This window comes from Mizuhopecten yessoensis, unplaced genomic scaffold (assembly GCF_002113885.1).
Source record: "Mizuhopecten yessoensis strain PY_sf001 unplaced genomic scaffold, ASM211388v2 scaffold11133, whole genome shotgun sequence".
Classification (NCBI taxonomy): domain Eukaryota; kingdom Metazoa; phylum Mollusca; class Bivalvia; order Pectinida; family Pectinidae; genus Mizuhopecten; species Mizuhopecten yessoensis.
Window position 1 is genome coordinate 166,160 of NW_018408896.1, and position 125,662 is coordinate 291,821.

Genomic DNA, 125,662 nt, shown 5'->3' on the forward strand with positions numbered 1-125,662 from the left:
GGAAAAAAGTAAGCCCCGACCAAGATCTACCAGAAGTATGAAGCGGTCAAGCAGTACACCGAAAGCTTTCGAAGTTATGGTCGTTCAAAAAACGTTTTAAAAAACTCTATTTATAGACCTGTGACCTTGACCTTTGACATTATGATCATGAATTTGTTCGCATATCATGTGTTCGTTGTTCTCTAATACATACTGCAATATGAACCTTATATCTTTATTCGTTCATGAGATAGAGTGTCCACAAGATATCTGGAAATAAGAATAAGAAACTTAAAGAAACAGAACAATATCAAAAGGTTTTTCCATCCGAAATGGAAATCCCTAATTATGTGTTTACTATTTTGTTTTTGCGGATGAGTTAATAATAATTCACCATTTCATGAGGTTGCTACACACACAGAAACAGCATTATCAAACTCTGAACCAATACACGTCTAATCTTACTCTTAACCAGTGCTGCTATCAAAGTTAATTATGACTGCCTTGCAAAGGGTAGTAACTCTAGAACGAAACATTTCTTTAATGGCTTTATCTTCTGTACATAAGTGATTATACTCCCAGCTGTGAAGTGGTAATATTATATGCGGAAACATCTGCATTGTTACCCGAGCCCTAACGCCAATTAGAAGAAATTATACATGAAAATAACCAAACAATATCCAAGAGATCCAATCTTCAATAGCAATGCCAGTTAGGCTGCATATTTCAGGTAAATGTAAAAGGTACATATTGAGGCTGTCGAATTTGCTCCAAATCACGGACTTACAAATTCGCGCTATAATGATCCTTGAGTTTAAAGTGTGTAGTTAAGTCACATAATGTTTTACGGTAAGACCTGATATTTTAAAAGACTTTAAAGCTTGTAAAATTAAACTAAACTGTCGCACCTGTATCGTCATACTGACAACAACGACAATATCTATAATACTGAAACCAATTTAGTCTTCTCAACGAAGGAGAGTACGCTTTACTTATTGACATTATGCCAATTTTTAATTACAGCTTTTTGACTTTGAACTGACGGATGATGAAATGAAAGCCATACACGGGATGAATCGGGATGTCCGATGTTGTACGAACTCTGAGTATGACCCTTTTTTTAAACTTAAATCATTTGGTAACAGTTAATATTCACATCCTAGTATAGCATAGAATTATTCACTGATAATACTGTCTTTATGTATAAATCAGTTCTTTTCGATTAATGTCCTATTCTATTTCTGGAGGTTGGTGACTCGCATTTCTTTACCGTGATATTTGCAATATGTCACGGTTTTAGTACTGGATAGCACTTTCACGTTCTTACCGATTGCTTTAATTTTCACGTTAGACTTCATCTGACCATTATCTCATGTTGTCCATGTCTTGTTGATTTCTGTTTCAAGCCTTGATTTAACAAACTATCCATTTGTATTGTTAAGTAATACAAAGTTGGTGTGTTGTCGGAATGTTAATATTAGTCAGGTTTCTGATTTTTCAAATATAAATATAATTTTATTTACAACAATGGTGAATTCCAAAGGGTAGTTCTGCTACTATGTTTTATATATTTTATACTTTTCACGAACTGTACTTTACTTTTGGTTTATTTTCAGTGCCACACATAGTCCTTACTATCCTTTCCATGAGGAGTTTTAAGAATGGACACCAATCATGACATTGAATTGAATGGTTGTTATTTTTGTTTACATTTCTCATATACTTCAATTCATGTTTGTTGATGAATGTTATTTAACATATTAACGATTAATTTATTGATCAGCTTTGTCTATTGGTTTGTTGTAGATACAAAGAAAATGTCAGGAATTACAGAAATCGATATATATATAAATATGTTTCTATTGTGTTACTCTATTTATATATATATTAGAAAAGGCATAGAAGTCAAAACGAAAACACAAAAATATGAACTCAGCGCACGTCAAAACGAAAGAAAACACACGATGCTCCCTCCAATCCACATACCCCTGTTATATTAGACCTGCTGTATCTCATGGTATGTTATTTTAAGAGGCGACTGATGTGTGATCCCCTACTTAATCGGGGTTTTCTTTGGAAGTTTTGCTTTGGCGACAACAAGACACCATACAATGATCTGTTGGCCCCATCGTAACACTTGGGCTATACGTTGTTCTCTTATCACTTCCCTCCTCTTCTTTCTGACGGTGTTCCTTAAGGCACCTGTCTTCACAGAACCATAGCAGTTGCGAGGGCGCTAAACCCAGGCAAACAAAGCAAAATCTACAACCTGCAGTTCCTCAATGAAAGAACCACTACAAATAGCAAAACGAAATATAACATATAGCACACGTGTTGTCTCATTCGAAATGTAGGGATGTATACATGTCACAAACAATCCATGATTTAATGAAAGCGCTTTAATCGTTGGAATTTCTAAGTTTGAAGTGAGATAATAACAGCTGAAGTGTCCTTTCTTCAACGTTTACTGAAGTGCCTCTTGTATTCACGCTGTAACTAAGAACTGTATTGTTCAATATCACATCATAATATTCAGAACAGACTCTGTAGTACCAAATCAATTGCCTCATCTAAACTCTATTTGCTTTGAAGACTATATATGGTTATAATAATTAAACGGAAGTTCTTGGTCAGAAATGTATTATACATAAAATAAGTATATTCTTGTATAAATATTTAATTAGATCGAGTACACGTGGGGTGCAGTATTATTACTCCGACTTATAAACTATTTACGATATGGCCATCTGTCAAAACATCCTTACCTCAATAACCACGTAAAGATAGTTTTGCAAAGGTTTCCTTTCACGATAAATAATTCACATCAATAAACTACTATGTTATATGTGTTGACAAAAGCTGCACGTTTTTTACGTGATAAAGGAAATGCATAATCCAAACAAATTGCTCCTTACTCATAAAAATAACATTTAGCAAATATTATGATACTTCAATTATATGTATCTTCACAAGAAAACAATTCTTTAATTTCATCTTGAAAGTTTTACCTATAAAAACAGAAATACTTTACCTGAATATCACTAATCTAATACACGACACGATGGGGCTGATTAAATTTGAAAGGACACTCAAAATCATGTTAGTACCGAAAGTCAAGTGAGACGACGTATTAGAGGGGGCGAGATCTTGTGAATTATTCTACCACAACCATCGTCATGGCTGCTATACCGGAACAGACGTTACTCAGTGGGTATAAGGTACATGTACCATGCGTTGGTCTGGGCACTTGGAATGTAGGTTGTCTACGGAAGGAATTTAAATGCACTTTCTTTGGATTGACAGTGTATCTTATAGAGTTAGATTTATCTATTATGTCTGTTTACATCTGATCGAATGGACTATGCACTGGCTTGACTTCGGGTCTGAACAGGGTTAGTTCATGGAAATAATCAGCCAAAAGTTGTTATTACATCAGGTTAATCTAAGCCCTCTGATTTAAACTTTATATATATTCATTATATGTCCACACATGTTTCTGTCTAAATTGTTTAAGTAATTGGTATGGGGTTTTTTTTCGCTGATATGATGCATATAGGAACAAAATTATATAAAGATATCCGCTAGATATTACGTGAAAATACTACATACCCGACAACACTGATACAAGTGTGTAATATGAAGGCTAGGAGCGTAAGATTTGCACTGTCATTATTATTCAATTCCAACGTCGTAATCTGGTTGTGTTGTATGATTCAGCTTAAATAATATCGACTTTCCTCTATGGTTTTTTTTTAATACATATGTAATTCTATATATATATGATCGTAAGGAAAGGTACATGTAGATAAAAGCGGTTTTGCTTGAATAATAAATCATCCAAAATTTAAATCACACAAATTTCTTCCTGGAACAAATCTTGTGAAATGACCCCGATCAACTTCAGGCGATATCCAATATCATACTTGACTTTCCTCTTCTTTATTATCCTTCATGATTAAACATTTTTTTTACTGAGAAAGAATAGACATTCTATAGGCAAAGAATAGGCAATTTAAGGTAATAGGATGGTGTCAGCATTTCTCAGTAGAATTTCTTTAAATTTTGTAGTTATATTGCTTTGAAGCAAAGACAATTTTCTGCCACAAAAACATATAGGTTGTCAGAATTTTAAGAATTTTAAATAGAAATTTATGTAAAAAGGAGTGAATTTTGAAGAAAAAAATGAAAGACACAATTTTTTGCAAAATAATGTCAATAAAAATGATACTGACATAGATTAGTATTGCATTAATGTATATCAATTTAATAAATGATGAAAATGTGTAAAATTAATTATCCAAACGATTAAAAATTGACATTTTTTGATAAAACCATATACATATAGTAACTGCATGTAAGAGTTATCTTTCTTGAAAAAACTTCACAGTAGTGAAATAGGTAGCCGGTTTCCTGAAGTATAGAAAAATGGACACATGTGACTCAATGATAAAAACAACTGAATTAATACCTGGATTGCTTTGAAATACTTTAATATTAAACATTAGAATATGCGTAAATTGTGATACTGTCTCCCTACATTGGATTTTCAACTAGGGATGTACTTCCTATATCCGTTTATCAATACATTCCTATGACCTTAACTAAAACGATTGTTTAATATATATGCTAACTGTAACTTTCAGATTATGTTTTATATTTCAATAGACATTGTGCTACATAATCTTGATCATTTTATGTATACTTATTATGCTCTCCAACTTTAAGTCAAAGCCTGGAGAAGTAGGGGCAGCTGTGAGGACCGCGATAGGTCTGGGATACCGGCATTTTGATTGTGCGCTAGCATATGAAAATGAAAAGGAGATAGGGCAGGCAATTAAAGAAGTTATTGGTAACGAAACAGTCAAACGTAAGGATTTGTTTATCACTACAAAGGTATGTTTATCCTCTCTAGAACCGCTCGGTAATCTTTTGTTGATGATATAATTTATCAATATCATAATATGTCAACTTCACTACAATTCCATGTTACAAAAACCTAGCCTTAAGTCAGATTGCATCACTTTCGTTATAATTTTTTCGAGGTTATGTAAATATATAATTTCTGACTTGTATTTCGGGAAATATTTATTTTGTTTTTGTACTTATTTCATTTCAATCATTATATTTGATCAACCCATCACAATCGCCTCTGACTTCGGGGATCTGGATAAAATGTTGACATTACTTCTCTATTAACTTTCAAACAGCGATTACTTAATGCATTTGGGTTTCCTAAATCGTTTAATCACTTGAAATATTGAGTTATCACCTTATATTAAGACGGTCATTTTCATTCACATTAAAATTCAAACTATATGAAATGCTGATCAAGATAATGAAGAATTTTCTCTTTCTTTATTTCAAGTAAAATATGTTAACAATGATAATAGTATGTTAAATAAAGGGTGTCCCTCCCCCACATGTTCCAACATAATTCACATTAAAAAATGGCCCGAGTACTGGAGGGGTGTAAGGAGTCCCTGACTACGTAGACCTTAACCTAATACACTGGCCTATTGCTTTGAAGTTAAGATTTCATGGAACGATACATTGGTTGTAGGATATTCTATCTTTGTATAGGACTATGCGTATGTTCATCGATTTAGTCATTAAAGTTGCATGTAAAATACAGCTATGTGTAACATTTGATATACTATTTCGATTGAACACATAGTTAAACATAAGCTCATGGAACGTTTGTGTAGTATAAAACTGCACAATAAATAAACAAGCAGAAAACTCATTGTCAAAAATTGAAATGTCGGTTCACTGGTTAAAAGTCGAAAGAACAGAAGTGCATCTCATCTCAGTCCAAAAGAGGTACATTCCATAATTTCACCATAATATTCAATAACTTTCAGGGAAATGTTGCATTGTTTCCTACACATCGTGATGGCAAGGCTAATGTTGTCGATATAGACTTCATTGAAACATGGACAGTTAGTATATCCCCTTGTTTTATACCTTTATACAAACAAACTTGGTATGTAAAGCCATACCTCATGAGGATTGATAGATAGATATTTTATTGGAAATCTATTTTCTCATTAATGGAAAACAACATGTACATATATCATACTGTGAAATTTTCTAAAAGGTTTTTATTAAAAAGGTACACACTTTTTAATAGCACAGTTATGTTAATGAGATATGTAACAAGAAAATGCAGAAAAGCTGCTGGACACCAAACCATTTTATGAAAATGACCTCCTGATAGTCCATCAACCACGTGGGAACGGATCCTGCATGCTTGAATCTGTTTCATTTATACAGTTTGTCAAAATTGCAGCGATTTTTGCAAATATTTCTTCTGTCAATATACCTTTTTGACTTTTTTGGATAAATATCAATCATCTTCTAGGTTAAAACGTTAATCGTAGCCCCGCCACTTTGAATAATAGTTATTGCTTCTCTAGACTACTGCAAAGACACGTTTTGCCACAACGCTGGATTTTTTGGTTGTTATCACATATTCGTTTTATACAAGTGAAATAAATATATCGAATTGAACGGGAAAACCATGACATTTTCTATTTCTTACTTTTTTTTTCATTTCACGCTGCGCAAATATTGCTTCACCAGAAAAGCGCGCGAATGTATAACGTAGTTTTTGACGCCAAGTTGTAATGACGTCACGCTTGACAACAGTTCAGGGCACCATTTTGAATGGGTTTTCACTGCAAATTTGCCGTTCGCTCATATTATTTGGTAATATTTCCGGATAGAATGATATTAATTGTGTTGTTATGTAAAAACAATTATGTATGCTGCAAAGGTAGAAAACACAACCACTTATTCTGCCGTCACTTTATCTAAACTTGAAACTGGAAATCTACGCAGAGAATATAATGTACCGTTCAGTTTGGACAATACTAAAAGAGAAGTTTTTACTTTTGAAGATATAATATTTCGTTTATCTTCACTGCATTAAATATATGTTTATTATCAAATGGAAAATTCAAGATATTTGACTACTAAACTGTAATAAATACCGACACCGTGGGATTGATCATCATGTTTTTTGTAGACGGTATGCGGCCTCAATTTCCCAGAAGGCTTTCACGCATTGGGAAGCAATGTACAGAGAGTGTTTTAACATTCATTGTAGAAACACATTGTTCATTAATATGTGTATAATCTTTGAATTTTATATAAATAACCATAACATAAATAAGTGTCATGTAGTGATATTATTAATAAATTGTGCAATAATTAATCTAATCTTACATGTGACATTACAGTGTATTTCTTCTGTAAATTTAAAAATTGTCTGTTATAATATTTACTACTATTACAGTATGTTATTGTTATTTTATATACTTGTGTTTGTCGCAATAATAGCTCTCAGGAGCTAATGTTCCATGTTGATATGTATGCGACTATAAATAAAGCTTCTTGTATCTCGAGTACCAAATCAATTATATCATCTTGACTCTATGATCTGTGAAGACTTAATATGGTGATAATGATTTAAGAATAGCAAGCAGTCAACAATGTCTTTATCATCAAATAATTGATGTAAGCCTTTATCTCCTTGTATAAATACTTAATCGGATCGAGTAGACATGGGGTACAGTACCAGTACCCTGACTAATAAACTATTTACGATAAAGTCACCTGCCGACATATCCTAAACTAAATATAAACGTAAAGAATAGTTTTGCAAAAGGTTTATTTTCACGATATATAATACAAATAAATAAAAAAAACTACTATGCTATCTGTTGTTGTCAAAAGCTGCAAACTTTTAACATGATAAATAAAGGACATGCATGATTCATACAAAACGCTCCTCACTCATATATGAATTACATTTAGTAAATATTGTGATATAATTGTATATACATTTATCTTCACAAGGAAACAATATTAACTGCAATTTAACTATACTATAACTATATCTTGAAAGTATTACACTTAAAAGCAGAAATACTTTACCCGAATATCACCAACGATGACATTGCAAAGCTTGCGCACCTTACTTACACATTACACACCGGTATCCACGTCATATCTGGCGTACATATTGACATAATATTGTTCATATATACATCATATCAGCGAAAATTAAAACGTACCAAATGCTTAAGGGAAGTCTAAATTTGGTATGACACTCGTTATCATTCGTACCGAAGGTCAAGTCAGATCACATATTAGAGGGAGCGAGATCTTGTGAAATATTCTACCACAACCATCGTCATGGCTGCTATACCGGAACAGACGTTACTCAGTGGGTATAAGGTACCATGCGTTGGTCTGGGCACTTGGAAGGTAGGTTGTCAACGGAAGGATTTTTAATGTACGTTTTTTTTTATTGACATGTATTTAAGAGAGTGAGATTTATCTATTATTTCTGCTTACATCTGATCGAATGGACTATGTACCGGCTCGACATCGGGTCTTAACAGGGGTAGTTCATGGAAATAATCAATTTTACAAGTTGCTATTACATCAATTAAATCTCAGCCATCTCACTTAAACTTTATATCTGTCTAAATTGTTTAAGTATTTGGTATGTTTTTTGTTTTCGCTGATATGATGTATATAGGAACAATATTATGTCAATATGCACACTAGATATTACGTGTAACCACTAGATACCAGTGTGCAATGTGTAAGTAAGGCGCGCAAGCTTTGCAATATCATTATTATTCAATACCAACCTCTTGCTCTGGTTGTGTTGTATGATTCAGCTTAACTTATAGCCACTTTACTCTATTATTTTTTTAATACAGATGTAATACTATAGAGATTCGCATATGATATACAATAACAGTTGTGTGTTAGGCTTGGTAGATAATAACGCTGTTGCTTGAATATTAAATCATCCGAAATTAAAATCAAACAAATTCCTACCAGGAACAAAACTTTTTAGGCCTTGTACTTAATACTTTATGGGCGGGTTGGTCGAGTGATGAACACTCCGGCCTTCTACGCAGGCGGCCGGATTTCGATCCCCGAAGTCGTCGTGCGCATGTATATTCGGAGAAAGTGTTTTTCTCCTGTCCACATAACTTAAACAATTGCGGTATCTCTGCTGTAGCATTCAAGTGAGGTGGAACTATAAATAATGACGTTGATAGCACGGCCCCCTACAAACAGAACACATTACTCTAGCACACACGCAGGCATACACACAAAGGGATATATTAGCCAGGTGGCATAGGACTAGGCAACTCCTGCGGATTTCTCAACATTTTATAGATTAATGTATTTGCTAATTGTATAAATTGTATATCTATGTACTGTAAAGCGCTTTAGAGTGGCTTATGTTAGCTAGATAGGGCGCTTTATCGAATGTTTTATATTATTATTATTATACAATACCGTACTTGAGTTTCTTCTTCTAAATAATCCTTCAAGATAAAATCATCTTTTTTTCTGTGTATATAGAATATCATAATACATGTTTGTCAATAATCATTGTACCATATAATCTCGAACATCCTAACTAACATCCCAACTTTCAGTCAAAGCCTGGAGAAGTAGGGGCAGCTGTGACGACCGCGATAGGTCTGGGATACCGCCATTTTGATTGTGCGCTTATCTATGGAAATGAAAAGGAGATCGGAGAGGCAATTAAAGAAGCTATTGGTAACGGAACAGTCAAACGTGAGGATTTGTTCATCACTACGAAGGTATGTTAATCCTCTCTAAAACCGCCCGGTTAACCTCTATTGATAATAGGATCAATATCACAGGATGTCGACTTTAAACTCTACTACATTTTCAGATTTCATCACCATTTTCGTTTTAATCATTTCAAAGTTATGTCAAGAAATCTTTTCTGTATTGTACTTCGTGTAACATTTTTCTGCTGGTTTCGTATGAATTTAATTTCAAACATTATATTTGATCAACACTCCACAAAATAGGATGGTGTCCAAGCTCTATAAGTATATTCTGTTTTTCTTTCTTTGTTTTTATAAAATCTGTTAACGGTGATAATGACATTTCCAATAAGGGGTTCCCCTTTCCCCCACAATAAAAAATAAAACACGATTTTCAGCTTTGGAACACCTACCACAGCAAGGCCCGAGTACTGGAGGGGTGTAAGGAGTCCCTGACAAACCTCGGTCTGGATTACATTGATATGTACCTCATACACTGGCCAGTTGCTACGAGGGTAAGACTTAACGAGTTACCCAAATGAAGCGGTACATTTGTTGCACACTGTTCTTTATCTTGGTAATTATCGATTTAAAAGGGCATCATCTTTTAATACAGTTATGTGTAACAGCTGATATACTGTATTGATTAAACCCGTAGTTAAATATAAGCACAGTGTACGTTTCTTGTAGTATTTATTTATCCATAAATTCTTAAATAAACAAGCAGAACGCACATTTTCAAAACTGAACAGTCGAAAACGCGAGCTTACGTCTTATTTCAGCCACAAATAAACCAATTTCATCATAACATTTAAAATCTTTCAGGAAAATGTTGCATTGTTTCCTAAAAGTCCTGATGGCAAGGCTGATGTTGTCGACATAGACTTCATTGAAACATGGACGGTAAGTATATATCCTTGTTTTATTATGCATTTCTACAAACAAACTCGCATGTAAATACCGAATTAGGAATGGTAGTAGATATATTTTGGAAATCTATTTTCACGTTAATTTAAGACAACATGTATACACATGTTACCTAGGCAATTTTTCTTAGGGTTTTTAATTACGTTGATTCCGTGGGTCATTTTCTTTTACGAATCCTTAGGTTCACAGTGGAATAACAAGTCTGATATAAAGCAGCTAACTGTTTGAGTGGGTGCTCGTAATCCACGAATTCATGCACCCACAAAAGTGTGTTTTGTCGGGAAACCACCAAAGTTTGGTCACACGTAAATATCTAATATCATAGTATTTTACTGTCAAGTTATTGAATGTGAGTTTACAACATCTGTGAAAATTGATAATACAACCTCGTAACACAGACTGTTTGCATAGTAGTAACGTTATCAAATAATTGGAAAACGTAGATAAAGAAGATAATATTACGAAAGGGGAACAACGGGGAACAAAGTTGTTAGACAAGTTGGCATAGCAAATAAACGGGGTGGCAAATGTACACATTTCAGTAATTACCTTTCTTTTGCTGGGAAATAAATACAGTTAATAACGAAAAACCTTTGCGTTTGGAAGAACTCTGCATAATCATGGTTATTTCCTTTTGACTTGCTGAAAAGGTAAACACTTTTTAAATGCATAGTTATGCTTATTTTTTCAAACAAACACGAAAAGAATTTTTTTTTAGAATAAAATATAACCTGCAAAGACTATCAAGAGAAAATAACCATTAAACTAAGTTTTCTGCTTTATGTCATAACTCCCTTTCAAACAGGCCATGCAGGATTTGGTAGACGAGGGTATGTGTAGATCCATAGGTGTGTCTAACTTCAATTCTAAACAGATCCAGAGGATTTTAGATCTTGGTTTGAAACATCCACTGTCATGTAACCAGGTACGTATAATAAACTGTGTTAAGGTAAGATATTGAAATGTTCTTTGCAAAACAGTGAATTAAAAATAATGATACAAACACCGTATATAACAACAACCTTCTTTACGAATGAAAGTAAACCAATAATGCATAAGTTTGAATTTACTGTTTACGTTATGACATTTTTTTGATATTAACATTTCCTGAATTTCAGATTGAAATATCTCCCTATAATTCCAACGAAAGGTTGCTACAGTTCTGTAAATCCAAAGGAATTGTCGTAGTGGCTTATTCTCCCCTTGGATCTGCTGATCGACCTTGGTAAGTTGAAGAATTGGCAATTTCATCCTTAGCAGTATTTATTTTGAGGTTCAATACGTAATGAATACAATATGATTTTATTTCAGTTGAAAATTGTTGCTAAAAATTAGTTGCTTAATGCAAAATTGGATTGATGAAACAATGGCAAATTCATAATCATCCATTCGTTCTTTCAAAATGAAGTTTTCGAAATGTTCTTTGTCAAATTATTTTTCAACTGTGACATTGGTTCATTCCTTTTTCTTTGACACTTTTATATATGTTCTTTCGACGATAAGGGCCAAACCCGACGATCCAAAGTTGCTAGAAGAGCCGAAAATAGTAAAGATAGCTGCTCAATACAACAAGTCACCTGGTCAAGTAAGTATGATTTTAAAAATTCCCCTTCTCAAGTTATGACTTTTGTCTTACTAAACTATTTACTGTTCAGTTAGGGTAACGGGTACAAACAATTTAAATCATAATATTACCACTGTCCAATAAGAATGTGTTTAAGTCCTTTTCAAAAGAAGTATTTCATAAAGAGCACAATCCTCGATGCATTTGACAGAATTATTGTTGCTGGACTTTGAATGTTTGAAAATAGACATTTTAATTACCCATAGCCAGAAAAAAAATCGGTAATGTCATTTTCTATAGATAACTAAAAAAGAAGGAAAACGGAATACAACTTTTCTTTGCAATATAAGTGATGCAGTGGTACATTTGCAATTAACAGATCAACAAAGCGTCATGTTACTTTATTACTTTTAGTTAAACACTTTTTTGCTTTAAACTAAGGTTCTACTTCGATGGGGTATACAAAGAGGATACATCATCATACCGAAGAGTGTGTCTGCAACCAGACAGAAACAAAACTTTGAAGTAGGTGTACATTGTATAGCATTGCTAATAGTTTGTTTAATTTACCTGTAACTTTATACATATAAGGGATAATACTAGATATGGTAGAAAAACAGCTCTGAAGTAGGAATTTTCTAGACGATCATAACTGCTTCAGTGGTATCCTGTAACTAAACGCGAATAAAAAAAGGAATGGATTTCAAAAAAATACATATGATCAAACAGACAGAATCACATAAAACATATGAGATCAACAATAATACTGTTAATTAAGTTGTTTTATATTCCATTGATGTCTGTAGCTAAACAAAATATCAGGAGTAGAAGGCACTTTTTCAAATTGTCACCAAACAAGCTATTTACAATTTCATTCTAAGTTTATTGAATGTGAAGAGTAGAATCAAGTCAAGTCACGAGTAGCATCATACTGACGATATGAAAAACACATACAATAATGTGTCGGTTCATCTTATAAATGCCTTTTACAGGCGTTTGATCTTGAATGATAATGAGAAATAAGAAATCTTCGAGCACGATAGAAATTACCGATCAGTCAAAACGAAACAGATTAAGCTATACTTGTCGACATACTTTTGATTTTTAATTACAGGTTTTTGACTTCACCCTGAATGATGACGACATGAAAGTCATACACGAGACCAACCGGAACTTTCGTGTTTGCACCTTCAATAATACTGAGTACGATTCATTTATTAAAAGCTTCATCCCGGGATAACACTCCCTTACGTAGCACAGGCATGTGGCGCCTAACAATGTCTTCTTACATTGTTTATGGTGTCAGTATATGCATTAACTTTCATTTCTCTTGTATATTTACTAACATTTCCTCTTATAGTTGTAATACATTATATGCTAAGGTTTTAATTCTGGACAGCACTATTGCATTTTGAGAAGAACATATATATAGAATATTTAAACCTTATTTTTTATTGAACCATCATCTCATTTTGTCCAGTCACCGTTAACCTTACTACCATTCCGCATGTATTTTTCAGGTAATAGACAGTTCAAGACGTTCTTGAAACGAAAAAAAAAATGCTTTGTTTTCTGATTCATTTATTTATTTATGTTTAGAATAAAATAAATTTACAACAATAATGGATTCCTAAAATTAGCTCTGCTATTATATTTTTATTGTTTTACATATACATATACATTGTATAATAAGATGCCGGGACAAGAAACCATTTTAAAGAACACATAAGATATTCAATATATTTAAATGGTAGATATTAACTCTGAGACAGGGGATAGTAATGTTTCTCTGTACTTGCAATAAAATATTTCAGTTTATCTAAATTGTCAAAATATTGAGAAATAGTGTTCTCCCAAAGTGTGACATACCTAAAATCATACCGTTCGTGAACCACTAAGAGATTTTGTAAACTTTTATATAACAAAGTGTCCGATCTATCGTCAGGCTATACATAAATTTTACTTCAAGATTTTGTTTCATTATTTTCAGAGCCACTCACAGCCCCTACTATCCTTTCCACGAAGAATTTTAGGAATGGACAACAATCAGGAAAACATACGTTTTGTTCGACGAACGATGGTGATTCCCGTACACATTTCATTATGCTTTTATTCATATTCATAAGAATGTGATTTTACATAAAATTCCTATTTAACTCTTTTAAAATAAAGGTATGCTGCATCTTATCTAGCCTTTTGTATTATCGATCAGCTGTGCTGATGTATTGGTCATTTATCTGTTACTCATCAAATCAAAGTGTGTTACTACATGTTTATCATAGCAATATTAATTGGAAAATGCACTGCGTTGTGATTTTATAAGGAATCAAAGACGACAAGAGACGGCAACAGGAGCTCAGAACAATTCAAAACGAAAAGAAAGACATAATGTTCTTTCCAGCACCCAGAACCTCAATCAAACAACAGAAGCAACATATTTAGGAGTCTAAATCTAGGGAAGTATGTATGTCGCCAACAATTCAAAACAAATTGAACGCAGTTTTAATCAGTGCAGGTTCTAATTTGACATGCTAACGTTTAATGTCTTTAGCACATATTGAAGTTACTCTGGTATAGACATCGTTATTCAGTAGTTTATCGTGTATTTGGACTGCATTGATACTTGGAATAGACTTAAGAGTATCGACACAATTGCCAGGTTTTACATTTGTAAGCAGTGGAGACGTTATATGATGATAATGATGGTTAATGGAAAGCTAATGGTCAAAAGATCTATATATTTAACCTCCAAAACAACACTTAGTAGAAATGTGACACTAATATTATTGCCTACGCATTTATTTAAGTCCAACGCCGTTACTAACACATGAACTGTAACACACATTGTTGAACTGCCATATCGATTATCATGAGTGGTAGAATTGTCCTAACATTAATATCAACAACAACATTATTTATGCTGACGTAGGCGATTTGCTTACACCATGAAATATCTTACTGAATGATTGTGATAATAATTGGGTTTTGAGAACTTTGTCTCACCGATACGGTGTTATTCGTTGACCTTATGAGGGCATTGAATTATTTAACCTGTGTCAACATAAAGTCATAATCCACTATGAGACATTACTGTTAGGAAGCACAATAAGTCTGTTTGGTCAGATCACTTGAAACTTAGGATGTCGTTTTAGCTGGCAATGGCAATGCTAAAGTTCACCTAGCTTAGAGAAGGTCTGTGAACATACGATATTTTAACCACAGATAGATTATACCAGGCCATATCACTTATCGATATTTGAATTGTTGTCACGAAGCAGAATTTTATCATTTATTTGTTTAACTGAAGATAATATTTGAAACATCCGATTTCACTATTCGATATCTCAAAGTTTGTGTTATCTCAAAAATGTGTATCGTATATGACTAACAGTCGATTCGGTTCTGTATTTCTCACTACTAAATTGGCTGACAATAGTTGTTATTGTAATCCCAGTTAATTAAAGTGAATATGGATTTTGTTTTCGGAACATATCAGTGTTATTCAAAGATTGTCAACAAAAAACTGGCTAATAATACTTTTTTGTACAATTAAAAACCATTGATGTTTTTTTCATTATTTCGTTGATAGTCAGATCATCATGTTTTTGGAGACGTCACTAAAACAGCAATTAGATTAGGATATCGGCATTTCGACTGTGCCCTCGTTTCACCAAGACGGCCGGGGCTCGATTCACCGATCGTTCCCGAAATGAATCAATAAACGACAGAATACATTTGATAATATTGTTTTTTCAATGTGATATCGAATTTTAGGGTAGTGATTAATTTTGTGGAAGATAACGTATGTTTCGCACCAAAGCGTATTATACTATCTTGCACAGTATACATGTGTACACAGTACATAATGTGATTTATGTTTAAATTACCTCCCTTGTACCTTGTAAATAGTACCTATGTGATGCGTGCAATACCTGAGTGATACCAGTGAAGCATTTACCGTTTACCTTTTAAGTGTGTCCTCAATGGATACAATAAGTCAAAATTACTATTAGAATAAACAACCTTATATAGATATATCGGTTGTGTTCTTTGAAGATGTTGCAGATGTTGTTTTAAAATTTATAAAATATTACTTTATTTATGGAAATATTGCAACAACACTAAAATGATTAAGGAAGGTGTACGTTCATTTGATTCTTTCAGCATTTAATAACAACATAACTGTATTGACAAGCCATGCAGGATTTGATTGACCAGGGGCAGGGTATGTGTAGATCCAAAAATGTATCCAACTTCAACTTAAAACAGACCCAGAAGATTTCAGATCTTGGTTTGAAACATCCTCTGTCATGTAACCAGGTAATTATATAAAAAAAAAATGTCATTTATGAAATATTGCAAACAAAAGGACCATTCTTGTTGTGATTACCGAACCGGAAACCATAAACGTAAGTTCGCCATTTGATAGCGGAAACAATTACCCTATCAGAACAACATTTAAAACTGTGATTAGCACCTCGTGCTCGTTTCTGTTTCCAAATTGAAATCTCTCCTAACAGTTCCCGTGAAAAGTTGTACCATTTCTGTAAATCCAATAGAATTGTCTTAGCGGCTTTATTTCCCTCTGGAGTCTGGTGACAGACCACGGAGAGTAAATTACACGCATAATGTTACATCTGTTTCTGCTTTGACATATGTAATTGATTGAACTATAGGTGTGATAAATTCCAATAAGCCACAGTCCCTTTTCAGCAAATCGATTATATATATAAACTTTCAAATTTTGATAAATGTGGATGACTTTTTTTTTAATTAAACATAATTTGTCTTTGTTTGTTAATAGGAGGCACGGTAGCCTAGTGTTAGGACGCCGGGCTCGTGACCGAAGGGTTGCGGGTTCGAGTCACGGCACGGCACTGTGTTATATCTTTGAGCAAGATACTTTACTCCGCTTGTTTCAGTCTACCTAGCTGTAAATGAGTACGCGGTTGGCAGTTCCGGCTGTGTGCTCCCCAGTAAGTTGAGAAAGATATTGGCTGGTTGCTAAGGCCCTTTAACCACGGATAATAATCTGTGAACCGCTTTGAGACGACCCACGAACTAGGTTGTGATAAAGCGGTATATAAGAAGAACCTCGAATTATTATTATAATTATTATTGATGTTGATTTAAACGTTGACGCTACATCTTAATGCTTATACATGTCAAGATGTTAACCTGTGTGTGGTGATAATAGGATGTGGTAAGTTTACTTATTTAAGGTGATACTCCGCTGCCGTTTGCAACGAGGGTGTATCTATATACTTAAGACTGTGTCTGAAGCAAGGCTGAAACACAACTTAGAGGTAGGTACAAAGTATCAGCATCTGTGTTGTGCTGTAGATGTAATGTGCTGGAGACTAACTGAATAAACCGGCGATATACAGATCTTTCGAAATAAGTCCATCCCGAACTCCTTCTCTACAATTAAACAGTAAATCGTTGTAACTGACTGTGTTGTTTCCATCTCTTTAAAGATCAATTAAATTTCTTAACTGTTGACCATTCTATCATATAACGAAACAAGAGGAAGAAACATGAGGCAATATCATTTTTTATGATGAAAATCAGTCAATCATTGAGCATTGACAGAGGGACCAAAACTCCGCGTCTATAACTTTAGCGGAATCAGTCATTTTTAATTTTATTCTGATTTTGAGAACACTGTTAAACGACAAAATTTACTTAAGTTTAGGTTATATTGAGAGAGAAAAACAATGATAATACCAATGTTTTGTTTTGCTGCGGGCCTCGTTACGACTAATTAAGAACCGGATCAATGTACGCCTTCAATTCAGTACGCCTGGTATTTAACATTGGGAATAGGTAGCCAATAACTATTAGCTGTAATTCGTAGTCGGTCAACATGGCTGCCACCAAACATAAAGTTCCCAAAATGCGGTTTCTAAATGGTCAAGACTTCTGTCACTTTGTTGGACTTGGAACTGTTCAGGTTTGTAATGCATTCATATTCGATAATCAATTAAGGTATATACGACATGTGTAAGTCAATGTTATTATGTACAAATTGATATATAACATGTATTGTAGCTACTTTATTATACAGGTCTCGAACATTATAGGCTTGCAGTTAAAAATAAGGATTACAATATCCTTTTATTTAGTGTTTAAAGAAAAATATTTAGAGCTGAGTTTAAATGTATAATGTTATTATTAAGTTTTAGTGTAACCATGTTGCATATATTGTAAATGTCTTCTTGTATTGTAGAATAACTTGATCATTTAAACATTGACATCTATATGCGGTAAGGCCTGGTACTACGCCTCGTCTAATTAAGCATAACAAGTACTTAGAAGGCATAATACTGTAGTATCAAGGTTTTTAAATAATTGTTGGTTAACTCAAAACAACTCGTATAGAAACGTAACTTTAAGGGACAATCTCGAAGTTTTTAATCGATGCGATTATGTGAAATCAATATGTGTTTGTATTGTGAATTTAATGTAGGCAAACTTATTATCTTTATTCAGTTTCGTCAAAATAACACTATAATGACATGAAAACATCAACTATATATACTAATATTGGAATGGTAGAAGTCGGAATACTACTAGAACTGCACGATTATATTCAACAGTCTGTGAACCCTAACAAGTATTCATAATACATATTTATTTTTGTATCTGATAAATCTTTAAAAAACAGATAATTATATCCGAATCGAACGTGATAATATTAAATTTAGTTTTCCTGTATTTTATTGGGATACGAGTGTCAGATGGCCGTAGACACTGTGGAGTCTGTGTGTTTGTCGGTGCTAACACGGGTAGCTATAACTATGCACTACCTCACTGGAACCTACTCACCCGCAAATAGCTATTTAAATACAAAAGGACGATCGCGCCATTCTTAAAAGATTAGTCATCTTACTTCTACGAAGATTGCATCATGCCTGTTATGTTGTATAAAAATCCCACACACTGTATTTTTATATATTTCAGAACATTTTTGATTGTGAAACATCAATATAAGTGTGAAAGCATTATCATTTAAACACAAATCTTTAAAAGCAACATACGTCTTTACAAATGATGTACAACGGGATTATAATAAGCCGGTATTATCTTTCCTTTATATATTCATTAAAAGGGTAGTTAGAACTTAACAACTTAAGCATTTATATGATATTACATTTTATTGAAGACGAAAACATTTTTTATTTGAATGTACGAGTGTACATCTTATTCGCTACGTTTCGTAAATAATATTTAAGTTTGTAATTCAGTATACATGACGAGAAGTAAACCATGCTTTAACGTGTGTTTCTGTACAATTCGACTATACAGACAGAACTAAGTTATCATGCTTGCTATCAATACCCTTGAGTTGTATTATCCCACCCGTCAAATCATAGATATATATAAACGATACGGAGCATTCTGGAGATTTTTCTCATCGTGATAAACGGTGTATCTTAAACACATGTTATGATCGTCTATCGATACCACGTAATCTCAATATTTGTTACAACTCGAACAGCATACATCCATACACATAAAGCCTCTGATAGACACCGGAGTGTCTACTAAAACATTGGTTCTTTCTCAAATCTGACGACGACGTAGTGACTGCAAAATACAGCTATGTTTTATATACATGTTGTACAATTCCAGATATGCATAGGAATGTAACCAAATCATAGTATCTTGTTATTGCGTTATTGCAGAGATGACCCTAACGCCGTACTAATGATTTGATAGAATAACGTTAGACAAACGTTTCTTGTCCATTCCCATTTACAATGGTGTGATGTTACTCTCTAATAGCTCCGAGGAAATGCAGCTTCAGTCATAGTTTAGGCCATTCACAAAAATATAATAGCGTATTAGTGTTAACAAGATGGAAACAAAAAGATGGTCTAGGTCTGTAATACAATATAAACGACTATCTTGTCAGAGGCTACATTTACCAATAATAGCCAATGACGTTCATTCCATTACGAAGTAAATACTTGTCCTTGTTTTCAAAGTAAATGCCACAATTTGATCAATCGATCTTTTTTTCAAATACTTGTAAGAAAAATGATCGTCACATTAACCCCCTTATCACCCATACACCCACTTCTGTGAACCGTTTGTTCCACGTCGACATCACAGGAAAGGGGATGAAACATGATGGGTATATTTTGATCTTTGGGATATTTCATTAGATCCCAATTTACCAAAGTGTAGGAACACAGTTCAAAGCATAGCTGTGGACGGGGAGAACGTGGTTGCCAGGTCACAGTTATTAATCAGAAGGATGTTAAGTCAGAAAAGGGCTCACATGTACACTGTATGGGTGAAACTCTCTCTTCCATGGGTCAGCTTATTACATGTCTCAGATGTTGTGTCATTTATAAAAAAAAACATGCAATCTACACCGTTGCTTAACTTTTAAAACTAAAACACATCACTTGTATACCAATTTACTCATCATACACCACTCAGAACGACATTGTTCACATCAAATAACTTTCTATCTTGAGGACTTGTCTTCATCGCAATTTCCACACATATTATGCTAAAATATAGCCAGTTGTAAAATGTTGAACATTCACCCTGAATGATCAGACCTGGAAGTTAAAATAGCCGATTATTTTTAAACTTAAAGCTGATGACGCACGCGCTGAAAAACGGGTCGTTAATTTTCCCTTAGATTCGACGTTAATTGTCGATGAGATAAATGAGATATATCTATTCTTGAAACGTGTTTATATGAATCTGGCAGTAATGTACCAATCATCATCATATTTGATTGAAAGTTGGACCTTTGTTTCTTTCAGAACCCGGATGAAGTAGGACCTGCCTTAAGAGAAGCCATAGATCTGGGGTACCGTCACATTGACTGTGCAGCTCTGTTCAAAAATGAAAAAGAAATCGGGGAGATTCTTAAAGAGAAAACAACACTTGGAACAGGAACAATTGATCGAGATGACTTCTTTATTACATCCAAGGTACATCTGTGTGTATCTACACTAAAATTCTAAAGCACTTATTTTGACACATTTGTATCACCAGTCGATGAAATATTTCCCTCTTTATGACAAGTTGCTTGTTTTGAAGAACGCACCTTAGTTTCCGAAACGTTATGGATGACCTCAATTGAGATAACAATATCCAAAAAAAAGTCATTGACATAGATCGACAATGAGATATGTCGTTAAACCAAGATCATCTTTACATATCAAGTAATAGACTGGTATTATACTATAAATACGCGATATGAAAAAGCTATAAAGTAAATAGTGTGACTAGGATTACAGATATACCATTCTTTCTAACATTTTTCCGTAGATTTGGGGAACAGATCTTAGACCAGAGAAAAGTCTCGAATCCCTCAAGAAAACACTGGGAGACCTGGGACTGGAATACTTAGATCTCCTGCTTATTCAGGTTCCTTTCGGGCTTAAGGTAAGTTGGTATTGGTCCTAACTCGTAGGAGCAGTTAGCTTTTTCGCATTCAGACACAAGACCAGTAAATAAGGCGTATTAAACAGTTATGCTTTTCCATTGTTTTTCATTCAATGATCTCGTTAATGGATGTGTGGCTTGTAAAGTGTCACAATGTTTCAACCGAATAATTGCAGGAAACTATGATTGCAATGTCAGGAGGAGAGATATGATTTTAATAAGAAACGACACCGATTGAATGATAGTGAAATCATTATACTGCCATATGCTTATTTTAGGAAGGAGACGAATGTTTTCCAAAAGAAGAGGATGGAACCTTTAGCTTAACGGATGTAGATTACGTAGACACATGGAAGGTTGGTGTATTACTACCTAGAAGTATTAACACTGTAGCTCTTATCAGGATTTTATGAAATATGAAAATTTAAAGAATATTGTATATTTATGTGAGGTTCATGAAACGTCGATTCATTAATACATGACACATTTTACTCATCAGTAATTTGGTATTAACCAGTGATCCTCTAATTTTTTAACCTTCATTTGATGAATAGGTTTTATGCCTCTCCCCCTCTGTTTCAAAAGACCTATATCAAGATTTCTCTGTCTTTTTGGCCCCTAGCATCACTAGATGGACGAAACGGTCGTATGGTGCAGCGTACAGTTTCTATCACCAAATTTTATGCAAAATCACATGTTTGTATCTTACGTTCGATATTGAACCAACATTTTCTCTCCAAGGAATAAATCTAGAACGAAATTTTCCCGTTTTGCATTATATGATAAACGGCTTATTGCATTTCTCACATGTGTTTTGATGGTTCTTAGGTATTAGAGTCACTGGTAGACGAAGGTTCCGTCAGGTATATAGGTGTGTCCAACTTCAACTGTGCTCAACTTCAGAGGTTACTTGAATCTCCGGGGCTACGGTACCGGCCAGTGTGTAACCAGGTCAGTGGATTTTTTTTATTTTTTATGATATGTAGTATATTTTGCATTACAAAGCTATTGCTGTGTACTATTAGCAATAAAGTTCACATCTGCAGATGTTTGCTACCATAATTTGTAACCCAGTGTGATAATTTTATTTTTTACACATAAACAAAATATGATAATGGCCCGAGATTTCCTTTATGTCTTTAAGGTAGAGGTTTCACCTTACTATGTCAACGAGAAACTAGTCCAATTTTGCCAAAGACGAGACACACCAGTAGTAGCATATGCACCTCTCGGAGCACCGGCAAGACCATGGTGAGAAAGCATTGATCTAATGTCGAATATTGCTAATGTTGAGAGACACCTTTCGTATTAATGAGTATTCATTGACCCTAGCTATACAGCGAAACTATATGGACAATACAGTTGCAATTATAAAAGCATTCTATAATATAATCTCTTTCCCTTATGTTATGTCGATCAATATGATAACTGTATATTACATGCGATGACTATAGTGCATGGAAGATCTTAATCCTAATCGTTCAAGTACGCGGTTTTTTTCCGTTATCTTAGGCAGTTAAGTAATATATGGTTGTTTAGTCATTTGATAAACATGTAAACTGCATACTTTATACAATGACCATTAACAGGAAAGAGAAGGTTTTTTTTTAATAGGTGTTAAGTTATTCCTCACACTTTAACAGTTATTTACTATCTAGTTCTCTGCTTGCTATAACGATAATGTGTCCCTAAAAAAGGAGATTCAAGACCATGTTCCATTCAAGTTTATACCATTTTACAGGGTACAAAAAGATGAACCTTCACTTCTCCAGGAACCGGTTATAGCAAAAATTGGCAAATTCCATAGACGAACACCGGGTCAGGTAAATTCACACGTTTAAATATAAAAAAACGAATTCAAAGGAAAATAGTTTTGTTTACAGAGTTGTAGGTGAACAAACGAAAAATATTCTCATCTTCAATTTGTTAAGAATCATGTAAAATCAAAACTAACAAAATTTGTAAGGATTCAAAATAAGGTCGTATGTTTGGAAATTTCACAAAAAAAAACTATTTTAAAACAGTTTGCAGTTATGATTCGTTAAGCTAGTCATATTTGAACAACTGGACCCTGCTATGTAATCACCAATATATGATATAGTGATATCATTCAACCCGTGTCATACTTGCTATGCATTGTTAGCTGTAACGTTGTTGTCACTGTTATTATCTTTGTTCCAAGACCTTAACGATACTGTCAGCATATATAACAACAAATTATTGTTTCATGTCAAAGGCACCAAACAAATCTAAATATGAATTGTCAAGTTTATCAATCGAAAGTTATTACATTTATCGTTATCTATTCCGTCTTTGTGTATTGCATAGTTATCTTCTCTTGTGAGCAGGTATTGATTGTTACGTCATTGGTTTGTGAGAGTAACGTCAAGAATTTTTGAGGAAACGATGTAATTTTCTCACACAACCAATGACGTAACAATCAATACCTGCTCACAAGAGAAGATTACTCTGCAATTGGCAAAGACGGAATTGGGTATGTAACGTTATAACTGTTTATGTGCAGATCGCCCTACGGTGGGGAGTCCAGAGAGGGTACGCTGTCATACCAAAGAGCTCGAATCCGAAAAGATTAAAAGAAAATTTAAACGTAAGATCATAAGTGTCGTATGCTAGTAATATATGCCACGACATATTGGCCTGGAATTCATAACAAGACAATCGTTTGGTATGTGCGTAAAAATATCATCCTTTTTATTAATATTTTTGTGTGTTTTTGCCTCCGGAAAATATCAGCTGCCACATTTAATTTAGCTTCCAGTGTATGAATGTGTTGACTGATTTTCACAATATTTATCCAATTCCTCCTACTCAACAACATATTCAAGTAAACAAAATGAAAATACTCAAATAGTAATAAAACATGTTACATCCTAATTACAACAAAGAAATTATATTAAGGGTAATAATGGTACTTCTACATTCCGTGTCTAGTGTTTTTTGTGGCCGGCGTAAACTGAAAATAGTTAAAATTTGCATCAACGTTACTATTCTCTCTAAAAACAGGAGATACAAAAAAATATCGTGATAGATAAGATCATAAATGGGACTCTACATTCGGTTTCGGGATCATGTCGTAAGTATTAATACCAATGCACTGACGAGTGTACGATTTAGGAAAATTTTGAGAAAGTGGGAATAGAAATGAGTGTATTTTAGTGGATTAAAAAATATTTCTCTTTGATGATTTGCTTAACTTTGATATTAACCTCGCCGTGATTGAGGTCAAAATTGTCTCCCTTTAGACTGTGTAATGACATAAGTCAGTCAGTCGGCATGAAAGTATACAAATTGATATTATTTGATTAATTAACTAATCCTACCTTTTTTATACAGATGTTTTTGAGATATAACATTATTTTAACTTGGAAAAGCAAAAAAGTAACACCGTTATGCAGCATACATACAAAGTAACAACAGAGTCAAGTCTTCGCTACAGTACTTTACATTACAGTACAGTACATTTTGTGTTAGTGAGAAATATAAAAGGATTTTGAATGGAAAAAAATCACAGATGTGTCATACCTTTAGTCCTATTCAAATGATTTGGCGACAATATCGTACTTATACATACATACCATTATTGTAACTACCTTCTTAAAGATATTATGATCTCAAAAGTGTATACCATTTAATTGTTTCTATTGTTTATTAATGAATAAATACAGCCAGAACATTTCTGTTTTGTAGTTATTTGACTTTTCGCTTACTGCCAGAGAAATGGAGCAAATCTCAGCACTGAACAAAAACCAGAAAGCATATGGATTTGAAGGGTAATAATTAAAAGATAAATCTGCAAGAAATATAGTTTAGTTTCCAAACAAACTATACCCGAACCCTCGACCATTGATCGTGATCGGGCTCTAAATAGTACATATATGCACTTCACATTTTATGTTTCTAGACATCAAATAGTCATAATAAATCTGTATCTTGCAGTTCTATTTTAAAACAGATTAAGAACTATATATTCAATTATTATTTTGTGTAAGGGTGCCATCATTACTGGTATCATTATCTGGTATTTGTTATGTTCTTAAATGAAAGCTTGAAGTAGTTTTAGTAACATGAAGGGTACATTTCGATTTCTTTTGGTTCATCAAAGCAAGCGTTAATGAATTGTGAAATCATGTGTTTTGTTCACTTCAAATTACGATCGACAAAAATAAGCTAATGTTAATACATAATTTCTGTAGCTTATTGAGGTTATTTGTTCTATTTCAGTGCCAGAAAAAGTCAAAACTACCCATTCAACGAGCCAACCCATATCGAAGAAGGCGGTGCAGCAATCATGTAGAACAGGGAAACATGATAACATTATGTCTATATTGGCATGCCTATTGTAGGTTGCATGTAACGATATTCCAAGGGCTAGCTTTCTTATTGGTTTCGCTTACAACTGTTGATGGTGAACATTTAGTCAATGTTTCTGGTTACAACGATCTGACAACTAAACCAACCAACCAACTGAACTGTTCAGTAACCTGAGTATGCAACGGTCATGTCTTCTGTTTAAAATAATTGCATTTCCGTATGGTATTTAAATGCAACGCTACGTTTATGTCTTTTTCCACCCACTGACGGTAACAATTCATTTAGATGAAAACTTTCCGACCCGCTAACATATTTTCAAAGCCTTGGAAATCGTAGCATAAATAAGACGTAGTTCATAAGTAACGATGCCCTAGTGGCTACTTAGATTCGGAATAAACAATTTCACTGTTGTGATTCTTCGCCGAGTACCGAGTTCAAGATCAAGTTATTGTCTTGAAATACATTGGTGTTTGCCTTGATATCATCGCCACATTGGAGCACTGTGTACTTTTCAAATGTGTAAAAGTAGGATTGTTAAATGTTTCTTAGTAATTAAATCCTCTGAAAACCACAGAAAGATGCACTTGCTTAGAAAATGAAAACGCTTACCCAACTTCCACATATTTCGGCATCATCAAAAGAATTTTCTTACAACTTGATAAATGGAATAATTCCAATACATTTATTTATAAAACCGTTCTTATGCTAAAACTCAATTCTGTGCTTAAACCAACTTTCTTGTAACATATCAATATCTCACGATGGGTTCAAGTCAACAAATATACACATAACTATAAGTTTAAGCTAATTACCCACAACATATATTTCAAGTTAAATAACTTAACCACTTAAAATTAAGAATCGGGTTCCGGAACAGAATCGGGAGTTTTAGTATGAGAACGGTTTTATGAATACTTTCGAGACCAACGGAAACAAACGGAGCACTGTTTAAACCAAAAACCATTTTTCTTAATGTTTACACATTGCGAAATGTTTTAGACACTATTTAACACAAACTCAAATACAACTTAAAGGAAACACATTTTTCTTGTAGGAAACCATCGCATTAACATTTTATCCTTACGCTTTAGCAAATTATTGAGTCAATGGACAGTGTGTTACCTTGATTTCCGTGGATTCTACTGTCCGGTGATAGATATCCGGTGAGGATTCAATACGGCTTACAAGTTTCATGTGTAAGCAGAATAGCTAACTTCTCATCGTGTTTTATTTATACATGTTTTAAACATTGTGATCATTTCCTATTACGTTCGTATCATTACGACATTCAAATAAAAATATATTTATCAATACCCGCCGTTCGTCCTTTTCCTCATTGCTATTTCAACTCGAATTTGCTATTGAAATGGAGGGAGTATTTGTCCAGTTAAAAATATAAACTTTATTTATTTTACAACAATTAAGAAACAAGTTATGTTAACTTATAGTAATCACTCTTGTTGGCCCGGATATTAGCGCGAGAGGGGTCTTTGTGTGGGAGGAAACTGGAGAACCCGGAGAAAACCCAGGTGGTCGGGCAGGTGGCCCCATACCTTGTCACGTCCGATCGGGGAATCGAACCCCGGCCGCCTTGGTGAAAGGCAAGTACGCTATCCACTGCACCACCCGACCATCCTTGTCCAAGTAAATGGTTTGGAGGTTATACAGATCAGATTTCACCTTATTAGAACAATTCGTTCAAAAGACATCATTACAAGAAAAACGAGAAAACAATGCAAATGTTTGTCCAGAGTTGAGGCTATAACAGCATTTTAGTTATAGACACTTTATTTATCATAACACTTGCCTTCATTGAACAGAGAACATCCAATACACTCAAAATACCGTGGTTTGAAGTTCAACGTGTGTGTTAATTGTAACAATGTAAATCAAGAGCATATTACGAAGTTTTATTTAAGCATTACATCTTAAGGTGAGGGCTTTGTGAAATGCATCTTAAGTAATACTTGATAGTTTACAATAGATATTCTGAAAAGTGGATGATATTAAGTGCTATTCACGTCTACTTTTTTATTTAGTATTCATACAAGGATATTCAAGAAGAGAGATTAATATTTCCACTAAGAATTTGAAATGAAGGCATCACAGACTTTCTTCACATTGATATTGATATTTATAACAGCAAGACAATAACGGTTTCCTAACAACGATGACAAACGTATAAACTTCAATTCTGTGATTGTTGACAACGATTAATAAAGATTTGATAAAAATACATTGTTATGCTGACGAAATGAATTGCAAGAAATCTACTACACTGCAGTAGTCAAAGATCATCGAAGGAAAGGAATGGATTCATAATTGTTGTCGTCAGGCCTCCATTTATAAAACTCCCGGAGAAAAGGAAAGGAGGGACTGTGGTTGCAAAAGAAATCAAAATCAAATTAAGGTAAGTCAGTTACTTCATAGTCTATATTATTGACCGATAGTTAACCCCAATTTTTAACGGTACATGAACATTGGAAGTAAATATTGTCTCCCCGTGAAATTACGACACAAATAGGGGTATTGATCCGATGTTACATTACGAAATAATGCAATCATATCGGTGAAAGTGGACAAGATTCAGATAACTGTTTGCTAACAGGTAAGTGTTGCTTTTTAAATATATCACTAAGCATAAATGGTGGTCCAACTTATTATTATTGATCCTAATCAATTCTAAAAACATTTTCATTATATTTATACTTAAATTTAGAGAGAAAAAAATCCCTTATGGTATTTATGCAAAGCTTGAATTTTAACGCATTATATCAGGATGATCGAGCATCAACGAGAATCCATTTTTAATAGGACCTAGTCCAAACCTACGTGTATGATGTGTGGGGAGTTTTTACCTCATTCATCTATCAATATTTAAGTCATTATAGTTATGTTTTGGGCGAACATGGTTTGTGCTTAGGATAGAGAAATTATAAAAACTTACCAAATAAAGAGAAGTTCATCAACTAGTGACGGTTTTTATCTTACTCGAATCAGATCAGATAGAACTTTTGAAAATAAGAGGAACATGATATGAAAAATACGACTGGCAACCGTAACGAGTCGATTAATACACTCTATGTGAATTATTTTTTCCCAAAAAGCAATGCCTCTTTTCACTTTTTCTCCGCGAGCCGCCATCCATAGCCTTGTCTTTTCATCGTACAGTAATAAAACTCTTCGTTCGACTATTATAACAAAACAGCATTTTCTCCGTCAATTTCTTTTTTTTATTTCCTTTAGTATAAATAAAGATACAAATGAGGGGAGAAAATGATTAATGCTCTAGCTATGAGTACGACAATACCATTAAGAATATACTTAGGTTACACTGAAAAAGTCAACATTTAAAAAATGCACTTCATACATCAAAACCATACATGAAATAAAAAAAAATAAAAAATCTTCAAAAGTGTAGATTTTCGGTTATTTGTGTTTATCACTAGTTTTGGAAAGCGCAGTCTTAAACGAAGAAGATAATACATAGATCGTATAACCGAGTCTAACCAATTCTGGAAAATAAAGTTCGTTGCAAAATGAAAATATTGGAGGGAAAATCCTTTAAGTTGAAATGTTAAGATCTCTTTGTTTCTAAATAGTTTTGATTATTAAATACAACGAGTAGTTACAAACGATAGGTTGCTTATTACGGTTCCTTAAACTATGCCTGCCTCTTCCTGATTAGTAGACTAAAGACGTTATACCATATCTTGAAGGGAAATAATGGGTAATCTATCTTAAAAGCAATCAAATATAATTGAAAAGTTTAAACAATATTACGGAATGTTTATTATTTCAAAACTAAGGAATGGCACACAATCTTCATAACACCAATCAATATGTAATTAAAAACTTCACACCAATATTACAAATTATTTACCACTGAAAAAAAACAGGGAATAGAAAACAAATCATAACACTAATCAATATGTAATTGAAAACTTCGCACCAATAGGACAAATAGTTTATCATTTTGAAAACAAGGAGCAGAAAACAATTTTCTGACACGTTCTTGTTATAAGTAAAACGTTAGTCTCTCTGCCTAATAGGATTATATAAAACAACATAGATAAGAGTTCACGTACATCATATCAAAATCTGCGAATTACATTCTCCTTCATTTTGTTAAAGTAAGCATTTGTAATAACACTTTGTTCAATGAACTTTGTTCAAATGTATTGATATGTCATATTGAATAAACCTTTAGAAAAATAAACAATCACTCTTGTCCCTGTGTTGCTCATGCTCAAGTTTTCAGTAATCATTCTCGCATCTCTCACTCAGTACTCAAAGGAAGCTGTGACGGAATCAACAACGACACAGGCGATTTCACCGTACACGAAGATAACATTTGTGTTGGCGAAGCTGTGTACTGAATCAACTTTCCGGTGTACCCTTTTTACAATGTTGCCAATAATAACATTCATATTGGTGTCTAGTATGATAGTCATCTCATTGTTTATCTTAATCCTGATATGCGTTGCTCTGATAATAATTATGTCAATGGCCACCGGAACTATTGTCTCGGTCCTTCTGTTGGCCGCAAGTGTAATCCTCAGCGACAGCGCACTGAGTAAACTGACTGATTTGGATGTTTCTTCGCTCATTGGAATAATTGGTAAAGCACGTGTTCTATCTGCGGCTCAAATCAAGGCGAACTTTTGGAGCATAGCCAGTTGTAAAAACTTGACAGATTGTGCCAATACAATGTTCAACCTAATACACCATTCATTGACCTTCTCTTACTTTAAATAAATATTAAAGTTTACAAACGAAGAACTTCACCTTAACTTCTACCATGTCAGCGACACACCGTTACAAATAACCATGAGCGTGTGTACTATTTTTCCTAGCATCGTATGCATACGAGGCGCTCTAACATATGCCTCCCATTACCCAAGTACATAGCGAATGAAGTTTACGCAAAAAAAAGTGAGTCGTGTGTGACTTGCCTTGGAAAAATAAGCTTTGGTGTACGGGTACATGCATGTACGTGCATATCTACTTGTTTTGACAAACATCTATGTTAAAAAGGCAGAAAGGAACAATTTGACAGCAGCTTCGAGAAAGTATGACATCAGTTGTGCATGGCATGCTGGTGATATGAAAATGAAGAATAAGGTAGCAAATGTTTGCACGCACTAAAGAATAATTTTGAAACAATTTCACAATCTATGTCATGAGGCCGTATAAGCACTAAAGTGGACAGGAAAACAAGTCAAATTACATTTTATTTGGTAAATTATGGTGTTACCTACACATTAAAGTTCGAGATTCAAAAATGTTGTAATAGTTTACCTTAACACATGCACTATGTAGATTAATTCTGAATTAAATATTGTTTATAATATCTTTATTAACCTGAATTTACATGGTTAAACAAAAAGGACGACTTGCTTTAGCATTGCCTAAATGGAATTCCAAACTGTTGACAACGACGCATGGTCTCTCTGTCTAATACAAAGCTTTATGCATCTGATCCAAAATTGGTCGCCAGGGTGAATTGCACCATGAATGGTGGACATCACTTGAATTGTCTCGTTAAAAGCAAGGCATTATAAGTATTCATGATCAAACGCAATCGAAATCACATAAACAGGCATGTCAATAGTACAAAGTCTGGTACCGCAGACGGTGTAAACAAAGTCCCGTACCACAGACGGTGTAAACAAAGTCCGGTACCACAGACGGTGTAAACAAAGTCCGGTACCACAGACGTTGTAAACAAAGTCTCGTACCACAGACGGTGTAAATTAAGTCCGATACCGCAGACGGTGTTAACAAAGTCCGGTACCACACACGGTGTAAACAAAGTCCGGTACCACAGACGTTGTAAACAAAGTCCAGTACCACAGACGGTGTAAACAAAGTCTCGTACCACAGACGGTGTAAATTAAGTCCGGTACCACAGGCGGTGTAAACAAAGTCCGGTACCACAGACGGTGTAAACAAAGTCCGGTACCACAGGCGTTGTAAACAAAGTCCAGTACCACAGACGGTGTAAACAAAGTCTCGTACCACAGACGGTGTAAATAAAGTCCGGTACCACAGGCGGTGTAAACAAAGTCCGGTACCACAGACAGTGTCAACAAAGTCCGGTACCACAGACGGTGCAAACAAAATCCGGTACTAGACGGTGTAAACAAAGACCGGTACCACAGACGGTGTTAACAAAGTCCGGTACCACAGACGGTGTTAACAAAATCCGGTACCACAGACGGTGTAAACAAAGTCCGGTCCCACAGACAGTGTCAACAAAGTCCGGTACCACAGACGGTGTAAACAAAATCCGGTACTAGACGGTGTAAACAAAGTCCGGTACCACAGACGGTGTTAACAAAGTCTGGTACCACAGACAGTGTAAATTAAGTCCGGTACCACAGACGGTGTAAATTAAGTCCGATACCGCAGACGGTGTTAACAAAGTCTGGTACCACAGACAGTGTAAATTAAGTCCGGTACCACAGACGGTGTTAACAAAGTCCGGTACCAGACGGTGTAAACAAAGTCTAACAAAGTCTACGACAAAGTCTAAGTCCGGTACCAGACGGTGTAAACAAAGTCTGGTACCACAGACGGGGTGAACAAAGTCTGGTACCACAGACGGTGTTAACAAAGTCTGGTACCACAGACGGTGTAAATTAAGTCCCGTACCACAGACGGTGTAAACAAAGTCTGGTACCACAGACGGTGTAAATTAAGTCCGGTACCACAGGCGGTGTAAACAAAGTCTGGTACCACAGACAGTGTAAACAAAGTCCGGTACCACAGACAGTGTAAACAAAGTCTGGTACCACAGACGGTGTAAACAAAGTCTGGGACCACAGACGGTGTTAACAAAGTCCGGTACCACCGACGGTGTAAACAAAGTCTGGTACCACAGACAGTGTAAACAAAGTCCGCTACCACAGACGGTGTTAACAAAGTCCGGTACCAGACGGTGTAAACAAAGTCTGGTACCACAGACAGTGTAAATTAAGTCCGGTACCACAGACGGTGTAAACAAAGCCCGGTACCACAGACAGTGTAAACAAAGTCCGGTACCACAGACAGTGTAAACAAAGTCCGGTACCACAGACGGGGTAAACAAAGTCTGGTACCACAGACGGTGTAAACAAAGTCCGGTCCCACAGACAGTGTAAACAAAGTCCGGTACCACAGACGGTGGAAACAAAGTCCGGTACCACAGACGGTGTAAATAAAGTCCGGTACCACAGGCGGTGTAAACAAAGTCTGGTACCACAGACGGTGTAAACAAAGTCTGACGTCATTGGAATGGGGCCCCAGACAGTATGCGAAATAAATGTTAACAGCGTGTTTTCTACATTCACAACACCTGCTCCACTGTTGAAAAAAATTCTGTTGTAGTGTCAGGTAAAGGATTAACAAATTAACAAAATATATCTTTTACAACAATTGCAAAAACATGCAGTAGGAAACGTTCTAAATAAACCCAGACATCTGCAACAAACAGCTAAAGAATTTACAATCAGACTTTCTTGTTAATTTTAAATTCAATGAATGACTAGCATCTGAATATTTATAAAAGACTTGATAACTCAAAAACTAATTCCCTACTTCTTACAGACACAAAATAATTGGTTTCTGCTAAAATCTGTTTATCTATCCCCCCATCCCATAATGTTAAGAGTCACTTTGCCTTTGCTGGGTTACCTATAATTATGTCCTTCAAACGATAACTGGCTAGTAATTACTACATTTCAAAATTTGGTGTGCAGATGCATTCTAGAACTTCAAATTCTATTTAGACAAGATGGCTGCCATCCCAAAAATCTGGGGGTCCTGCTCTCCAAACATATTACTAATCTGCAGTAAAGATGTGTGTATCAAGAAAGGAATCTTTGGATATCGAGTTTGCCTGGCTACTAACTGTCGAACAGAGCTTACATATTGCCCAAATATGCTGATCAACATGAAAGAGCTTCTTAGTGCTCTTTTTCGCCAATTGACTCCAAAAGAAATCTTTTCGGGGTGGGAGGGTCTTTATGTCTGGTGTTTTTTTCTGAAATAAACCTCCTCTGAAGCGGTCCCAGTCTAATATTATTCCTGAAATAAGCGTTCACTGAACAGACAAAATTTGCTGAAACCCTTCACTTCACCATTATGGTGAGACGCCTGCCCCACCCTAAATTTCTTGACTCCAGACCTAATTTTTATATTTTAACATTCAGGAATCAAATTGATGTGAACTAAAACAGATTTTGTTTAAAATGTCAAACAGACCAAATATAATGACCACTAATATAATTAGTAGTTGACTATAATTAGTAGTTGACCCATGTAAAATCTGATAGCACTGTTAGTACTTCACCTCGGCACGCAATAGGCCAAATAGCATGACACTAGGACTCAAGTCAAGTGAGCCGCCCGCTCACGTGATAACATAATACGTCCCCGTCTTCGACGGGCGTATAAAAACACAGTCATACATACGAATGAGGCGGAAGAGCCATCATCCAGGCACAATTTATTTTTTATCTAAAACAGGATATTTTAGATAAGTATAAGGAAGCTATAAAGGTCAATAGTATTAATAACAATAGCAACAGCTTCTATAATTAGATATACTCAGATAACAGTGACACAGCTATGTCAACATGTATCCCCTCTGTCTATATATAGCTAGTCACTATTAAAGGAAGGATTACAGTAATTTACTGTTCATATTATGTTGTTCACAAAGTTTCGTTGTAATGATAAATTTGCCCTCATTACGGAGGGCAAAAAAGGCGAAAATTAATAGCAGCGAAATTTCCCTGTAAAGTAATCCCTTTATTTTGAGATATAAAAGATGGGTGCTATTACTGGTATTGGACATGGCATACTACTGAAGTGATGGTTGTTGTTACGAAAATAAAAGTATGTTTTTTGGTATATCTTATATGGGAACATTATATTTCTCATGTCAATCTTAATACATAAGAGAGATTGCATGTACAAAAAAGTGAAGAAATCAGGACATCCAGACCTCAAATCAAAATTTAAAGACCTAATTAAGCATCAAATTCAAAAACACATCAGACAATCATATTGGCAATATATCGAGGGCGTTTTTAAACCTAGTAAAGACAGTGAACTTTAATGTTAATCTTAATACGTGTAATCTCTCTGATCAGTCCTTACTTAGAAGATCTGACTCCAATATCACATGGCTTCTCAAATATGATATTCTTAAATTTCCACATTACCTCATAAATAGTCTTGTGTTGGGTTTCCAACAATCAATCCACTGTTTCAAACAGAGATGACTTCTGAACATAAATATTCTTATTAACTTTTGAAGATATCAGAATTGAGAATTTATTTAAGTTGTATTTCTGGGCTCTTGTAGCTGTAATGTAAATTGAGTGCCTAGCAATGTATATTTTAGTAGGATTAGCTGCAGCTCATTATGCTGCAACCGATCTGGTTAAAAACAAATCTAATTACATGTAATACTATGAAATACACCAGAAGTTTTTATGACATACAGTCAAACTTCGATGTTCCAAACTTTGTGGGACTATCTGGAAAAAGACAGAACAGGACAGAATGTGAATCTTAAAATATGTGACGAAACACAGGCTAATACATTTAATTTTAAATCTGAATATTGGAAATCTTATCAAATTCAATATTTCTCTGTCAATTAAATTTCCTTAGCCTATGCTATGTAAACAACCACCAGACACTTCAATGTTCTAGTACAGGTAATTATTTCACTTTGATTTATCAGTTGTAATTGTCAATGTTTTCATAACGAATGGGCCTTGATAATACTTCGAAACAGCGAGAAATTTGAATTATAAAAGTTTGATTCATGAGATGAAAATTAGTATAGTGTTAATTGGGGAAAATTCTGGACTTCGACACACAGAGAAGCTTGAATCATCGGAGTTTGATTTATGGAAGTTTGATTGCATTTGGATTTCACTTATTTTATTAATATCTAAAAAAAAATATCACATAATCTTAACTCTTATCCAGAGAATATACCCATGTCATATTGTTTTTGCATATTAACCCATGTAATATGACCTATCAGCCCTGTGATTGGTTGTAAATTTCAATTGTTTCAATTGTGACGTCACTCTCAGGACAAGTACATGACGTCACAGACTAACGCACTGGAGTCAAAAAGGCGGCATTTTACATTTCTAGGTTGCATGAAAATTGTCGTTTTACACGAATAAATGCCATCAATCATGATCATGTGATAAAAAGGATATTACACTCCTTATCATTTCATATGAAATTTATGAAACTCGTCACAAAATTTTCATTTTAGCTTGCCAGAGGCTCGCTAAATTGAAAAATTCTTCAGAGTTGTTTCATAAATCTCATATGAAATGGAAACTCACGTAAGATCCTGTATATACAAATGTACACAATTATACAAGTTACTCCAGTCCAATCCAACCCGGGTAGAAGTGTTCTGTGGTGCTGTCATGGAACTGCTTGCTAAAGGGTGATCCTTCAATATATGGATGTTTGTAGTATACTGTTGTTCCATTGGTCAGAAAGGCGGACCACCAACCAAAAGTGCCAACAGTCATAATTGTATGGTTTGTGGATGAGAGCAATGCCATGTCTGTATCAGGGGCGTTTCCCTCTGCAAAGTACACATCACTGAATTTCCCAAGCGCTGTTCGTGCCCAGGTAAAATCATTTGAGCAAACTATGAAAGTTGGGTTTTTATAACGTTTTCGAAAAAATTGAGTAGCTTTATGTAAATACTGTTCAGTGGCAGTTGTATATCCGTATTCAGTAAAAACTGCCTTGTTCACATAATCACCTCGACGAATATGTACGCCTACAAGAATATCACCACGGGCCGGACTACTGCCACTTTTCTGTATGATGTTTTGTAAAACTGCTTGAGCAGATATTTTGACATGTTCTTGAAAGTGAAAGTTGCTTCGTATTTCATTTTCATAATGTTTCCAGTATTTCCAGGATTGAAAATAGCCATACAAATAACTGTCTTGTCTTTTCTCAATTTCTTCAAACTGTTTATCATAAGCACAATCCCAATCATCTTCATATTTTTGGAAGCAGAGGCAATCTCCTTTTCCTAATCCAAATCCATAATCATTATTTAGACCGAATTCAATTTCAAATGTTGAAGAGAGTATGTTACTTTCCTTTGCCTCTGACATCATGATAACCAGTTCCTTGTCCCTGGAAAACGCATACATGAATGCGTACTGAAACATCTGGTTGGCCAATCTGCCCTGAAAAGGCATGCATGCAAAATGTGGTCTTTCAATTCCATTCCAGTCGTTCCAATACAGCCTTATGCAAGAACTCCACCTTGCAATGATCACAAAAAGCACAACCACTATGATACCCAGGCATACTGAAAATAGAGAATAAACATTGCTATAGCAAATAAACATTCCAATATTATAGCCTCGAGGGTCTTCAACGTCAACTGAGTATGAAATAAATGAATAAAAATGTTTAATAATAGAATCCATCCCTGATGTGAGTATAGATAGGGATGATGTGAAGTATAGATAAGGTCATTCAAACCCAGGGGATACAATATTGAGCAGGACCCCCAAGGCTTCGCCGAGGGTCTTTTGCTCAATATTTTATCCTGAGGATTTGAATAACCTTATCCCTTCCTCACATCTGGGATGGATTTTATTTCTTGCTTATTACCTAAAACCCATTAAAGTAGCTGCTCTCCTAGTAAAGTTGTAAACTGTCCACACATTTCTCATTTGCATATGATGCCAATGACCCGGACTGACCCCAAAGCAAAGCGATCCAGACCCATGGGTCGGATAGAATTCTCCAGCACCACCGGAAATGCAGATATCTCGGTCTAGTTCTAGTATGCAAGAATATTTACATTATGTTGCAAATGAGAAAAATCACAGGGGGGGTTAACATCCTGAAGTAAGTAAACCCTACCTCAAAAGCCAAAGGGTGAGACCAAGGGGCATAACTTTTATATTTTTTCATGTTAGTTCAATATCCTAAGGCCTCAATATATGTACATCCAACACTTATGTAACAAGTGTTTCCAGCTTTTATTAGTCACTCTTGTTGGGCCATATGGAAACTCACATGGAGTCTAAAAGTGGGAGAAAACAAGAATATTCTGAAAAAATCTACTTGGATGGGCAGTTGACCCAATTATAACTACTTCTCATTATTTGATTGGAGGATCGAAACCCAGCCATCTTGGTGAAAGGCAAGAAAGCTATGACCACTGTGCCACATGACAGACCACCTAACTAATTAGGTTGAAAATTTATTTCCAAGTACATTTCATGAAAAGAGGCCAAAACTGGACTTGTGCTGCTTACCTGTTAATTATCCATACATAGCAGGTCTTTGTTGGGAGATTTTATTACCCTTACTCTACGACTTCAGAATCTTTATTGGAAGATTTTAACTTATTTTGATAATCTGACCTTCAAAGTTGGTCTAGGTCACTCATTCGGATAAAATACCTCATAGCACTAACACCATTAAGCTACAGACCAAATATCATGATCCTATAGGTCTCTTGGTTATACATGTATAGAAAAAGTTGTTTAATTATTACAACATATTTAACCCTATTGACCTTGATACAGTGTTGAGGTAATTTATTGGAATAAACATGATAGCCCTTCATCTTAGCATTCAACTGGCCAAACATCTCCCATGCCTCGGTTTATTCAGATGCTGTTTAAAAGTTTTGACACTTTTAACCCCTCTCACCTTTTAAAAATGGCCAAGGTCAATCCATTGAACAAACTTGATAAACCTCTAATCTAGCAAGCTACAGGCAAAATTTCATCACTTTGGTCTTTTGGTTATTATTCAAAACAAAAATATTTAAATGTCTCACACATTTGACCCCTGCAACCTTGAATATGATCAAAAGGTTATTCATTTCAACAACCTTGATAGCCCTTAATCCCAGCATGCTACTGGCAAATATTATCACACTAGGCCTCTTGGTTAATCAGTAAAAGTCACTTATATGTTTCCACACATTTGACCCCTGTGACCTTGGAAGTGGGTGAAGAACATATATTTGAACAAACTTGATAGCCTTTCATCCAAAACAACTATACTATCCATACAATTAATCACAAATTGTCTTCATGTAGGTATACAAATAGGGAAAGTGATGTATACATGCAGCCACGAGGCCACACAAGGCCTGTTGGATTTGTGCTCACTAGGCATCTGAAAGTACAAACAAATTAGGCAGATGTTTGCTTAATTTTTTGGATCATCATTCTTTTGCCATGTGGCCCTATATTTTTCAAGCCCCTAAGCAGTGCAAAGCGCTGCAGGGATTTGATCTGTACTCTGTCCACTTCCGATGCTTCCCCATGCATAAAAACCTTTTGGGAAATTGAGGCTACATACTACCTACAAAATATCATAGAGAACACCTACAAAATTCAATTTTATATTACATTTTAAATGCGAAATGTCATGAATTCTCCGTTTGATATATGAAATGTAATTTCTTCACATGTGAATGAAGACATCACTATTAGTATTGTCCGATCAGAACAGTACTTTCTATTCACTGCGTAGATTTTCATTTTCAAGTTTAGGTGAAGCAACGGCAGAATAAGGGGTTGTTTTGTTCTACATTGCAACAAACATCATGGTATTTGCATAACTACAAAATTGATATAACTTTTGTTTGAAAATCTTTCCAAATAACAGCAGCAAACAGCAGAATTGCATATAGAAACCCATTCAAAATGGTGCTCTGCATTGTTGTCAAGCTTAAAGGCATTAGAACCTGGCGTCCAATATAGCACGTAACAAATTCCAGCACTTTTCTGATGGAGCAATATTTGCAACACATTACTCAAAAACATGTATTAAATAGAAAATTGAATTGTTTTCCCATTTAGCACCACACATATATACGGGGTATTCCACTTACAAATATGCCAAAACAGCCAGAAAACCAGCATTATGGCGAAGTGTGTCTTCTTAGAAGTCTAATATACTTCTTTGACAAGTATAAGCAACCAGATACCTATTAACTTTTTATATGTTATTCGAGGATTGACACTTTAACCCATATGACAGTTGATATTTTACCCAAAAGTGCATTGTCAAATGAAATATTTGTAAAAACCATGACAGGTATAAACAACATTTTATGTTAATCATGAAATGTTTTTACTGTCTCAGAAGATGACGTTATTACTAAGTTGTCGACATTTAAACACGCAGTTAAAACTGCACATTGTCGTACCTCGTGACAATAAATGAGCGCCTATAGAATTGAGTGAGCATTATGTGATGATATCTAGTGTGAATCTTAATGTTAAAGTGAAAGATGATGCAGGACAAATGGGCAGATGACGAATATCACATCATTGCATCAATTATACAGTCAATCCAGGCTAACAAATAGGTAAAACAAATATCTCCAAGAAATTATTAGCCCAGACCTTACTAGTAATCCAAAAAGATTCTGGAGTTACATTAAATAAAAAAAAAACAGACAGTTCAGGTGTTTCCCCACTACCCAATAATGATGGCCTTCTTTACAGCGATCCACGGACCCTGACTGACATATTGAACCACCAATTTAAGTCAGCATACACACGGGAAAATTTAACATCCAAGGAATCTAGTCCCAGATATGGACCACATACACGTCACAAAGCGGGGAGTTGAAAAACTTCTACAGGGCTTAAATATCCATAAGGCTACGGGTCCTGACACCATTTCTACCGAGGTGCTACACTCACTGTCACACCAATAAGCTCCCTTTATCATGTTCTGATTTCAACTGTCTCTGGACACTGGAACCGTTTCAACTGATTGGGAATCGGACAATATTGTTACCATCTTCGAAAAAGGTGACCGAGACAAAGCCTCTAACTATAGGCCTGTGTCCCTCACCTCCATCTGTAGCAAGCTAATGGAACATATTATCCATAGCAGCATAATGACACATCTGGACATTCACAACATCCTCAAGTCTCTCAACATGGCTTTAGACGCAAACAAAATCGTGAATCTCAACTAATTACCACACTAGATGACATCACCAGTAACATAGGCAATGGCAAGCAGATTGATATTGTGCTTTTAGACTTTTCTAAAGCGTTTCATAAGGTCCCCCTTCAACGCTTACTTCACAATCTTGACTACTATGGAATCCCTAACAACTCTCTTCTTTGGACATAATCATTCTTACATAACAGACAACAAAGAGTACTTCTCAACAACATCTGCTCTCCTCCTCTACCCGTGGACTGGGCGGTTCCACAAGGTACAGTCCTCGGACCTCTACTTTTTCTCCTCTTCATTAATGACCTTCCTGAATTTGTACTTTCCAACGATTGTTTCCTCTATCGAGTCATCAACACAGTCAGAGACTGTGAGCTACAGAAATGGGAATCTGATTGGCAAATGAATTTTAATGCAGATAAATGCTTTGTCATCAGAATATCAAAGAAACCACATCCTATTTGCTTCAATTATTCACTCCACCAGCAATCACTCAAAGTTGTTACAGAGAGCAAATATCTGGGAGTAATCCTGTCACACAACCTGTCCTGGGGCCCACATATAAACAGCATTACAGCTAAGGTGCATAGAACTCTAGGATTCTTATGCCGCAACATGTCTGGATGCACCAGGCGGGTCAAAACTCTCACTTACTCTGCCCTTGTCAGACCTCAACTGGAGTACTCATGCTCTGCCTGGGATCCATACCCTGCAGAGCACATCAACCAGCTTGAGGCTGTCCACAGATCTAGAAGAGCGGCCAGATATGTCCACAATCACTTCCATTCCAGAACACCAGGATGTATGTCGGACATGGTCAACAACCTTCAGTGGGACTCCCTGCAGAACCATAGGAGGAAGGCCAGACTGGTCAACTTCTATAAGATCACTCAAGATCTTATAGCTATTCCAGCCGACTGGTACCTCACCAAGGCCGACTCCAGGACACGAGGGGGCCACCGTTATCGTCCTATACAGGCTTCCAAGGACTTTTTCAAGTCATCATACATGCAAAGGATGATAACGGACTGGAACAACCTTCCTTCCTCACTGGTAGAGGCAGACAGCCTTGAATCATTCAAGGCTGGTCTGAACTCCACACCTTGACTTCACTTTCCCCCAACCACCCACCCCCCTCCCTCGTTCTCATGGCAAGACTATCCACAAACAGTACAGCCTCCAATATATCTCCTCTCCATCTGCCCGACTAACATAACACCTGTTGCCCCTAAGTCGCCCAGGAGACGAAGTTTAACATGTCTTTGTGCAAAAATTGTGTGACTGTGATGCACTGCACTGCTTTACAAATATAATCTCACAGTCATGCCATGGGACACTACATCCCCCCACCCCCACCCCACACACACACCTTTCTACCTTTTAGATAAACATCTTGATTGAAGTCACAGTACCAACACTAAATTTATCTTTACAGCACATGCGCGCACAGTATCCAGAGACAGTAATCACTCCATCCTTGGAGATTCAAAGAAGAAGGAGGAGAGGAAGAAGTCGACGACGAAGAAGAAGATCATCAAGGTTACAGCTTATTTTTAAATCTGGTAGGGGATCTATACAGTACAGCTACCTTAAATACTCACTTTTACATTTAGAATGACTTTTCAAAGTGATCCGCATCCCGGCCAATCTCATTTCAGTCGACATCAGAATCTACAACATGAAGATGAATGGTAAAATGTATCTCATCTGTTTTGAAAATAAACTGGACATGATAAACATTATTGAAGTCTCACGATTATCCAGTACTTCCATTAATTCACAGTCACGATTAAATCACGATTATCCAGTACTTCCATTAATTCAGTCACGATTAAATCACTATTATCCAGTAATTCCATTAATTCACAGTCACGATTAAATCACGTTTATCCAGTAGTTCCATTAATTCACAGTCACGATTAAATCATGATTATCCAGTACTTCCATTAATTCAGTCACGATTAAATCACGATTATCCAGTACTTCCATTAATTCACTGTCACGATTAAATCACGATTATCCAGTTATTCCATTAATTCACAGTCACGATTAAATCACGATTATCCAGTACTTCCATTAATTCAGTCACGATTAAATCACGATTATCCAGTACTTCCATTAATTCACTGTCATGATTAAATCACGATTATCCAGTACTTCCATTAATTCACAGTCACGATTAAATCACGATTATTCAGTACTTCCATTAATTCACAGTCACAATTAAATCACGACTATCCAGTACTTCCATTAATTTACAGTCACAATTAACTTGTTACAGCATCTCATATATTCATGTTCTTGATATTACAGAAACAAGGGGCCTAATTAGAATTCTAATTCAAACATATTTACCAAAGTACACTACATGGAATGTTGAATGCAACTGTATTTCTTACCCAGTGATTCCTTTTGCTAAGCTTTATAGACGAAAACCTAAATAGTGACTTATTTTCCCAAAATGACAAAAAAAATGAGAAATACATTCCCAATTTCAATAAAAATATTGCTTCATTTTCGCAATTATAAAGAAACAGGTTGTTGAAAAGTTTACCGGTAGGTAAAAACAACACCGATACCACCATATATATGTTAGAAATATGTTTCATTTTTTTTAAATAAATACATTTGCTTTGCATTGTCAATATGTAAACACAGTCAGCTATGAATTGATTTATGAGACCAAAACTGTAGAGTGATCATCATATATGAAATTACTACAATAATTTTTATTAATTGTGATGTCATAATGATGATGTTTGAAATTACTGGCCGATACTCATGGCAAATATCTTGATGCGGACAAGGTTAACAAAAGTGGGCACATGTATAAAACACTTGACAGCCAATCGTCAGGTGTCTATTGAACCTGAGGTTTCAATCAATCAAGGCCGCTTGAGCAAACATGTGTATAAACGCACCTGTCAGGGTATTGATACATATTTAACATGCATGTGATGAGACAAAAATACTTGCACGTCACTGATTAGGTGGGTAAGGTAATTAGATATACCGGCGCAAATCCCAAAATACGGTTTCCTAACTGAACTGCTTTCAGTTGGAATTTATAGGTAACATGAATGCCAACTGGACAAAGGAAAATTCAATGAAACATGCTAGCATGTACATGTTGGATTTGCATTTTTGTCCAGTTGGCATTCATATTACCTATGAAAGCCAACTGAAAGCATACAGTTCAGTGCTTAAGTAAATTTAAAGTTATATAAAAATAGGGATAGCATATTATAATTGTGTGTAAACTATGAAAACTGACAGACTGCTTTCTAAGGAAATCTTTTAGTATTGTACTCTAATATGAAATGGAAAGGCAATTTATTTTTTATTTTTTAATATGAAGATTGTTTCTTTACTGATTTAAATACTGTGTAGACTTATTTATTATTTTGACTGTCAAAAAAAAGAATATATTGTATATTTAAAATGTTGAACCAAATTCATTTCCACTGACTGTTTACCTAGTCTAATTCCATTGATGTCAAGATGTGATAAATATTGTTACTTTACAGGAGATGCATGTTCATAATTATGGTCATGTGCCAGGGATGTGTAATGGAGGGATACGCAACTTCCTCTTTGCCTTAGTAAATATGTTCCGAGTGAGGTTGGCTTATCTCCCTTGATCGGTGTTCTATGATACGGACAAGTTATGGCTTCATCAGAGCGTGGTTGAATCGTGAAATTGGTGTGTAAACAAACCAATAATACTGAGTATTACTACATTTTTTTTTTATCTTGTTGCTGTAGGTTGTTTATATTACATCTGGTGGAAGTAGTAGATGGTGTCACAGGACCCGATGTATTTTTATTTATCCTCCGTCAGTATTTTTGTTTTTATTGGTCAGGAACTGCACGCTATGTTACGAACTTTTTTGTAAACATTTGAAAAGTTTGGGTGGAAAAAATCTCATTACCACCCATTTTGTGTATCAAATTTAAGTATTTAATCAAGCTTTTCAAAATTAACGGCAATGTAAAGCTTAATACATTTTATTTTGTAGGGGAGTAGTCTTATGACGGTGAGTTATTATTAATGTGTTATTTTTTTTTCAAAAAGAGCTACTGTAATATGTTTGTATCACTTTGCATTTGTCATTTTCAGTAAAACCATGTTGGCATCTCGATGCTTAGATCAAATTTTCTTACAAAAGGCCTATATTCCACCATTTTTCAAACGTGGGATATCAATAAATTAAAAAGAGGAGTAATTTTTTCAGGTGTTATTTGTGGTATGTCAGTGTTTTTGTTTTTATTGGTCTGGAAACTGACCACTACAGTACTGTGGCGGTACCCAACTGGGACGGTACCCAATCCGAGGCACTTGTGGAAAAGGGTCTAATGAAAATGGCACGTAATACAAACAAGCAATTTTTTATTTGACTGCCGAATCTGCGCGATTACAGGGGTGTACAATTTAATATAATGAGTACTAGTCCACTACACATCCCTGTGCTGACCCTGCAGGTAGGGCGTAAGAATTGTACCTGCTGCCCCCAATTGCATGATCGTAAGAGGCGACTAAATTTGGGAACTTATCTCTTCTCTCCTTTCTAAATAACTTTCTTCTTCCTAATGTCTCCCTTGACAATGCCTCACTTTTGGCCATTTGTTGAGCTTTCGCCCCTGTGAGGAAGGCGTTGGGTTCTGTCCCCTGGCGGAGACATACCAAAGTCTTTAAAAATGGCAGTTTCTACTCCTGCTTAACGCTCTGCAAATAAGGAGTGGGACAACTGGTTCGCCCGTTGTCAGTATAATGTGACCTGGTGGGGCGTCCTGCTGGGTGTCTTCGGCAGTATGTTTCAGTGAGGTAGCACTATAAAGTCAGCATCAGTTCCACGCTATTACAAGAAGACAAAAATGAACATATCGCAGCCTCCCAAAATACACACCCATACACTACACGCATGCATCTTGCACACAGGGAGGCCGTCCTTAAATGACCTTAGCTGTTAATAGGACGTTAAACAAAATCAAACAAACAAACAAACAGATCCCTGTCAAAATCGTCGTCTGAAATGTCCGACTCCCTATATTCTGTAATCTCTCCAAACAAATGTTCTAAATCTATGTCATCATCCCAAGACAGAAAATCAGACGTTGACATGATGTGTGATTCATGATGAGACAATTTCAAAAGCGCTGAAGTATCCGATCGTGAATGCTATGAACCGACTCCATCAGAGTACAAACCAAAATATAACACAAACTCAAGATACAGACGATAATATCTCCCGACACAACTACTGTACAGCTAGACATGGTGGCAACGATAACATTTCTCCTGTAATAAAATGAAGACCTACTAATACACAGTCCAGTAAACGTGGATAACCGCAATGAAAACACTTCGATCAGCGATGTGTTGACATAACACCGGAAGCAAGTGCGAGTTTAACCTGACACTAGCGCGGAAGCGCAGACCGGCCAGAGTAGTTCCCTCGATGACTTCAAGGTTCAGTGAACAAACAATAAAGCGACGATAAGTGTTCGCCACTGGGCTCGGAGTTGTAAATCCCTCCACTACACATCCCTGTCATGTGCACAGGTTCCAGAATAAATGTGATATATTTAGGTTTATCACATCACTGTGATAATAAATAATTGGGTTCTTGAATATGAATATAATTAATTATCTGTTTAATTGCACCCCACTAGACTAGCTATCACCCCCACCCTTATATTTATTAGTATAAGGGGATGTGTTAACAGAGACATGTAGATAACGTTTATATTATATATATTCTAGAACCCAATTATTTATTAGCACAGTGATGTGATTAACCTATAGGCCTATGTATATCACATATTTTCCAGAACCCGAGCACCTGTGATGTGAAATTAAGCTAAGGTTACATTGTCATTCCTTCATTGCATCTGAGAATTTCTTACAGCTATATTTGGACCTAAACAAAGGTGTTCAGAGTAATTTTACATGTTTTCAGGGTTTAGGTCGACTTTCGGTAAAAATGACTCCGCTCTTGGGGGTGGTATTTTTTTACCGAAAGTCAATCTAAACGACTAAAACATGTAAAATTACTCTGAACATGTAGGTCCAAATATAGCTGTAACAATTGTCCAGGTCCCTGTGCACGTGTGCTCCTCAGGGCACGTGGGCACGCAGCTACTATTAATATTGATCTTGTTAATTTAACTAGACTTTCAGTCGATTGTTACGCTAGGCCTCTGACCCAGCGACAAGATCAGTAGTATTAGTAGCTGCGTGCCCCTGTGTTCGGTAACGGATGCGAGTGTACACCAGTGACTTCCTACCGGGCAGCTTGACGAACACACAGAGTCATCTAGGTCTACCGTCACAAATAATACAGGCCTGCATGTCCAAGATCTGTGGCTAAACTGTAACAACAAAAGAGTTTAGTTTGCAAAAAAAAAGCTCACCTTAGTTACCTTTGATTAGGTAATCCTCGGGCACGTGACACAAAAAGGTGTCCTGACTTTGTCCGGAACGTAAGTCTATGCACAGATCTGTTAGAGTTGTCTTTCCTTGAACATGTTACTAGCACTAGTGACCTGATATTTTGTCACGTTCAGCACAGGCACTAGACGACGCTATAGTGTTCAGAGTAATTATACATAAGTTATAACACGGACTTTGATAGCAATCGACTTCCGTGCATATTTAATTATTATATCATCAGCGGGGTGGTATTTTTACCGAAAGTAGATGACCCTTTTCAACTTCAATGTATTTCACCACAAATTCAATATATCGCAGGAATAAATGCTAGCTGCGTTAGGCTCTTGTTAGCTAGGTCTAATATGTGTATTCATACTTGTGCAGCTGTGATTATGGACATGATCGATATTTTTGACAGTACAAATCTATGTTGTCATAACGCATCATACATACAATTTGCATAAATTTATATCAATTCTATAGGTTTTTTTTAAATCCAACTCTTAACATAATATAAGATTGAGAGGGTGCATCATAGCATGAAAAAAGTGCCGTTTAAATATATTTCGGACAATCAGGACATAATTTTATTCTTCTTCTATTCTAATTCAGTTGGGAAAAAATGTTTTCTTTCAATAGACCTATGCGTATGTATTTGCCAGTTTCTCTACTCAAATAGGCGATAACTAGCAGTAATCAGAATCCAAATATATTTATTTATTTACATGGTTATATATTATATTACAGCGTTAGTTAATTAACAATGTTCATATGAGGCTATATCTTTATCTGTATAATACTGGGAGAAACCTCCAAATCTAGTATATTTCCAGGGCTGGAGGAGTGCGCTTTGCAGTTAATTCGTTGATAATAAAATTTCAAACGTTTTTACCAGATCCTCTGGGAGGTTGTTCTGGTCAGTGATGGTACGTGGACAGAATGAGTTCTTATATGTGTCAGTATTACACTGAAACTACCGAAACTTTTCACCGTAGTTTCCTCTGGTCCGATTATTTGATGCAGTCGAGACTTGGTTTACCTTCGAAATCAGCCGTGTGTATCTGACGATGCAATATCTGCCGGGAAAACTGAATATATAAAATCTCATAAATATTGTAAGTATATTATATATGACAGTTTTATCTAAATTCGGTATAGTTACAAACTACAAAACATAAGCTCTAATGAGCTTTTAACCGAATACATACAAGCATAATTATACAACAACATAAAATCAAAATCACGAAGGCAAACTAAAAATAGAGAAAGCACACATAAAAAATAAGCAAGCACTAAAAATGGCAGAGCAATTTATATGCAATATAAATGGACAATAATAACACAAAGGCACATTGAAATTAACTGAAAGCTTATCTACATGCAGAACAGCGGCATTCTGAACCATTCCAGGACTGTATAAGAATCTTGAAATGAGAGAAACTGTTTTCCGTCCTGACATGGTCCGGAAGACTGTTCCACAATGTAGCAGCAGCAAATTAAAAACTTTTCTTACCATAGGTTGTAGTTCTTATATTTGGAATGTCCAATATATTATTATATCTGAAAAAATATTTAGATTGTTTTACCTTTAATAAATCTTGTAAACATACAGGTGACAACTTATTTACAATTCTAAAAGTTTCAATTGCCATTGTTCTCATTCTTCTGACTTGCAGGGAAGGCATCAGATGTCACCAGATCAAAATCCAACGAATGGCGACTATGTGTTCGACAGGGTCCGAGGTATTGTTTACACAACACACGTGTTTTCTTCTTAATTAATAAAGAGATATTCCATTCTCTGTTTCAAAGTTTGAAATCGGTGCCGAATGAAGACGTGCTCAACCAGGAGACGACTACAAGTGGCTACAAATAGTTAGGACTGTATATTAAAAAATACATATTTTGGAGTCTTTTTTCTTTGGATTCCCTTCTTTTATCTGGGAAAATAATGCACTAAAACAGAAACGTGACCAAAGTCAACATTTACGTTACGTGTTTCCCAAGTGATGTGATCCCTTATCCTCACATATCCCACCCTTTTCTTTCGTAGCTTTTCTTTAATTAATCCTTTAAAATCCATTTATAGTAGTTAAAATTTGAACATCTACAATAACGTACACAAATTAACCATTATTATATACATGCATTCATGTCTTTGGATTTCCTAAGACTTGAAGATATTCCCCTCGAAATTTAAGCCAGCTGATGCAATTACAGTTTGTAAAAGGTCTGATGACATTGTTCCCATCAAAATCCCACGAAACAAAAATTGGAATCTAGAGTATCTTTGTTAGAAGCTACAATTATAAAACCATTTACAACGTATCTGTTTGCAACGTATCTGGTCGTCAAAACTGTTTACGTTAGCAAAGTTAAATTCATTCGGTATTCGCTTTAAATTTACACATTGTACAGCAATGTTATACTTCAGTTTTATCGTATTAGCTATAAAAAGTTCCCACGACAATGAGTAGTTTTATTAGACAAATACAGGTCACGGATCTGTTGAAATTTTAACGGACAAACCACGAATACTGAGTTTCATGCAGAACACTAGATATACAATGTATGCTTACGGAATTAATGTCGATGGATTTATATGCGATGCTAGATGACACAAATAACAGATAACAGGACCAATTTGATATGGAATATATCTGGGTTTCATGAATGCCCTCGATAAGGTGCCACATCAGAGGCTATTACAAAATATCAGCTTAATGGCAACCAAGTGTTGATTCTCAGCAGCAGTCGCCAAAAGTGATAGTCTTTGGCCATATTTGGATATATGGTGCATTATCTGGAAAATATTCGGTTTGGAGTGGCTTTCCCCAGGCAAGTGTATTTGGTCCAGCCCTGTTCGCTGTTCCTTTTAATGAACCGACAGAAATTATTGTATCCCTGTCGATACTATATGAAGACGACACCGTGAATATTAGATAGGCAGACAAAGAGAAGGAATAATATTCAAATTATGCAAAAAGATCTGGATGAGCTTCAAAATTGGTCAAATCTAGAAATTAGATTAGGTGGAAGTCCGTGGTCAAATATATGGTTACTAAAGTTCCATCCAAGTAAGTGCGAAATACTATCAGTTAAACAACAGAATTAGATTATCTAAGTCCGTGGTTTAACCCAAAGAAAAGAGGAATTATATCATTTCTTCTTCTTCTTTTTCTTCTTCTTCTTCTTATGGTGTACATCAGTCAAGTACATTTCAAGACTGGGAGAATATTCAGTTCGAAAATATATCATCTGAAATGACGACCTGTATGTGACTATAAGCATTTAAACTTTCGTGCTCGTATACTGTCAATTGCCAACAAAGCGAACAGTACAACAGGATTAATCAGAAGAACATTTGCATATTTAAACGGAACACCTAACATGTATTTAATGTCACGAACGATATATACGATCAAACGTCGTCGCTTAGACGTGATGAAACATTACTTCACTTAACTGATTTGCAGATGTAGGGTAGGCCTATAGTATAGATTTGCTTAAACACGTTATAAAATTGAAATGCTGCTTCAGTTTAACAGTTTGAATTCGATTCTAGTTGAACATTGGGAAAGTAGACAAAAACTCAATAATTTAATACTTTTCATGAAATTATACACCTAAGATTTTATCATGATATTGATAGGGACAAAGGGGCTTTCAAACTGCGTCAGTCGTGTTTCTTATATCAAATACGATGAAATTGTAGAAAATATCTTTTTATCTTTTTCACTCTTGACCTGCAAATATTACTGGTGTGTCACCTTTGAAACACTGACTCAGCGTTACCTCCCTTAGAACCGCTCTCAATATGGCGTCAAGCTCACTTCTTCGTGGTTGCGGAGGTAAATTATGTTGTGATAAGACAATTTTGCGCTTTTAAAAAAGTCGTCACACTAACTGGTTGTGATATATATGAAATGCTTATAATGCCAAACTTTTCTCGTCCATTGTTATACTCGTAGAATCAAAATGCCGGTCATTTATTTCATGTCTAGCAAGAAAGTTCAAGGTCATGTTTTCCAAAATGAATCCCAATGCAGACGTTCAGCTGTCGTTTCGGTTCATAAGCAACTAGTAGTTTATATTATAAATATGCATGTGTGTTTGGATGTGTCTGAGCCCTGAAGTGAGATTTGCAGAATAAATGAAACATCAATGTTCTATACATTGCTTATCAACAATGCTTTAATAGATTTAATTTCATTGATGATCTGATCATCTCAATATCATGAAAAGTCAGTTTCCAATCACTTCTTTTTCTCAACAATGACAACATCAATTGTGTTCAATCTCATCGTTGAACGACACTACTACGTTATCTGTTTCTGTGTCCATCTTTTTTATGACACACTGCAGTCACACTATATTTTATTTATTTACTCTGATATTACTACAATCTATAGTCCAAAATTATTTCAGTATGTGTATCTGCTTCATTTTATTATCACAACAAAATGTTTGACATATAAATTATTTACATTTAGAAAGAGTAAAGAAGGAAATCGAAAGAAAAAAGACTCAAAAAGATGTAGTTTTTAATGTATACAGCCCAAACTATTTGGTGCCGCTTGTAGTCGGACAAACGACCAGACATTATGAAAATTACTTTATGGATTTATATTTGGTCCTTACACAGACAAGCCCCTATGTATAATTAACTTCAATCTTGATAAGATCTGCTGATTTATCACGGGCTAGGTCATGAATATTTCAATTTCATATTTAAATACTGTTTCAGATAGTTAATTAATATGATGCATTATCTTAAATTTCAGGAGCAAGACAATTATTCTTCAGGCCAAATTCAGTACAGAAGGCCTTATCTTGCCATATTCGAAAAGACATATCTGCTAAAATCTTCTCAACCTCATCATCAGCTTCAAGTCTAGAATATTTCCGTGCAAGAAGAGGGCCATTTACACCAGGTAAATATATTACAGGACTTGTCATCAATGTTGAATATATTAAATATTATGTCCATTAAGATAGTAGTGCCAATTTTTTAAGCCATTTGCATGTGGGAGAATCTTTTCTACAGTGGAACTTCAATGAATTGTTTAAATGATTTATTCTGACATGGGCAACTAGACTGTATACTACTTGCAAAAATGCATTTACCGTCATAGTGTATCCATGTGAGCAAATTATCATTTGATTACTTATAATTAAAAGAATTCATCATAGAATATTGATTTTATCTTGGAAAGGGACATAACAATAGAATTTTCATAATTTAATATTTAAGGTGGCTCCACACATCGTCATCAGCGTCCTTTTTCGTGATGTACTTCCGGAAAAAGTACACCTCGGACTCGATTATCTTGATCGAAATGTGCATGTACACCGTGTCGTCATTTCCGGTATCGGGCATTCAATATCGTAGTGCAAAATATAGTTACACCTGGGCTGTTTTCGTTTATTAACGTTCAAACCGATCGGACCCCTGTTGTTCGTTTATCAAATAAGGTCAGACCTAGTAATCTGATGCTGCTTTCAGGCGAGCCTTGAGAATGCCTTGCAAGGCCTGCATACACATTTGCAGGTTTGCCAGGATTTATACCCAAAATTGTTTCAATTTATAAACGGTCAAACCGGTTGTTCCGCATAAACGAACAGGCCCCTGGTAAACAATAGGACATGTGCGTGCCGATGATATGTCAACACCCGATATCAAGATTTTACCGGGAAATGTAAAATCACACGTACTTCAGGAATAAAGCTTTCCAATTCATAGACACAAACAGACTCACGGGAAGACAGTGAAATGAGACCAGATGACCTCAAGAAGGTCATATAGGAAACACATGGAATGCGGACGTACCGACCTCACATGTGCATATCACGTGCTTACACGAGGTCATAAGCTCGAGGTCGTTATAATTTTCGCTGTTGAGATAGTTGCGCTCTGTCGATTAAATCGTGTTTACAAATGTTGTCTGCTTACTCTGTGAAAATAATGTTTTGTAAAATATCAAGATCCCTATGAAATGCGTGTGTGAGTGCGATAGCCTCTGGTCACATATGTACCTGACAGGTATTTATATCTGGTCACATATGTACCTGACAGGTATTTATATCTGGTCACATATGTACCTGAGAGGTATTTATATCTGGTCACATATGTACCTGACAGGTATTTATATCTGGTCACATATGTACCTGACAGGTATTTATATCTGGTCACATATGTACCTGACAGGTATTTATAAATATACCGTTAGTTAGCAGACTGTGGAATGATGTCCAAAGTGTACATGACTGAGGGTAATTTGGTTCTATTAAAGAACAATAAATTGATAATTTTGATATCATATTTTTGATTTATTTCCATCATTTTTGTTATATGTAAACAGAGACAACTGTCATTGTGTAAATTTCATCCCTCTGCAAAGAGTTCCGATTTTTTTCAAGGAAGATAATTCTCACCCGGATCAAAGTGATTGTAAAATGTAAAATAAATTAATTATAAAGCCATTGTGTATATTTTGTTCAATTTCCCACTCTCTATGTATAGATCTTTGTGTCCTGTTTGCATTTAGCTTGTAGATAATCACTTTTATCCGTACAAATTCAATAAAAAACACTTTGTGTAACATGTGTTACATATTTTGCGATAAATAATATATTTGAAGAATTAATTAGTAATGCTTCTTTTCATTTTTTGATTGTTGTTATTTTCCCGAACAATGCCATTCACAAAAAAAACGGAAAATATTAAAATTGACGAAAATTCAATTTTTTGGTATTTTTTCCAAAAAAGTCCCAAAAATATTGGAATGTTTAGATTTTCATAAAATCAACTCTACATAGTTGCATAACCATTATATGAAAGTTTCAACGAATTTTGATGGTTAATTGCGAAAGTGTGGAGCCACCTTAAGATGGGATTACAGTTAAACCTAAACCTGCAAGCACCTGTATAAAGATTCCACTTTCAAAGTTCCTCGTTAGATTGATTTCATTGTCAACTTAACCTGTATTAAATTATAAGAGACGTACCACCTGTGTTAAGAGACCTCTTTTTTTATTGGTCTTTAAATACAGATTTGCCCGTATATATTGCAGTATTTATTTTTAAATCAGACAGCAGTCTTTCCAAATAGTAATACTTCACACCATTATGGCTTAGTACATGTATACAAAATTTACTATCACCCATAATAAAAGGTTATGAATGTTTGAGAAGACATTGGATGATTGATGTAAATGAAACACTGATACCTCTTGATTTAGTGGTACTGTGCACTGCATGCGTATCCATCCATTAAGTTAAGTTTGAGGTTTGGTCATGATATTGATATGATTGTTCCAGTCTAAAACAGGCAAGCTTAAGGTGAAATTGCCCAAAATGGGTGGGAAAATGTATTTTAGACTGCTAATTTTCCTTTCTTTTCTTTTTTTTTACAGAGGAGAAACAGCATGGACACTCCATGTTGGCCTCCACTCACTGGAAGATAGAAAGAGTGGTAGCCATCTCGATGTTACCAATTCTGCCTGCCTGTATCTATCTTGGAGGCCCAGTCTCCGACTTCATCATAACTACCACAGTGTTAGCTCATGGCCATTGGTAGGTTTCCATTAATTTATACATGCAGTTATAAACTTAGGTTAGAAGTAAATCTAGCTTTGATCTTTTACTGCATACAGCTTTGAATGTTTTGTTCTGTGGTAGTTTGTTTCAGTTTGTCTGAATGGGTGCCTTGTTTATTTTAGATTTGGAAATTCTTCATACCGTAATTATTTGTAAACAATTTTTGTTCTCTGATTTTTTTTCCTGAATTTAAATTTATGCAAATATATTCAATAAATTTTTGTGTTATTTCAACTTTCCTGGTCTCTGACACAGATTCAGCTGTTACTTCCTTTTCAGAAGTAGATATTTGGCCAGAAAGTTCATTTAAGCTAAACATTTGCTTGTAATCTCAGTTTTTCAGAGAGTTTTATCTTCTATATTAGACTTAATTTATGCATTTATCAGCACTTTTTATTTATAATATTACTTACTTTTTGAATACGTGAAGTATAGTCTCAAGGTAAGAATTGATCAGGCCTCTTTTTGATTATTAGTTTATTCTTTTCAGTTGTTGACATATGTAAAATGGTTTAATTGATTCTTTTTTCTCAGATGTTTTTATGACCATAGCTGTTAAAAGAACTTAAAACACAAACAAACCAAATCTCAGATGTTTCCATTTTAAACGCTCAATGTTTGTTTTGAGCACAACTTAATTTGTTAGCTTTCCAACACATTTTTTTCCTTTGCAATGAGTGGAAATGCATTTATTATTCATACTTTTTCCAACCTGATGAATCACATTCAAAATATGTTTCCATTTCCTTCCAGGGGTGTTCATGGAGTGCTAACAGATTACGTTGAGAAGTTCTTTCCACCTGTCCAGTACTTATGGTACATTATTTCGATCCTGGGCTTTGCAGGCATGATGCATTTTAACTACAATGATGTTGGAATCACCAAGGCTATTGCCATGTTCTGGTCCCTGTGATAAGACTTACTGACATAATAATAAACATGCTTGTATTCAGTGTAAAAACAAGGCAAATGTGATGAAAGGAACGGCATTTTCTAGAAAGACAGAAGACACTGCATCAAATTAGGGAGAAATCCATAAAAAATGGATGTTACTTTTCAAATTTCACATGACTTTTTTGCAATCTGTGGCAATAGAGGCTATTTTAAGATTGGAAAGGTCACTTGCATTCATCATGATGTATCCACCTGGCCATGATAAAATGTAACAAGGAATTTTGATATGCAAACAATGCATTGTTGTACATGTACTGGCCATGCTTTTCCTTTGCTGTTTATGAGGAAATAATTAGTGGATTTTTTTGTGCAAATCTGATTATTTCTAAGCTTTGCAGACTTTGAATGATTTTGGGATCTGAAATACATATAGATCACACCTAAACTGAATAAAACTAGGATTTTTGGGACTAACACACTTTTAAATATACATAAATTTTAAGAAAGAAGTTATTGTCCTTTTCACAATATCTGATTTGGTTATTTATTATAAATGCCATTTGTAGAATTCCAGTCTGAATTCTAGTTCCGTGATTTTCTGTTGGACAAATAAAATTTGTTCTCTAACTATATGTTGTACATAATAAAGGAAATTTAAGTATCTATGTGTTGTCTCATTTATTGAATTGTGTACACCATTAATACATGAAGCACCTTTTTGTATCGTCCACAATCGATTATAAGATCACGTTGCCAAAGACTAGTTTCTTCCAACTCTTTCTCTTCCTGTTAATCTATTTACCATGGATGCAAAGAATGATTAAAACACGTCACTTTCATTAACAACATACATTGTATGGCACTCGGATCAAGTCAAAAGACTTAATTCAGGATTACTGAAGACATTTGTAATGAATTTGGTATGTGACAACCCCGGACAAGGGGTTTAAATTTGGATGGTGTGCCCCAACCCCCTGTGAGAATGTCCCAATAATGGAAATTGAGGTGCATATATAAGCTTTAAAATTATGGTTCTTCTAATGCGATTGACCATTTATTGGGCAGAATTTGACAAAATTTGATGAGAAGAATCGTTGGACCAATGGGATTAAACTTTGTACAAAGAGTATCCTTTTTTTGGATTTGAAGGGTAGTGATAAGAAGAACATGTGCATTCATACAACTGAATTATTTAGTTTTAAGTATGTTCTTAAATAGTTTATTTGTTCTTTTGAAGTTTTTATCTGACGTAGGTACACAAAACAGAGCAGTTTAAGCTTATATGTATGACCCCAAAAAAAGGTATGTGGTTGAGACTTAAAAACAATTTCTCTGTGGAACTATAGTGATGGTGTGTGCCCTGTAGATGGCTGTAATAATGGCCTTCCGAGTTGGTTCAATATTGATCACTGGACCACTTTCAAAGCCTCTTAACACAATTAACCCCTATGACTCTAAACATTGGCCATGGTTATTTATTGCATTATATGATCGGGTAACAAGTAATCCTTTGACCAAGAAAGTCATTACCAACCAGTATACAGGGCGATTGAAGAATAGGGGAAACTAAGAATAGGTGTCAATCCCAACAATCAGGGATCAGTTGAATTTTCTTTATTAGGATACGTCTAGCGGTTCACGTCACAATCAACAATAAAAATGTGCCCCAAATTTTAGTACTTCAGGGGACAAATTCTGTCATTTAATCGTCCTGAAGAAGTCCACTGTTCGGGTGAAACCGGTAGACTATCCTTATAAAGAAAATTTAACTGATCCCAAGCTTGTTGCGGTTGACACCTATTCTAAGGATATATATTATTACTCTTTGCATCAAAAAACACAGAAGAGCTTAAATACTACCTGCCAAGGGGCACAACCTGTAAAAGGGATCATCTAGCTGTCAAGAGAAATAACATGTCTTAAGATATCATCCTGTTTTAAGAAATCAAGTCGAGAGATACACCTATCTGAAGAGATGAGCTGTTTATAGATATCACTTGTCTGGAGAGATCACCTGTCTATAGATAATACCTGTCTAGAGAACTCACCTGTCTATAGATATTACCTGTCTAGAGAGATCACCTATCTATAGTTATTACCTGTCTAGAGATCTCATTTGTCTAGAGTGATCACCTATATATATATTACTGTATAGAGAACTCACCTGTCTAGGGTGATCACCTATCTATAGATATTACCTGTCTAGAGAACTCACCTGTCTATAGATAATACCTGTCTAGAGAGATCACCTATCTATAGATATTACCTGTCTAGAGATCTCATTTGTCTAGAGTGATCACCTATATATATATTACTGTATAGAGAACTCACCTGTCTAGGGTGATTACCTGTCTAGAGAGATCACCTATCTAGATATTACCTGTCTAGAGTGATCACATTTCTCTAGATATTACCTGTCTTGAGCAATCACATGTCTATATATATATTACCTGTCTAGAGAGACCACCTGTCTATAGATATTTCCTGTCTTGATAAAACACCTTCTATAGAGATCACCTGTCTATATATATATCACTTGTCTAGAGATATCAACTGTCTAGAGCAATCACATGTCTAGAGATATCACCTGTCTAGAGTGATTACCGGTCTATAAACATAACATTGTACCTGCCTATTAGAAATCACCTTTCTGGTCAATATAATACCAATCTGAAGAGATCTCTCGTTACAGATCACCTGTTTAATTAGATCACTCCTCTAAAGAAATCAGCTGTCTACAGGAATCACTCATCTGGAACAATCTAAATCTGTAGAATTTCAACTTTAAGATAATTGCAGCCGTTTCAGTTGACTGTGATAAGCCTCCTTAAGTTGACAAAGGACAGACTCCATGCTAGAGGTGCACTTTAACCCATTGTACTTGTAGTCAATGATCTCTTATCACCTTGTTCTGCTGTTCTGTCGCAAAGAAATAATAAATCAGTCCAACATTGATATCCTTGGTTAATATTTTATTGTTAACAAAACAGATCACATGAAGCAGTCTGGTAAGATTAATGCCTAATTTCTATATCATTGTATTTAATGGTTCATCACATCATCCTCATGCTTGTGGTTGCCTGGAAGAACAGTTAGTACAATTACATTGTACACATAAATTAACAATACTAACATAGAGATTCCACAAGTGACGGTTGTGTGTCACATTTACCTAATTCATTCTTTAATTTTCAAATTCCAAAATGGGGTTTATTGAGTGTCTAATTGAAATTTAAAAATTAAATAACAAGAGTTAGATAAATAAATATGATAACAATTGTTACATGCTAACTATCACTGTGTGAAAAAAGAATACCATCAAATCTCAATTTTATGAAATGTGCCAATTTCATTGGGGTTTTTTACGTTTAAACGTAATACATGTAAACCAATTTGATGATATTCACAAAATCAGTTCTTCCAATAGCATAACGTGTATGCTTTAAGATATTACAAACACTGAAGGCTGCTGTGATAAACCGCCTAATACTATAAATGTTTTAAGAGGCTCAGATCACAGCAACTTTCAATGGTTTTAAATAGACATTTAGATAAACTGGCTTTGTCCTGTGCTTTCTATAAAACAATTAATCAATTTAAGTCACAGGGATTTGACTTTGCATTTGGCAATTAATGATGTAATTGTATTCGCTGTAAAATAACATCAAATGATTGTATGAAAATTAGATAACAATCAAAATAATCTTTGATTATGACACTTAAAAAATATCTGATATTGCTTAGATAATGAACTTGTTATTAAAATTGAAGTGTAATTATATTCACATCCTTGATATATTTCAGGGGTTACATTCACTTAGGCTTTCTGCGAAGAATATGTAGGTAGACCGGAATGCAACCCTTGGCCAGGGAAGATGTATTATATTCATGGAGGATTCATTTTTGCTAAAAACATTCATGGCCTGAAAAAATACACAATGATACAAATTTTTACTCATTGCTTTTCTGTTTGAAAACTGGTATGAACTACTGACATTTAAATCTGGCAAATTTGTGTCAGAAACAAAATGAGAAATTTTGACACTGTTTTACACTTCAAACAACACTGAAGTTAAAAACCTGCATGTTTAACTTTGCTTTCATACCTGTGATTTCCATGGAAACACAGCGTCATCATCAAAGAAAACAGTCTTTGTTTTATAATTAAGGAATATGACCTTGTCTGTTACATTACTTTATGCGAGGGACAAAAATAAATTATATCAGTGTCATTCCTAAGTAAGTTGTAACAGTTCAAGTAAAAACACTACAAAATATAGGGTTGATATATGAGTTTGTTAATATATTAATTTTTATATTAATGTGTATGCTTGGTTAATAATATACTGTGTTCATTTTAAAGATGTTCCACATTGCAATTCTGTTTTGAAAATATATTTGATTTTAAAATGTCAATGAGTTTTATAACCATTATCTATAAAATCATACCACTATTTTTCTAAAGATCATGATTAATCATATATACACTGAATATGTACATTAATGAAATGTATTTACGAATCAGATCTATATCTCTTGAGATTAATGTTACACTGGCTTGTATCGAGTGCAATAATCATTCATGAATGATAAAAAATCCAAAAGAAAAGCACAAGTTCTGGTGACAAGTTTGTCTTCCTTGAAAGATCACTTAATGACGCATTTGTGCTCACTTGGTACATGTAACAGTTTAGCTGAATTACTTGTCAATCTACACTTCTGTTTATTGCAATAAAATTTGTTGATCCACTTAACAAAAAAAGCAGAGGCACTGCAGCACTTCATGCCAACATTAGGCTTCAGACAAACTATTGTAACAGGAAAGAGAATAGTGTCCTTCCACTGGGGATCGAACCCTCGATCTCCAGGTTCCTAGTCGGACGCTCTACCACTGAGCTAAAGGGAGATTCCCTCTAGCTCGAAGCTAGAAGGCGACCTTAATCCTATGTACAATTGAACCCTGCCACACTATCATTACTTTAGGTCTTTTGGTTTTAACTTCTTCAAATGAAATTGTTCAAATGCATTAACAAATTCGACTCTTACAACCTTGATTACATATCAAGGAGTTTTATTTTCCCAACTTGGTAGTACATGTACTCGATGTCAATAAGCGATGGATATACATGTACTAGCGATGTGTATCATGGCTATATAGGCTTCTTGGAGTCTCAAAAAAAGCTTTTTGATTACTTAAAATAAAGCCACAGTATTTTCTTGTTTGAAACTTTGTAGTACTTCATGCCACCATGCTAGCTTCTAGTTCTTCAGGAAAAGCTATCCGAGTGTTTAAGGGATTTTTTTAATTCTATAAACCTCATTGCTAGTAATTCTAGGCCTCTTGGTGTTTTAGAAGGTTCAGTTTGAGTGTTGACATCTTTGACCCTGTGACATTAAATAATGGTCAAGGCCGTTTATTTTCTCAAAATCTGTGGTACTTCATGCCTGCAGCAAGCTATCAGCCTTATACATGTATACCATAACTCTAGGTCCCTTGGTGTTTCAGATAAAGCTGTGAGCCAAGGTCACAGTCACATTTTCCCACAAAATTTGTAGCATATATGCTAGAAAATTAGTCAAACATCATGGCGCTAAGCCTTTTGGTCCTTCAGAAGAAGGCAATCAAGTTGCATTGCAAAGCAGCGTAGGTGAAGACCTCTCTATAGACATATTTTGTTTTGCTTCACAGAAATTGCAGTTTGTTTTCTGGTTGCAATGGCTTGGCTTTACCGTTTGGGTCAGTGAGCTACAAATCTATCAGTCTATGGAATAAACATCATTTATACCACACTCAGCTAACACAAAGGTGAACATTGGATATATCCTTAAAAAACATAAATAATAGAAATAAGCACATTTTGGGCTGCCTTCAGATGTATAAACAAAGTTCGGTCAGAAGATAGTGGTCTTCGTTCTCACTGGTCATTCAAGTACATGTACTTATGTAGGGGATTCAAAAGAACAATTATGAGTCTAGTCAAAATGGCGGATCATTCAAAACGTCAATATCTGATAGCATACTGTGCAGGTATTTGTCAAGAAAATATGCCTTAAGCAGGCCAAAAGATTATACTCCAATCAAATGAAAAATAGCAATACATTGTAATATAAGCATCAGTTCAGTCAAAAAATGGAAAACAGATGATGAACTGTGCACCATGGCATAATCACTATTAGCCCTTAAGGCAAGGTATCGGGTAAATGTTAGATGACTAATATCCATATTTCACCATGATGATACTCTTGCACCACTCATTAAATATGAAATCATTAATTAGCATCATTTGCATTGAGCTGGAAATCCACAGACCTTTTCTAATCCCGGAACTGGATATGACCAAAATTTCATAATATTACAGGTAATTGGTTTCGGAACACGATATGACCAAAATTTCAAAATATTACAGGTAATTGGTTCGAAACCAGATATGACCAAAATTTCAAAATATTACAGGTAATTGGTTCGGAACCAGATATGACCAAAATTTCAAAATATTACAGGTCATTGGTTCGGAACCAGATATGACCAAAATTTCAAAATATTACAGGTTATTGGTTCGGAACAAGATATGACCAAAATTTCAAAATATTACAGGTAATTGGTTCAGAACCAGATATGACCAAAATTTCAAAATATTACAGGTCATTGGTTCGGAACCAGATATGACCAAAATTTCAAAATATTACAGGTCATTGGTTCGGAACCAGATATGACCAAAATTTCAAAATATTACAGGTAACTAGCTAAGATTTCTATTTGTCATTACCAGGTAGATCATTCTCCAGAAGGAGTTGGGCTACAAATCAGTCATATGGCATCATTAGAGACAGATTGAACAACTCAAGTCCTTGATGTGATATGGTAACAACACCAGCAGGGAACATGGTTAAGAATCAGGTTAAAAAACAACAGGGGTTAGGCAAGTTCTGCAAGGCCATCCCAGGGTTTTCTTGATTTAATCAAAATATCTACTGCCTCTGCCAGATTCTTCACAATAGCTGATGGTTTGACTGTGGGATGATTCTCATCTTTGGATCTGAAAAAATATATTAAAAAAAAAAAAACAACATTTTTGATAGAAATTGCTCAGGGTAGTGACTATTTTTTTTAGTATCAGTGGTTTAAAGTAGACCTTTTGTTGTAACACATAACTTACAATCAACCTTAAAACCCTCTCAGCACTATAGTCACCACATAAACATGATTTAGTAAAAACATGTCAGATATAGCTTATAAATTTTGCATAAATGTCAATCAAACTTTTCTATTTTTCTATACGAGAAAGGATCTGCGATGTTTTATTCCTAACTTTTACACATATTTAATTTAAACACTTTACATCCCCACAACTTCACTATGAATGGCATCACTAACAAAGCCTATACAGCATTGTATTGTCTGTGTGTACCTGCACTCCTCTCATTAAAAACAGAGTCCCTCGCCCCTACTACAAGAATATCACTCAAAAAGTCTCTCTAACCTACCTGTATTCGTTTGTGCGGATCAGCACCCTCTCATCCTAGATTCCAGTGCCCCTTTTACATCACTCACAATGTCTCCCTTCCCTGCCTGTATTTACCTGTGTGGACCAGCACCCCTCTCATCCCAGATACCAATGCCCCCACATCACTCACAATATCTCCCTTACCTACCTGTATTTACCTGTGCGGACCAGCACCCCTCTCATCCTAGATTCCAGTGCCCCTTTTACATCACTCACAATGTCTCCCTTACCTGCCTGTATCTACCTGTGTGGACCAGCACCCCTCTCATAGCAGATTCCAGTACCCCTCCTACATCGCTCACAATGTCTCTCTTACATATGTACCTACCTGTATTTACCTGTGTGGACCAGCACCCCTCTCATACCAGATACCATGCCCCTTTTACATCACTCACAATGTCTCCCTTACCTACCTGTATTTACCTGTGTGGACCAGCACCCCTCTCATAGCAGATTCCAGTACCCCTCCTACATCGCTCACAATGTCTCTCTTACATATGTACCTACCTGTATTTACCTGTGTTGACCAGCATCCCTCTCATACCAGATACCATGCCCCTTTTACATCACTCACAATGTCTCCCTTACCTACCTGTATTTACCTGTGTGGACCAGCACCCCTCTCATACCAGATACCATGCCCCTTTTACATCACTCACAATATCTCCCTTACCTACCTGTATTTACCTGTGCGGACCAGCACCCCTCTCATCCCAGATACCAGTGCCCCCACATCACCCACAATGTCTCCCTTACCTATCTGTATTTACCTGTGTGGACCAGCACCCCTCTCATCCTAGATACCAGTGCCCCCACATCACTCACAATGTCTCCCTTACCTACCTGTATTTACCTGTGTGGACCAGCACCCTTCTCATCCCAGATACCAGTGACCCTTAATCACTCACAATGTCTCCCTTACATACCTGTATTTACCTGTGTGGACCAGCACCCTTCTCATCCCAGATACCAGTGACCCTTAATCACTCACAATGTCTCCCTTACCTGCCTGTATTTACCTGTGCGGACCAGCACCCCTCTCATCCCAGATACCAGTGACCCTTAATCACTCACAATGTCTCCCTTACCTACCTGTATTTACCTGTGTGGACCAGCACCCCTCTCATCCCAGATACCAGTGCCCCTCCCACATCACCCACAATGTCTCCCTTACCTGCCTGTATTTGCCTGTGCGGACCAGCACCCCTCTCATTCCAGATACCAGTGCCCCCACCATCACTCACAATGTCTCCCTTACCTACCTGTATTTACCTGTGTGGACCAGCACCCCTCTCATCCCAGATACCAGTGCCCCTCCTACATCACCCACAATGTCTCCCTTACCTACCTGCATTTACCTGTGTGGTACAGTACCCCTCTCATCCCAGATACCAGTGCCCCCACATCACTCACAATGTCTCCCTTATATTACCTTCCTGTATCTACCTGTGTGGACCAGCACCCCTCTCATCCCAGATACCAGTGCCCCCACATCACTCACAATGTCTCCCTTACCTACCTGTATTTACCTGTGTGGTACAGCACCTCTCTCATCCCAGATTCCAGGCCCCTACTACATCACTCCCAATGTCTCCCTTACCTACCTGTATTTGCCTGTACGGACCAGCACCCCTCTCATCCCAGATTCCAGGCCCCTCCTACATCACTCACAATGTCCCCTTACCTACCTGTATTTGCCTGTGTTTACCAGCACCCCTCTCATCCCAGATTCCAGTACCCCTCCTACATCACTCACAATGTCTCCCTTACCTACCTGTATTTACCTGTGCGGACCAGCACCCCTCTCATCCCAGATACCAGTACCCCTCCTACATCACTCACAATGTCTCCCTTATATTACCTACCTGTATTTGCCTGTGCGGACCAGCACCCCTCTCATCCCAGATTCCAGTGCTCCTCCTACGTCGCTCACGATGTCATCTCCTACCATGACGACCTGTAAAGGAACGGGAGCATTTATTACCCTCTACTGAAGTGTAGGGCGTACATCCACACCACATGGGAATGTAACATGGATCTAAGCTTGCATCTCCTGTAGTACACAGACTTAAGCTTGGCATATACTATAGGGGATGCAAGAAGCATGCTACTCTTCCATGTGGTACATGGCATTATTTAACCTTGAAGATTAAAATTAAGATCTATTGCTTGTCTTGATTTATAAAACTGTTACTGAGTTAAAGACAGTCAATTTTATGAAATGCAATAAAGTGAAACTTGTATTATCTGACACTTTGTAAGACACAATATATATCAGTTAGATTAACCTGTCTAATCTGACACCCTTAGAGACACTATATATATGGGTCAGATTTACCTGTCCACTCTTAAAAATTGTGGTACACAATTCCGTATAATGGTAAAAGTAGACAGGAAGTTTGAACATTTTAGTCTTAATTGCAAGTTTTATTACAAATGAAATTAAAGCATTATGTTATAAAGAACAGGATGTTGGAATATTCAGGATTAACTGCTTATGGCAGTTTCATTGTAAATCTATTTACCACTAAGGGTTTTCATGAGTTCAAGCCTGCCACACATTGCCCACAGTTTAAAGTTACATGCATAGCCTGACACAAACAGTACCATGAAACATGTATACATGTTATTTTCAATAGTTAAAAACAAAAATCTATTCATTTAATTTCTTGCCATTTTGATCTCACCTTGTCAGCACTGAGGCCCATGTTCTTCACAGCAGTGTTGAAAAAGATAGCAGATGGTTTTCCTACAATTTCAGCTTCAACATCACAGGCATACTGTAATGTAAACAATTACAAAGTTACCTCCCCTTTGTGTAACCTTTTAGAATATGATAAACAAAAGCAAATTTACTAAACATGTACGTACCTAGTACATTTCCTTATATTGTATTTGATATTACCTCAAAATACAACTTGAATTTGTAATGGGGCTCATATAAGTTATCCACAAACATTGTGTCTAGTGCTTGTGATATATACACAGTAAACATTTTAATCAAAATATCTTCAAATAGGTAACAAGTGAACAAGGGTTCCAAATGCCCTGTATCCCTCACATGTTTTTCAAAACACACACATCAGACATACTCGGTGAGTGACTTTCACAGTGGCACAAGATTAGATTTACAGCAAGCCACAGGCCAAATGTAACTCCTTTAGGACTTTTAGACAATAGGCCCAGAGGGCCTGTATCGCTCACCTGAATATTATACTGTACTACAAATATTTCACTCGCAAACTTTGTCCGCTTCATCTGTTAAAATATTATTATAAGATTCTATGCTTTTTGGTTCTTGTTTGACATATTTTCCCCCCTGTTACCTTGAAAGTAGGTCAAGGTCATTTTAATTTTCAAACTTTGTCAGGCTCTATCCCAGGAGGCCACCAGCCAAATATGAAGATTCTATACCTTTTGGTTCTTCAGAAGAAGTCGTTTGAAGAGTTTGACATATTTGACCGCTGTGATCTTGAAAGTAGGTCACTACGACAGGGTAGATACCGATGGAGGCACGACAACGTCTTGCGGGTCCTAGCGGATATCCTTGAAGTGGAGAGAAGGAAGAAAAGAACTGGTGTAAGAACAAACCAGGCTGGTATCAAGTTTGTGAAACCAGGGGAGAAAGCCACAGTGAAGCCTCGAAGCACCTCATCCATCTTTGAACGGGCGTCAACATGGGAGATGAAGGTTGACCTTGACAGGAAGCTTGTGTTTCCAGGAATAGTGGAAACAACACTGAGGCCTGACATGGTAATCTGGACAGAGCAATCCAGACACCTCATCGCCATAGAGCTCACCGTACCATGGGAGGAAGGCTGCGAGGAAGCTCACGAGAGGAAGAAAGCCAAGTATGATGAGCTGATGGAAAAGTGCAGGAGCAGAGGATGGACAGTATGGCTCTTTCCAGTGGAGGTTGGCTGTAGAGGTTTCCCCGCACAGTCAGTGTGGAGGACACTACGGTCAATAGGACTCACTGGGAGGGCAAGAGCTACCGCCATCAGACGATTGGGAGAAGCTGCAGAGAGAGCATCGTGCTGGCTATGGCACAAACGAGATGAGCCGATGTGGAAGCCGACATAGACGAGTAGTGGTTTGGCCACCACTACTGACCCACCAGCCGGAGGATGTAGTGATTAAGGGTCGAAACATCTGAAGAGGGCTGGCCATCACCTGATGACGTCAAATGAGGCTTCGCGACTAGAATGACAGCAGTGACGGACTACAAGTCAAGGATGTCACAAGATGCAGAATCACCATCATCTGTAAGCAATCATCATTTTTCTGAGAAATCAGTGACTTCCAGGAAAGGCTGGATGGAAACTGGGGAAGACCAGTGACGCTGGAGAGACAGATGACATCCAGAAACAGACTGGAGCAGGGTACTTTGTGTCAGCAACTCGAAGTATAGCTCCCGCAAGGGGGCACCTATATCAAGCTACAGAACAAAGAAAAGAGCAACACCCCCAGAGCCTCCCGAGAGGGGGGGAGGATGAGAGGCTCACTCGGACAGATCAAACGGAAACGACCAGGACACGGACAAACACAACGATGATCCAAACAACGTTAAGTGGAGAGCCAGTCGAAGCACGATGCCATTGTGGAAAGATATGCAAGAACAGCAGAGGGCTGAAAATCCATCAGGCAAGGACCAAATGTGGCCATAGGGAGATACTAACGCAGCGCACAGATATCAGCAATGAATCTGGTGAGACGCAGGAGGAACTCAGTCAGGAGTCAAACCATAGTACAGAGAGCCTCCAAGCTTCGGTGTCGCCAGATGGCAGCATTGGTAACTTGAATGAAGCGAGCGCCCATGGTGTTCAAGCAGTGAGGGACAGGAGATTAGACAAAGTGCAGTGGCCCAAGACAAATGACGAGGCAGCTTGGCGAAATCTTGATCAGGACCTGGAGGCTATTTTGGAGACCACTCTACAGGGGAATGTGGAGAGGAAAGTAGAAGCACTGACGTCAATTGTGTACAGTGTATGCAAAGAGCGATTCGGAGTGGAAACATCCAGAACACAACCCAGAGCAAAGACAACAAAGGAGAACAGGAGGGAACGTAAGATCAAACAACTACGAAAGGAGCTGAGGGAATTAGGAAAGAGGTTTAAAACAGCACCAGAGAGTGAAAAAGTTGGGATACAGCAGATAAGAGACGACCTTAGGGAGACACTTCGCCGCCTAAGGAATGCAGAAAGACTAAGGAAGGGAAGGAAGGAGAGAGCGAAGAGAAGAGCAGATTTTGTTAAAGATCCATTCCAGTTCTCAAAAACTTTGCTAGGAGCAGAGAGATCAGGCCATCTGGAAAGCTCGAAGGAGGAAGTGGAAGCTCATCTCAAAGGTGTCCATTCAGACAACAGGAGAGCAGAACCTTTAGGATATTGTCCAAGAATCTTAGAGGTAGAGGCCCCAAGTGCACCATTGGATACCAAACTTCCTACCTGGAAAGAGATTCAAGATGTGGTGAAAAAGGCAAGATCAGGATCAGCCCCAGGACCAAGTGGGATAACGTACAGGGTTTACAAGAAATGTCCAAGACTGCTAAGAAGACTGTGGCAGCTAATCTGTAAAGTATGGAAGAAAGGGACCATACCGGCGTGCTGGAAGAAAGCAGAGGGAATCTTTGCTCCTAAAGAGAAAGACTCCAAGACAGTTGAACAATTTAGGACCATATCGCTGCTGAGTGTCGAAGGAAAGATCTTCTTCTCGATACTTGCCAAGCGCATGACAGCCTACATGGTGGAAAACAGTTACGTCGACACCTCAAGTCAGAAGGGAGGAATCCCTGGGTTTTCAGGATGCGTAGAACATACAAGCGTCATCAGCCAACTGATCAGAGAAGCCAAGCAGAAAAAAGGTAACCTGACAGTGGTATGGTTAGATCTTGCAAACGCCTATGGATCTGTACCACACAAACTGATTGAGGCAGCCCTGGACCATTATCATATTCCGGAGCACATCCGGAAAATGATAATGAGCTACTTCGGAGGGATACAGTTGCGGTTTACAGTTGGGGAAAGCACTACAGCGTGGCAAGACCTGGAAAAGGGAATAGTTACAGGATGTACCATTTCACCTATACTCTTCATCATGGGAATGAATATCATCATCAAGGCAGCAGAGAGAGAAACCAGAGGACCTAGAATGGAGTCTGGCATCTACCAACCAGCCAATAGAGGCTTCATGGATGACCTAACGATCACTACCACCACACATGTACAGGCCAGATGGGTCTTGTCCGCGCTGGAGGAGGTAGTTACATGGGCACGGATGCAGTTCAAACCTCGGAAATCACGTTGCATGATTATGAGGAATGGCAGACTCAGCCGACAGTTTGTACTGAAGGTCCAAGAGGAGGAGATACCTTCAATCATTGGCAGCCCCATAAAGTGCCTAGGGAAATGGTTTGACGACACACTCAGTGACAGCCAGAACCACAAGAACACCCAAAGCCAAGTGCGCCAGTGGATGAAGAAGATCCACAAGTCGGGACTTCCTGGAAAGTACAAAGCATGGATATACCAGCATGGCATGCTACCAAGGCTCACATGGCTGCTGCTACTGTATGAAATACCAACCTCAACAGTAGAAGGGTTAGAGAAGATGGTGAATGGGTACCTGCGGAAGTGGCTTGGGGTCCCACCAAGTTTCACATCAGTTGGGCTGTACAGTTGTTCGGCAGAACTACAACTACCATTCAAATCGGTCGTTGAAGAGTTCAAGGTAGCAAAATGCAGGCTGGTGATGACTCTGAGGGACTCCAAAGACGTGAAAATCAGCGAGGCAGGGATACAGACAAGAACAGGGAGAAAGTGGTCAGCAAGCACTGCAGTTGGTGAAGCAGAGAGTATGCTCGAGTTGAAGGATATCATCGGGAATACCTGCGTCGGAAGACAAGGAGTTGGCTTCTCTCATTTCCAGCAGTGGGAGAAAGCAAATACCCAAGAAAGACGGCAAATGGTGCAGAAAGAAATCAGAAGGATTGAGGAGGAAAGGAGGAGAGGGAAATCTGTAGAACTCAGCAAACAGGGTGCGTGGACCAGATGGAATCTCCCAGAGAGGAAGATGACGTGGGCTGAAATATGGAGAATGGAGCCCTTCCGGATATCATTTCTGCTACGATCCGTGTATGACACGCTACCATCTCCTGTTAACCTGCATCAGTGGGGATTGACGGAGGATCCTTGCTGCAAGCTATGCGGAGGAAGAGGAACAATGGCTCATATCTTGTCTGGTTGCAAAGAAGCACTACGACAGGGTAGATACCGATGGAGGCACGACAACGTCTTGCGGGTCCTAGCGGATATCCTTGAAGTGGAGAGAAGGAAGAAAAGAACTGGTGTAAGAACAAACCAGGCTGGTATCAAGTTTGTGAAACCAGGGGAGAAAGCCACAGTGAAGCCTCGAAGCACCTCATCCATCTTTGAACGGGCGTCAACATGGGAGATGAAGGTTGACCTTGACAGGAAGCTTGTGTTTCCAGGAATAGTGGAAACAACACTGAGGCCTGACATGGTAATCTGGACAGAGCAATCCAGACACCTCATCGCCATAGAGCTCACCGTACCATGGGAGGAAGGCTGCGAGGAAGCTCACGAGAGGAAGAAAGCCAAGTATGATGAGCTGATGGAAAAGTGCAGGAGCAGAGGATGGACAGTATGGCTCTTTCCAGTGGAGGTTGGCTGTAGAGGTTTCCCCGCACAGTCAGTGTGGAGGACACTACGGTCAATAGGACTCACTGGGAGGGCAAGAGCTACCGCCATCAGACGATTGGGAGAAGCTGCAGAGAGAGCATCGTGCTGGCTATGGCACAAACGAGATGAGCCGATGTGGAAGCCGACATAGACGAGTAGTGGTTTGGCCACCACTACTGACCCACCAGCCGGAGGATGTAGTGATTAAGGGTCGAAACATCTGAAGAGGGCTGGCCATCACCTGATGACGTCAAATGAGGCTTCGCGAATAGAATGACAGCAGTGACGGACTACAAGTCAAGGATGTCACAAGATGCAGAATCACCATCATCTGTAAGCAATCATCAAGGTCATTTTAATTTCAAAACTTTGTCTGGCTCTATCCTAGGAAGCTACCAGCCAAATATGAAGTTTCTTTAGATTTTAGTTCTTCAGAAGAAGTGTTGACCCCTGTGACCTTGAAACTAGGTCAAGGTCATTTTTGTTCTCAAACTTTGTCGGGCTCCTACCAACGAAGCTTTCTGCCAAATATTATGACTTTAGGCTTGTCTCAACTTCAGTTCTTCTTCAGAAGTTGTTTAAAGGAAAAGTTGACGGACGACGGACACCGCACCATGACATAAGCCCACTTGCATTTCGGGCAGGTGAGCTAAAAATGCAAACAGGTTTTCAAGTATTTGGCCTCTCTGAGCAAGAAAGAACTGTAGGCTAAAGTCATCTTTTAGGGCAAACTTGCTTGCTGTCCGTTTGTGCAAGCAATTTGTTACTGACTGAGTAGCATTACCCTCAGAAAACATGATTCAAAGCTTTTGACACATTTGACCCTGTGACACTGAAATCATGTTAAATTATGGTCCATCAGTCCAACAGAGTTGATAGTTCTTCACCCAGTATACAACCAGTAAATGTAGCTAAGCAATCTAGCTGCTTATGCAGCAGAAGATGCTTTATCATCTATTGACATTTGACCCAATGTGGGTCAAGGTCAATCATTTAGATTTATTGGTAGTGCTTCATCCAAACACTACTGGCAATACATCCTGACCCTAGGCATTTGGTTATTCAGACTTATTTGTTTGAAGTTTTTTTACACATTTAATTACAGATGTAATCCCTGCGACCTTGAAAGTGGGTCAAGGTCATTCATCTGAATACATTAATAGCCCTCCACCTTTAGAATACTACAAACCAAATACCATGATCCTAGATCTAGACCTCTTTGTTATTCAAAAGATGTTGTTTAAATGTTTTCACACCATTGAGCCCTGGGACCTTGAAAATAGGTCAATTTCTTTTATTTGAAAAACGTCATAACCCGGCCTCCAACCCATTATAAAATGTACTACTGGTCATCTATTACCAGTATGACCCTTTGCCACTTTTATTACCTCCAGAGCACGACTGAATGACCCCACATCTAATACTAAGTTTCCTCCATCTTTGTAATATCTCCTGTCAAAACAAAACATGTAATTATTACTTTCCTGTCGGAGTGCATTTTCGGAAAATATCTTTTAATTTTCATGAAGAACATTTTTGAAGTCGATCATGTCTGCTGAATTTTAGTATCTGGTTATATTTAAATTATAGATTTGTTTTCGTCCTGATTTAATTGGATCAACAAAAACCTGTCAGTTGACAAAAATCTTTTAACTCATCTTTTGAAATCACTTTTCAATAAAAGACACAATCAAAACAGAACAAAAACAATTTGTTTGCTGATTATATTAAAATCAAACTTAAAAATCAAGCAAAAGTTCTGAGTTGGAGATATGTTCAATTTTAGGCTCAAATACCCAGTCATTATTCAAGGTTTATCAAAATTCACAAATAGTTATTGTCAGCTAGTTTAAATGCAAAACAGTCAATTGCATGCACTTATCTGACCATACCCTTTGCCCAGGGAGAAGAGGATGGGCTTATCCAATGATATCAGAGTCTGAAAGGTCTTGTTTAGGTTTGCATAGGAAAACTCATCAATGGCATCCCCCACTACCACACAATTGGGATTATCCGTCGCCACATCGCCAAAATCTGCTAATGCACCTGACAGACCCGAAGTTCAGTTAAATGTTATCAACATCAATGTTTTTAGTATTCAATAATATATACTTTAGCTGCCATTAAACCCAGTATCCATCCCTAGTGCTAGAAACCCAGTATCTATCCCTAGTGCTAGAAACCCAGTATCTATCCCTAGTGCTGGAAACCCAGTATCTATCCCTAGTGCTGGAAACCCAGTATCTATCCCTAGTGCTAGAAACCCAGTATCTATCCCTAGTGCTGGAAACCCAGTATCTATCCCTAGTGCTAGAAACCCAGTATCTATCCCTAGTGCTGGAAACCCAGTATCTATCCCTAGTGCTAGAAACCCAGTATCTATCCCTAGTGCTGGAAACCCAGTATCTATCCCTAGTGCTAGAAACCCAGTATCTATCCCTAGTGCTGGAAACCCAGTATCTATCCCTAGTGCTAGAAACCCAGTATCTATCCCTAGTGCTAGAAACCCAGTATCTATCCCTAGTGCTGGAAACCCAGTATCTATCCCTAGTGCTAGAAACCCAGTATCTATCCCTAGTGCTAGAAACCCAGTATTTATTCCTAGTGCTGGAAACCCAGTATCTATCCCTTGTGCTAGAAACCCAGTATCCATCCCTAGTGCTGGAAACCCAGTACCCATCCCTAATGCTAGAAACCCAGTATCTATCACTAGTGCTAGAAACCCAGTATCTATCCCTAGTGCTAGAAACCCTATATCCATCCCTAGTGTTAGAAACCCTATATCCATTCCTAGTGTTAGAAACCCAGTATCTATCCCTAGTGTTAGAAACCCAGTATCCATCCCTAGTGCTAGAAACCCAGTATCTATCCCTAGTGCTGGAAACCCAGTATCTATCCCTAGGGCTAGAAACCAAGTATCCATCCCTAGTGCTAGAAACCCAGTATTTATCCCTAGTGCTAGAAACCCAGTATCCATCCCTAGTGCTAGAAACCCAGTATCTATCCCTAGTGTTAGAAACCCAGTATCCATCCCTAATGCATGAAACCCAGTATCCATTCCTAGTGCTAGAAACCCAGTATCCATCCCTCGTGCTAGAAACCCAGTATCTATCCCTAGTGCTAGAAACCCAGTATATATCCCTAGTGCTAGAAACCCAGTATCTATCCCTAGTGCTGGAAACCCAGTATCTATCTCTAAAGTGCTAGAAACCCAGTATCCATCCCTCGTGCTGGAAACCCAGTATCTATCCCTAGTGCTAGAAACCCAGTATCTATCCCTTGTGCTGGAAACCCAGTATCCATCCCTAGTTCTGGAAACCCAGTATCCATCCCTAGTGCTAGAAACCTATTATTCATCCCTAGTGCTAGAAACCCAATATCTATCCCTAGGGCTAGAAGCCTAGTATCTATCCCTAGTGCTAGAAACCCAATATCTATCACTAGTGCTAGAAACCCAGTATCCATCCCTAGTGCTGGAAACCCAGTATCCATCCCTAGTGCTAGAAACCCAGTATCTATCCCTAGTGCTAGAAACCAAGTATCTATCACTAGTGCTGGAAACCCAGTATCCATCCCTAGTGCTAGAAACCCAGTATCTATCACTAGTGCTAGAAACCTAAATTCCATCCCTAGTGCTAGAAACACAGTATCTATCCCTAATGCTAGAAACCCAGTATCTATCCCTAGTGCTAGAAACACAGTATATATCCCTAGTGCTAGAAACCCAGTATCCATCCCTAGTGCTGGAAACCAAGTATCTATCCCTAATGCTAGAAACCCAGTATCCATCCCTAAAGTGCTAGAAACCCAATATCCATCCCTAGTGCTAGAAACCCAGTATCCATCCCTAGTGCTAGAAACCCAGTATATATCCCTAGTGCTAGAAACCTAGTATCTATCCCTAGTGCTAGAAACCCAAAATCCATCACTAATGCTAGAAACCCAGTATCCATCGCTAGTGTAGAAACCCAGTATCTATCCCTAGTGCTAGAAACCCAAATTCCATCCCTAGTGCTAGAAACCCAGTATCCATCCCTAGTGCAAGAAACCCAGTATCTATCCCTAGTGCTAGAAACCAAGTATCTATCACTAGTGCTGGAAACCCAGTATCCATCCCTAGTGCTAGAAACCAAGTAGCTATCCCTAGTGCTGGAAACCCAGTATCTATCCCTAGTGCTAGAAACCCAGTATCTATCCCTAATGCTAGAAAGAAACCCAGTATCTATCCCTAGTGCTAGAAACCTAGTATCTATCCCTAGTGCTAGAAACCCAAAATCCATCACTAATGCTAGAAACCCAGTATCCATCGCTAGTGTAGAAACCCAGTATCTATCCCTAGTGCTGGAAACCCAAATTCCATCCCTAGTGCTAGAAACCCAGTCTCTATCCCTAATGCTAGAAACCCAGTATCCATCCCTAAAGTGCTAGAAACCCAATATCCATCCCTAGTGCTAGAAACCCAGTATCCATCCCTAGTGCTAGAAACCCAAATTCCATCCCTAGTGCTAGAAACCCAGTATCTATCCCTAATGCTAGAAACCCAGTATCCATCCCTAAAGTGCTAGAAACCCAATGTCTCCCTAGTGCTAGAAACCCAGTATCCATCCCTAGTGCTAGAAACCCAGTATCCATCCCTAGTGCTAGAAGCCTAGTATCTATCCCTAGTGCTAGAAACCCAGTATCCATCCCTAGTGCTGGAAACCCAGTATACATCCCTAGTGCTGGAAACCCAGTATCCATCCCTAGTGCTAGAAACCCAGTATCCATCCCTAGTGCTAGAAGCCTAGTATCTATCCCTAGTGCTAGAAACCCAGTATCTATCCCTAGTGTTAGAAACCCAAATTCCATCCCTAGTGCTAGAAGCCTAGTATCTATCCCTAGTGCTAGAAACACAGTATATATCCCTAGTGCTAGAAACCCAGTATCTATCCCTAGTGCTAGAAACCCAGTATCCATCCCTAGTGCTAGAAACCCAAATTCCATCCCTAGTGCTAGAAACCCAGTATCTATCACTAGTGCCGGAAACCCAGTATCCATCCCTAGTGCTAGAAACCCAAATTCCATCCCTAGTGCTAGAAGCCTAGTACCTATCCCTAGTGCTAGAAACACAGTATATATCCCTACTGCTAGAAACCCAGTATCTATCCCTAGTGCTGGAAACCCAGTATACATCCCTAGTGCTAGAAACCCAGTATACATCCCTAGTGCTGGAAACCCAGTATACATCCCTAGTGCTAGAAACCCAGTATCTATCACTAGTGCTAGAAACCCAGTATCCATCCCTAGTTCTAGAAACCCAAATTCCATCCCTAGTGCTAGAAACAAAGTATCCATCCATAGTGCTAGAATCCTAGTACATGTATTCATCCCTGGATAACAACCTTTTTACTTTTCATATAGCTGGAGACTGGGCAGTGTGAGTTAATATATTTTCCACATAAGAAAGTACATTTTGGAATAAGCATTTTCTTTTCAAGCACTTGGATAAACTCCCAAGCTTTTCACAGCTGCTCCTTTGACATACATTGTATATATAAAGTATGAAAACTAGTCATTGCAAAATTAACAACATCTTCGGGCAACTGTGTTTTACTTAACTTGTCTTTGCATGTCTCTATAAAACCCTAAGTGTACTCACTGGGATGTATAAGTAGATGTGGGCGGAGTCCTCTCTCCTTCAGCACCTGGCACATAGCAGGGATTGGTGGAAAAACTTCCTCTGGTTTCATGTCAGTGAATCCAAGACGTTTCAGTTTGTCCACAAGTACCTGTCTGGTGCAAGTCGTTTCATTGGTACAGAACCGTACTGGCAGCCCAGCATCTTTTAGTCTGCAAAAAATATCTATAATTAATCAATTGTCTCATGATCGGATGACAAGATAAACTGTCAAATATGATTGGCCTGTAAGGTCAGGTAACATCTCTTCTGATAGACTGTCTAACATGTCTGGTCTCTAAAGACAGGTTGTTTCTCCTGATAGACTGTCTAACATGTCTGGTCTCTAAAGACAGGTTGTTTCTCCTGATAGACTGTCTAACATGTCTGGTCTCTAAAGACAGGTTGTTTCTCCTGATAGACTGTCTAACATGTCTGGTCTCTAAAGACAGGTTGTTTCTCCTGATAGACTGTCTAACATGTCTGGTCTCTAAAGACAGGTTGTTTCTCCTGATAGACTGTCTAACATGTCTGGTCTCTAAAGACAGGTTGTTTCTCCTGATAGACTGTCTAACATGTCTGGTCTCTAAAGACAGGTTGTTTCTCCTGATAGACTGTCTAACATGTCTGGTCTCTAAAGACAGGTTGTTTCTCCTGATAGACTGTCTAACATGTCTGGTCTCTAAAGACAGGTTGTTTCTCCTGATAGACTGTCTAACATGTCTGGTCTCTAAAGACAGGTTGTTTCTCCTGATAGACTGTCTAACATGTCTGGTCTCTAAAGACAGGTTGTTTCTCATGATAGACTGTCTAACATGTCTGGTCTCTAAAGACAGGTTGTTTCTCCTGATAGCCTGTCTAACATGTCTGGTCTCTAAAGACAGGTTGTTTCTCATGATAGATTGTCTAACATGTCTGGTCTCTAAAGACAGGTTGCCTCCCCTGATAAACTGTCTAACATATAATGTCTCTTAAGACAGGTTGTTTCTCCTGATAGACTGGCTAACATGTCTGGTCTCTAAAGACAGGTTGCCTCCCCTGATAAACTGTCTAACATATAAAGTCTCTTAAGACGGGTTGTTTCTCCTGATAGACTGGCTAACATGTCTGATCTCTAAAGACAGGTTGTTTCTCCTGATAGACTGCCTCATGTCTGATCTCTTAAGACAGGTTGTTTCTCATGATAGACTGTCTAACATGTCTGGTCTCTAAAGACAGGTTGTTTCTCATGATAGACTGTCTAACATGTCTTGTCTCTTAAGACAGGTTGTTTCTCCTGATAGACTGGCTAACATGTCTGGTCTTTAAAGACAGGTTGCCTCCCCTGATAAACTGTCTAACATATAATGTCTCTAATGACAGGTTGTTTCTCCTGATAGCCTGTCTAACATGTCTGGTCTCTAAAGACAGGTTGTTTCTCATGATAGACTGTCTAACATGTCTTGTCTCTTAAGACAGGTTGGTTCTCCTGATAGACTGGCTAACATGTCTGGTCTTTAATGACAGGTTGCCTCCCCTGATAAACTGTCTAACATATAATGTCTCTTAAGACGGGTTGTTTCTCCTGATAGACTGGCTAACATGTCTGGTCTCTAAAGACAGGTTGTTTCTCCTGATAGACTGCCTCATGTCTGGTCTCTTAAGACAGGTTGTTTCTCATGATAGACTGTCTAACATGTCTGGTCTCTAAAGACAGGTTGTTTTTCATGATAGACTGTCTAACATGTCTGGTCTCCTAAGACAGGTTGTTTTTCATGATAGACTGTCTAACATGTCTGGTCTTTAAAGACAGGTTGCCTCCCCTGATAAACTGTCTAACATATAATGTCTCTACAGACAGGTTGTTTCTCCTGATAGACTGCCTAACATATATTGTCTCTAAAGACAGGTTGTCTCCCCTGATAGACTGTCTAACATATATTGTCTCTTAAGATAAATTGTCTCCCCTGATGGACTTTCCAACATATCTGGTCTCTATAGACAGGTTGTCTCTCCTGATAGATTGTCTAACATATATTGTCTCTTAAGATAAGTTGTCTCCCCTGATGGACTTTCCAACATATCTGGTCTCTATAGACAGGTTGTCTCTCCTGATGGACTGTCTTACATATCTGGTCTCTGAAGACAGGTTTTCACTCCTGATATGTGGTCTAACAAACCTAGTCTCTTAAGACAGGTTGTGTCTTCTGATATGTGGTCAAACGTGTCTAGACTCTGAAGACTGGTTGTCACTCCTGATATGAGGTCTAACATGTCTGGTCTCTGAAGACAGGTTGTCTCTCCTGATATGTGGTGTAACGTGTCTGGTCTCTACAAACAGGTTGTCTCTCCTGATATGTGGGGTAACGTGTCTGGTCTCTACAGACAGGTTGTCTCCCCTAATAAGTGGTCTAACATGTCTGGTCTCTATAGACAGGTTGTCTCTACTGATATGTGGTGTAACGTGTCTGGTCTCTACAGGCAGGTTGTCTCCCCTGATAAGTGGTCTAACATGTCTGGTCTCTATAGACAGGTTGTCTCTCCTGATAAGTGGTCTAACATATCTGGTCCCTACAGACAGGTTGTCTCCACTGATAAGTGGTCTAACATGTCTGGTCTCTACAGACAGGTTGTCTCCCCTGATAAGTGGTCTAACATGTCTAGTCTCTACAGGCAGGTTGTCTCCCCTGATATGTGGTGTAATGTGTCTGGTCTCTACAGACAGGTTGTCTCCCCTGATAAGTGGTCTAACATGTCTGGTCTCTACAGACACGTTGTCTCCCCTGATAAGTGGTCTAACATGTCTAGTCTCTACAGACAGGTTGTCTCCACTGATAAGTGGTCAAACATGTCTTGTCTCTACAGACAAGTTGTCTCCCCTGATAAGTGGTCAAACATGTCTTGTCTCTACAGACAAGTTGTCTCCCCTGATATGTGGTCTAACATGTCTGGTCTCTACAGACAGGTTGTCTCTCCTGATATGTGGTCTAACATGTCTAGTCTCTACAGACAGGTTGTCTCCACTGATATGTGGTCTAACATGTCTAGTCTCTACAGACAAGTTGTCTCCCCTAATATGTGGTCTAACATGTCTAGTCTCTACAGACAGGTTGTCTCTCCTGATATTTGGTCTAACATGTTAGGTTTCTGAAGACATATAAGTAGTAATGAGAGATATCATCTACCTTCAAGTTTGAAATTCAGGGCAGGAAACTTAAAGCCTCTGTTCTGGCACTATAACTTTAAAAACATCACATTAAGTAGCCACATAATTTTGTTACCATGCAATTGATAGGATACTGAAAGTTCAACTGTTATCTATAATATACCACAACTTCAGATTCTTACATCGTTAAGGTGACAATCTCAGCTTGTTAGTCTACTAGAGTATCTTATCTAGACACTCACTCTACAAACTAGGCCATATAATATAATCTATAGTCACTGGCAATTGTTCAAGCCCAGGTCCACTTCACAATTTGTGTAGCATAGTGCAGAGGTAGAACATTTATATACATACAGACAGAAATGTTAAGGGTAAAAAATAGAGATACATATGTAATAGATTTTTGTCCTTACGTTTTTTCACAAATTTCTGTTTTAAGAAGATCAGGGTCATCTCCATTTGATGGGAAAATATAAATATATAGATTTCTCATATGATAGTGCAAGTCTGTGTTTAGCTGCTTGGGGACCCTGTGATACCAAGGGGCTTGTGGGAGTATATTTGCAATTTAATGCTTGAAATTTTGCTGGCTTTTGTGGTACAATTTTGAATAAATTAATCCTTATAGGGAAAGCATGTGTGCAACTCAGTTTGAATAAATTTTCCTATATGTGGGCAAATTTCTTATTTGATATTTCGGATGACATTTGTGCTGATCATATATATATGCTGTCGGCATTTTACAGCAAGGTAAGAAAGCACCTTTTTGAATTTGCTGACAAAATCATTCAAATGTTTATTTAACTTTTTTTACTTCTTATGCTAATCCATTTGCTAAAAAAAGATTATACTACATGTATAATATTTTTTACTCTCATACGTCTATTTCAATCATTGGTTACCATCTTGTGTGCTAGCTTTTCCCCATCACTCCAAACCTATATGTATATATGGGAATTCATGCGGAGTGATCACATTTACAAGACAGTCAAGTCAATGTGGCACCTAGCGAAATCAAACTGTCAGAATTGCCAAACCAGAATCAAGTACACCTTATAACTCTTTAAAACTTATATGTGTAGGGGAACTCGACAGGGTCGATCGTCAGCAACCAGCAGGCAGCTCAATTGGTAGAGTGTCTGTCTAGAGTTTGGGATGGGTTCAAATCCTCAGGCTGGCTGTCCATTTTCTCTCTCCTGTAACAGTGAAGCCAGTACCTGTAACCAATCTTTGTCTTAATTACTACGTGGTGAATGCTTGGCAAGGAGATATATCTGCACGTGTACACACTGTCGGTTGTGTAATATGTCTTCAAAGGCATTGAAAGTCACTTAGAAATCGCAAGAGGAATTAGCGGAAGTGAACTGGGTCAATCACCAGTGACCAATTGCAAGTAGACCAATTGGTTTAGTGTCTGTTTATAGTTATGAGGTCCTTGGTACAAATCTTGCCAGGGCATACATGCATTTCTCTCCCCTAGCTGTTACATCTTCTTCTTCTTCTTCTTCCAGGTAAGGAACCGAATTCAATAAATGAATGTATTTGGTTCCGCGAGAACTTTGCGCAGTGTCGGACAACACAGAAAGTATTCTCTTGGCTATTTACATTAAAACGTTCTCTATATGTATACAATTAAAATTATGTACAGGATGTTACTGTCTAGATTTTAGAGCCTTCAGGGCCGCTCTGAATCCTTCAACTGTGTTGGCTGATGTCGCTGATGTTGGTAGTTGGTTCCAGTCCCTGATGGTCCTTGGGAAGAATGATAGGCCGAAGGCATCTGTTGTAGCCCTTTCTTGGTCGAAGCGGTTTTTACCTCTGGTCCAGCTATCATTTGGCGTCAGATATTGTTGCCGATCTATGTCTATTAGATCATGTTGTATTTTAAACAGCATGGATAGCCTATTTTGTTTTCTGCGGTCTTACATATGTTTTGGAATGAAAAGGAAGTGAATTAAAAACAGCAAAATGAACTAAACGACATACCAACTAGAAGTAAAAAATATATCTAAAATATTAACAATGATGACTCCAACAACAAGATCCTTCTGAGGAACCAGTGCTGGAGAATAGCACACTATGCATGATTGAATCTACTTCTTGTTTTGAAAATGAAATATTCCCTTAAAACAAAATGGTGGCCCATTATTTAGAAATACAATGGCTTTGGCAACAGATATCATATACATACAGCTTTTGGGGTGAAATTCAAACAGAGTGGACATTGGGGGTGGGGGGGGGGGGGGGGGAATACAGTATCAGACGCTGAAAGTGAAAGTAGAATACGTTACTCGACACAACCACGCAACTGGACTGCGTATGGAAATTGAATGAAAACTTGCCTCTTGACTGCATCTATAGATCCTTGTATGGCTTCTGACTCTCCACTTTCGTATAAAACGCCTGTTATGTCCAATAAAACACCTTCAACACCGTCTGTCCATTTCCTACCACTTGTCATTTTGACTTTCTACTGACGGATGTTCGAAATGCGTGAACCTTTTTTTATTTGATAAGACTTTCGGGACATTTCAGACTTTTCCGTAGCGTTGCCACTGATCAGTTAACCTTGACATTGTCAACAAAAGATATCGGAACGTTTTGTTCAAATCATGGCGGAGAGGGATGCAGGTAGTAATCAAGAGGACGATCGTATTCCAACCAGCGTTCTCGTTCAAAATCAAATGAAAGATTTGATCGGTTTGCAAGATTTGACCATCAACAAACTTCAACAAGATGTAAGCAACCACTCACAATCACAAAGAGCAAATTTAAACTATACTGTAACTTTGAATTGCAATGCAAGAACCTGTTGTGGCCTGTCACTTGCACAGGCTCCTAGCTAGTTATCGTCAGAGGTCCAGTTTCTTATAGAGATTTTTTATATATTGCGTTACAGTTTCTGTGTTTTTATTTTTGCGCATCAGGCATTTTCAACGACGTTATCAGATTTGGGAAGCAATCAGTTGAAAACAAGTGAAGTCACACTATTTTACTTGGACTTCTGTAGTTTTTTTTCAGTTTTTTTTTGTTGTTTTTTTATAAAATTGGCATAAAAAACAACTGGAAAAGGTCAATTTTAATGTGATTTTTTGTATGCCACAACACCTTTATCGTCTGCTAACCAAAATAATGGTACCGTCATGGTTAGTTTATCTGACCATTATGAACACCATCCAAAAGCATGATTCTTATGTATAATAGGAGAATGAGATATTTAATCTCCAGACTGGGGTTGAACCCGTGACCCTCCAAACTCTAGATGGATCATGCTCTACCAATTGAGCTACCTGGTGTTGTCGAAGATTGACCCAAAGTCAAGTACCACTATGTTTCTCCTCACGTGTATTTTACTAAGTACATACATATGTTCCTTTTTATTGGGTTAGAACTTAGAATACAGAAACACTGAGCAAAATAAATCAATGTCAACTGACAACATCTTCCATCTTTAAATAACTGTTTATATCTAACCTGAATAATCTTATGTTTTGTTTCAGATAACTTTACAGGAATCCACTCTGCGAGAAAGCTTCCTACCAAGAGAGGTTTATGATTCTGAACTCCAACAGTTTGAGGTATCATAGTAGCTCCAAGTCTTTCAAAATATTTCATACCTTGAAATAGATTGAGCTAGCATCTCAAATTAATCTAATCATTTTAGTTCTATACATTTGTAAAGTATTCCTGTTATTTGGGACATGTGTCCAACTCAAGTGGAACATGTGGGATGCAGGGTATAAATAAGCATAGCTATAGGCCTTTGTTTCTATAGCTATACACTTATAATAAGTGTTGAGGGAACAAGATACAGTGAGTATAACACTAGTACTGGAACCCAGGTATCAAACCTTTAATTCAATTTAATACCAAGCTGGTCTAGATTCCAGATAAGTTTACTAATTATTAATGTGAAAATGGAATCAAGGTTAGTGGATCCTTAAAGGGGCATCACGGTGAAGTAACTTTATTTTTTGTCTTTTTTTCAAATACTACATAAACATATCAAGTGAGACTCCTTATGGAAAATAACGGTCGGATTTGGCTGAAATAGATTCATAAAAATGATTAAATCTAAGAAAATCATCGGTATTTCTACCTGTCTGACCAACGTTTTGTTCAGGGATTTCCCTCTACTGGCGCATGCGCATAGCACACCATTTCTTTGTAAACAAAATGACTGGCCGTGTGAAATAAGCGAAAGAAAAGTGTTGTACCGTGTCAGCTACGAAACAAAAAGTTGCCAAATGGTCAAAAGATAGGGCAAGGAGTACGTTACGGAATCATTATTGCAGGTGGGCAGTATTCAAAGGAGAAAATAACTGCCGTAGCAGTTAGTACGGTGCATGTATTCTTCCGGATAGCCGATTAAGCTGAAATGGAATCGACAGAAATGCTAGCGCTGTTTATATTATGAATAAATATCTAAAACTATTAAGCTCGCTAGTATCATTGTCTGAGTTTGAACACAGATGAACTTAGTTAAATATGTTAATGGGCATGTATTGGAGAGAGTTTACTTTGTGTTTCTATAATTATACAGTGGTTTATGCGAAAGGAAGGGATAAGTGACTGGTTAGTTTGATTTTTCCATGAGGCCCTCCAAGGGATAACTGTTGTGATGGCCCACAGCGTATTTTCTGGGTCACCGAGATACGTGTTATCGAAGTCCGTGGATTTACATAATTTATAATATCACCGGGTTCAATAAAATGTTATGATTTAATTATATTGCTGAATTAAACGATTATTTTTGTTTTTACTGGCAAGATTTTAATTAGTGCTAATATGAATACCCGGCCTCCTCTGCCCCGGCAACATATAAAAAAAATCAGAGAGGTTTGTCCCTTGGTGTAGGGAAGGTGTTTAGACACGTACTATCTGTACCGGCCACATTCCGGTACTAAATTCAATATATATTTAAATATATCTACTTTATGTTTATGCCTATTATCATTGTTGACATTTAATTTTAAATGTATGACGGGAGAAGGCTGTAAAAACTTGTGCCCCATCCCTTGTTTAATTTTATTGGCAACACAATGTTTAAAGCTAAATAAATCTAAATTCTGAATATTGGCAAGGGTGCAATTAACTTCTAATGATGAATAATTACTGTTCAATAAGTTTGAATACGGACTTAGAAATCATATAACTTGGTTTCATAGTGCGGTAAGAAGTTCCAGTTGCCTGACGGCCCCTCTCTGGGGGCCTCTTTGGGAACCGTTTCATCTCGCTCGCACCACTTGTGTTTACTGCCTAGTCAGGTGACGTTACCGGCGCTATTTTTAGCAGGGCTTTCCCGAACAATTCAAGTGGTCAAACTGGACATTTGGAACGAACTATGAATATGGGGATAGCGTGGTAACATAAGTGGAAGTGCATACAATACATACATTCATTAAAAAAAAAACACGCCTTTTCACGTGATGTCCCTTTAATTAATGCAGTTTTCCAAATAATACACAATTTAATGGTACTGTTAAAGTGGGTCTAGGTAAACGTCCTTAATGAATGTTTACTGGATTCTATATATAAAAGGATCGTTTTTAGACATGTTATATCATGGGTGTAAGAATAATTACCAGTTATACATACTGTAGTCATTACTTTTCAGAAAACAATACATGAAGATTATGTTCCAAGGGAGAAATATGATAAGCTTCAAGCGGAAGTAGAGGTAACTATAACACTTAATCTGTTAACAGTGTAAATGTGTTATATATTATACATAAAGTACAATAAAAACATATCTCTAGACGTGTTTGTGACATTTCCATAAGTAAATTTTATCTGCCACTGTTAAGATGTACCATAGTAAATTGTGACCTGGGTATGGCCACAGCTCATATCATAATCTATTAATAACAATACATTGTGTGATAATTTTTAGATGTCAAATTGAAGCAGATTACTGATACTTTATCATTAGCCAACCATCGATATCATCAGATGGCAGTCAGTATAATTTTGGTTCAAATAAATGACCTTGACCTATTTTCAAGGTCACAGAGGTCAAATAGGTGCAGGAAAATAAACAACTTCTGAATAACCAAGCCTAGGCAAGGGTATTGATATTTCGTCTGTAGCATGTTGGGGTATTGGCTATCAAGTTTTTTCAAATGAATTACCTTGACCCATATTCAAGGTTATAAGGAGCAAATTTGTTTGAGTCTTTAAACAACTCTTTTATAATGAATAACCTTGAGTTGTAGGGTATTGATATCTGGTTTGTTGGTTACTGGTGTTTGGGCCTATCAAGCATATCAGAGTTAATGGCCTTGACTTATATATATGTAAAGGTCACAGGGTTCAAATCTTTAAAGTGTTTAAAAAAAAATCTGAATAATAAAGAGGCATAGCTAGGTCACAATGGCCCGCTGCATTTGGGATGAATGGACATATCAAGTTTGTTGAAATAGATTACATTTGCCAATATTATTTTGAAGCCCATTAAGGTCTGGAGTAATAATATATTTTACTCAATTATGTAATAAGCAACAGAAGCTGAGCCATATACAGACACAGGGAGAGCTCTATGAAGTCAAAGACAAGTTGGAGTTTGCCTTGGGTGAGGTAGAAGTCCTAACTAAACAGCTTCAGAGAGAGAAGGCAGCATTCGAAAAAGCGTGAGTACAACTAAATGCTGATTCATGGTGGTTTAACTGGCAGAGGTTTATGATTGAGTGCACACCATACCATATAGAAGTGCTTATAACGAGAGGTCCTTTGAAATAATGAAACTTCATCAAAAAGACTTGAAAGGCCACTCTACAATATGGTATCTTATAGATTATAATGGTATGTCTAACCATAAAAAGTCATTACCTGCGATAACAATAAACCCATCCATACACTTGATGAATTTTCCAAGTAAAAATCCTTGTGATGATAATCATTCTAAATCATTGTCATTTATAATGAAATCCAAGATATGAAATATAATTTCTGTAGCCAGAGATTAAACAAAGCTCTCATAGTGATAGCACTAGCCTTATCAAAAGTTGGGACCACAGTAAGTAATTAATAGTCTCCCTAAACGTTTTGCTTATTTTGATACACATCACATAAACATGTAACAATAATACATTTATTTTATGAATGTAGGTTAGTCGCCAGTTTTTGGGAAGATATCAAACAATGGCTGTACACAAAAAACAATAAAATCATAGAATTGAACAATAATGATGTCATATTTGGAAAATCAGCACATAAACAGGATATTAATGCTCTAAACAGTATTTTGCTGATTGCTAAGCACCACATTTATTAACAAATATTAAAAACTAGTAGACCCAATATTGCTTACTTTAAAAGAGACCTGGAAGACTACATTAGGATAGAACAGGTAATTCACAAAAAGAATATGGACTACACCAAGTTTGAAAATAAATGGTTCCAAATAGTCTTATTCAATTGTCATATAGTCATGTTTAGTGGTATTAGACAATGAAAGTATATGGTTATGTGTATAAAATAAAAAAAGGTCTATTTTGCAATAGGTCTGTATTGGTACCCCAGTTGTAATAGACATATCAGCATATATAATCGAACACAAATATATCTTTACTCTTCAATGCAGAATCTGAGTTCAACAAATATATGGTCAAATTGAAGCATTCTTCTCTCGCATTGATGTACTCCATTGTAAAGTTGTGTTGTCTTTGTCATTATATTATGCAAAAGGGAAAATAAAAAAAAGTGTTGAATCAAAAAATAGTCGGTCTCCCTAAACGTTTTGCTTATTTTGATACACATTACATAAACAGGGTTAACATGACGGTTTATTTTCTGAATGAGCAGGAATAAAGGATGTGCTAACTAGATGATGCGGCATCCTTACTGATGTTGTCACACGTAGTAGAATATCACTATATAGCTATAACAAGTCCCGTCTTGATTGCAGATTTGGTTCCCTCCAGAAGAAAGCTGTTGAAGAGACATCAAAGACAACCAGACTGACCGACAAATGTTCAGGTGAGATTTAGACTTGTTACTGCCATATATGTTTGTATAAATATCTGATGATTATTTTTACAACAGATTGATTTCACTGTTTTATATATATATATAGACTTTATTTATTTTACAACAATTATGAAACAAGTTTTTACAACTTATATAAACCACTCTTGTTGGACCGGATGTAAGCGTGCGAGGGGTATTTATGTAGGATGAAACCGGAGTTCCCCGGAGAAAACCCCCATGGTCGGGCAGGTGACCCCATACCTTTTCACATCCAATTGGGGAATTGAACCCTGGTCGCCTTGGTGAAAGACAAATGCGTTATCCACTGCGCCACCCGACCACCCCAATTTCACTGTGTTTAAACCATGAGGTCAACTTTTAATGATTTTGTACCTGGAACAAATACAAAATGTATGCAAGATGTAATTTGTGCGAGAGGATTAATCGTCTTTAAGCCTAGATAGATATCTGTCTGTTGGAAAGGCAGCAAATTAGAAATGCTTTGTGTAAAAGTTGAAATCCTTGTGTGTGAACATTTTCACATTGTGACTCTTTAAACTGATTGCATTGTGGATTTTATTTTGTTTTCAAATCTATATCTATAATTTATATAATCCGTAAAAACATAGTTGCATGTGGATAATGTTTGCAGTTATTCACTCAACATAATTAACAACAGCATTTCCAAAATGTGAATATTTCCACTTTTACAGTACATTTTGTATATTATTCTTGTCATGAAACTATCATAAATAAATCTTTCATGAAAGATAAAGGCTAAATATGTACAGTCAACATTTAAAAAAAAAAATCCAATTGTATCAATGAGTAATAAATAAAACACAAATTTCATACTGTAAATCGGTTTTGCATACATGTTCCTACAAATTTCTGTTTTGTTTTCAGAAATCACTGAAGAAGTGCAAAAGAAGGATGACGAACTTAATTCAAAAGAGCTTGAAATCCAACAATTGGAAAAGAAATTAAAACAACAACAAATGAGTTATAAAAAGAAACTAGGAGATGCTGAAATCCAGCGTAAACAAGACCAATACATAGCCAAACTTTTAGACAAACAGGACAAAAATACTGGGTATGTAGAGTTTCAGAGGCCTAAGTCTAGCAGCACAAAAGCAAAAACAGGAAGTATAAACACATGGAGATGACCTCTGTCATTCATATCTAGGTTATATTTATATCAGTGTATTTGTTGGCACTTTACACATCTGCGGAGTACTTGGTGTTCATCTCACTTTACTTTGATGGGGCATTGACCACATCCACCAAAGATCTGATATCTGCCACTCAGTGATGGGGTCTAACTGCTGTAGATGGTTACATACATGTAGTTTACAAAACAGATAACTATAAATTATGGACATTCAGGTATTTATGATTGAACAGTTTGTATCCTATCAGTAATTAATTCACACACTTGTATTAAATACTCTACAGTGGGCAGTTCCAGGGGCAAATAGATTTGGCAACATTATCCTTAGTACCGATATGAGTAAAAAGAGTTTGGTCATTTAAATTTGGCCAAACTATTGTATGCTTTAGCTCTTAAAACTATTGTGAATTGATCAAACAAAGTATAGAAACTAGCTATATATAGGGGCTTATTGCTTTATGATATGTGCTTTCATTCCTGTGTTTATATGTTCTTTTTCTTATACAAAGTGTGATGATATTTGTGATTATTTTTATAATATTGTTACCATTTATGGTATTGGCATGAATTTCATCTGACACCATTCTGGGTTTCCTACGGAATAAAATTCTGACTTGATGGAACGATATATTGGATTTGAGAAAGAATGATAAAGTAACATTCACATGTCTTAGATTGAGCTTGCAATGTGATCACAATATTTTATGTTTATACCGGTATGTTCATTAAGATTATTCACAACAAAAAATTGTATCTTTAACAAGATTCTACTGTATTAATTATAGCCACAAAAGTAATGAAAAGTTAGAGGTACTAACTGTGTTTCTAACCCTCGCATGAGTTGTTTTATTATCTACACTGTAAGGCTATAGAAGTGTATACCATGGTTCAGCAGCTGTTGTCTGTCACCTGTCACATCTGTCATTCTTGTGGAAAGTAAAGGGTTAATATAAAACATAACTAAAACTTAAATATTGGGATCTGAATTCAGTGCATCCAGGGTCTGCAAAAGGCATGAAATTAACCAGAGTCATTTTGGTCATTTTTAATCATTTTTGCTCTGAATATCTTTTTTAGTATACAGAAAATCTTTGAAAGCTTTCTTTAATCAGAACTATAACATGGTATTTAACATGAAACTTACCCAAAATTGTTTCTTTCATTTTCATAATAAAGTGTGTTTACTTGGTTCTCTCCCCTTGCCGAGACATACCAGAGTCTGTAAAAATGGTAGTTTCTACTCCTGCGTAACGCTCAGCAATTTAGGAGTGGGACGACTGGTTCGCCTGTTGCCAGTATAATGTGACCGGGTGGGATGTCATGCTGGGTGTCTTCGGCAGTATGTTTCGGTGACGTAGCACTATAAAGTCGGCATCAGGTCCGCGCTTTCACAAGGAGACAAAATCGAACATATCGCAGCCTCCCAACACCACAAGCATACACTACACGCATGCATCTTGCATACAGAGGAGGCCGTCCTTAAATGACCATCCTTAAATGACCATAGCTGCTGATAGGACATTAAACAATACTAAACCAAACCTACTTACTGTAGCAACTCCACATTATAGATGCATGGAGACCTTCTTGACCAAATAGTACAATATTCCTCTTGCAAATTTTATAGTTCTATATATTCAAAACCAATTCCTTTATTGGCATTATACATCATTGACTTGATTAATTACAAGCTGGGACAGTTGCCCACTATTACAAAGTACTGCTATTGGTGATAACTACTCCAACACCAGACAAAGTACAATGTATCAGTTTAGTGATGACTGCAAAAATGTCAAACCTGGTGATACTGGCCTAATGGGCTTCCTTTATTGTATATTATCATTAACATTAATTCCATTGTAAATGGAAACAAATATATATGATTTACAGATTCAGAGATGAAATACAGTTTTAAATCTTGAATGTTTAAATTGTTTGATAAATGAATATTCAAAGTCCTGACTTTTTCAATAAGATTAGTGGATCATGATTTTCTTAACTCAAGGGAGATCATCTTAAATGTGTACATGCACTACCAGGTACTTCATAATGTATGTGATATATTGTGTTTATTTTTTTTCACTTTTTATAATTAGTTGATTGATTTTCACGACTGGTTGGTTGCCGCACATGCGAACTTTGAAGTCATTTAAGTGAACATAAATATGCTATGTTTATTTAGTTGCAAGTCACAGTTAGCCAAAATAATTACTACACTTCAAATTATTAATGTGAATTTAAATACTTTATCTCAATGTTTTCCAGTGCTATTGTAATACAAGTATGTGAATTACCAGGTATTTAATTTAATTATTATGTAATTGTTTATTATTATTTATTATTATTTAATTATTTTAAAACCATACATTAATCAAAGTATTGTAAATGATGAAACCATCTTAGAGCGATAATTGATAATATTGATTGCTGAATGAAGTTAATTTTGAAAGCTTTTAACCTTTTATTGATGTATAAAGTAGAAAATCTTTCGAAAACACTTGAAGTTTATTTAAATGTGAAATAAATACTGGTATCAATAACATTTGGTTTCCGCATGATTTGATGAAGGGGGATATTTTTCATCAGGCTTACTGGTATGTGTTTGGTTAAGAAAAGGGCCATTCCTCTGGAGACAGAGTGCCTTATTACAATTTGTGTTGTTGGAAATAATTGTTGATGTGTTCATAAGTGTTACTTAATATAAGCATGTTTGAAAGAGTTAGATTGTGCTTAAAATTTGTTTTATGATGCAACACTTGAAATACCAAAAATGTTAATAAAAAATAACTTCCAGTTTAAATTGTTTTTTGTTCTGTAGATTTCAACATTCCTAACCTAATTTATAATCTCATAGCACAATACATGCAAGTGTCCTTCAAATGAACATGCATTTTCTGGTTGACTTGTTGCAAGTCTGTATTCATTGAGTTTGTAGTTTCTCTAAGATGACAGGATGGTTTTCTTTACAGTTCCTCTTACATAGATATTTTAACACTCTTTCTCCTGCCCTAGTACACTTGATACAATGTATTTCAATGCCAGTTGTCATCAAATTGTTTGCCACTTGACTGTAACTCATCCTTGAAATCCAAGGATTCTGCTCCCTATACACATATTTTCTCTGCTGCACCCTGGAGTATGTCATGAAAAAATCGATTGCTCAAAATTAAGCTAATTTATTATTTTCATGTATGAAAACACAACCAATCACTAGGCTTATACCTGCTCTTTGAGGATGACAGATGAGCTACACCTAAATTCACAACTTGTCCATTTTAACGTTAACCTGTCGCAGACTAGTCTCCTTTGTCATCAGCAAGGTGTCCCGTAAAGAACCTTCAATTTTGTTATAAAATATTATATTGGCGCAAAGAAGAAATAAAAAAATAAAAAATGAAAAATAAAAAAGAATAAACATGCTCTGAATTATTATTTTCTTCATTTTATTAAAAAAAATCTATTTAAATATCGTTGCGGTAATGACATAGTGATGTGGGCTGAGGTAATCTATCCGTGCCTACAGAAAAAATAAAGAGGAAAAGGTCACTGCAAGGAACATTTACTTGCATAAAAATGAGCATATAAACGAACGATACCAATGTTTGGCAAAATTTTAACACAAAATGTATAATTGAATGACGGATCCAAAATGTACCGTGATGGTAGAATGACATGTGTATCGAAAGCAGAACCCTTGGATTCCGAGGATGCTTCATCTGGTCGTCTAGCCCTGAGTGTCAACATGTTCTGCTTCAGAAAACAAAGGTTCACAGTGGTGTGATGCACTCCCCACCTTTTCCCCTTCTCTTGTTCTCGTGTCTCACCTGATTGCCACATGCTATAATATTGGCGTCTATCCATCACTGAGAGCTTCAACCCAAGGCTCGAAACTGGATTGAGGTGGTGACCTGTCAATGCTGCTGCAGTTACTGAAAAGCTTAGATCTACTTCCTTCATCTACATCCAACCAGATACACGTTTAACTGTCTGGGCGACCATTTATTGATATCCAAATCACTCAAGGCGATCTGAACATTTTCCCCTTCAACCTGCTTCCACAAGAAAGCTTTAGGTCTGCCAGCCGTCTTCCTTCCAATTTTCCAACCTTTCCTCATAATAATATTATGTCAGCGTTATAGTCGGAATCAGAACATGCAACAGGAGCTATATGTGTTATAAAGTTTCGAATAAAGTCGTCTAATACAACAGCAATCTATGACGAATAATGATGAAACCTGGTCGGTATTCGTTATTCCGAAATCAGTGACAAGTGTCTCCAAAGCATTAAGTTTTGGGAGGGAATACAGACGTCATACTGTATCCGTGAGTGCAATTGGACACTGTGGAAACAAAGCCCACCAATGGGTGCACAGTATGCAATCTAATGAGCGTAGGTAACTAAACGGCCTTTAGAGGGCTGGGCCCGGATTCATGCCCATGCATAGATTCTATGCTCAAACCAACTTTCTTGTAGCTCGCTTAAATCATTTCAAACGATCAAAAAATCAAATGTAAACATTGAAAATAGTTTTTGGCTGCAAGTTTCTTCAATGTTTTCAAAATCATTGACAAAATAAGATTGTTTTTTATCAATTTATAACAGAAACAAGAAATTCGACTTGAGCGCAAAACCCATGCTTGAGCATGAGAACGGTTTCATGAATACGGGCCCTGATGTTAGTTAGTTTGCACGGTATAGCGATTGAGTAGCAATGATACTAGATGTTTAGGTGAAAAAGTGCCTGTTAGTTCACGACGTTTGGCAGCAGTTTGTATACAGATATAATCTTTCTACCGTTTAATGCTTTGTATATATATGTGTTCCTTCTAAAAACGAAGAAACTGTTTTAAAGGAGAAAATGTTGAGGACACCAGAGGATGTCGATGCTCTATTAATACCAAAAGCACTTCTGTCTGAACCTGAATTCGAGCTGAACTATCATAAGATCATAGCTTTGGAAGGCAGACTCAAAATGTGGGTGGTGTTTGGACCAGGGATGGTATGATTTAGAGTTAAGAACATTATTTGACCTTTGATATCAAAGAACAGGTTTCAACCGTCTGTTGATGACATAAATATCAACCAGAATATGGGGGAAATGTCCAAGATGTTTCAGTAGAAACCTGGAAACACTGGAAACACTAGGCGATAGAAAAGACTGAAATATTGACTTTTGTCAAAATATCATGAACATATGATTAATATACCAAACAAAGTTGGACCGAGCAAAACACGGCACTAGAGGAGACCAGATCATGTAGCAGTTTCAGCAACTAAAGCAACGACCCGAGAATCCAAGAAATAGCAATGTTCCATCAGTGCTAATAAACAATAATGGTTATACCCAGACACGATAGTTAACCGGAGAGAAAAACACGTCGTTTTACAAACAAGAACAGAGTCAACGCGGACAGCAGAGAATACAACCATATATAGGGAGATGGACAAAAATATCAAAATGATAGACTTAGAAAACAACTATTTTTATCGAAGCTTAGGTCAGGGAAATACTCAAACACTGGGAGGATAACATTTAGATTTTGAAGAAAGAAACTATTTTATTTGCAGAGATAACATTGGACCTAATCAAATGCAATAAAATAAATACCAAATATAATTGAAAAAGCGAGTGGTAGTGGAGTTCTGACTATATGGATACAAAAGATGTATAAATGTATTTTCGGTGCCGAGGATGATCCTTTGTAAAATATATCGTCTTTTTTAAACTAATGAAAACTTTGTGAAAAAGAAATTGATAGGAGGAACAAACTGGATTTACTAGAGATGGTATACACAGTAACATTTGATATACATTTACCTATATATGTACCTGTTATGTGCAATGCGTATGTAACACTACAGTTCAGAATGTTTGAAACTTTTTTTATTTAAAATTGCTGAAAGCGTTACTCGTGTAATGTGTGTAAAGGTTAGCTATTTTAGCGAACCAGACACAAGGTTCATTAATTGGCGCCAAATTTTCGTCACGAAACATTCGTTATGGAGTGGGGCCCCGGTTGGTTAAGTGCTTATATTAAGGCGTCTGACATTCTGCTACCACTAGCTGAGTCGCGGGTTCGAGACCCACGTGGAGCAGTCGCCAGGTACTGGCCGTATGTCGGAACTCGGCTTTCCTCTACCACCAAAACCTGGCACGTCCTTGAATGACCATAGTTGTTAACAGGACGTAAAAAACAAACAAACCAAACCAAATCGTTATGGAGTATCAATGCCGTCCAGTACGTATAGTATTGATTTAAAGTACTGAACTCTACTTTTTGGAATATGGTCTTTTACATATACTGTCAATGGTGCATTTCAAGGTAAGGCTGAAAATCAGTTTCATTTCATACATTTGTTCAACATATGGATCCAACAGTTTCAGAACGAATTCAATAATCCAGTGATCTATCTTAAATTACCCATATTTCTTGTCTGGCTCAACAAGGCATTTTAGCTTGAAAACCATCCAATCATTAATATGAACTAGATGTAATGATTACTAAGATAGTAAATGGTGAAAATCGGTAGTATACGTATGTATCGCAGGGACTTTGGGAATTTGTTACAGCTATATCAAATTTTAATTTTGACCTAAACTTATTATTGGGGTGTCATTTTTACCGAAGGTTGATCTAAACCCCTATAGCGTGTTCAATTTATCTGAATACATTAGTTTAGGTCCAAATATAACTAACAAATTGGCAGGTCCCTGTGGTATGTATACGATGGTATGCGTAAAATGAATTTTTATCGTAAATCTTTTCAATACACAATTGTTTCGTTATCAATCAATAAGCCAAACATTTTTAAAGAAATTATTGAGAATCCTAAATGCAATTGTACATTGGGCACAGATATCATAAAATGAACGTGGAGCCTACCCACATGCGAACATGATATGGTGTGTAAAAGATGTGGATTAATTAGGTTGCTTTACAATGCAAGCGTCAGCTGGGAGTTTCCCTTTAGTTCAGCGGTAGAGCATCGGACTGGAGAGCCAAGGGTCGCGGGTTCGAGGCCCAGCGACGGCACTATCTTTATCACTATTCCTCTTCTAATTCTAGTTCTACCATATAGTGACCACCTTCAACTAATTGAAGATTTTGTCACGAAGTTGGGTTTATGCAGCACAAATGACAGACTATGTATATTACATAATAATTAATATTTATCCACTTAGTTAAAGTTAAGAGAAGGAAAATTTAGTTGGGAGAGTCAGAGAGAGTGGTCCGAGGCATCACCTACAAAGCTTGTTCGGAAAAGGGGGAAAAGAAGAGAAGTGGTTAATTACTATGTAAAGTCTGTTGAAGTAACTGATTACTCTGCATCTTCAATTGTATAGGTGTGCCTGGAAAGCGATGTTTTGAAAGAGTTGAAAGTGGGTGCATAACGATGTCAGATGGTAATTTGTTCCAGTCTAGTATGGTACGAGGAAAACATGATTGTGGTCCTAGTTAGTGTTTTCGAGTATTGCTGTTAGTATTGGACCTGGTGGGAATTTCTAGGAATTCTTCTGGCTCGGTGCATCGTGTCAGTCGTGGATCTTTAATTTCCTACGATCTGACTGCAGGATGCGCTCGTCCTTTTACAACTTTAGTGAACTTGGTGCCGTTGACCCTCCCAGTTCAAGGCAGCAGAATCATTTGGCGGGGAGTCAAATAACCTGGGTTGGTGTTTGAAAAAAAGGGAGAATAGTGTAAAAGATGTGGATTAAATAGGTTGCCTTACAAGAGTCAGCTGTAGGGAATTTCCCTTTAGCTCAGCGGTAGAGCATCGGGCTGGAGAGCCTAGGGTCGCGTGTTCGAGCCCCAGCGACGGTACTATCTTTATTACTATTCCTCGTCCTATTACAAATTGGTGCCGTTCACCCTCCCCGTTCAAAGTAGGAGAACCCTTGGCGGGGAGTCAAAGAACCTGTGTTGATGTTTGAAAAAAGGGGGGAATAGTGAAAAACAAGCGTCAGCTGTAGGGAATTTCAGCCAAGGGTCGCGGGTTAGTGCCCCAGCGATGGCACTATCTATTACTCGTCCTGTTACATATAGTCTGCTGAATAACAGAACTACTCGGGAGTGAAGCGAATGTAAAACCACTCAATGGTTATGTTCCAATTTTATTCCGGATTTACAAGCTCCGGTCTATTACTTTAATTTTAGATCATGGTTGTGCAGAGTCACGGAAGTGTTTGTAATCAAAGCGATTACAAGAGTATATTTTCTGGAACAAACTGGAACAATTTGACAGAAATGTTTAAACGAAAGAAAGTGTATTCTCAAAAACGAAGAGTGTGTTTATCGATCTAATGAGCGGTGAGGACATAGAAACCAACAGGTTGAAGAATATGGCACAACCAGTAAGTCATTTCTTGATCGAATATCGAGAGGAAAGAGCACAAGTGTCCGTAAACATTAGTAAAATTAGTAAATAACAATAAAAAACATTCACCATCGTGTACAGCCTACATGACTTTCTATCAGAAAGACATGTTGTAAGACAAATGTATTTTGAATAAATTCTTATTGACAATTTTGTTCACGGGAACCTATGGGATCACCTGTACTTAATTAATTTAGGCATCAGTGTTTTGGTTGTAATTATAATGAAATTAGGCCTAATAAGTCTGCCTTACCTATATCTAAATATACACATATTTATTATGTTCCATTATCGATATTATTCAGCTCCAAAAACTGGAATCGATGTCATTAAAAGTTTAATCCTGTCGATAAACATTAAACTAATACTTTTTTATTTATTAAATTCTTCTATTGGTTGTTTGCAGTATATATATCTTCAACTAGATTTGTTTACAAAACAGTTCTATACAAGAGTGCCCAGAATCAGATCATTGTTACCACGGACTTAGATAATCTAATTCCGTGTTGTTACTAAGTAATGTATGATCAATTTTGATGTATTTTTGGCATGAATTATCAAGTATCTATCTTCTCACTTTTGTTGATGCTATATTTTTCATGCAAGACCAATCATCGAAATTTATTTCTGAACAGTTATATTTATGAAACAAGTTTTATCAAATTAGTTGCTCTTGTTGGCTCTGATTAGAACTCAGGGTCTCTTCATGGGAGGAAACCAGCCATGGTCAGGCATGTATAATCCGTCATGTCGGATTATAGGTGTATCGTCAGTATTATATTATATTATTATAAATTAGGGAGTCCAACCCCTGTCATCTATGACAAAAATTCTTTCTACTGTACCACTCAATCTTTTTTATCCAATAGTATTGCATGAGTATTTGTGTTCATTTGAATCTTTTTTTCATTGTAGACATCACACCATGTGGTTCAGAAAGAGAAGGATTCCAATAAGGAAGTGAAATCTATGGCCATTTTGAAAAATGCAACCGTCCATTTTTCTCCAAATTTCTCCCTGCTACAGAGAAACACTAACCTGAATGTACCACCATCAAACTGGTTAAGGCAAACCTCTGTTGTGGAGCAGAACATTCATGACTTTACTCAGCATCAGAATAGCAAATCCTACCTCAGCAGTATAGAGATGGCTGGCAACTCTCTAGATCTGACAGGGGATGTGGATGTGATTACAAATGCACAGGTACATTATGTTGTCAGGATCACTACATGCAGTATAGATCTAAACTGAGTTTATCACTGGTGATGAAGTATAGTTCAGGTTGGAGGCTGTAGGTAAAAATCTTAGTCTGGCGTGTTACAGTACATGTATATACACTGTATATTACATTATACATGTAAGTGATAGGGAACCAATGCTATGAATCTTAGACCGGGATTGATTCAACAGTGATTAGGCATTTAGAATTAAGTTATAAGAAATATTGTGTATGATGTGCTTTTGAGCTATATTTTTCACTGTTACAGAAGTTTGTATGACTGTTGTCCTTTTCTTTCTGTTTCCCCAATTTCACTAATGAATTCAAGTCACAAGGCAAAATATGTGTGCACATGTACTTGAAATCTGAATAACTCATACATGTTACCTGTATTTTTGTGATAGAAAAGCTCCTAGGAAGTTGAAGGTACAGGTCTAGTCTGGCCAGTTACATTCAGTCTGTTCTGTTAGAAATGATTACATACCATTATTATATTACAGTAATTTACATCATAAGCAACTGTGACCTACACAATGATTGTAATACACTTGAATGGGAGTGCACATGTACAATTGGTTATACTTAGGGGATCACAAGAATGGAAACTAAGAATGCTATGAATCTGAATAGGGGTTATTGACCTGTGACTAGGCATTTAGAATTAAGATATATGAGAAATATTATGCATTATGTATGATGTGGTTTTGAGCTGTATATCACTGGTACAGAAGTATAATAACAACTCATTTGCTGTCCCTTCCTTCTGTTTCCCCAATTTCACTAGTGAAATCACAAGATAAAATATGTGTGTACTTGTGAAATCTAAATGACAAATTCCTGTTTTTTTTTAAATTTTCAACTGTTGAGTAATTAACATTACAGAATATAAAGAAATTGCTGAAGATACCCTTCAGTCGGTCCCACATAAGTATGATGGTGCATAGAATCGGGAAATCTCTGCTGCTGGACGAGTTTGACATACACAAGCATCTGCTACGTCAACAACAGGTAAATATATTCAGTATTAAAAACTAAAAAATGAAAAATAAAATTGTTTATACAACTGTCAGCTTATAGTATTGTATTCACTAGGAAAAACTTTCCTGCTGAAAGCTGCTAGTGAATGAGTTATTTTCGATTAAATACGTTTGAGTTTGATATACAAAAAGGTAACAAAGTTTGACATTTACATTGTTTATGCAAACAGGATGACTGGAAATGGCTGAGGGAGTTCTATTATGATTGTGTTGCTAGAGATATGCAGGTGAGTGAAATTTTCTTTTGTCATAGTGAAACTTACCTTTGCCAATATATAGCACTTACGTGTGCATTCCTGGCTGTGATGGACTTTCCAATGTGGTTTAACAGTTGCATTCAAGTATTTTCTTTTTCATAATTTATAAGATCTAAAAAGGGAATGTTTGATGACTTTGATTAAATGATATTTGGATTGTAACAAAAACAAATCTTGAATGTCAGCACTGTACATGTTGTCACTCTGTGCAGTGAGAGGGTTACTACATGTTCTGTAGCATATCACACGTGAAAAATAGGAAATATATTCAAAACATGACTGAAATATGACTATCATTAGTCCAGAAAACAAGAACATTCTGTTGATTATATTTTACTTTATAAAGACATTGACTTCTGTGAAAAGATAGTACATCTCCCACCAAAACTGATAAGACAAGGGAATTGTATGTGTTGTTTTGTGATGTCGCTATAAGAAAACACCTTGGATATTATCATGTCGCAATGGACAATGCTCATTGTTTGTTATTTTTCACTCTTAATCCTGCTCACTTATTTGTCAGTTTACCGTAAAAGAAAATAATTATTTATAATAGCTAGCCAGACAATTATATAATAATTAAATGGATCAATTGCAAGTTGACATCATGATCTGTATCATATTCAGAAATGGCTATCTGTTTTCCTTTAAAAGACAACTTCAGTTTATTCTATTGTTTACCCATAAAACTGATTGTCATAAAACTGTTGAGTCTTACAGAAAAAAAAAGATTAAAAAGCAAGTCACTAGCCCAAGGCTAGTACACATTAACTTTAAAAAAACTGATTGCCTTAAAACTGTTAGTTCTGGAAAAAATTATAAAAGAGCAAAAAATTATAAAAGAGGAAGTCTCTAGCCTAGGGCTTATACATGTATGTCTTTAAATTTCACTAGCATAAGCTAAAAATCTGGTATCCCCAGGCATCAGTATAGGTGATGTTTATATCCTTGCATGTATAACAAAATGATTTAGTGTAGCTTTGATTAAATTAAAGAAAGGTGAGTTTATGAAATTTCTCTTTTAAAATTCTAAATCTATTTTGTACTTTAATTTACAGATGATAAATCTATTTTGTACTTTTCAGATGAAATGTGTGCCAAGAAAGGACAAAAGTCGTCACAAACAACAGACAAGGAACATGTACTCCAAGTTCCTTTATCACAGGTAAAAATGTGTTGCTTATTTAGCATTTATATCTTGTGTACAAGTTTGTAGCTAAAAATGCAGCTTTAGACCAAGTTACTCCAGAAAGGATAATACAACTCAGATATGAAGGATATGAAGTTATGAACATTTGTTATAGGGATCAGATAAACAAGAACTTAAAACATGAAATGTATCCTCTATGAAGTATGGTATATAAGAATCAACATGATTCTTAAAACGAAATTAAAAACATTGATCAAGAATACCAACTAACTATTGTACATTCAACAGGTGTAACAAAATAATCATGACATAATAACACAAATGTTACAAAATAATTTTGGCCCTTGGGAATTATTTCTCAGCTGCTTCTATATGGACTTGTAGAGTAGAGTAGGTCTGTCCATGTTAGTAAAACAGACTTATAAAATTATGAAACAGACCTTCCATGATCAACCGACTAGAACAGGGATGTTCTACATTAGAGTGTCGTGTTATTGATAAACAGACTTACATCACTTCTTTTTTTGTTTATTAGATATGCCTGTTATCCTCACAGATAGTACAGGTCTTCATGGTGTCCTTCTATAGTTACTAACAAGTCATCACAAGTTAACAGTGTATGACATGTCATATGAGGAAAATCTATTAAACATTGTAAATGTATCAAATATTAACCAATGCTGGATAATATATTACACCATTGGGCTCTGATAAAGGTCCAATTACCATATTAAAGTTTGGTGCTAATCAAGATTGAAATTATTATTTAAAAAAATATTATGAACCACAAAGTTTTAAAAAATGAATTGATCAGAAAATTTGATTCTGTCGAAAGACGAATATTATACTACACAACATATACTGGCATTTGAATCAGTGGTGTATAGCTCCATGTTTAAAGTACAATGTACCTGGCCGCAGGCAGGTTTTACAAATTCTACTAGCCTTAGCTGTCTTTTTGTAATAAATATTGCGTTTTCACTGGCCCTAAGATAAAAAAAAATACATATGCATTAGTCTAGTGGAATTACACACCCCTATTTGGTTTTATTAGTCTAGTGGAATTACACACCCCTGTTTGGTTTTATTAGTCCAGTAGAATTACACACCCCTGTTTGGTATTATTAGTCCAATAGAATTACACACCTATTTGGTTTTATTAGTCCAGTAGAATTACACACCCCTGTTTGGTTTTATTAGTCCAGTAGAATTACACACCCCTGTTTTGATTTTCTCTGTTTCAGTATTGCTGATGCCAATCCATGTGAGAACATTGAGAAAGAATTTCCTGTCACTCGTGTCTTGGAGAAAATGGAGGAAAAGGAACTTAATCTGTTACATGACAATCCATCTGAAGTGTGTTTTTCACCACTTTGTATTCTGTTTCGCAAAAAAGCATTTGTTTAGGAATCGAAAACCTCAGATCAGATTTACATTGCTAGTAGATCATGATAAACATGAAACATTGAAAAGTGCTTTTTCAAGTGAATCTTCGTATTCATTTCTCTGAACATAATACTACAGAATTGCTTTATCAGAGTAACTTTAAATATTTTGTTGTTGATGACATTAACTTTTGACAAGATGTGTTTTCTTTTTTAATCAATTTGTCAGAGGGGGGTATGATATAGCTATATTTACCTTCATTATACATAAAGGTTGTCAATAGAAACATACATACCAAAGTTACCCATATTGGTATGTGAAGCAGTTTTGATAAGTCTAAGTTTTGAAAACGTATCCTGAAACTTGCAATGTTGTAATGTGTGTTGTAGACTCCCAGTGGTGACTTCCACAAAGAGATCCTGTGGATGTTTGAGGATATTCGTATGCTCATCGGAACAGACCTTCCCATATTTTGTGGGAACAACTACCCCTGCATAAGTCTGAAGCTCAGGTACGTCAACATAATTAAAATTACTACATGCATCATTAAATATATTAAAAAGATGGTGTAATTGCTATTCCATCATCTGCTTTGCCACTGCTAATGTTTGGAGTTTCAAACTGTTAATAGTGTGAAACAAGCTGATCACTGATGAATACAGAAGACACAGTTTGACTGTCCCCTTTTTTTTATCTTAGAATAATTTACAATTTGATGAAAACAATTCTTTTTCACAAAATACTGCAGTAGGGAGGTTATAGTTTGTAGCATAAACTGTTGGACAGTGTTACTGTGATAAATAACTGTAAAAACGTTTCCAATCCAATGGTGTTTTTTAAATATTGTCAACAAATATTTGTTGATATTCAGTCAGTGTTCAGTAGCTGATTTCCTAATCCTTGCCTTTTTTCTAATCCCTCAAATCTTTGATTACTGGACTACATATGAAATGAGTGGTTCTGTCAGTTTTTGTCAGCATTACATAATCATAGACTAAATTGTGTCACTGATGCCTGATGCAGTCACTATTTCTGGTTTTATGTATATATGCAATCTACAGGTCAGTCGTTTCCTGATTGTTTCTTGGGAATCCTGAAATTGATGTCAAACTTTATAGTGTTTTTGAGATCATAAAATGGAGGACAAACTCAATAAGTTGTGATAAATTTCGATAATTAATTAAGAAGGATCTTACAGGAGTTACACCTGTATTATGGAATGAGAAACTTCTGCTACATATGCTGCCAAAGTTCTAGGCCTATAGGTGGTTATTTCCCCAAGTAAAGTGTGTTCTGCTGTTGGCCCTATTTCCAAAGTTAATATGAAATTATTTGTAGATTAATTTTATTGTCTAATTACTATTCACCATGTTATTTTGTCACCAAAGGGACATGAGGACCCCTATCAATGTGCTGACTGGTCTGGACTACTGGCTAGACAACCTGATGTGTAACGTTCCTGAGGTAGCAATGTGTTTCCATCTCAATGGAATCGTTCAGGTAAAAAGAAAATGCTTCATCTTAACTCATTCACCCCTGAAGACACATTTGAACTCTTCCAAATCAAAGGTTGGAATAGCTCATTATGAAATTTCAGGGGTGAATGAGTTAAAACATGTTTGAAGTGGTGACTCATCAAATTAGTAATAAGAATTTGTTCAGTATATTTAGTGGCTAACACCCTGGATGTGATTTCATTGGTCAATCTATGATTTATGACGACCTGTAACAATGCTTTTCGACGTAATTTTCCAAGGGAAAGAATTGGGGTGTTTTTTCAGATTGAGATAGTTTTATGGGAGAAACAGGTGACCAAACTGGTGATGACTAGTTATCACGTTTTACTAACTCTGGTTAGTTAATTTTCAAATAATAAAAGACACTCGGTTAACCTTGTGTCTTTATACAATTTGAAGATTACACGTACCTAACTCTAGTTAGATAAATATGACAACCGTCCATCACTCAATTGGGACCATCTATATTCTACTGTATNGGGGGGGGGCGAAAATTGTGCTCTGGTGGGTTATTAATAGTGACATGATTATTGTGAAATTCTTTTCCAGTTTTCTAAATGTCCAAACAATCACCAATCAACCGATAGTATTTCAATGCATAGCGATTCATTTGACTTTCATTAAATTTGTATTTTGCATTTGATTTGTTAGATTTCAGTCATTTTAAATGTTTATGTTTTAAAAACTAATATTTAACTATTGAGGATAGAGAATTCAAAGGTTCAACATTTAGATAATTATATACATTTTCCCACATGTATATTCTTAAATCAACAAGAAAATAGAAAAAATAACCCCATGTATGTCTCCAAAAAATGTGATTTTCCATGAAATATAATACCAACAAAAACGCTTTACACTGTGAATGATGTCAAAAGGCTTGCCTTTTCAGAGGTATGAACTTATCAAAACAGAGGACATTCCAAACATGGAGGGTTCACGATTTGATCCCCAGGAAGTGACAGAAATTGCACGAAACATCCTGTCGTTTCTGAAGGCCAATGCTACCAAGGAAGGCCACACCTACTGGCTTTATAAAGGTAACGTGCTGCATTTACAATTGATACTTGATGCTTTTAGAGGAGTCACTTTTCACCTTAGCTAAATATCAGTTAATTATTTTACTGACCTATACATTGAGTCACAAACTTTGTTGTATATTGTGATACATTTTAGTGTTTTCACAGACTTATCTCCCTTCATCTTGTGCCCCTTTTCTGTTTCCTAGAGGAAAATATATAACGGCTTAAAGAATATAAAGCTCTAAAGGTTTGAAGAGTACAATTTTGTCACAATGCTGTCATTGTGTTTATCTGTCTAGATGTAAACAAATTACATCGGGCCGAAACCATAGTTAGGGGTAATCGTGGACATCAGAAAGTCATTACATGGTGATCCAAACTTGTCTTGCAATGATAATACAGAAATTTTTGATCAGGTACATAGGTATATCATTTGAACAGGTAGGTTTGGGTGACTGCATGGGTTTCCTTTTCATTTTACTTCATCATCAACAATCCCCCCCCCCCCCCCTTTCAACTCTTACCCCTACATCTCTAGTCTCTATACTCTGAAGTAAATATTAATATTATTCTCTACTGCTAATCCTATTACCTATTATTTCAAATGGTCGGCCTTGATTGTTAAATAAGGTATAACAGTTGAATTTATATAATTATTGATGTTATTTAACCTGTTTGTGTTATACTGCAATCTTCTCATTGTTGGGAGATGGCTTAATATAAGAGCCTACTCTTGTTGCCAGATCCCTGATATTACATTATGTAAAATTATAGATTATGTACAGCATAAATAAAATATTGTTTAAACCAAATAAATTACACTAAAACTATTCACCGGTTTCCCATGTATCTCCTGACTACAAAACTGTTCATGGTGCTGGGCTTTCAAATTTAATTGATAAAATATTGTAAATATATTTGATTTGCTTGATTATACATTTGTTTTGTTTGATAGGTAATGATGATGACGTGGTAAAGCTATATGACCTGACAGCCTTATGCGGTGACAATATGGAGGGATCTAATCCCTTTACGATACCTCTTGGTATGTTATTGTACCGAGTGGCACGTAACCTACGTCAGCAGCATCAGAGGAAAAAGGCTCCAACTGTCAGAACTCTTCTAGAAAACTGTCTGTTACTGCTTATGGATGATCAGCATTCACAGGTAATGGCTGATTTCACACGGTAAGAGTCACATGTCAGCCAAAACGGCACCTGGGACCAATCAAGGCCAAACTCTCTGTCATTTATAGCTCATTTCCTTGGGAGAGAAAAATCCCCTATCTATTAAAATTCCCCTGTGGGCTTTGAAATTTACCAACTTTCCATCAATAACTCCTCAAATTGAACCAACTGAGGTCAAATTCTAATGTTTATAGCTCAATGAAGAATAATACCCATTTTCTTCCTGTTTGTGAAAATACAAGGGAGAATGAGAGCCAACGTCCATTAGTGGTCTCTTCAATGAAGTTTTGCATACCCAAATTGATTGGGTTCTAAATGGAATTCACTAGTCTGGCTATAAGAGTTATCAAACTCAACAGATGTGATGACCAGACAACATCAAGTGGGGAGTCTCTGCAATCTTCAAGTGGATTAAAACTGCAGAGACTCCTCGTTTGATGTTATCTGGTCGTCTCTTCTTTACAACTTTGTTTTTATGAATTTTCATATTCTTCTCATTTGAAAAGTTTATAAATCATTAAACAAATTCATTAAAATTATATAAGTCAAGTGATATACTGGTAAATTCAAGTCGATTAAAGCCATATTTGTAATTTTAACGGACTATATATCGTTTTTACAGGTATTACATGTGTATATGTATGTTTACAGGTGTGTACCTCAGCCTACTATTTGTTATCGGACCTGTATGTCCCCGACAGTACAATGAAGGACGATGAGTGGGAGAATTCAGATGTGGGAGAGTCAGACGAGGAAATGTACGATAACGATTCATGTCAGGTACGTCAAGTTATTCCAAATTAGATGACTTTGTGTTTTAGTCTCTTGACTTCCTTTTAGACAAATTTCTATAAGTATTTTGGATGTTAACTAAATGGTGTGGAAAATCTGTCTGTCTGTTTACATCTCTTGTAGGGATGCAAACTTCAAAGCAAATGTTCGCACAAAGCTCAAACTTCATATTGGGGGTTTCCCTGGTGAGATAGAACAACCGAATTGATTTTGGGCAATGGTTGTCAAATGTCAAGGTCAGGGTCATTTGTACTAAAAACAGTAATTCCTTGTCGGGATCCTGGCTTTAAATGAAAAATTGCACAAACTCAACTTGGAGTATGTAGGAACCATATTCATTTTGGGTTTGGTTTCTCCAAGGTCAAGGTCACTGTTACTAAAATAGAATTGCCCAGAACCTATCTTTTAGGTAACAAGTTCTAACTATAAATGCAACATTTTTCAAGCACATTTCACATTTTCTTTTTTCATTATTTAGCGTAATATGCGGCCCTTAGTGTCTGACTTTGTTATAAATAACAGAAGAGAAATGTAATAAGCAATCTAGAATTGATAATATAGGCTTTGATGAGCTGGACTGATAATCAAAACATGTATAATCCAGACTGTGATAGCAAAGACATTTCTCAGGCAAACTTTTGATAATCTGGTAAATTCACATCCAAGAAATTATATTTAAACCTTAATGAGAATTACAGGTTTATATATAAGGAAAACTATTATTCAGGACTTAAACATGAAAACTCAAGGAATCAAGTGACTGTATTATAAATTGAAGGCAAAGATACAGGGAAGATGGTTTTAATTAAAAAGTCAAATTTAGTATTATTTTTGGGTGTAACACTTATGTCCTTACATAAGTGTTAGCTTCATTTGTTTTGAAGTTTGCATCCAACAAGAGATATACACTGAGACCATTGAAAGACAATTGTGATATGTGGTGGTATTTTGTTTTTTTTTGTAGGAAGAGGAAGATTCGAGAGAGTCTACAAAATCCTTGGATATAAAGAATTTATCAGATAAAAAACAGGAAAGCAGAGACAGAGATAATCCAGACATCACTCAAGTGCGTCCCATAGTTGGAGGGGTGATGGAAAAGTGTGCAGAAGCTCTCAATAACATACACAAGGTATTTATTGATTATTTTGAACCTATATTTTTTTTTGTATTTTACCTAATAAAAAGGTAATATGTGGTCTGGGTGTTTACCAGTTTGAGAAAATTGGAGAATAATAATCGCTGAAATTTTAGATTATGCAAATCAACATAACATGATATATAATAATCAACAGTAATTTTGTAACCTGTAGACTCTGCTGGAAAGGCTCATTTTTACTCTAATTCTTCTTGCAAAAAAAGTCAATTATATCAAAATGAAGTCACGAATCAGATTGACAGGACTACTTGTTCCGGTTACAAATATTTGTGAGGGCTTTGAAAGTGTAAATGTCCTTGTGAAGTATCAATGTTTTACAGTACATGTTTATAATAAAATATGCTTGTACAGGGCCTACAAAGTTATATTGAATATGCTCATACAGGGCCTACATAATTATACATAATATGCTTGTACATGGCCTACAATGAGTAGATCGAGATTATATACTGATCAAACCGTAAGAGTAAGAACAGATAGTGGGGATAGTAAGTATGGTGTGGAGAATCAATGTTTCACAGTACGTATATATGATACAATATGCTTGTACAGGGCCTACACTGTTATATTTATTATGCTTGAACAGGGCCTACAGTGTCTAGATCGAGATTTCACTGAGCAGATCCGCAAGAGTAAGAATAGAGTGGAGGAGCAAGTATGGTGTGACAGTAATCAGGCAATACCTCTCCACTACGTTCCCCTCCAGAAGTCTGCCCCACCCCACAACGAGTCAGAACCCCCTCTACATGACCTCGACCACCTACAGCTGGCTGAGACTGGGTCGTCCTGCTCCTGGCATCGTCTGTCCAAGGTTCTGTTGCTAAGGAAGGCCGCCATGGCATTCTACTCCTTGGCAAAAAAGTCCCTGACTTCACACAAAGCTGGCTGTGCCATGCGCTACATCAAGTCAGCTCTACGCTGTTTTGGTAAGTTTCCGACAGGAATTTGATGTCATTTACATCTCTTTTACAACCAAAAACAACTGACACAATTTTTTATAAAATGTACATCAAATGTACATGGAAAACAGGAATATGTACATTTGTTGTATTTCATTGTTGTCATTTCTTCACTGTATGATTTAGTTTCGTTTTTATTTGAAATAATATATAATTTCTAGGTAAGATGTCCAGGCTCATGACTATAAAATCGAAACCGGACACTTACATTGAATCCAGAATTTTATCTTGCCGTCGGGATGGGATTGAGTGTTGATGAAAAAAACATAAACGCAAGAAAACAAGTTTCTTCACAATTATATGAATATATAGTTATATATAAAAATAGTGGAAGTAGTAGTTATTGGTTTACTTTATCAGCAAATGAATATTAAATATCCCCAAAGTTTTGAGATATTTTTTTTTTCTAACCTGGGTAACAAGGACATCCCTCTTTAAGTTTTACTTCTTTTCATTATTCATTTTTTTTGCCTTGATGAAAGTGTTGTGATATATTTACTTTTAAATGTTGATAACTTTATCCGGACCATATGTCACGTGTAAACCTCCCTAAAATCCTTTAAAATATCAATAAATCTTCAATTTTGGTTCTAACAAAGTAATTGGAGGCTTCAGAATAACACAAATGAGATAATACAATGTTATATACAGTATAATTTATGTTTTAAATGTCTCACGAATTTCTCACTAATTCAGAGAAAAAATCTCACTAATTTTGACCAAATCTCACTAAAAAAAATCACTGATCTCACTATTTTGCACCGAAAAGTTATGGCATGTATGTCATGGGCATTTTGCTTTAGACAAAGATATCCAGGCTCATGGGCATTTTGCTTTAGGCAAATATATCCAGGCTCATGGGCATTTTGTTTTAGACAAAGCAACATTGTGTTCCATGCACAATTATTTTCTGAATACAAGCATCTAGAAAGACAAAGCTGATTAAGTGAAAGATATATATGGATATTATATATTGTGTTGAGTATTACACTCATTCTTTCTGTTGTAGCTGGAGTGGGGGTCCTCCTGCCACAGAAGTTTGAAGAGAACAAAGAGCTGTTGATGTACATGTTGGGGTTGGTCGGTGACATCGTTCTAATGTTCATCCATGACGGTCAGATGTATGACGATATCAGTGTCAACCTCATTGACTACACAGAGGAGGAAATCGGCATTCTCGATAGTGTGGAGCGCGAACTCGACGCCTTTGGTAGGAAAAGTATAAATGCGGTAGCTTAGATAGGGAACATAATTATGAACTTAATATCTGAGTAGGGAATATAATTCAGATTTATCTGTCTTCATATGGCTCAGTGACATACTTTGAATTTGTTTAAATTAAGCCCCTGAGGTAATAAAAGAGATCACACCCAGAAATCACAGCTTAACAAATGCAGTTATGAGTCTTAAGATTGGAAATCTTTTTTTTTTACATTTTTTTTTTTGCTGATGGATAATACATGATATAAATCCCTGTAAATTGTTCTAAAACAATTTCTGATTTGAGCATTTTCAAATTTATCAAGGCCAAAATGATCATTCCATTTGTCATGATGATTTTTCATGCTCTCAATCACTTTAATAATGTGATTCTACAGTACAATGTGGTGTTTGGCTGTTTCACAGAATACAGCTGGGCATGTGACCTCCGGGGCGAGAAGGAGAAGCTTCTCCAGCAATGCTGTGCCTGTTACCAGAATGCCCTTGACCTTGCTAACAGTCACATGTCACCAGACTGTCAGGCATTTGTTGTGACATTATGCAAGCGATACGGCAATGTAAAGAACGAAATGGGAGTGTTCTTCATGGGTCAGGCTCAAGTCTTCCTGCAGAGATCAGGTAAAAACTCTTTGGTTATTAAATGTACCTTGATGTATATGAGCAAGATTATAAGACTCTTTCATGTCCAGGGGTGTAAGCCTTGGGTTTTGCCAAATTTAAAAATCCAAAGGGTGGAATTTCCCTATCCTACACCCTTGGTCATGAAAAAGTATTTTTCTCACATTCCAACTACCAGAAAAGCTCAGAAACCATGAAAATGCATTTGGACTGGCTACCATTTTAAAAATATCAATTTTTCCCCTGGGCTTTTTTGACGAAAACGAATTTGTCAGCAAGATTTAGCATACCTCATATTTGCAAACAGAGTTTGTGCAGAAAAAACAATTTCATCTTTTAACCTGTATGGTAAATGTATCGTAAAAGGTTTTAATTTCATCACGTTGCCTTTTCCGCATTTCAGCATGGGTGTTTTCCAAATTCGTGACGTCACGTCATTGTTGAGCCATTGTGACGTCACATGAAATGGGTGTAAGATAGAAATTTCCTACACCCCTTTCTTATCTTGGACAGCTCTATCTTACACACATGGAAATGAGAGATAGAAATCTCTCCTACCCTTAACAGGTGTGTCTCCCGTTTTAGCCGGGAAAGATCAGCTTGTCATCCCCTCGTGCCGATTAGCATGCGTTCAATTGTGACGTCATTAAAATGTGTCACTGGCAATTGTGACGTCATCAAAAGTGAATGACGATATTCATATATTGAAGAAAATTAATCATCCCCTACCTTGAGGGTGTAACAGAGAAATCCCAACCCTCGGAGTGATTTTTTTGGTTGTCTAACCCTCGGCAGAGCCTCAGGTTAGACAACCATAAAACATCACCCCTCAGGTTGGGGATTTCTCGATCACACCCTCAAGGTAGGGGAAGATTCTATTATTCCTACACCCCTTTCTTACCCTGGACAGCTCTATCTTACACACACGGAAGTGGGAGAAACATTTTGTTTAGCTTCCTTGGTATCTTTGGATGAGACTAACATCATTCTTTGAAGTCACATCTAAACACTGTTAAACCTGTTGTAAGCAACTGTCCAGGGGAAGAATACAATTTTGTCATTTAAGGTAGATGATTGTTAAAAAAAACGATTGACCAATCTTAACCAAACTATTGTTTATATGTATTCGTCCAATAATGGAGATGATTACTGCATAAACAGAATCAGTCCAAGACCTGCCAAAGTTTAAATTCACACATCGCCTTTCAGAAAAAGACAGCAGTAAGCAGCTCAAAATATAGGTTTTTTATTCAGCTATGAAGCATGCTGGCATAATTTTATAAACAAAGTGTCAAGGACCTTTTGCATGAAGTTGTCATTTCATTGTGGAAAATGTAATCATCACATAAATTACTTGCTTAATTACTCAAAATACACCAGTAATTTTGTCTTTGTTGATATTTGTACAATATCATGCCAAGATTAACTAAGCTGAACAAAACATGTCCATAGAGTTCAATGTTTTTATGCTGAATGCTCCTGCCATGTGTGTCAAAAAGCATCACACGTTGTCCTTTTTCTTTTCTTTTCTGATTTGGTCAAAACATTTATGCAGGTATTCAATACACAAACCAGTGAAGTAAGTTCACTTTTCAGGGTTATTGACACAAGATCAAGGTTACTACTTCTAAAAACAGAAAACATTTGTCATCACTCTACTGACGTTATCTTCTTCTAAATTGGAGGAATCTGAATGGGATAAAAATGTATACAAGTATTATCAAATGAGGTTGCTTTTCAAGGCCCTGTACACAATCTGACTCCAAAATCACCGGCTGTATAGTGGGACAGCTGAATTATAGTGGTGTCTGCATTAAGGAGGATTAGTTTAAAAAGTTCTATCTTTACAGACTTAACATCTCTTAGCCCCCATATGGAGTGCCTGTGTGAGAGAAGTCAGGAAAGCCTTGATGGGGGTATCAGCAGCTTCGAGAGTGTGAACGACGCAGCCAATCAGGCATTGCTTCACTCCAACAAGGGACGACTGATGAGGCTGCGTGCCCAGGCTCACACCCAGATTACCCTACAGGGAGACAACCCAGAGTTTAGTCAGCAGGAGAGGACATTCTATTGCAAGGTTTCTTTCTCTCTTCTACAATTTGTTTTCTCTTCCTGTGTCATATTTAGTACTACAGTAAAACAAATATATAACAAACCCCAGATGACTGAAGAAATCAGTTCTCAGCAGTAAGACCTGTTTATAACAAGCCTCACATGACCTTGGAAAACAGATCTTTACAATAAAACATGTCTATAGTTAAATGAACCCCAGGTGTAATAAACATATTTTACTGTCTTAATAGAAATCTGTTCATGTACATAAAAAGATAAAAGATTGTTTTTTTTATTTTAAACACCTAACTGGGTAAACAATCATTATAAAACTCTGTCTATTGCTTAAAACTACACTTTATTTGAATTCACTATCAATTTCAAATGTTCCAAACCTTGAATTATTTGAATTTGTATGTAATGATTAAGATTAAACAAGTCTTTGATGGTATGTTATAAGGTTCGTGTTTTGTTTACAGGCGATAGACTGTTACCGTGTAGCCCTGACACTGTTGAAGTCTCACACACGCTACCCTGATATTTGGGAATCTGTCTGCTGGGAGTTGTCCACCACTTACTACAACATGGCCGTCCTCCTACAGGACTGTACTCCTTTATCTACTGAACCACGACTAAAGGTAGGTCATATTATGTTCAGGGAACTACTAACAACGTACAGACAGTATATGTCTTGTTCACCGAATCTCGTCTAATTAAGATATGTCTTACTCACTGAACCACATCTAATTAAGGTATGTCATATTAATTGAGGGAACTACTAACAAGTGACAGTATGTGTCTTGTTCACTGAACCATAACTAAAGGTATACTACATGTTATGTTCATGGAACAGCTGACAGAATGATATGCCTTAGTCACTGAACCATAACTAAAGGTATGATATGTTCTTGGAACCCCTAACAACTAAAGGTTTGGTCTAATTTTGTTTAACGTCCTATTAACAGCTAAGGTCATTTAAGGACATAACCACTAAAGGTGTGATATGCTTTGTTCACTGAGCCATGACTAAGGGCATGACATGTTAGAATGATTTACCTCGTTCACTGAGCCATGACTAAGGGCATGACATGTTAGAATGATTTACCTCGTTCACTGAGTCAGGATTAAGAGCATGGCATGTTAGAATGATTTACCTCGTTCACTGAACCATGACTAAGGGCATGACATGTAAGAATGATTTACCTCGTTCACTGAGCTATGACTAAGGGCATGGCATGTTAGAATGATTTACCTCGTTCACTGAACCATGACTAAAGGTATGGCATCAAATTCATGGAGCCCTTAACTAGAGAAGGTATTGCATGCCTTGCTCACTAAACTGAATGTATAACATTTCAGTCAATGTTTGTTAATTCATTATACCAGTCTGAGTCAATGTGTGTCTTGGTCACTAGAAAACAAAAGAAGGTATAATTGGCCAGTCATTGTATGCTTTGTTCACAAAAGGATAGCTGAAGGTTAGGTATACCGATCATTGTGTGAGTTGCTTAAATTCTCCGGATTAGATATTGAAAAGATCTCATTTCACACAAGACAGTCATATTTAACCATTTCACAAAAAGACTATTCTAGCTAGTGAGTAGATAATTTTAATTAGGGGAAAATAATAATAAAAAGGTATTTTTTTTGTTACCAAATTGATGTTAAAATAGATATTAGCAACATTATTTACAATATTAAACCACAAATAAAATCATTTTTGTCTTGATATTGTTTATATAATCAAGGTAGAGAAAGAGGTTACCGATCTGATGACCAAGTCACTGAAGTATTGTGACATGGGCAACACCTCAGTAAGGCAGCCTATGTACCAGTACCGCGCGGGATCTGTGAACCATCGACTAGCATCCCTCTACCACAAGTCAATACTCACAGAGGTAAGCTATACATTTGGGAATGAGGACGGTGATATTTTCACATATCAAGTATTGTATTTGCACTCTGGCTTATCATCAAAAGGACTTATATGTATCACATGCTTTTAGCTCACCTTGTCCGTCTACCGTCTGTCCGTCAACTTTTCCTTTAAAACGCTAATAGTCCTGAACGGCCAAGTTGATTTTGACTAAATTTGGTCTGGAGCATCCTTAGGCCAAGGGGACTCAATTTTGTATAAACGGTGGGTGTGGCCCCCCTGGGGGCAGAGAGGCAGGGGGGAAATAGAGGTAAAACCTTTAAAATCCTTATTCTACCATAGGGATTAAAGGATTTCATCTCAATCTAGTCTGGGGAATCCTTGGACAAAAAGGACTCAATTTTGTAGAAACAGTGAGTGTGGCCCGCCCCCCTGGGGGCAGAGGGTCTGGGCCTAATAGGGGAAACATAGCAAATTCATCAAAATCCTTCTTCTGCTGTAGAAATGACAGGATTTTGTCCAAATTTAGTATGAAGCATCCTTCAGTGAAGGGGAACAAATTTTGAATAAATGGAGGACCTGACCCCCTGCGGGCAGAGAGGCAGGGCCCAATAAGGGTTATAGTGGAATAGCTTTAATATCGTTCTTATTAGGGCCCCGTATGGGAGATACGGGTGTCTTATAGTAATCACTCTGTCTGTCTGTCTGTCTGTCTGTCTGTCTCTCTGTCCGTCCACAAATTTTGTTTCCGGCTGATAACTTTGCTATTTATTGACCGATGTACATGAAACTTGGTCAAGCTGTTCAGCTCACAAAATACACATTGAGGTTAAAAGTCAAGGTCAAAGGTCAAGGTCATTAGGTTCAAAGGTCAAGGTCAAATTTTACATCTTTACACTGATGAACATTTTGTTATGACATTATGAAGCAAAGTTGATCAAAATTAAACAAGGAGTCAATTGACCAAAGGTGAAGGTCATCGGGTCAGGGGTCAAGGTCAAATTTTGTAGCTTTTCACTGGTGAACATTTTGCTATGACATTATGGAGCAAAGTTGATCAGAATTAAACAAGGAGTCAACTGAACAAAGGTCAAGGTCATTGGGTCAAAGGTCAAGGTTAAATTTTGTATCTTTTCACTGGTGAACATTTCTTTATGACACTTTGAAGCAATGTAGCTCATAATTAAACAAGGAGTCAATTGACCAAAAGTCAAGGTCACTGGGTCAAAGATGAAGGTTAAATTTTGTACCTTTTCCCTGATGAACATTTTGTTATGACATTATGAAGCAATGTTGTTCAGAACTTAACACAGAGTCAACTGACCTTAGGTCCAGGTTACGAGCCAAAGGGTCACGGTCAAGTTTTGTATTTTTCACTGATGAACATTTGATATGATATTAAGAAGCAAAGTTGGTCGGAATTAAAGAATAAGTCAAATGACCAAAGATCAGGGTCACTGGGTTAATTGTCAAGGTCATTTGGTTCCAAAGGTCAAAGACATAGTGGATCTCTGACTTTGACCCTGGCTCTTGATGGAGGAGGTATAAAGGGTGAAATAAAACAAATCAAAGCTTGCAAATGAGTATTGCACCGTTATTTACATTTCTGTTAGCCCAGCAAATATGGAGGTGGAAGGAACAAGACTTGCATCATAGTACATGTAAAATGTATATTTTGATTCCTTTCGATTCTTTTTGAAGTCCAAATATCAAACGTCAAGCTCAGCTATATGGGCAGATTGCTTCTTGATGATTATGGGGGATATATTGCCACAAGACGGGGCCCTTACTGACCTGTCAGTGTTCTAGTTCCATTGGGAGGAAGGTATTTTGACCAGATTTGAACAGAAGCATCCTATTGTGAAGGGAAAATCAATTTTGTATAAATGGTGGGTCTAGGGCCTGAGGGGTTGGGCCCATTAGAGGTAATTTGCATCTGTAAAATTATTATTCTTCTGTAGGAATGACAGGATTTTGTCAATATTTGGTAAAAAGCATCCTTTGGTGAAGGGGACTCAATATTGTATATACGTTTGGTCTGACCCCCTTGGGGGCAGAGGGGCCGGGCCCAATAGTGGAAACATAGCAAATTCTTCAAATTCCTCCTTTTCCTGTAGGAATGACAGGATTTTATCCAATTACATATAAATATAACCCCTGACTAACCATGTAATACATGTACAGCAACATCTGGCTATTTTAACTTCAATTTTGCTAACATTTCCAGGTGAGTGATACAGGCCCTCTGGGCCTCTTGTTACTGTTACATATACTATAATCATTCATGTATTGATTAGCCATCTTAGTTTGCCCTGTTGATTCATATTCTTCATCAGCAATTCAATTTCTGTAACATAAATAGAATTTTTTTTTTGCAATGTTTGGTAGGAAAATAATATGCATATTTCAGGCTTTTTTGTCATAGTCCAAAGTCCAAGTCAGTGTCAATTGCTGCGATCAGATGGTTCCAGATCTATAGCATCACTGTTTATATGTCATCTTCACTAAAACAATTATGGTTTGTAGTACTTGGTGTAGTTGAACACTTATAGATTTTAGATTATTTTCATAAAAAGTAAAGGCTATCTATCCCCCTCCTATAATTACCATAAGTCAATAGGTGACAATAGTATGCAGATATTGTTAAATTACTTTCTATCCCTCCGGTATCGCTAACTCTGGAATACTTTTTGCCAGTTTTTCTTTCATCGTTTTTCCCCCCTTAATAAAGGTGGGTTTATCTTGAGAGCAGATTTTAATACAGAGCATTGTAAATACATGTGAAGACTGAAATGAACACTTGGATTAGATAGAATTTACTGGTAAAAGGAGAATATTTAAACAAAAGTTTCCCAGTGGGTTACGTGTATGTTGATATTTCCGTTTAGGTGAGTGACCAGAAGAGGAAGTACCTGCGACACTTGGCCGACACCCAATACTCCAAAGCTGCTCACTTCTTCTCTGCTGTTGACTGTCACGTGGAGCTCCTACGCACCAGGCTGGAACACTTTGCTCTGTTAGAATTCATTTTGGCAGGTATGGAATGAAATCAACCATGAAATTTCAACACTAAGCATGTTTTGTAAAGGTTTTATGCAAGCAGCCTTCATTAATTATTTTCAGCATTTTCTTACCCTCGTTGCTATGTATTTGTAAAATAAAACATAATAGTTAGAGATATGCGAAAAATGCTTCAAGAATTTGACTCTGATCTTCAACTCATAAGTTTTTATTGTCTTTCAGGTCTGAACAATATGAAGCTGCGTCTCAAGACGCTGACCAGCGGTGTTGCACTCCTGATTGAGTGTGAGAGTGTTCTAACCGCTATGCTGGCTGCTGTTCAGGAGGGGGAGACTGATGACAAGAACAGAAAGGAGTCACTCAGTCTGTTGGGGATACTTGATACCCGGCTCCAGTTCTCCCTTCTACAGCTCGTCAAGTGTTACACGACCCTTAAACGCAGGTAGGCATTGCGTAATTCTGCCCTGTAATTCTGGGATGGTTTAGCATTACTATATTTACCTAGTTCAGTGTAGATACTTTTTTTTTTAAACAGGGTTGTTTAAATTGGTGGGTCTTAATTAGTTAGTTTCCTGATTATAACACATCTTATTTTTTACACAAGGGGTTTGGCATGGCAACTGTTAGTATGATAGGAGGCACCTGACTAATTAAACTTACATTCGGTTTACTGTACACTGAAAAATGAAAAGTCAATACTTCACCTGGAGGACAATGTTTTTGTGGAAGATGCATTTGATGGACCTACCAATCAAAACCATATTCAGTCTTATTATTCAAGCCTGAAAGGCCCAAGTGGTCCTGAATCTCCTATTTTTTTCTATGCAACTTGTAAAATAACCTTGAATGTAATTCCTTTTTATCTCTTACTGATTGAAAACCTTTTGAAATAATCACCAAATTAATGCATTTTTCATTGCCCTGGCTGTTCCTAGGTATGAGATTCTAAGGCTTAGGTGTCCAATATCTCTTTGAGATAATCCAAAACAACTTGAAAATTGCCGAAGGAGGGGAGCAGACCCTTTGTTTATACAGTGTTGAATTCTCATTAGACCAACATTTTGCTAAAATTATTTGACCAGTACGAATGGACACAACCATACATTATTCAATTTTATTGAGAAGTATAGTGCAAATATATTTTTCTGCCCCTTTAGTGCTCTTGTTCAAGTTTTGAAAGGTTTAGTCAAATTGTTAAATGTTTCACTTTACAGAAAATCAGATCAGGAGCAGTTGAAATCATTATATGCCAAGAGTCTGAAGAAGGCGTCCAGTAAAGGCCAGGAGAGTACCGGAGAGTGCAATGAAATGACTGCGATAGGAACTCATCTTGTTTGTCTGTTGACAGAGTTTAGGAAATTTTATAAGGACACACTCCTTCATGACCCTGGGTAAACAATCCAGTGGAGGTTCAGGGGGTTACATTAAGAAGACCAGTTTTCAAAATAAACTTTTTTTTAACAGGTAGGGATATAGTAAGACCTGTTCACCAAATCTCTTTGCGGGACATGATTTGTTTAAAGCAGTAAATACTGTACATGACGGTGGAAGTATTAATAGTATTATATAATGCGTCAACATTAAGGTTTTGCGTTTAACTTAGTTTCACTGAAAGTACATGTATAAGTGCTAGACGAACTAAACTTGCACCATAGATGCATCTTACGTAGTTCATCTCAACCCATGCATCAAATGCTGGATGCGGCCTACCTTTCATGGTCCTTTGACTTTGTCAGCATCTCCATCAACATTAAGGTTTTGCGTTTAAGTTAGTTTCTCTGATATGTGCATTGTTGGCTAAGTGTGGCACATGTGAGACATATCAATCCAAATGGCTTGTTCACTTATTAATTTTATATCATAGTTTTAAGGTATGGTCCATTTAGCAATCAGTAAAATCGAAAAAAAAAGTACTTTTATAAAAAGATGCTGGTTACAAGCCTTGTGATTAAACTACTGTAATCCTTTGTTTGGTTTAGCCCTAATTTGTCAATTATTGTCAAATTGATTATTTAAAGTGCAATGAATATTATTGTTCCGAGTTATTGGGAACTTATTTAAGTATGTGGTACAGTAAAATATCTTTTATTTATTACATGACTTAAGTTGGTCTTATTATTTTTCCCACAACCAAGTTGTAGGGAAACTATGATTTTACTTTTAATAGCTGTCTGTCATTGCTTGAAGTTCTGTTTTTTTGTTTACTTTTTTTTTTTATTTACATTTTTTTTTTATTTGTTTCCTTTTTACCCAACAAAGATTTCATGATTCTTGTTGGTTTGCTTACTTTTATCTTGACAAAATTCAGATAAATTCTGTTGTTGGAACACCTGGTCCAAAAAGCTTGTGAACTTTTTCCATGGTGCGGCATCAATATTTTGCTTTAAACAACTTCTTCTGAATAACCAAAAGGCCTAGGGTGATGATATTTGGCCAGAAATAAACTGGGATGAAGAGCTACAAAGTTTGTTCAAATAAATGACCTTCACCCATTTTCAAGATCACAGGGGTCAAATATGTTAAAAACTTTAAACAACTTCTTCTCAATGACCAAAATGCACAGGGTGATGCTATTTGGCCAGTAGCATGCTGAGATGAGGGGCTACCAAATTTGTTCGAATGAATTACCTTCATCCATATTCAAGATTACAGGGGTCAAATATGTTAAAAACTTTAAACAAATTCTTCTAAATAACCAAAATGTCCAGGGAGATGATATTTGGCCAGTAGCATGCTGGAGTGAAGGGCTACCAAGTTTCTTCAAATGAATGACCTTCACTCATATTCAAGGTTTACTGGGGTTAATTGTTTTTTTAGACAACTTCTTCTGAATAACCAAATTGACCCTGATGTTGATATTTGGCCAGTAGCATACTAGGATGAAGGGCAACCAAGTTTGTTCAAATGAACGACCTTGACATTTATTCAAGGTCACAGGTGTCAAATATGTTCAAAATCTTTAAACATCTTGTTCTGAATGTTCTGAATAACCAAAAGCCCCAGGATGTTGATATTTAGTCAGTAGCATACTTGGATAAAGGGCTACCAAGTTTTTTTAAATGTATGACCTTCGAATTCACAATATTCAAGGTCACTGGGGGCAATTGTTTAAAAAGACCTTTAAACAACTTTTTCGTAATAACCAAAAGGCCCAGATTGTTGATATGTAGTCAGTAGTATGCTGGGATCAAGGGCTACTATGTTTGTTAAAGTGAATGACTTGATTTTATTCAAGGTCAAAGGGGTCAAATTTGTTTAAAATCTTTAACGACCTCTTCTGAATAACCATGGGTCCCAGAATGTTGATATTTTGCAAGTTGCATCCTGAGATGAAAGGTTATAGAAAAAAAATCAACATAATGACCTTGTTCGACTTTCAAGGTCACATGTGTGAAATGTATTAAAACCTTTTAACAAGTTCTTTTGAATGAATTTTAATCATAAATACTGATATTTTGCCTGTAGCTTTATTTTAAATCACCTTTAAGGAAACAAGTGTGAGATTTATACCAGGTGAGCGATGCAGGCCCATTGGGCCTCTTGTTAAAGTCAGAGTTTATTCCTATTGTCAGAAACAGAAACAGAAAGAATAGTTCTTGAACTAATTTCTTAACAATGGAAAGACGTAACATAATTCTGAGTATGTCGTACGTCTTTTGGTGCTATTTGAACACGTAAATTAAACATCTTGTAGACAAGAAATGTTGCATGAATATGCGTTCTTATACTATTCCATTGCTAAACATGATCTGTTGACATATTCAAGATTTGAAAACTTTTTTTGTGAAGAGAAATTCAAATTGGGTACTAATCCAATTTGGGTCTTACCTCCTTACATATATTCTCAAGTATGTGTACAGACAAAATGATTTTATCCAGATAGTTTGAACTAAACTTTGTGACAGATGAACACTCAATAATATATTTTAATAAATGTTAACAAAAGGCATAATACATTTATGTGTTGTTATCTGAGTTAATATGAAATATGGGAAATTTCAGATTTTCAGTAGCGAATTTATCTGTAGAATGTAGAACATATGATCAGAATTTTAGCAAATGTGTAGTACATTTTTGTAGTAGCAGAAGCTAGACTTAGGTGTTGCTTTTCCGGCGACAGGGGCATCAACATTAAGTTTTTGCGTTTAAGTTACTTTTACTGAAAGTATAATAAGTGCTAGACCAACCAAACTTGGACCATAGATAGATGTATCTTAGGTAGTACATCTCAACCCATACATCAAATGCTGGATTTGGCCTACTTTTCATGGTCCATTGACTTTGTCAGCATCTCCATCAACATTAAGTTTTTGCGTTTAAATCAGTTTCTCTGAAGTTTTAAGTGCTAGACCAACCAAACTTGACATGTGCATTGATGGTCAAAGCGGGGCACAGGCCAGACATATAAATCTGAATGGCTTGTTAGTGAGTGTTACTATCAAAATGCAGGAATGGTTCTGGAATGAATATAAGCAGATATCTTAATATTATAAGCGTTTTATTTGAAACAATATTAAGAAAACCATTCCAAGTATTGAAAAATAAAGAAATAAAATAAAGCCATTAGTAGCCATTAGTTACACTTAGATTGTTTAAAACTGATAATAATTTGTTCCGTGTATGGAAATTCTTACCTTATGTTCAAAGCGTAGAAGAACACTAGATGATAAAATTATTCAAGTTTTGAGGCGGTAATTTGAGCTCAGAATACCTGTCAAGATTTCATATTTCCTAAGCCAAAATGGAGTAAATCTTCAATTTTTTGGAAATTTTCGGAAAGACAGTAAAACGTAAGCATGAACATTTATATAATTGACTAGCTTTTTATTACCAGACTGAAATTGCAATCTAGAAAATCTCATCAGAGCTATGAACCAACGAAATAAATGAAGAGTTTTGTTTGTAGTAAGAGAAAGGTTCATGTTCCATTTGAGGATTTATATATGACGGTAAATTTACACATATTCTGGGGGGAAAATCACGTATATTGTCAACACACAACGAGACCTTTTTTATACAGAGAAACCCTAACATAAGCAAGTAGAGTTATCGTCTGCGTGTACTTTAAATTATGTCCTATTAACAGTTAACCCAATAAGATTTGGGGTACACAAGTAAAATATTCCGAATTTGTCCAAGTAAAATATTCCGAATTTGTCCACAGCTGTGCTACAGGTTATTTGTTCGTTTCATTAAACAATATCACAACTATTTTTACACTTGTTTAACTCGATTGTGAAGGAAAGCATATATAGTAGTAAAAGTCATCATAAAAGAAAAACAAGAAAAAACATAAATAAATCCATTAAGACGACGTTGCAGCAAAGATAATGATAAAAGTTTTCCATGTAACAGATCCATTTTCAATCAAATACATTCTCAATAACAGGATTATAGTTTCATAATCGTTTTAAGTGCATTTGGTTAACTTAAATGGCATCCCTTAAGCAGTGTTGTCTGATACACAATGTCAGACGTTTTGTAACGAGAGAAAGAAATTAATTGTGTATTATAACCTAAGACCGAATGTCTTTTCGTCAATGAACATGTACTGCGTAAAATGTAGGGCTGAATGGTCTTGATATGGTATTCTGTGAACGTCAGTATTTAATCTGAAGGAATGTTCCGAAACTACATTGTAGCCCGTGTTTGTGTTTGTAGACCTGGCTCCAATGTAGCTCGTGTTTGTGTTTGTAGACCTGGCCCCAATGTAGCCTGTGTTTGTGTTTGTAGACCTGGCTCCAATGTAGCCCGTGTTTGTAGCCCTGGCTCCAATGTAGCTCTTGTTTGTGTTTGTAAACCTGGCCCCAATGTAGCCCGAGTTTGTGTTTGTAGACCAGGCTCCAATGTAGCGCGAGTTTATAGCCCTGGCTCCAATGTAGCCCGTGTTTGTGTTTGTAGCCCTGGCTCCATTGTAGCCCGTGTTTGTAGCCCTGGCTCCAATGTAGCCCGTGTTTGTAGACCTGGCCCCAATGTAGCCCGAGTTTGTAGACCTGGCTCCAATGTAGCCCGTGTTTGTAGGCCTGGCTCGAATGTAGCTCGTGTTTGTAGGCCTGGCTCCAATGTAGCCCGAGTTTGTGTTTGTAGCCCTGGCTCCAATGTAGCCCGTGTTTGTAGCCCTGGCTCCAATGTAGCCCGTGTTTGTAGACCTGGCCCCAATGTAGCCCGTGTTTGTGTTGTAGACCTGGCTCCAATGTAGCCCGTGTTTATAGCCCTGGCTCCGATGTATCCCGAGTTTGTAGCCCTGGCTACAATGTAGACCCCGTTTATAGGCCTGGCTCGAATGTAGCCCGAGTTTGTAGCCCTGGCTACACTGTAGCTCGTGTTTGTGTTTGTAGACCTGGCCCCAATGTAGCCCGTGTTTGTGTTTGTAACCCTGGCTCCAATGTAGCCCGAGTTTATAGCCCTGACTCCAATGTAGCCCGAGTTTGTAGCCCTGGCTACAAAGTAGCTCGTGTTTGTGTTTGTAGACCTGGCCCCAATGTAGCCTGTGTTTGTGTTTGTAACCCTAGCTCCAATGTAGCCCGAGTTTATAGCCCTGGCTCCAATGTAGCCCGAGTTTATAGCCCTGGCTCCAATGTAGCCCGTGTTTCTAGCCCTGGCTCCAATGTAGCCCGTGTTTGTGTTGTAGACCTGGCTCCAATGTAGCCCGAGTTTATAGCCCTGGCTCCAATGTAGCCCGTGTTTCTAGCCCTGGCTCCAATGTAGCCCGTGTTTGTGTTGTAGACCTGGCTCCAATGTAGCCCGAGTTTATAGCCCTGACTCCAATGTAGCCCGAGTTTGTAGCCCTGGCTACAAAGTAGCTCGTGTTTGTGTTTGTAGACCTGGCCCCAATGTAGCCTGTGTTTGTGTTTGTAGCCCTAGCTCCAATGTAGCCCGAGTTTATAGCCCTGGCTCCAATGTAGCCCGATTTTGTGTTTGTAGCCCTGGTTCCAATGTAGCTCGGGTTTATAGCCCTGGCTCCAATGTAGCCCGAGTGTCTAGCCCTGGCTACATTGTAGCCCGTGTTTGTAGCCCTGGCTCCAATGTAACCCGAGTTTCTAGCCCTGGCTCCAATGTAGCCCTGGCTCCAATGTAACCCGAGTTTCTAGCCCTGGCTCCAATGTAGCCCAAGTTTGTAGCCCTGGCTCCAATGTAGCCCGAATTTATAGCCCTGGCTCCAATGTAGCCCGAGTTTCCTCTGACCCTGATACCTGAGACATTTCGATAGATAGAGGTCTGGTGTCAGGGCCAGAGAAATCTCATATTTTCGAACGTCCCAATGGTGATTCTCTAACTTTATCCACACTAAAGCATAAATAAAGTTGAGGAAATTTCCTTCATTTCAGATTTCCCATTAACTCGAAGTTAGTTATGACATTTAGACAAACTAACGCATAACTACCATTCTAAAAGACCTTTATTTTTGACAAAACATATTTCAGTTTGGTTTAGATTAAATTGCAAGTTAAGCGACAGTTTCAACTAAATGGTTGCGAAAGATAATTCAAGAAAACCAAAAAAAGACCAAATGCAAAATAGTTAACAACTATACTTTCATAATTAATGAGCTGTGATTCGTATATGTTTTTAGGTCACCTGAGCTTTGATCAAGTGACATATTCCAATCACTTTCCGTCCGTCGTCGTCCGTCGTGCGTCGTGCGTAACCTTTTTACATTATCAACTTCTTCTCAAGAACCAGTGGATGGAATTTTTTCAAACTTGGTCAGAATCATCCTTGGTAGATGAGGCTACCAAATTGTAAAATTGGGATTCCTACCCCAACCCTAGGGGCCAGGGCGGGGCCCAAAAGGGAAAATAAACCAATATTTCAAAAATCTTCTTCTCCAGACTCAGAGGTATTACAGTCATTTTCTCTGCATGGATGGAAAGATCATCAGGGGCTTTATTTAAATTGTAAATTTCAGGACC

General features: G+C 36.7%; 9 protein-coding genes across 11 annotated transcripts in view; 8 read left to right on the top strand and 1 right to left on the bottom strand.

Annotated features, from left to right (window-relative positions):
• Nucleotides 1-1,800, top strand: part of LOC110466390 (aldose reductase-like) — an 8,704-nt gene extending 6,904 nt beyond the window's left edge. Inside the window, exons 9-10 of the mRNA XM_021522840.1 lie at nucleotides 1,003-1,085; nucleotides 1,596-1,800. Of these exons, the coding sequence (XP_021378515.1) occupies nucleotides 1,003-1,085; nucleotides 1,596-1,638 (126 nt within the window). The 3' untranslated portion in view covers nucleotides 1,639-1,800. The remainder of the gene's footprint in view (nucleotides 1-1,002; nucleotides 1,086-1,595) is intronic.
• Nucleotides 1,801-8,115: 6,315 nt separating this feature from the next.
• Nucleotides 8,116-15,529, top strand: LOC110466388 (aldose reductase-like). Of its 2 annotated transcripts, XM_021522838.1 has the most exons (10): nucleotides 8,116-8,250; nucleotides 9,450-9,617; nucleotides 9,989-10,105; nucleotides 10,416-10,493; nucleotides 11,323-11,442; nucleotides 11,636-11,742; nucleotides 12,021-12,102; nucleotides 12,523-12,606; nucleotides 13,196-13,284; nucleotides 14,072-14,211. In XM_021522838.1, the coding sequence occupies exons 1-10, from the start codon at nucleotides 8,179-8,181 to the stop codon at nucleotides 14,112-14,114; spliced, it is 960 nt and encodes a 319-aa protein (XP_021378513.1). In that variant the 5' UTR covers nucleotides 8,116-8,178; the 3' UTR covers nucleotides 14,115-14,211. The 2 variants fall into 2 exon arrangements, with proteins under 2 accessions (XP_021378513.1, XP_021378512.1); XM_021522837.1 differs by lacking the exon at nucleotides 13,196-13,284 and having other exon boundaries at nucleotides 14,072-15,529.
• A 2,366-nt stretch (nucleotides 15,530-17,895) lies between these two features.
• LOC110466386 (aldose reductase-related protein 2-like) lies at nucleotides 17,896-27,137 on the top strand. The gene is made up of 10 exons (XM_021522834.1): nucleotides 17,896-18,034; nucleotides 20,868-21,038; nucleotides 21,379-21,495; nucleotides 21,774-21,851; nucleotides 22,324-22,446; nucleotides 22,640-22,746; nucleotides 23,237-23,318; nucleotides 24,020-24,103; nucleotides 25,204-25,286; nucleotides 25,738-27,137. Exons 1-10 carry the CDS (start codon nucleotides 17,948-17,950, stop codon nucleotides 25,808-25,810), a joined length of 1,005 nt encoding a protein of 334 aa, XP_021378509.1. The 5' UTR covers nucleotides 17,896-17,947; the 3' UTR covers nucleotides 25,811-27,137.
• A 9,017-nt stretch (nucleotides 27,138-36,154) lies between these two features.
• Nucleotides 36,155-47,340, bottom strand: LOC110466462 (galactoside 2-alpha-L-fucosyltransferase 2-like). Of its 2 annotated transcripts, none has more exons than XM_021522965.1 (3): nucleotides 47,254-47,340; nucleotides 42,432-42,501; nucleotides 36,155-37,189 (listed from the first exon to the last, which is right to left on the bottom strand). In XM_021522965.1, exons 2-3 carry the CDS (start codon nucleotides 42,493-42,495, stop codon nucleotides 36,231-36,233), a joined length of 1,023 nt encoding a protein of 340 aa, XP_021378640.1. In that variant the 5' UTR covers nucleotides 42,496-42,501; nucleotides 47,254-47,340; the 3' UTR covers nucleotides 36,155-36,230. The 2 variants fall into 2 exon arrangements, with proteins under 2 accessions (XP_021378640.1, XP_021378639.1); XM_021522964.1 differs by having other exon boundaries at nucleotides 47,245-47,324.
• A 3,688-nt stretch (nucleotides 47,341-51,028) lies between these two features.
• On the top strand, nucleotides 51,029-56,418 carry LOC110466478 (putative succinate dehydrogenase [ubiquinone] cytochrome b small subunit, mitochondrial). The gene is made up of 4 exons (XM_021522989.1): nucleotides 51,029-51,114; nucleotides 52,048-52,197; nucleotides 54,680-54,839; nucleotides 55,617-56,418. Exons 1-4 carry the CDS (start codon nucleotides 51,081-51,083, stop codon nucleotides 55,774-55,776), a joined length of 504 nt encoding a protein of 167 aa, XP_021378664.1. The 5' UTR covers nucleotides 51,029-51,080; the 3' UTR covers nucleotides 55,777-56,418.
• Nucleotides 56,419-67,813: 11,395 nt separating this feature from the next.
• On the top strand, nucleotides 67,814-71,113 carry LOC110466448. The gene has a single exon (XM_021522946.1). It carries the CDS (start codon nucleotides 67,814-67,816, stop codon nucleotides 71,111-71,113), a length of 3,300 nt encoding a protein of 1,099 aa, XP_021378621.1.
• A 122-nt stretch (nucleotides 71,114-71,235) lies between these two features.
• LOC110466449 (SH3 domain-containing protein C23A1.17-like) lies at nucleotides 71,236-74,006 on the top strand. Its single transcript, XM_021522947.1, has 2 exons — nucleotides 71,236-71,295; nucleotides 73,080-74,006. The coding sequence occupies exons 1-2, from the start codon at nucleotides 71,236-71,238 to the stop codon at nucleotides 74,004-74,006; spliced, it is 987 nt and encodes a 328-aa protein (XP_021378622.1).
• Nucleotides 74,007-82,359: 8,353 nt separating this feature from the next.
• On the top strand, nucleotides 82,360-90,175 carry LOC110466440 (spermatogenesis-associated protein 24-like). The gene is made up of 6 exons (XM_021522926.1): nucleotides 82,360-82,501; nucleotides 83,264-83,341; nucleotides 85,381-85,443; nucleotides 86,262-86,392; nucleotides 87,670-87,740; nucleotides 88,638-90,175. The coding sequence occupies exons 1-6, from the start codon at nucleotides 82,376-82,378 to the stop codon at nucleotides 88,895-88,897; spliced, it is 729 nt and encodes a 242-aa protein (XP_021378601.1). The 5' UTR covers nucleotides 82,360-82,375; the 3' UTR covers nucleotides 88,898-90,175.
• Nucleotides 90,176-97,085: 6,910 nt separating this feature from the next.
• LOC110466439 (erythroid differentiation-related factor 1-like) lies at nucleotides 97,086-119,472 on the top strand. Its single transcript, XM_021522925.1, has 21 exons — nucleotides 97,086-97,256; nucleotides 98,195-98,482; nucleotides 99,381-99,506; nucleotides 99,706-99,762; nucleotides 100,878-100,957; nucleotides 102,187-102,298; nucleotides 102,718-102,839; nucleotides 103,717-103,828; nucleotides 104,738-104,885; nucleotides 105,823-106,034; nucleotides 106,706-106,834; nucleotides 107,811-107,975; nucleotides 108,589-108,928; nucleotides 109,971-110,171; nucleotides 110,588-110,800; nucleotides 112,651-112,877; nucleotides 113,332-113,490; nucleotides 114,601-114,750; nucleotides 117,617-117,764; nucleotides 117,972-118,191; nucleotides 118,964-119,472. The coding sequence occupies exons 1-21, from the start codon at nucleotides 97,206-97,208 to the stop codon at nucleotides 119,142-119,144; spliced, it is 3,441 nt and encodes a 1,146-aa protein (XP_021378600.1). The 5' UTR covers nucleotides 97,086-97,205; the 3' UTR covers nucleotides 119,145-119,472.
• Nucleotides 119,473-125,662: the final 6,190 nt, after the last annotated feature.

What these genes read in the sequence shown, in the direction of transcription:
- LOC110466386 (XM_021522834.1), top strand. Translation starts at nt 17,948, where the DNA reads ATGGCTGCCACCAAACATAAAGTTCCCAAAATGCGGTTTCTAAATGGT. An exon ending in ACCGGCCAGTGTGTAACCAG is followed by an intron (nt 22,447 to 22,639) that starts GTCAGTGGATTT and finishes TATGTCTTTAAG; the next exon opens with GTAGAGGTTTCACCTTACTA. An exon ending in AAAGCATATGGATTTGAAGG is followed by an intron (nt 25,287 to 25,737) that starts GTAATAATTAAA and finishes GTTCTATTTCAG; the next exon opens with TGCCAGAAAAAGTCAAAACT.
- LOC110466462 (XM_021522965.1), bottom strand. Translation starts at nt 42,495, where the DNA reads ATGTCGACTGAAATGAGATTGGCCGGGATGCGGATCACTTTGAAAAGT. An exon ending in AAGTCATTCTAAATGTAAAA is followed by an intron (nt 37,190 to 42,431) that starts GTGAGTATTTAA and finishes CTCTATTTTCAG; the next exon opens with TATGCCTGGGTATCATAGTG.
- LOC110466439 (XM_021522925.1), top strand. Translation starts at nt 97,206, where the DNA reads ATGAGCGGTGAGGACATAGAAACCAACAGGTTGAAGAATATGGCACAA. An exon ending in TCCAAGTTCCTTTATCACAG is followed by an intron (nt 100,958 to 102,186) that starts GTAAAAATGTGT and finishes TCTCTGTTTCAG; the next exon opens with TATTGCTGATGCCAATCCAT. An exon ending in TGGATGATCAGCATTCACAG is followed by an intron (nt 106,035 to 106,705) that starts GTAATGGCTGAT and finishes GTATGTTTACAG; the next exon opens with GTGTGTACCTCAGCCTACTA.
- LOC110466449 (XM_021522947.1), top strand. Translation starts at nt 71,236, where the DNA reads ATGACAGCAGTGACGGACTACAAGTCAAGGATGTCACAAGATGCAGAA. An exon ending in ATGCAGAATCACCATCATCT is followed by an intron (nt 71,296 to 73,079) that starts GTAAGCAATCAT and finishes TATATACTTTAG; the next exon opens with CTGCCATTAAACCCAGTATC.
- LOC110466388 (XM_021522837.1), top strand. Translation starts at nt 8,179, where the DNA reads ATGGCTGCTATACCGGAACAGACGTTACTCAGTGGGTATAAGGTACCA. An exon ending in ACTTCATTGAAACATGGACG is followed by an intron (nt 10,494 to 11,322) that starts GTAAGTATATAT and finishes CCTTTCAAACAG; the next exon opens with GCCATGCAGGATTTGGTAGA. An exon ending in GACAGAAACAAAACTTTGAA is followed by an intron (nt 12,607 to 14,071) that starts GTAGGTGTACAT and finishes CATTATTTTCAG; the next exon opens with AGCCACTCACAGCCCCTACT.
- LOC110466478 (XM_021522989.1), top strand. Translation starts at nt 51,081, where the DNA reads ATGGCGTCAAGCTCACTTCTTCGTGGTTGCGGAG. An exon ending in AAGAGGGCCATTTACACCAG is followed by an intron (nt 52,198 to 54,679) that starts GTAAATATATTA and finishes TTTTTTTTACAG; the next exon opens with AGGAGAAACAGCATGGACAC. An exon ending in GTGTTAGCTCATGGCCATTG is followed by an intron (nt 54,840 to 55,616) that starts GTAGGTTTCCAT and finishes ATTTCCTTCCAG; the next exon opens with GGGTGTTCATGGAGTGCTAA.
- LOC110466448 (XM_021522946.1), top strand. Translation starts at nt 67,814, where the DNA reads ATGATCCAAACAACGTTAAGTGGAGAGCCAGTCGAAGCACGATGCCAT.
- LOC110466440 (XM_021522926.1), top strand. Translation starts at nt 82,376, where the DNA reads ATGGCGGAGAGGGATGCAGGTAGTAATCAAGAGGACGATCGTATTCCA. An exon ending in CTGAACTCCAACAGTTTGAG is followed by an intron (nt 83,342 to 85,380) that starts GTATCATAGTAG and finishes ATTACTTTTCAG; the next exon opens with AAAACAATACATGAAGATTA. An exon ending in ACTGACCGACAAATGTTCAG is followed by an intron (nt 87,741 to 88,637) that starts GTGAGATTTAGA and finishes TTTTGTTTTCAG; the next exon opens with AAATCACTGAAGAAGTGCAA.